This window comes from Pelobates fuscus, chromosome 1 (genome assembly GCF_036172605.1).
Source record: "Pelobates fuscus isolate aPelFus1 chromosome 1, aPelFus1.pri, whole genome shotgun sequence".
Taxonomy (NCBI): domain Eukaryota; kingdom Metazoa; phylum Chordata; class Amphibia; order Anura; family Pelobatidae; genus Pelobates; species Pelobates fuscus.
In genome coordinates this window covers 306,133,717-306,264,006 of record NC_086317.1, presented here as the reverse complement: position 1 = coordinate 306,264,006, position 130,290 = coordinate 306,133,717, and the positions used below count along the sequence as shown (strand labels likewise).

General features: G+C 42.7%; 2 protein-coding genes across 4 annotated transcripts; one reads left to right on the top strand and one right to left on the bottom strand.

Moving 5' to 3' along the window:
- The first annotated feature begins 11,916 nt into the window (after positions 1-11,916).
- ECRG4 (ECRG4 augurin precursor) lies at positions 11,917-37,382 on the top strand. Its single transcript, XM_063458191.1, has 5 exons — positions 11,917-12,062; positions 31,914-32,051; positions 34,666-34,713; positions 35,622-35,779; positions 36,885-37,382. The coding sequence occupies exons 2-5, from the start codon at positions 31,937-31,939 to the stop codon at positions 37,044-37,046; spliced, it is 483 nt and encodes a 160-aa protein (XP_063314261.1). The 5' UTR covers positions 11,917-12,062; positions 31,914-31,936; the 3' UTR covers positions 37,047-37,382.
- Positions 37,383-38,874: 1,492 nt separating this feature from the next.
- UXS1 (UDP-glucuronate decarboxylase 1) lies at positions 38,875-102,769 on the bottom strand. 3 transcript variants are annotated; one of them, XM_063458170.1, is made up of 16 exons: positions 102,466-102,767; positions 88,316-88,343; positions 85,830-85,881; positions 84,908-84,951; positions 72,557-72,617; positions 71,259-71,439; positions 70,503-70,607; positions 66,110-66,169; positions 65,824-65,945; positions 59,341-59,460; positions 50,928-50,971; positions 47,609-47,669; positions 44,644-44,701; positions 41,651-41,754; positions 39,688-39,799; positions 38,875-39,586 (listed from the first exon to the last, which is right to left on the bottom strand). In XM_063458170.1, the coding sequence occupies exons 1-16, from the start codon at positions 102,557-102,559 to the stop codon at positions 39,570-39,572; spliced, it is 1,263 nt and encodes a 420-aa protein (XP_063314240.1). In that variant the 5' UTR covers positions 102,560-102,767; the 3' UTR covers positions 38,875-39,569. The 3 variants fall into 3 exon arrangements, with proteins under 3 accessions (XP_063314240.1, XP_063314231.1, XP_063314248.1); XM_063458161.1 differs by having other exon boundaries at positions 38,875-39,799; positions 102,466-102,769; XM_063458178.1 differs by having other exon boundaries at positions 38,875-39,799; positions 85,830-85,878.
- Positions 102,770-130,290: the final 27,521 nt, after the last annotated feature.

Here is a 130,290-nt window from a genome sequence, read left to right as displayed (position 1 = left end):
CAGCTGCTCTGCACCAGATGGCAGCATGGGATAATGCTGGTATGTAGAAATATATCAACATTAAACAGCATAACACAATGTGCCATGAATCACAAAACCAATATATTGACTCCATAGCAACAAGTTGATCAACATTTGAAGGTATATTCATAAAACACAACATTTAAGGCACAATATATAAGATATACAAGGAACCTCTAGAAAGAAGGTATTACCAACAATTCTGCTATTTTCCCTAAAAAAAAAAAAAAAAAAGCACATTACATACATTGTGAGTGAGTCTGATGAAAGCTGTAAAAATCCCAAGGTTTACTGCAATTAAAAGGACACTCCACTGCCAAATACAAAATAAATACAAATCACAGTTTAGTAGATATACCCCAATTTAAAAAAAATCCATGTATTTAATTCTGCATTTTTTTATTGGGGGTATATCTAAAAACAGCTTGCAAAACCTGCTGTTCTCTTGTCTGCATCTGTTGAAATCTGCACCTTTTCCGTAATGAAAAAAACCTATATTTATTCGTTTATTGCATAGTTAACTTATTTTGTTACAACTGTTCTATATTTATTTGTTTATTGCATGTGAATTTTGGAGATGTCTTTGTAAACTGGCACTTTACAATAAATGTTGCGTTGTATTTTCTGAGAAATATATATGCATTCGAGCGTATAATTATTTTTTTTTTGGGGGGGGGGGGGGGGAGGGTAGTGAGGGGGTGTAGATCTTGGGTGCGTTCCCACACTTTTTCCCACAGGACTTGACCCCTGAATCCAATGCTTTCGCATTGCAAAACACTGTGCTGTGTCAATCAAATGGTCTATATGACAGTGTGATGTCCCCTAGGGGTACTTAAATCCTACAATGTAAACATTTCCATTCCTGCACAACAGCACTATATTAATTGCAAGGTTAAACAGGTGCATGGTACCCAGACCGCTTCATTGAAATGGAGTGGTCCAGTTGCCTGTAGTGTCCCTTTAAGAAATGTTGCAATAAAGTCACTCACTAGCTTTTGTAAAATGTTGTGAATATATTTTATATTCAAAGAATTAACTTTGCATATTTATATAGAGCAATTTGTTCTGATTATGCTCCATTCCAAACACATGGAGTTGGAAAACTTGGAAAACTTGCATGGACTAGTGGAATCTTTATATTAGCACTTTATAATGGCCTGTTGAGGTGTTGGTATCTGATGTAAGAGGAAGCATTTCAAAATTAAGAAATGCTGTTGCAATTAATAAATCTCATTTTAGGAACCTGCGTGTGATCTTTCTTTTATAGTTATCAAATCAAACGCTATTTCATGTGCTTATCCCTCAGACAGGGAACATGTGAGGCGTGCATGCACAGTGTGTCTTATATACCATCCAGTTGATGTTGCTATAGTAACGACTTGGCAAGTGTTTAGACATGGATGGTATGTGTATAGGACGGGACATTAGTAACAGAAGACATGTTGCAAAACATGGGCCTAAAGGTTGAAAACCTATCTGTATGTTTTGGTCACAAATAACTACTGGGTGTTAGTAAAAGCAGTTTATAGGTGATATTTAGTAATCAATTTGGAAATAAGCTATAGCTTTGCAAAGGGAAGCGCTATATGTGAGATTTTTAAAGTTAATTATCATAGGTAGACATAATTAAAAGGAACAGTTGGAGCAATTTATAGAATTGTAATCAATAGGACTAAGCCGAAAGCTAAAGAGATACCATAATATTATAACAATACTTTTGCTAAAAATATTTGGTTTAATGCGCTATCTGCACCTTTCTATAATTTTATTGCATGGTTTATTTTGTGCAATTTCACTAGCTAACACATCACCCAGTTTGGCTGAAACTTCCAGACTGTTGTGTTGATTTGCTTCCAGTCCATTGCAGCTTAGTATTTCACTGGGGCCTGACCTCAGATAATGTTGCCAACAATTTTTGCTGACATTTACAGTTTGGAAAAATGTCAGCTGCCAAATAAGATCAAATTGTCTTGAGCTTTTCAAGAGCAGTGAAACTGCTAAAATAGTAAGGTTAAAAAAAAAAATCTAAATTATTGTCTATAAATATATCAGCCATGGTTGGCAGTAAAGATTAACACGACAAATAATTTTACAGTAGTGAAAAAGATGGAATGTTTATTTTTACTGATCTCATCTGGATTTGCATTTGTAAGTGCCAGATTTAGGGTTATTTTAACCATGGGCGTAGGAACCGGGGGGGATGGGGGGGACGCATCCCCCCCAGCAAATCATGCGGGGGGGACAGGAATGGGGAAATCCCCCCCAGCTCCGCCGGCCCCCCTTTTGCTGCAGCCGCCCGAGCGCTCTGCAGATAGCCTCAGGTGGCTGCAGCTTTGCCCGGGCTGGTGCGTCCATGAGGGTGCAGCGCCCGGGTGCAGCCAGAGGAGAGGGGCTGACAAGAGGGGAGCGCTCAGCGCTCCTTCCTGTCACTCCCTCAATGTAGCGTGGCCGAGCCTTGTATAGTCCGCCGGTACAGGGAGCATCTGTCTCCTGTACCCGGCCGGACTAAAAGGAAGTGAACACTGAGTGTGCACTTCCTGTTAGTCCGCCGGGTACAGGAAACAAAAGCTCCCTGTACCCGCGGACAGTACAGAGCTCGGCCACGCTACAACACAGGTAGGGGAGGGGGGAAGAAAGAAACAGGGAGGGAGGGGAGAAAGAAACAGGGATGGAGGGGAGGGGGGGAGGAAAGAAACAGGGAGGGAGGGGAGGGGGGGAGGAAAGAAACAGGGAGGGAGGGAGGGGGAAGAAAGAAACGTGGGTGAGAAAGTGAGTGACAAGGGGGGGACAGAGGGGGAGAAAGAGTGACAAGGGAGGGAGGGGGAGAAAGAGTGACAAGGGAGGGAGGGGGAGAAAGAGTGACAAGGGAGGGAGGGGGAGAAAGAGAGTGACAAGGGAGGGAGGGAGGGAGGGGGAGAAAGAGAGTGACAAGGGAGGGAGGGGGAGGGAGGGGGAGAAAGAGAGTGACAAGGGAGGGAGGGAGGGGAAGAAAGAGAGTGACAAGGGAGAGAGATTGACATCCATCACACACACACACACAATCACACAATCATGCCACCCTTACACACACAGAAACACACAATTCATCCTTACACACACTCAATGCACCCCGTGCACACACACACAATCACACAATCATGCAATCCTTACACACACAGAAACACACAATGCATTTCTTACACACACTCAATGCACCCTGTACACACACTCAATGCACCCCTTACAGACGCACACACTGCATCCCGTACATACACAGAAACACACCTTGCAGCCCTTACACATACAAACACAGATTCACACAATGCATTCCTTACACACATATCAGGACATCCCCTACACACTCCACCCCCTGTGAACAAGCTCATTGGTGGAACATGAAGGTGGACCCTGGGACCCAGACCTTGAGCTGTGTAAAGGGCCCCCAAAAAATGGAGCTGCTTCCCGTTCTCACAGAACATTGATTTTTGGGACCACAGTTACAAACAGCCTCCAGAGAGCCTGTTCTACACCAGACCAGTGGAGCCAGACTGCAGCTAGAGCCCGTCATCATCCTCATCTGGTTGTAAGTAGGCAATCTAGCATATTATTCGTGGCACTAATCTCTAATTTACCTCACATTAAAGAAACCCTATAGTCCCCAGAACCACTGCAGCTTAATGTAGTGGTTCTGGTGTCTATAGCCTGTCCCTGCAGGCCTTTTAATGTAAACACGTAGGCACTCCAGCACTGGCGTTAGTTAACATGGCAGAAAAATAATTGGAAAGGGTTAGGGGGGCTACTAATAAGGATAGGGGGAGAGGGGTAGGTAGAAAAATTATTGGAAGGGTTTAGGGGGGCTACTAATATGGATGGGAGGAGGGGGAGGTAGAAAAATTATTGGAAGGGGTTAGGGGAGTACTAATATGAATGGAAGAGGTAGGGTGGGTTCTAATATGCATGGAAGGGGTTAGGGGGTACTAATATGCATGGAAGGGGTAGGGGGTTAATATGCATGGAAGGGGTAGGGGGTTAATATGCATGGAAGGGGTAGGGGGTTAATATGCGCGGAAGGGGTAGGTGGGGTTCTTTTGTGCATGGAAGGGGTAGGGGTGGTTCTAATATTCATGGGAAGGGTAGGGGTGGTTCTAATCAGGAGGATCCCGGCGCTGTATCCAGGTAAGTAAAACCCCTTCCCTGTAGTGACTCTTTAATGTTATTATTTAATCATTTATATAGCGACTGCAAATTCCGTAGCGCTGTACAATGGGATAAACAACTCCTAGTTTACGGAATAAGAATATACCCGGCGAGTAAAAATGCTACCCCCCCCAGATTTTTTTGGGTTCCTACGCCCATGATTTTAACACAAAGACAGCATGAATGGAAATAGCTAAGAGTTGAGGTTTGGGAATAATAGTCTTTCTCTGCTTACACAATGTCACAGATTTAGTCATTCCATGCAGCTATTAGCGATAAAAAAGCTTATCATCATCAGAAAGCTAGATTTAAAAAAAAAATTGCATACTTGTCTAAGGCACAATTATAAATTATGAATCATAACACATGGATAGATAAACCATTGTCATGTTAGTTATCCTGAACAATGTCTTCTATAATACAAACACCAAAACCACTTTGTCTTAATACAGTCATTTTGGAGCATAGATGCTGTTCGTCTTTTCAGATAGAGTGAAACATCGCTGTGTCAGTAGGTCTCTAAATTATGGTCTTCATGATCAAATGCTGTTAATGTGTTTTATAGAATATCATTGGATTCCATGCTGCTTTAGGAGAAGTAACTACAAATGTGTCCTTTGGAGGCAAACGAGGCTGAATGCATGGGAGTTGTTTTAAATCTTTCAAGTGGGGGGCGCTTGGGAATTATGTACCGTACTTATATGTACTCATGATGTATATCCAACCTGTTGTGAATGTGTTACATATACATACTTCTAGTTTTAAGCTCAGAACAAGCACTATTTCAAAGCTTTATCCTACAAGTCATTGTATCTTCTCCTGATAGTTCAAGTTGTCAATGCATCTCAACTCATCATTTAGCCATCCCCTAGTTTTTCAGCCTTTAGCTGGTTTTGGGCTCATTCTTAGTGGTACTTCATGATTTAAGCACCCAGTCTGTTTCATGAAAGCAAGCTACAATATCTGATTATTTGCTCCCTCTGGGTGGTATATCATTTTGTATTCCTCACTCTCGGGTCCTGTACCAGAGGCCTCTGAGTCTAAGAGTTCTGCGCTGTATATTAGCTTTTCCTTGAACTGCACTCTTCTGGACAGCGATCTCCTTTCAGCATAATGTCCGATCTGAAGTCGCCTGAAGCCACTCTCCCAACTTTGGGGTCACAGCCCCAAGTGCTCCTATTACAACTGGGACTACTACTACCATCACTTTCCACATCTTTTCTAGCTCCTCTTTCATTCCTTGGTATTTTGTCCATCTTAATAAAAATAAATAAAAAGTAGGAGAGCTGGAAATAGTTTCCAAACTTCCTATAAATGAAACATTTATGTCAGTATACCACAATCCATTTAGTAAACACAACCTTTGTTGTTTATTTTATTACAAATCATAATAGGAATATTTATGGTAGCAGTCTTTTTAGTTGAAAAATCATCTGTGGTAAGAGTTTAAAGGGTGCCCTAATCTAGAATCCTGCCTGGGATCTTATAGAAAAGTAAAATAACTTTGCAAGCATTTATTTACACTTCATTTATAGCACTCTTATCTGGGGCACTTTATAGGTTAAGCAAAAATAAACATTGATTGGTTTTCACCTGTGTTTGTTTTTGTGAACCTTCAATGGGTGCAAACACCACAGGGAACCCTCCCTCACGATCTAGGCTTCTCAGTGATTGACTCACTGGAAAAGTACCAGACCGTAGTTAGAGGTAAAAAGTGGAAGGTGTGCTATACTCTGCAAGTCTTACCGGACCATCCTGGATTGAGTTTTTTTTATTCTCCTGGCCAAAGGTAAACAAGAGGGAGGAGGCAAAAATATGTTTCTAGTAAGTTTATTTCAATTGAGAGATCCACAGCACCCCTTCAAACACAAAATATACGCACACCCTATACACATTCCTACAAACAGCCCCCACAAAACACCACCGACAGCCCACATATACATGCACAATATTCCAAAGACCCACCAACACACACTCAAATACTACAAGCAATCCCCATGCACACATTTAACATGAGAGACAGCTCACATTCACACACAGTTACACAAATAGCCCATGTCGACAACAAAACATATAGCGATCCATCACACATACAAATACTATAAGCAACCAACATTCACACAACCACAGACAGACCACACACATAACACAATAGGCAAGCCACAAACACACAATACCACCGACAACCCACGACTACACATTAATATACTTCAAGCAAATCACACTTTATATCATAGACCGTGCACACTCATAATTCCAGATAGTCCAAACACATACGTAACACAACAGTCAGCCCACCTACAAACAACAGAGGCAGTCACCAACATACACAAATTTACATACACTTATCACACACAGCACAAACGACAGACAAAACCCCAGACGGGCCATATACATATCACAAACAGTCCACACACATCCTTCATACATCAGGAAGCTCACATATACACATAAACACAAATACCATGAACAATCCACAAACACATGCATAATGCCACAGACAGCTTCTACAAACAGGGTACATGCATTCATAACACAATAGAGAGCCCACACACAAACCACAAATAGCTTCTGCCATATGCACATACACACAATACCACAAATAGCCCACATTCACACACAAAACCATACAAGCATACTCCTCCACACACACAATATCCCAAACAACAATACACATTGAACACCACACACAGCGCATATATACACACACATAACAAAACAGACATCCCACACACATACACAAACACAATACATATGGCCCACACACATAAACTTTGCAATGCATCAGTGTTGATATTATGTTCCTCCTTTGCATGTCCCAGGTCCTAATTCTCAATGAAGTAGTCTGGGTGCTGCAGAGACCAGCTAAAACTTGGTCACATGACATGGGAGGCCCGCTGGGATGCATTGATTCAATGCTTGCCTACAGGAAAGTTTGAATGTACGTGCAGCATGTGCATGAGGTTCCCATTGCTCTTCTATGAGGAGCATTCGATAGGCACATTGTGGAAAGGCTATGCCTCCTCTTTGACGTAGCCTGGGAAGAAGAGATCATTAGTGTCGAGGAAGCTGAGGGGGCTTGATGAATATGAGTTAAAAAAAAAAAGGGGTGTTTATCCCTTTCTTTCTCAAATAGGGAGAATGGGGACCTAATACTACTAGGGACAGGAAGGAACATTAACATCAGGAATACAGAATTGTATTGCCATCGGTATATTGTTCCTTTAATATAAAATTAATGTACAGATAACAAATGTGGATATGTAAAAATGTTTTAAAAATCCAACAAAATTCTATAAAAAATTACACAGTTCAAAGTAATAATGCAGACCTACAGGGCTCATCGAATTAAATTCAAATATCCATTTCATTTCAATCTTTTCTAATAATTTAATTAAGTTTTCCCCCGCCAGTCTTTTAAAACTCTTTGAATTCCTTTTAACCTTTTTTTACTAAAATTCCCTCCATATACTTGATTAAAATGGGTTGAGACACTGTTTTTCTTATAATTTGGTTTGATATTGTAAATATGCTTGTAATCTTTTTATGCAATAGTCTAGTGGTTCTCCCAATATAATGTAGACCACATGGACAACCCAATTTATAAATTACATTGTGTTCAAATGATGAATTCCTTTATCGTCTATGGTTTATTTTCCTTATTTTTAAAATTTTTGGGAATAGGTATTTGGGTTTTTTTCGGGGAGTCAGGAGACAAACATTATTCTCAAAAAAAGAAGGCTAGCACCCTAATGGACTTTATATCTTTACTTTGGCACAGTGCTACCAAATAGTTGCCTGTCCATGTCCTAGAAGATAGCGTGCAAGACAGCTAGTGAGTTTACTATTTAGAAAGGCATCTGGTGGAAGCTCTATACCAGGCAGCTATGTCAGTCAAGTACAGGTAAAGGTCACGAGGAAAGAAACACATGTTTTTCTAGTGTTGTCCAATATACATTTTGAGCACATCTTCTTTAATGTATGAGACACCTACTAGTAACATCTTATTCTGAAAGGGTCATGCTGTGCATGACCTTTTCTGTCAATTCTGCATTCCTTAAATGGTTTCCTGATCACTAAAATCTCTCTTGTTTGAACTGGTTTTTATCTTAGGGTTACATTAAAGTTCCTGAGAAGTGAGAGAATCTGTTTATGGGCAAATTATATTTCACCAGCCACGTAACCATATTTAGTTACAAAGTTACGTACCACTCTGGTTTCTATTTATATTACGTCAGCAATGTTTACTTATGGATTTAAGCAATAATAGGGTTGAATTAAGATAATATATCATTGCAAACAGTAAATGTATGTTATATATTCAATGTCATTGAAATATTTTAGCTTAAAACTGAATTCACATAAGCAATTTTGAACCAGATCATGTAGAATAAACATTCAGACAAAGAGATAACAGAGAGGTCAAGTGATTTTCTTTGTAGAAATTAGGTAACCTAAATATTATTCAGAGAACTTCAGCATCTGCCATAGTGTGAAATAGTATAGGTATTACAAGACAATTGACTCAAAAACCCTGACCACAGATGCTTCAAGCAAGTGATGGAATGTGTTCTCAGCCCAATGCGCCATAAGAGGGATTTGATCAGTTCAGGAAAGTCTTCTTCACATAAATGTGCTAGAGTTGAGAGCAATAAGATTAGCCCTCCAAGGCATAGTTCTTTTGAACCCTAGGGGTGTCTGTAGTGGCAATGGTTCAATCGAACAACAAAACAGCAGTAGTTTATGTCAACCATGGAGGTAGCACAAGGTCAAAGGGTCTTTGCCTAGAGGATCTGGACATTTGGTCCTGGGCTCTAGTACACAAAGTTCAAATTTGTGCAGTTCTTCAGCCGGGAGAGGGGAACGTTTGTGCCTGGCTACAGTCCGATTAAAGACGGCTTTATTACAGCTAATAGAAAACATATTGGGAAAACGACAGATATTTTTTGCATCTCAGACCTCAGCTCAGACTCCCAAATTTGTAATCAGGACTTGGGCAAAAGGGGCTTGAAAGATGGATGCAATGTCCTTCCAATGGACAGACATTCCTGGCCTTTACGCTTTCCCCCCTCCATCTATTCTGATAAAGGTGTTGGAGAAAAATTGCAGGGACAGGGTGCCCAACCTAGTATTAGTAAACCCTTACAGGACCTTCAGACCATGATACCCCCAACCTCTAATCAGGTTACCAACGGTACCATTGGGCTAGACAGTGGATTGCCTCCTGGGGACCAGGAATTTGTCCAAGCTCCCCAAACATATGTAGATCGCAGCCCAGATAGGCTATTAACTCATCCACTTCTGTCTGGGTTTTAGATATTTTTAGTTATTCATTACGGCACAGGACCAGAGTAAGATGCAAACAGATGATCGAGGAATTTAAAACATGGGAGAGTTCCTTCAATTTCCTTAACTCTGGAATTCCTCCCCCTCAAATGTCATTTGTGGTTAGCTGTCATTACGATCAAGACGTACAGTTCTGTATTAAACATTCTAATCTTTAATCTAACCCAAGATGCTCTTTACCTCAGGTTGCTAAAAGGGTTATCAGTTTGTTGGCCTTTTACTCCAAGATACACTTCGACTTGGGATGTAGATATTTTATTAAACTACCTTAATTCTTATTACATTTATCAGATTGAGCAAAGATGGACGGTTTTTACATTGGCATCTCTTCTAGCTTTAGCACTGGCTAAAGGCTCAGAATTTACCCAGATTAATATTATTGAATCATGATTGTCTAAAACTCCATGGGGATTACATGTCACCCTTAAAGGGAGACAGAAGATGTTCCATTTTATTTTGGGTCCTGTAAGCCTGGATTTGGTGCAGGACTTTGCTGAGCCATGTGTATGCTTAGTTAGTCTGCTAAACTCTTATTTGAATATTTCTGCTTAGGTCAGACAAGCCTTTCCGCTAATTATTTATCACCTCTAGGAAACCTTTTCGTCCAGCTCAAGTTAACACGATCAAGGGTTGGATACTGTCTGCTATGTCAGCAGTGGGTATTGATGTGACTGGTTTTAAGGGTCATTCTATAAGAAGATCTTCAGCTTCAAAAGCAGCAGCGAGAAGCCTTCCTCTTATTTTAAAAACTGCAAGATGGTCTTCCAGTAAGACTTTTGTTAGGTTTTACTGGAGACTATTCGAAGTTGAACGTTTAAAGTTCCTTAGGGCCACCACCAGGTGCATGCTATTCTACCCACTAGCTTTGCTAGGTGGTTATGCCTCCCAGAGGAACAAAATAGTAGTCAGTAATCTATGATCCGCCAACTTTCTTTGTCCTAGGGATGAGCATAGCCACCTAGCAACCGCGCCCATCCCTCCCTACCTCTCTCTCTCTGCGTTTATTGGTAGTGCCTGCTGGTGGTGGTTTTCTGAGGTTTTGGTAATATTTTTAAGTAAGCTCTCATGAGGTTTTTCATTGTTTATAATTTGTTTGTCTTTACAGATTACAACTGCCTGCCCAGACAGGATCAACAAGCCAAGGACCCTTCTAAATAGATGTTCTAGAAGTTAAAACAGTTTTTTCAGAAGTTCTTCATTTTTTCATCTTTTTCATCGTTGATTGTTTTGTTGCAATTTCACTTGTTACTATTAACTGTCAAAGCCCTTTTTGCTTGTCCAAACCTTTTTACAAATCATTTGCATGGATGAAAATCATCCATCTGAATTGCTACATCGAGCTGACAACCCACACAAATTTTTATTTTCGGGCAAATAGATTTGGCCAGGCCAAATTTGTCAGTCATGCACAAATCGAATTGATTGTAAATTTTGGCTAGGGCAGCTGAACTATATTATATTTACAGACAATGTATTTAATTCTTTAAACGTTTCATAAAAACGGTTTTATGTTTAACTCAGGACACAGAAGTCATTTGGAAAAAAATTGACACTATAATATAAAATCTGTTATATACATTAAAGGGGCACTATAGTCACCAAAACAACTACAGCTTAATGTAGTGGCTCTGGTATCTATAACCTGTCCCTACAGGAATTTAAATGTAAACACTGCCTTTTTATTAGTGCCTAGTAACACCTCTAGTGGCAGTCACTTAGAGTGAAAACCGTTCACTCTGCATGGAGATGCTGAACGTTCCCCATAGAATTTCTTTGCTTCTCCATGAGAAGCTGATAGGCACAGAACAGCATTTTGCTTTGCATGCGCAAAAGCCTCCCAATGCTTTTTATAGGAAAACATTGAATTGGTTGAGACTTCAAATTAGATGATCTCAGCCGCTAAAAGGAGAATACATGTACACTATAGTGTTCATTTAACAATTTATATCACTTATACTTAGCACTCACTATACACTTCTCTAATAACACCTTTATACTTATCTCCATTTTCCTCCAGTTTTCTGACTACACAGTAACTTCGTCCTCGTTCTAATATATCATTTTAACAGATTGCACTGATAAACCTTAACATGTATAATTCTAAAGTTTAGTCTAACAAAGAAAAAGATAAAAATGAACTGTCAAAAGAAGGCTTAAGCTGCTTTTTATGATGTTAAAGAGATGAATTGCTTTTCCGTGAAACATCTGCATGCAATCGTAGTTTAGGATGTGGTATTCGTGATTAAGTAGAAACCTGATTCCTCTGCCTTAGGATCCTTTGCCAGAGTTTTTACTGAGGGTCTGGTATTCATAAGTAATTTTTAATGAAAGTGCCATTCAAATGAGCTCACCTCCTATTCACCAATGCTCTCTCCCCAGTCCCTATCATACCTTCTTTCATAAGCTGAGTTTACAGGATACGCTTATATAAAAGCCCACCTTGTGCAGCAAGGGGAACACAAGAAGTCTCTGTATTGAAAAGCCCTTGGAAAAGACATAAGTAACTCCTTGTTTCTAAGGTAATGTTGAATTTATGTTTTGCTTTTATTTCACAGGAATGTTACGTACATAAAAAAATAATAAATCACGGCTGGTTCCAGGAGAGTTTGTTTAGCATTTTTATGTACTTTACCAAAGTAGAAATGTTTGCATTTGGTTTGGATGCCCCAACACTCTAGTCATTGTACTGTAATGTGTGTTCCGAATCTGAGGAGGCAAGTCATCGCCTGTATTAGAGAGGTTCTAACAGTAATATAGCTATACTTATTGTGGTTTTTATTTTGTTTAGCGGGAGGATTGTACTAATGGTAACAGGTTTATTCAATAAAGTAAAAATGAATTTTAAACCAAAATATCTGAACTGAATTTTTTTCCCCTATTATATATGTTATATTATATAACTATTGTAGCCTAAAAGTTGAAATTCACTTTGAGTCATTCTCAAATATCTAAATTGTAGCGAATTCAATTAGTGTAAATTAATGACACTTTATTTCAGTCCAAATTATTCTTTGTATAAAAAGGCTGTAAATGATCTCAGCTCACTTGCAGTTTCCTCTATTGTTTTTGTCTATACTGTACTGTCTATTTTCCCCAATTGGACAGCGCTGTGGAATATGTTGGCACTTTTTAAATGTCAGAATAATAATAAAATTATTCACATCAATAGAAAAGAAAACTATATTTCTGATTATGGGTTACACTGTATTATATAAGAACAGTTTATCTTTGTACCTGAATAGTGAATTCCCCACACACTACCAAGGGAAACATTCTGTTCACAGGATATATTATCTCATGCCATCTAAACCTATATTAGAGAATATTGTCTCATTTTCTCCACACTGTTGCCACTATTTTATACCCATTGAACATTTCAACTGTGCTACAGACTAGTTCACTAAGTTCTTGCCTGACACCATTCACTCATGTGAATTCCACAAAATTCATATTTTTCATGAGAAAGAAGGAACTCTCATTGGGTTAGTTCAATAAATTATTTCCTTGATGTGGCTGTTGTAAATATCATATTTACCTCTACTGTGCATTAAGAATTTATAGGTTGTAAACAGTAGTCCACCAGCAATGTGGACTTGAGGGGGGTACCTTGTTTTTCACCCAACCTCTGTAAATTGTAGAAGATACCAATCCAGAGATTTGCAGTAAATCATGAATATTTGAGTATCTTTAAAAAAAAATGTCAATGCCACTTGTAAATGCGTTTTCTACATAATGGTTTAAAGAGCTGAAGAAAGATGGGTATGTGGGCTTAGCTCCAGCCTGGGGAGTCCCTTTAATTACTAGTCAACAAATTCACAAAGTGATCTGTGCTAACAGGCGCTTAAAACAATTTCCAAAAAAGTGCTCTTAGTGCAGCAGCTCACACACAAAAATAGGAACCTTCCAATCCTATTGAAATTCAATCAAACAAATACACTATATACATAAACAATATGTAACAGTGACAATGCGTAGCGCTCAATAGTAGTCACTTACAGTGGCGTCTCTAGGATTCATTTTTAGGGGGGGCACATGGTGGGCCAGGGACAAAAGTAGGGGGGCACATTTAACCCCGCCCTCGCCGCAGTTTGACCCCGCCCCTGCCACATGTTAAGCCCCGCCCCCGACACAATGTTTTTTTTTTTGTTTTTTTTTTTTAATAATCCCTGGTGGAGGATTCATTATTTTCCACCAGGGATTATTAAAAAAACAAACATTTCCCTTGATATAGTGCCATTGTTGCCAACATTTGAGAAATTGGGACATTCAGCGCTCCCTGTACAGTGCTGCTCTCTGTATAATACATGGCTGTGTGTATAATATCCTGGGACAGTCAGTGCTCCCTGTATAGTGTTGCTCTCTGTATAATACATGGCTGTGTGTATAATATCCCAAGACAGAGAGCAGCACTATACAGGGAACACTGATTGTCCCAGGATATTATACAGACACAGACCTGTATTATACAGAGAACAGCACTATAGTATTATACAGATAGCTGAGCATATACCCCATGTCCCAATCTCTAGACTACAAGTACCTGTCAACAGCAGCTCCCAGATGCGTGTAACAGGGCTAAAGTGTGCGGCAGCTCACACAGATGATTCAGTGGTAAAGCGCAAAAGCTGGCAAAGCCAAACTGGAAAGCAGCCCTGGAAAAAAAATGCCATTCCTACAGGTATAGATAGTACAGTGAGCACACAAGCTCACTGACATGCACAAATAGGCTCACTGACAGACAAAAAACTCTGACTCGCACACAGGCTTACTACAGACAAACTCACTTGTATAAACACAAGGCTCACTACAAAGAAGTTCAGGGACACACACATGCTCAATAAATAGAAGCTCACTGACACACACAAGCAGTACCATCTTAACAGTGTTAAGGGCCCCCGGGCAAAGCAGTGCACTGGGGCTCTTCCTACACAACAACTCACAGGAATAAAAATGTTAATTATTGATAGACTGCTGAGTACATACACACAGTACACAAATACGAACACCGAGAAACTTCTGAATACACACACACACACAGACGTTGCTGAATGCACACAGGCTGATTTTTACACTTACACACAGACTGCTGAATCCAACACACACACAGCTGAGTCCATGCACACACACAGACTGCTGAGTCCATATACACACAGACAGACACACAGACTGCTGAGTCCATACACACACACACACACAGAGTGCTGAGTCCATACACACACAGACTGCTGAGTCCTAGATACAGACACACACAGACTGCCGAGTCCATACACACAGACACACACACTGCTGAGTCCATACACACGCACATACACAGACTGCTGAGTCCATACACACACACATACACAGACTGCTGAGTCCATACACACACACATACACAGACTGCTGAGTCCATACACACACACACAGAGTGCTGAGTCCATACACACACAGACTGCTGAGTCCTAGATACAGACACACACAGACTGCCGAGTCCATACACACATACAGATTGCTGAGTCCATACACACAGACACACACACTGCTGAGTCCATACACACACACATACACAGACTGCTGAGTCCATACACACACACAGACTGCTGAGTCCATACACACACACAGAATGCTGAGTCCATACACACACATTTACTGCTGAGTCCACACACACAGACTGCTGAGTCCACCCACCCACACACACACCCACCCACACAGACAGACAGACAGACTGCTGAGGTCATACACACACAAAGACTGCTGAGTCCACACACACACAGACACAGACTGCTGAGTCCATATATACACACACACACACACACACACAGACTGCTGAGTCCATACACACACACACAAACACACAGACTGCTGAGTCCATACACACACACACACACACACACACACACAGACTGCTGAGTCCATACACACACACACACAGACTGCTGAGTCCACACACACACACACACAGACTGCTGAGTCCATACACACACACAGACTGCTGAGTCCATACACACACACAGACTGCTGAGTCCATACACACACACACAGACTGCTGAGTCCATACACACACACACAGACTGCTGAGTCCATACACACACACACAGACTGCTGAGTCCATACACACACACACAGACTGCTGAGTCCATACACACACACACAGACTGCTGAGTCCATACACACACACACAGACTGCTGAGTCCATACACACACACAGACACAAAGACATACACACTGACACACAGACTGCTGAGTCCATACACACACACAGACTGCTGAGTCCATACACACACACAGACTGCTGAGCAGGGCTGCCATCAGAAATTTTAGGGCCCCTGACACAGCTCAAGATCTGGGCCTCCAGGGCCAGCCCCGAGCTGCCCACAAGGATGAAGGGTGTGTGTGTGTGTATAGTGGATGCAGAATGTGTGTAGTGGATGCGGTATGTGTGTCATGGATGCAGTGTGTATAGTGGATGCAGATTGTACGTTTTGTGTAATGTATGTAATGTTTGTATGCATGCGTTAGATGCAGAGTGTGTGTGTAGTGAATGTAGGTGTGTATAGTGAATGCAGAGTGTGTGTTTTTGTAGTGGATGTAGTGTGCATAGTAAATGTAGTGTATATAGAGCATGTTGTGTGTTTGTAGTGAATGTAGTGTGTTTGTAGTGAGTGCAACGTGTGTAAAGTGAATGCAGTGTGTGTGTGGTGCAAAGTGTGTTTAGTGAATGTAGTGTGTGTGTGTAGTGCAGAGTGTGTTTAGTAAATGTAGTGTGTAGTGAGTGCAACGTGTGTATAGTGAATGTAGTGTGTGTGTAGTGCAGAGTGTGTTTAGTGAATGTAGTGTGTGTGTAGTGCAGAGTGTGTTTAGTGAATGTAGTGTTTGTAGTGAGTGCAGAGAGTGTATAGTGAATGTAGTGTGAGTATGTGTAGTGTAGAGTGTGTTTAGTGAATGTAGTGTGTGTGTAGTGCAGAGTGTGTTTAGTGAATGTAGTGTGCGAGGCTGAGGGTGGTGAGGGGGTGAGGCTGAGGGTGGTGGGGAGGGTGGTGGGGCTGAGGGTATTGGGGAGGGTGGGGGGCTGAGGGTGGTGGGGGTGCTGAGGCTGAGGGTGGTGTGCTGAGGCTGAGGGTGGTGGGGAGGGTGGTGGGGCTGAGGGTGGTGGGGAGGGTGGTGGGGCTGAGGGTATTGGGAAGGGTGGGGAGGCTGATGGTATTGGGGAGAGTGGGGAGGCTGAGGATGGTGGGGGTGCTGAGGCTGGTGGGGAGGGTGGTGGGGCTGAGGGTATTGGGGAGGGTGGGGAGGCTGAGGTTATTGGGGAGGGTGGGGAGGCTGAGGTTATTGGGGAGGGTGGGGAGGCTGAGGGTGGTGTGGGGTGCTGAGGCTGGTGGGGGTGGTGGGGAGGGTGGTGAGGCTGAGGGTGGTGGGGAGGGTGGTAGGGAGTACAGACACACAGACACTCACACTCACACTCACACTCACTAAGCCTACCTGTCACTGGAGGCTGTTGCTGGGGGTCAGGCAGCCATCTTGCATCCTTTCCAGCAGCAGCATGGGCTGCTGCTTAATGGCGGGGGCGGGGCTTCGTTTGGGGGCGGGGCCTGTGCCGGGGAGCCTGTCAGTGCTCCCTCCAGCCCCAGACAGCCCCTGACCCAGCGTTACAGCTGCTCTGTCCTGCATTCCCTCGGGCTGTAACAGGCTGTTACAGCCCGAGGGAATATAATTCAAACACATAGCCAGCAAGTTGCTGGCATTTGGGGGGGCACAGCATAATGTGGGGGGGGCCATGGCCCCCTCTGGGCCCCCCCCTAGTGACGCCACTGGTCACTTACTCCCCAGCAATTTTCTTAAGGGTATGTAAGATACTTGGGTATGCTTTACTCCGAATGCAGTGTGTTCCTCAAAAGAAACAAAGAGAAAACAGGGAAAACTCGCCCTGGTGTTGAAATCCTTATGATAGTTTTATACAAATAAAGGTTAAGGTTGCTTCTCACCTGGATCAGAGCCTGTGACCTGGCTCTGAGTGTATTAGCCCGTGAGTGCTTTTAAGGGGATGACTCCTTCCCTCTTTTAGCAGGATAGAAGATGTACCAGGTGTATGTCAAGCAATAAAACTTTTATTTTATAGATATTTAAAATCATTAAAATTCATACATTACACTGGTATCAGTCCAAAACGCGTTTCGCCGATTTCTCCCGGCTTTGTCAATTGATAACTTCTTCCTGCTTCGTTCTTAGTTAAATTGCCCACCTTCTGTCCGGATTGGAGGAAACTGACTCTATTCCAACCAATCATGGACGTTTCTGTGGGGGAGTGTGAGGACCTCCGGCTGAAATGATTTATCCCTTATCAGTGACGTCAGCGCACATGTGCGTGCGTTCATGTGCGTGACGTCACTTCCGGGAATCTGAAAGTTCCGTATTCGCCCCACTTTTCAGTGGTTTCCTTTTTCCAGGTCACATGGAATTTGATGTCATTTCCTGTGGCATGGAGTCTTTGTCCAGTTTCTTAGTCCATAGAACGTCAAACCGCCATTTTACTGAAGGGCATGGTGTTGGCAATGTTTATATCCATGTTACTGTCCATGTTCTTTTTCTATTGTTAACACAGCAAATGACATCAAATTCCATGTGACCTGGAAAAAGGATACCAGTGAATAGTGGGGCGAATACGGAACTTTCAGATTCCCGGAAGTGACGTCACATGCATGAACACACGCACATCCGCGCTGACGTCACTGATAAGGGATAAATCATTTCAGCCGGAGGTCCTCACACTCCCCCACAGAAACGTCCATGATTGATTGGAATAGAGTCAGTTTCCTCCAATCCGGACAGAAGGTGGGCAATTTAACTAAGAACGAAGCAGGAAGAAGTTACCAATTGACAAAGCCGGGAGAAATCGGCGAAACGCGTTTTGGACTGATACCAGTGTAATGTATGTATTTTAATGATTTTAAATATCTATAAAATAAAAGTTTTATTGCTTGACATACACCTGGTACATCTTCTATCCTGCTAAAAGAGGTTAGGAGTCATCCCCTTAAAAGCACTCACGGGCTAATACACTCAGAGCCAGGTCACAGGCTCTGATCCAGGTGAGAAGCAACCTTCACCTTTATTTGTATAAAACTATTATAAGGATTTCAACACCAGGGCGAGTTTTCCCTGTTTTCTCTTTGTTTCTTTTGAGGAACATACTGCATTCGGAGTAAAGAATACCCAAGTATCTTACATACCCTTAAGAAAATTGCTGGGGAGTAAGTGACTACTATTGAGCGCTACGCACTGTCACTTTTACATATTGTTTATGTATATAGTATATTCCTTTACTTACTAGTGTATGTTTAGTTTCAATGTATATCCAAGACAATATACCAAAAAAAAAAAAAAAAAAAAGAAGGAAAAGCTGTGATTAAAGGAATTAATAGGAAAATGGATGAGGTTAAAAAGACATGGAAGTGTACAGAGCTTTAACCCCTTAAGGACACATGACATGTCATGATTTCCTTTTATTCCAGAAGTTTGGTCCTTAAGGGGTTAAGACGCACACATTTGCCTCCAGAAAATGAAAACTGAAAATGAAAAATGAAAAATCTAGCTTTCTCAGATACGTAATTGATGGATCCATTTTTATAGTTGAAGGGGATGTACCAATATAAAACAGTTTGTACCAAATAAACCATAACTACTTACAAAGGAATTTTAAAGGAAATTGTGATAATATATTAAATAAACATGCCATAAACTCACGTTTCACAAAGGCACATGTCGAAATCTGATTGCAGTAAACCCACCCAACCTGTTCATTTGGTAGAGGTGCTGACCTTTTATAGATCCTGAGAACAACAATTGGATATTGCAGAATATGTCCATAACTAACCATAACAACCACTTGAACAGAAACATTGCATGGTTGATGCATTAAAAAAAGCTTTTATTTCAAAGGGGAACTGTCACTGCCCAGGATTTTAAATATGTTTATCTTTAGATACATTTAGCAAATATGTATTGGGGACGTGTGAAAAATAGAATGAAATATAGACAGCCACACCTCTTTATTCTCCATCCTAGGTCCCTGTTAATTCCCACTCCCATTGTTATAAATTCTGCCCTTTGCACTTGGCAGTCAACATAAAGCATATAGAGATTAGGAGAAACGAAGCAATGTTTCTATTTCTTCTCTTTGTTAGAACCAGATTATGAGGTCACTTGTTAAATCTAGAATATACATTTAAAGCAAATCTGTTAAATTAAAAACTTCATCTGCTTCTATACAGCTCCCTGTGCCTGACTCTCTTTTTGTAAATATGATTTTTATTTTCATTTTCATTTGTAGTACATTGCAAGAGTTAGTCAACTGAGTGCATTTTGGACTCGCAGGTCTCCATGTATATGTCAACTAGAGAGGCGCGCAGGCCTCCGAAACGTTTATTTGTGTTCGGTTTACGAGACTCGCAGGTCTTTTCCGATTTAGCACTAAAAAAACATATTGAAAAAGAACATCATGGTGGACTCGCAGGTCCCTTTAGTGTTTATACAGTTATATAACATAGGCATTTGTCTTGTTCTGCAGTTTTTGTTCATACGTCATTGTTTCGGTTGGGGGTGTATGGGGGGAGGGGGGTATTCGGTTCCCCGGTTATGGGGGGGTCAGGTGGGGTTTTCGTCATGTATAGGTGTGGGTGGAGGCGTGAGTCTCTCCGTTGTGTATTGATGCGTGTGGTGGCCCTATCTGTGGTTTGTTATTACTTGGGCCGAAGTTAGGGGTCCGCGGTATTCGGGGGTTGTGATCACCGCCATGTCCCATGGGTCGTCGTGGTTGTGTGGGTCTTTCGGTCCCTTTGGTCACCTGGCTGTCTTTTATTTAGGTGTTGCTCTAGTTATCGGGTGTCCGCGTTGTCAGGTACAGTTTGGTTTACTGTGTTCGATGTTTGAGAGCACATAAGTTTATTACATGGCTTAGCAGTGTGGTTCAACACTGTCTCGTAGGGCCCTTTTTCGTGTGTTTTCACCTTTCGTGTCCCGTCGGGTCACCGTCTTAGGGTCGTAGTCGTGGTCAGGGCCGGTGCAAGGATTTTTGGCTACACAGGCGAAGATGAATTTTGCCGCCCCCCCCCCCCCCCCCCACATGGGGCAGTAGAGTGGGGACAGAGGCTATAGAGGGGCTGTTAAGGGGCAGGGGTAGTATGGTGGGGCAGGGGCAGTATAGTGGGGCAGGGGCATAGAGGGGCTGTAGAGGGGGCGGGGGCAGGGGCAGTATGGTGGGGCAGGGGCATAGAGGGGCTGTAGAGGGGGCGGGGGCAGGGGTAGTATGGTGGGGCAGGGGCTATAGAGGGACATAGAGGGGTGGGGGCTATAGAGGGGCTGTAAAGGGGGCAGTATGGTGGGGCAGGGGCTAAAGAGGGGCTGTAAAGGGGGCAGGGGTAGTATGGTGGGGAAGTTTGGAGGGGCAGGGGCTGTAGAGGGGGCAGGGGCAGTATGGTGGGGCAGGGGCTATAGAGGTGGCAGGGGTAGTATGGTGGGGGCAGGGGCATTATGGTGGGGGCAGGGGCAGTATGGTGGGGGCAGGGGCAGTATGGTGGGGGCAGGGGCAGTATGGTGGGGGCAGGGGCAGTATGGTGGGGGCAGGGGCACTATAGTGGGGGCAGGGGCTGTAAATGGGGCAGTATGGTGGGGCAGGGGCTATAGAGGGAAATAGAAGTGCTGTAGAGGGGCAAATGGGGCAGTAGAGGGGGCAGGGGCACTATGGTGGGGCAGGGGCTATAGAGGGGCTATAAAGGGGGCAGGGGTAGTATGGTGGGGCAGTTTGGAGGGGGCAGGGGCCATAGAGGTGGCAGGGGTAGTATGGTGGGGGCAGGGGCTATAGAGGTGGCAGGGGAGTATAGTGGGGGGCAGGGGGAGTATAGTGGGGGGCAGGGGGAGTATAGTGGGGGGCAGGGGGAGTATAGTGGGGGGCAGGGGGAGTATAGTGGGGGGCAGGGGGAGTATGGTGGGGGCAGGGATAGTATGGTGGGGGCAGGGATAGTATGGTGGGGGCAGGGGGAGTATGGTGGGGGCAGGGGGAGTATGGTGGGGGCAGGGGGAGTATGGTGGGGGCAGGGGGAGTATGGTGGGGGCAGGGGGAGTATGGTGGGGGCAGGGGGAGTATGGTGGGGGCAGGGATAGTATGGTGGGGGCAGGGATAGTATGGTGGGGGCAGGGATAGTATGGTGGGGGCAGGGGGAGTATGGTGGGGCAGGGGGAGTATGGTGGGGGCAGGGGTGTATGGTGGGGGCAGGGGCTGTATGGTGGGGGCAGGGGCTGTATGGTGGGGCAGGAATAGTATGGTGGGGCAGGAATAGTATGGTGGGGGCAGGGGGAGTATGGTGAGGGCAGGGGGAGTATGGTGGGGCAGGGATAGTATGGTGGGGGCAGGGGGAGTATGGTGGGGGCAGGGGGAGTATGGTGGGGGCAGGGGGAGTATGGTGGGGGCAGGGGGAGTATGGTGGGGCAGGGGTGTATGGTGGGGGCAGGGGCTGTATGGTGGGGCAGGGATAGTATGGTGGGGGCAGGGATAGTATGGTGGGGGCAGGGGGAGTATGGTGGGGGCAGGGGGAGTATGGTGGGGGCAGGGGCCGTATAGTGGGGGCAGGGGCCGTATGGTGGGGGCAGGGGCCGTATGGTGGGGGCAGGGGCCGTATGGTGGGGGCAGGGGGAGTATGGTGGGGGCAGGGGGAGTATGGTGGGGGCAGGGGGAGTATGGTGGGGGCAGGGGCCGTATAGTGGGGGCAGGGGCCGTATGGTGGGGGCAGGGGCCGTATGGTGGGGGCAGGGGCCGTATGGTGGGGGCAGGGGGAGTATGGTGGGGGCAGGGGGAGTATGGTGGGGGCAGGGGGAGTATGGTGGGGGTAGGGGCCGTATGGTGGGGGCAGGGGCCGTATGGTGGGGGCAGGGGCCGTATGGTGGGGGCAGGGGCCGTATGGTGGGGGCAGGGGCCGTATGGGGGGGCAGGGATAGTATGGTGGGGGCAGGGATAGTATGGTGGGGGCAGGGGGAGTATAGTGGGGGCAGGGGGAGTATAGTGGGGGCAGGGGCTGTAGAAAGGGGCTGAAAAAAAAAGTTTTGATTTAATAAAAATAAAAATGCTTCTTCCCCACCCCCTTCCCCTCCCAGAAGCTTACCTTGGGCCAGGGAGGGAGAACCTTTCAACTGGTGGGAGGCTGGGAGGCTGGAGCTGCAGTCAGGACCGCTGGGGAGTCTGGGAGCAGTAGAAGTCCCGCCCCCTTCTGACATCATCAGAGGAGGACGGCTGACTTCACTGCCCTGCTCCTGCTGTGTGCTGGCTGCAGGGAGAGAGGTGAGTTTACAAATCCGAGTCTCCAGCCAGAGGCAGGAGATTCGGATTTTTGCGCCCCCCTCCTCTGGCGCCCTAAGGCGGCCGCCTGTGCCGCCTTATGGACGCGCCGGCCCTGGTCGTGGTGTGCTGTGTATCTCATCTATCAGATGGCCTGTGTTCGTTGAGTGGTTTCTGTATTATCGGTGGCCTCCAGCGTTGTGTTCGCATCTTGGCTTATGGGGGTGGGGGGAGGTGTGTGTGGGGTAGGTATGGGGTGGAGTTGGGGGGGGAGTGGGGGTGTGGATGTCCGTGAGCGGCAAGGGGAATATCGGTCAATGGTCCAGTGGGGTTTGGGGGTTATGGTCGGGGCGTCCTCTGTTGGTTTCGAGGTGGTCAGTGGGTCAGAGTTTGAGTTGGAAGTCGTCTTTTGCGGTATCAAGGATCCAGTGTGTCCACGTCTCTGCGTAGGTCGTGGGGGTGGCGATGGCTGTCATGGTCAATTCTTCTATTTTCCTGAGTTCTTCCATTTGGGTGAACCAGGTTTGGAGTGGGGGCGATATCTTTTGTTTCCAAAATTGGGGGAGGACTTGTTTGGCTATATTAAGTATTCTTACGGTCATGGATTTCTTGTATTTAGATCGGGGGACGGGTGTGTGGTGCAGTAGCATTGCCGCCGGTTCCAGGGGGGGTGGTGCATCGGAGAACCTCTCTAATATGTTATGTATTTCCTTCCAAAATGGTTTGATTGCCTCACAATCCCACCAGATGTGTCTCATGGTGCCTGTCTCTTTTTCACATCTCCAGCATAGTTCGGTTTGGTTAGGGTCTATACTATGGAGGAGATGTGGCGTCCGGTACCAGTTTGTTAGTAATTTATATGCCGTCTCTTGTGTTCTGCTGTAAAGTAGCAGATGGTTTCCCATTCCGCTTCTGAGAACGTTTTGTTTAGGGCTGTCTCCCATCTTCCCATGAAGAGAGATCGTGCTGTAGCGGTCTCGGTTTGGAGCATAGTGTATAGGAAGGATACTCCGTGGGGCATGGGGTTCGGGTGCAGGCACACCGTTTTGAATGTGGTCCGGTCTCTAGTGAGAGCTAGTCCCTGTGGCAGGGTGAGGACAAAGCTGGCTCGCTGGGCATGTTTGGAGATCGTAGGGCGAAACACTGGAGATTTAATTTTAAGCGTTACTGGAGCATGATCTGACCAAGTCGCCGTTCCAATAATCACTTCTTGCACTAGGGACAGGGTATAAAGAGTGGTGTAGAAATGGTCTAGTCGGGAGTAGGAGCTATGTGGGTGGGAGAAGAAGGTGTAGTGTCTTTCGTCTGGGTGGTGTGCTCTCCAGCAGTCGATGAGTCGGTGTTTGCGGAGTAGGGACGTGCCATTTGGGATATGGGACGTGCCATTTGAGCAGTCCCACGTGGGGTCTAGTGCTATATTGAAGTCTCCCCCCAGTATGAGTACCCCTTCTGCGAATTCTTGGAGTTTGCGTAATGTGTGAAGAAGAAAACGGTAGTGACGTTTGTTAGGGGGCATAGATGTTCGTTTTGGTGTGTATTGGGGTACGTCACTATGGAGTGACGGTTGGGTGTAGGCGGCGGGGAGCAGCGACGCACGCCACCACCGGTGGTTCGTGCGGTTTGCTCACCTTCTGGGTGGCGCCTAATGCCCTGAGGCTTTGGAAGGATGACGGGTTTGTCTCGCAGCTCGCATCTGTGCCCGGTCTATCACTAGCGATTCACTCTGGTGTCGCAGTGATCAGTTCAGGTCCGTGGCATCCCTTTGCGACTCCTGTGTGTTGTCGTAACGTGTGCGTGTCAGTATTCCTCGCCTTCAGTCGTGTCGGCCCCAAGGCCTGTATGGGCGTCTGGCAATGGTCTGGTTGTGGGGTCAGTCGTTTGCGCAATGAGCATACTTAAACAGATGATTATAAATCATAACAAGTTAACCATATTATAACGTTTTCAATACTAGAACTGGTAGGGGTATATGCAGTAGACCTCATGGGTTGTGCGTTTGTCCCCTTCGTCAATCAGCTTATCTGGTGGCCATTATCTCAGGCCCCGGAGTGGACCTCATTATCGAGGTTCCCGGCCCCTGCCCACAAATAATCATTACCCCAGGTGGTATGGGTTTTCGGGCGCGTTAGGGCTATCTCTCAGTGTTGCGGGCAAGTGGGTGTGGTTCTGCTCCCCGCTGCTATGGTAGTAGTGAGGGCTTTGTCCCCCCGTGGTTGTACCCTGCCCGGCCTGTCTTCCCCTCCCATCTGGTTCCCCGGCACAGGCCTTCCCTCCCTGTAGGGTATGTTTGTCTCTGCAGGCCCCCCACCCCCGGCCCTGTCTGCAGGTTGTGACGTTGACCCATCCCCCCAGGTGGGCCCCGCCTGTGTGGCCCCCTTCCTGCTCCCCGAAGTTCATCACAGGTTGGGCGTCCCCCAGCAGCGGGGCGACAGGCCCCTGCCATCCCGCTAAACCGTAGTGAGTGGCTCCGTGATCCGGGTGGTCTACGTGTGAGGGTATTCAGTTCGGGATTCCTGCATGGACCGTGTGTGGGTATCACCTCCCCTCCCAGGGTCCCCCCACCCCCGTTACTGTACCCTCTTCAAGGGCCTTCTGTTGCGTGAAGGGGGTTGGTGTGGTGGAGTGTATATCGGCCTCCACAGGCCTTTAGCATGCTGCCCGTGAACATCCCTTCCCCCAGAGTGCCCAATGTCTGTGCCCCAAGGTAGGTGGTCGGTGAGGGTCACCCAGAGGGTGGTGTACTTGCGGTTGGATGGAGGCCTTGGTGGTTTGGATTATCCGCAGGGTACAATGTTCATAGTCTCTTAGTGGCTGAGAGGGTCCATGTTGTCAGGTGAGGCTGTGTGGGCCTCCGGGGTGGCTGGCTCTAGTCGTTGCAGCTCAAGGTTCCTCACTGGGATGCTCCTTACGGTCGGGTAGACTGCAGCCTGGTTCTCCTATTCCGGGGGGGGGGGGGGGGGGGGAGAAGAGGAGCCCGCTGGTGTGTTTCCAGGGGGAAGGAGTAAAAGGCCATCGGGTCGGGCCATGTTAGTTGCATCGGGGGGAGCTGAAGTTCCCGTTGTAAGTCACCTAGATCTCCTTCAGTTTTCACATTGAACGGGCCCTTGGTGGTGGTGACCTGTAGCCCAGTGGGGAAATTCCAACGGTATCGGACCTTGTTGGTTTGCAGTACCCGTGTGAGGGGGCGCAGTGCTCGGCGGTACGCCAATGTTGCAGGTGACAGGTCCGGATAAAGCTATATCTCTACTCCTTGTATGAGAACTTGTTTGGCGTCTCTTGCTCTTCTGAGTATGTCCTCTTTCGTCTGAAAGTGGGCCAGGCAGCAGATGACGTCCCTTGGGGGGGATTCAAGTGGGCCCCGTGGCCTGAGAGCTCTATGGGCTCTGACGAATTCAATGGGTGTAGGTTTTGGTCTATCCAGGAGGCTGTTGAATATTTCCCTGAGGGTGTCACGTAGCAGGGTGGTCTGATCGAGTTCCTCCGGCAGGCCTCTGATTCGTATGTTTTGTCTCCTCCCGCGGTTATCCAAGTCCTCCACGTGGAGTGCCATTTGGCGAAGTTGCGCCGCGTGTTGCTGGATTATGCCCGTGTTCGCGGTCTGCGCTGTCGCCATGTGGTCGCAGTCCGCTTCTAGTTGGGCCATCTTGTGCTGGATACCTTGTATGTCCTCCCTGAGAGCGTGTAGTTCTCCCGTGTTGGACTTGTGTAGCGCGGCGTTCGCTTCCTTCAGGTCCGCTTTGGTTGGTAGATTGCAGATCAAGTCTACCCAGTCCGGTTGCATTGTTTGGGGATCTGGGGTGTGGGAGGCCCTGCCGGGGAGGCTCTCTTGCGGTGAGGGCGGCCAGGAGAGGCCCGAGTCATTCGAGGCCTGATCAGCCTGTGTCAGGAGGTACTAGCGCATACCTGTCGGCTGAGACCCCCTGGGGGTGCTGGCGGGTTGGTTGGCATGTGAAGCCCTGTGTGTCTTGCCCATTATTGCGGTCTTAGGTGCTAGTTAGGCGAGGAATATCGTTGAGCCTACGGGGAGCTTAAGGATTATGCCGCCATCTTTCCCGGCGTCCAAGCCACGCCCCAATCTCTTGTTTTTTTTTACCTGAACGTTTTACCTTTTTATAAAACACATAAGGGAAAGTAGTTATAACTTGTTCTTATGTATACAAGTCAAATTGACAAAATATGACAATGGGCAGAGCTTAATGCAAGCTGGTGTTTCAACTACTACTCTAATTTACCCACAATCCATCGATAAAATCATCCCACAGAAGGGCAAACAGCAGACATCATGGACAGAGGAGAACAAAATGGCTGAGCCTAGGTATTGCGATCTGGCAAGAGGAAGAAAAGATAAGAAATATTAATACATGCAAGGGACAAGGGAGGGAGTTTACTTAATAAGATACAGGGGTCATAAGGAAGGGAAAACCAAAAGGGAAAAAAAGTGACAAGGCTGCTTTAAAACAAAACAGAGCATCACATGAAAAAAATATTAACAAATATAGGGGATTATCAATGTTTTATACAGTGGTATAAATTCCAGAAATGTGACAGTTCCCCATTAATCTCCAAGCTGCAAAAGTAAATGCATTTACTTTAAAGGAACACTGCAGACACCAAACCAACTTAATTGAAATTAAATTGTTATGGTGCCAGAAGACCCCCAGAGGCACTCTTTTCTGAAAGGGTTAAACCATACGGTTCACTTCCCCCACGCCATATCCCCATTCACAAAACTGGCTTGGAAATGGTAAATTTTGTTCCAAGCCAGTTTTGTAAATGGGGAATCACTGATTGGCGGATTTAAAAAGGTGAGTCATGACATATGCTTTAAAAATTAGTTTCATGACATATCTTGTACAACATTTAAGAAATAATTTTTTACAGTCAATAGAAAGAGGTGTAAAATTTGACTGCACTGTATTTTTTGAGAATGCTTTCCTATGGAGTGACTGAATGCGCTTGTGGCTCTTGCCGCGCATGCGCATTCAGCCGATGACGTCCAAAGGTGGAGGAGAGTCCCCAGCGCTGGAGAAAGGCAAGTGATTTAACCCCTTCCTCCCCCTTCTGCCCGGCGAGAGGGGGGCCATGAGGGTGGGGGGGACCTATTAAAACTATAATGCCAGGAAAATGAGTTTGTTTTCCTGGCACTATAGTGGTCCTTTTAGGGTTTAAACCAGATTTGTGACACAGGACTGAAATATCAAGCAACAGTTTCCACAATAACGTGAATTGCACTGAAAATATCCCAAGTGCTCCTTTGTTTTCAGATTATAATCCACTGCGGTGGATGTCAAATAACCACAAACACTGAGAATATGTATTGATTACTTTCAAATTCCACTGTACAAAGATATTGCAATAGCACCCTTCAGAACCTTTTTAATTCATTTGAATTTTCAAATTAAAGGACTGCCTGATTTTACACATCCGTGACAAATGCTTCGAAACGTTCCACTTTAAAATGTGTCTGACATTCTCACTGCTCATTGAAATTACATTAAACAAAAGTAACTGCCACATAAGCAAAGCACAGAACAAGCCTTCAGGCAACAAGACTCTCCGTTTACATAAAAGAAGAAATTGGCAATAGGATTGTAATATGCAGAAAAATAATGATTTGGGATACAGATATCATTCCAAAAGTAACCTTGTCTTGAATGTTGGATGTGAAATTAAATTCATAATATAAATCTGTAATATAGATGTGTTTTATGCCTAGTCATTATGTATGACGTAATATGGACAAATCTAACATTTTTATTCTTGTGCTGGAGGGCAGAAAAAGTCTTTGGAGGCAACATTTGGAGGCAGGACTATAGAAGAATGCATTGGGGCTCATTTATTAAACTGGAAATTGTAGTGAATTGGACACTAAGTTGGTAAAGTTACGTAAAAATAATCAATTTGGAAACAAAATCTCCATCTCACCTGTAGTCACATTTTCAATATTATTGCAATTCAGTCATTTGCTTCACCTCAGTTTGATTTTAATGAACAAACTCCACTTTTAATGGTCTACTTGAAGAGTTTGTCAAGTCAAAGAGTATGACCATTATTTACAGGTTATAATATATACACACAAGAGTATAAACAATTCTGACATAAACGGATTTTCCCTAATGTGCAAATATACGAGAATTCAAAGTAATTTTAAAACTTAAGACCAAGATAACCAAATAGGAAACAATCTTCAAGATGGCCGATTAATTGTGGTTACTTTGGCCTATAATTTGGAATTAACTTTGAATTCCTAGCTATCAATTTTTAGTGAATAACTACAAGATATTTTTTGGACTTCAGCTGACTGAATGAGTCTATATAATTTTTCTTTCTGTACACCATCCATTCAAGTGTAGCTGTGACTGTATGGTTTAGGTCACTGACCTGCTGAATGTTTTGGTTTCCAAATGAGAACCATCCCATAAAATAATGCAGCATTCAAAATGATGACCTTGCCTTGGTAATGCTCTATATTAGACATGTAACAAACTTAAAGGACCACTCTAGGCACCCAGACCACTTCAGCTTAATTAAGTGGTCTGGGTGCCAGGTCCAGCTAGGGTTAACCCATTTTTTTTATAAACATAGCAGTTTCAGAGAAACTGCTATGTTTATAAATGGGTTAAGCCTTCCCCCAAATCCTCTAGTGGCTGTCTCATTGACAGCCGCTAGAGGCGCTTGCGTGATTGTCACTGTGAAAATCACAGTGAGAGCACGCAAGTGTCCATAGGAAAGCATTGTAAATGCTTTCCTATGCGACCGGCTGAATGCGCACGCAGCTCTTGCCGCGCGTGCGCATTCAGCCGACGGGGCGGAACAGAGGAGGATCGGAGGCAGAGAGCTCCCCGCCCAGCGCTGGAAAAAGGTAAGTTTTACCCCTTTTCCCCTTTCCAGAGCCGGGCGGGAGGGGGACCCTGAGGGTGGGGGCACCCTCAGGGCACTATAGTGCCAGGAAAACGAGTATGTTTTCCTGGCACTATAGTGGTCCTTTAAAGGGATACTCCAGGCACCCAGACCACTTCTGCCCATTGGAGTGGTCTGAGTGCCAACTCCCATCACCCTTAAGCCTGCAAATGTAATTATTGCAGTTTTTATAAACTGCAAAAATTACCTTGCAGGGTTAAGTCCTCCTCTAGTGGCTGTCTATCTAGTGGACTTCCGGGTTCTTAGAACCCGAAAAGTGTTTTAAAATGACGCTGGACGTCCTCTCCCTATGCATGAGGACCTCCAGCGTCGCCAGAATCCCCATAGGAAAGCATTGAATAATGCTTTCCTATGGGAAGGTCTAATGCGGCCGCGCATTAGGTCTCCCCCGCCAGCTGACAACATAGGCGGAGCCTGATCCAATGCCGAGGGTCATTGGCACTGGATTCAGGTAAGTCACTGAAGGGGATGGGGGGTGGGAGGGAGAGAGGCACTGCGGTTTTCCCGGCACTGGAGAGTCCCTTTAAAGCTTTACAAGTTAATCTTTTGTTTTATCAGACCTTGCCAGGTTTAATGCTAACTCTATGTAGAGCTATAGATTCAGCTGCCATATTTCTATTGAATACAATTTGCACCCGGCATTGAAAAACTCGGCAGGGTTTTTGACAATACGTTTCAATAGTACAGCCAAGTTCTACTACAGCCAAAGCATGTTAAGGTTGAGTTGCTAGGAGATTACACACCTAAAGTATGGGGCTTCATAAACAGTTTTGGGTGATGTGTACCTCAATTTAAGTATGCATATGACTGATATAGAGGGACATTTTAATGTGTTCAGAAAAATTGCCATTTTCAACACATTTTTAAACACCAAGAGAGTCACCGCTGCCACTTGGAAAAAATTGGCTATGTGCTCATAAAGATGGTGTTTAGGCAGATTTTATTGGTAAACCATACAATGTTTCGGCTCCCATGGGAGCCTTTATGAAGTTTGTATTAAAATCTGCCTAAACACCATCTGTGTGCGCCCGGTCCAACTTTCATCATGATTATAGTCTAGACCTAGACATAAGCATGTCCCCCTTGTTTATTATATTAAAGAACCCCAGCCGCAGACCACAGGTGGGGAGTCATCTGTACTCATTGCTTATTTAAAAGTCCCCCATCTGATGCCCATGGATAGGGGCACACAGGGGGACTATGCCCCCTTTAATTCACAGGCATTATTCCCTTGGATTTGAATCATCCATGCACTAATTTGAATCATTCAGCCTGGATTTCAGCCATCTGGTGGCGATTTGTCTGGCTGAAATCCAGTCCAAGTTCAGGGCTGTTCGAGGCCTGAATTGCAAAATGCGGTCATTGTTAAATAATGTGAACAATGTTTATATTTTACACTCTAAATGGCCTTACAAAACAGCTAATTGCTTTTCCCTATTTATTAAGGGCCATTCAGACTTTAGTGAATAACCTCACTAATGTAACTTATCACAAGCAACACCTAATGACCAAAGGCTTCTATTATTAGCAACAGTTTCTACTTTTTGCAAGTTTTTATGGATGATCCACATGCTATTTGGGAAGAAAACAATATTTTTCTTATTTCATTCTATTTTATATATGATATTATCAATCTGGCATTTAGTATGAAAGCTTGCGGAAGCCCTTCCTTTGGAGAATTTGAGTTTGTCTCCGCTAGCTCCAGGGGGTTTGAATTGAATTTTTAGTTCATGGAACCAATCTGAAATAAAGGGTTTCAATTTGTGTCTTATTAAATACTGTAGTTTACTGAACTGAAACGGTTAAGATTTACCCGTTTCCTAAAGTCAAAACATATGATTGCCTAAATTAATGAATATAGTCTGTAGCTTTAACAAGGAAATGTGTGCATAATCTACTGCAATTCCAAGACTAACAGAATCGAGATGTGTGCTTCCTCTGAGGTACCATGTTTATAAAAAACTACTTTGTGGGATAATTTCTGACAGAATTCATCTGAATGACCTAAAGTAGCCTCACATGAAAAGTTGTTTATGCTGAAAAAAGCATTCAGTGATGTGCCATCCCTAGACTCCCACCTCCTTTATACATGCTTACTGGTGTGAGAGGGTTTAAGATATTTCCTTATATACTGTTTTTGTGGCAGGTAACATAATCTATGCTCAGAAGATGGGGATATTTTATCAAAAGGGAAGATATTTTTCAAACTTCACATTCCTAAAACAACGCTTTGGATTCTCATCAGTCTTTCTGGTATTCCTTCTTGTGGTATTTCTAAGTCCAGGTGAGTAAGAATTATTCTGTTCCATTACAGAAAGAGTACAATATTGCACAGTAACTATAAAGAGTGAAGTGGGCAAAGATAATATACCATAGAATTACATTTTTATTGATCGAATTTTAATTAAAAATGGATAAAAGAAAACATTGAACTTAACCCCTTAAGCACCAAACTTCTGGAATAAAAGGGAATCATGACATGTCACGGGTCCTTAAGGGGTTAAAGACATATCAAGTGGAAGATTTATTATGTTGGTCAAAGTGATAAATGTGCAAGAACATTCCAATGGCTACAATGTGGATTGCTTGGTATTTAGCACTTTTCACCAGAGTGTCACCTGTTTTCTGCCTTTCTTAAAGTTCCCCAAAATATTATAAGAAACAAAACATATTCTTCAAACTATATTACTCTGTTCGGAATACTAGAAATAAGAAGAATAAAGACTTTTAGCTTAGTAGAGTGCAGGCTGTCAATCACTCAAGTCTTTTCTTCATTAAACCACGATGAAGATGCGGTAAGAACTGAAAAGAAAACATAACAGAACAGGGTGAACTGCAAAATATTCAGTCTGTTTAGCCAGTATATGGAGTTATCAAATGTCCTCCACAGCATGGCTTGCATGTTGGCATTTCTTGCTAGAGTTTAATGAAATATATAGCGAGAAACAGCAAGGCAAAAAAAAAAAAAAAAAAAAAAAAAAAAGCAAAATGTGCAATTTCTTCAAACACAAAATCCAAAGGTAAATTGCTTTCTAGTTACACTTACTTCCCATAGCAGCAGATGTTCCATTCTGAGATGAGGATTGATAGAGTTTTGAGTGAGTTGAAACATTGTTCTTTACGCTCTAATAAAGTTGCTGTTTCAATGTTTTAAAAGACTGGTCTTTCTCAACCTAGGGATTGCAGATGTATATGTGATTGACCAGTAGTGAGCTATACTAAGAAAGCTATACTTTAAGCTATAATTTCAGCATGTGCTATGGGTACATGCGCTATGATTTTGTCCTTAAATGAGAGAATACAGTAATACAAACTTATTTGACTGACAAGCTAGCCTTTAGACGTGAACAAAATCAAATAAAAAATATCTCCTTGCAACATGAACTCATACTCTAAATTTAAGCGATATAAATCCGCACAAAAGAAGGTATACCTGCGAGTGGCAAGAGTTGCAATCAGTCCATAGCTGAACCAAAATCCCAACGTATAGTCCGTAAAATACGCAGGGTTTACCGGTTGGGAAGTTCTCAAGTGTGCAGGTAAAATGCAAATCAATCCAAATTGTAGTTGTACAAATCTATTTCATCACTTAAAGTCAACACAGTAGAAACACTCTAAAACATGGTAAACTGAACACCTGCACCAACTGGCCTAAATCTTTGTCAGTGTGTACAGGTGCTTAAAGCCATTGGCTAAATGGCACTTAGAAACTTCAGTGTGACTTCTTCAATGGGTGAAGTTACGGACACCTTTATCGATTGTAGACAATTGGGGCTACTTCACATCAGGTATTTTGAGTATTTTAACATGACCGTTTCATCATTAGAAATAGCTTACCCATTAAATGATGTAATAAATACTGCTGCAAGCATTTTCTTCCTTCCTACTGCTTTACTCACACCACATGTCAAAGCTTACGTTTTCTTCGGGATTTAATTTCAAATTATATCAGTTCATCATAATCAAAATGTTATTTAAGCATGATATGTAAAGTAAAAGTCCATCTCAATCCTTCATCTCCACTAACAACTTTTTATTTTTTTAAAGACTTTGCTAGAGATGGGCTTTTTTGCAGAAAACACTAAAATAGTCATCCCTCCCAAGCATCATGTATCTGGTGGAGGTGGTGCTGGAAGGAAACTCACCAGATGCAGCAATAAGAAAAACACATACCACCTTATACCAATCTCTCGCTTACATCTCTCAAGCAAATTCATACCCTTTAACAGCAGTATCCGGTAAAGCCACTAACGCAAACCACGTAATTGGCAATGCCCAAATCGCCGGACATGCCTGGAAAGGTTGGAAGGATAGCCTGGTGTGAATGCATATCAGTCAGCCAATCATGAATGCTGGCCAACTAAAGGTGTACGATGCAGACAGCACCATGAGTTTGGAGCAAATGCATTTGAACTTGCTCTATGCTTTCTGGGAACTGTCCGTCCCTCTCTTTAACCTCTTACTAGAAGGTAGCTTTATCTTAACTGATACTCGATTCCCTCTGCACAAAGCAAAAGCATATGTAGAGTAAGAAAAGAAAACAATAAAAAATATATACATATATGTATATCTTGATGAGCCTATTCCGTGAGCATGGATCTAGAGTTTCATCTCCATCAGCCACTATGTTAATCCGGCACAGGACAGATATTGTCACATCAAGTTCTATGTATACCGAATGACTATTTTTTGTAATAATTATGACTACATTTTTCATGTTTCTAAAGTGCAATAATTATGATGCCTAAACAGAAGAAAGGGTTATAATAATTATTCAAATTTGTGCGTGCCAAAATCCAGAAGACATCAGACGTACATTCCAAAGTTTAATGTAATGAATCAAACAAAAGAACCAAACAACTGACTAACATCTTGTTTTACTTTTGCTGAGTTTCTAGATACTTCAAGTGGAAATAAACTTCGCATGATGCTCCAGAAACGAGAGGGTGAGTAGAACACATATCTTAATCAAGTAAGATGAATCTGACAAAAGATTATATATGAAAAGTCACCTAACTTGCTGAAGATGGTACCCCACTCCCAGAAAAAAATGCCTTTATTGCTTGTTTTTCTTTTTAAGAGCAATCAAGCAAGCCATCAAAGATGTAATAGAAGATAACATTAAATGTGGTCATCTACAACCAGAAGTTTCATTAAAAATTAAAACAGATTTATGAACAAAATGCCATTTGTTCAGAGCTTTCACTCAGCCAAACAGGGAGTATTCGTTTTCTGAATACAGTTGTTTCACAAGACATGGAAATAGTTAAACAATTTCTCAAAAATGAAAATTTCAAATCGCATAGTTCAGGCTTTAAATGGTTCTAGTCATAGTATATCATTTTACATTAACATATATAAACTAAATGAGGATTGCATTTATATTTCCTTATTAGCTGTAACCACATGGCCCTAAATGAGCTTTGAAAATGAGGAAATGATCTTTGTAAAGGGTTTATTCATTTAATAGAGAGTTATGGTAAACGGTACAGTTAAGGCAAAATAGCATGGTTAATAGTATAGGAAAGGTACCAATTTATTATTTAAATGCTGGTTGCTTGTGTGCCCACATATATTTGGTGTAGCTTTGCCTGGAAAAAGCAAGTGCATTTTCCTTTGTAAATGTGACTGACACCTGAACAGGTAAAAAGTAAATTTGCCAATTTGCTAAATGTCCCAATTCTTTACTTTCTTGTGATCTTTTTAGTACACATTACAGGGTAACTTCAACTTAACTTCAAGCCGTAATGAATTAAACTTTGAATGGCAAAGTAAACATAAGCTTTGCAAGATATTATAAAATGAATGATATTTTACCAGTGTAAATCAACTTTGATTTTCATCTTCTTTTCAGCTTCAGAACCTGCTAAGACAGTAGTATCTGTAGAAGGAAGCAAAGCGAATGAGTTCTTAAATACACTGAAACGTCCAAAACGCCAACTTTGGGATAGATCTCGACCTGAAGTGCAACAGTGGTATCAGCATTTCCTCTACTTGGGCTTTGATGAAACTGTAAGTGTGGACAATAATCTATAATAATCTTGGCAATCACCCTGCCCTATATGAGGACTGCCTATATTTGGATGACACCAAGCTAGTTCCTGTATATGAACCAGATTTGTAGAGCCAGAGAAAATGCACAGTCCCATCTAACATTATACACCACATTTAGGCTTAAATAGGTAAACTATGACTATAGCAGAGATTAAGAATTTCTCAAGATCGGCTATTTAAGCCCAATTTTGCAATTTAGATTCAATTTGCTAAACTGAAAGTTGTTCAGCATTGAGAGGTCAATCAAAGCATAAACATGCAAAGTCAAGAGGAACAAAGGGGGTGAAGCTGTGCAGCAGCATGCCATGACTCCTCTAATCTGATATTGGCATGCAAGATGGTTTTAGTTCTTCAATGGATGCTAAAATCAACCCATTGCATTAGAACATTCACATACATTTACATGCATTTGATGCACACAGATAGCACAGTTTCTATGGTACACTGGCAAGGAGCAGCATGGGAGGAAAAACAAAACGCAGGTCATGCAGAGTGAACATTGTGAGGACAGAAGCAGTGAGGACAAAAAAAGAAAAAAAAACAACAAAACCTAGGAACCCCTGATCTAGTACATGCCATTCATTTAAGAATACGGTTAATGTTTGTTTGTTAATTTTTACCTTGTATGTGTTATTTAATTAATTTGCCCTTATGCCTAGAAAACCATAATGCAAGAAGTGCGTAAGCAAAAACATCCTTGAGAACCCTTGTACTGAATGTGCTTAGGAATACCTTGAATAAAGTAGGTTTATCAGGGCTCTACATTTCCACTCACCACTAGCCACAGGTAATTCAACCTTGGTCAGGGTTCCATGGACCATCAAGGCTTGCACTGGCAAGTAACTTTTAAAGCTTGGCTAGTGGCATTAGACTTGAAATTGTAAGCCCAGAGTGTGTCTATATAAACACTTTGGTTTTATTTTGATGCTCTACAAACAAAACAAAAAACAGAACATTGTATGCATTTTAATTCTGTACTCTCCCAACAATCATTTTACTCTAAGACACCTCTAGATATTTCGATTCCAACTACAGTTCTGATATTTCCTCCCCCTGCCCACAGAAATATGAAGATGATATGCAGTACTGGATGAACCAAGGTCGAGGTGGAACTGAATACTATGGTGGTTTTCATCAGCATCACTATGACGAGGATGCACCTATTGGACCCCGCAATCCAAACACCTTCAGACACGGAGCTGGGGTTAACTATGATGATTATTAGTTATAGGAATTGTCATGGAATATAGATTAGCAACTGCATTGAGATTTTAGGATCACAAGGTTTTTTTTCAGGTTGCATAAATATTATAGTTTCAATATAACTCATTGCCATATGTTAGATACTGAGAGAATAAAGTAAAATGTTCTTCATTGCCTAATTACTGCAGAACACTCTTCATACCGGCTTCATTTCTTTGAGATTGATAACATTTAGCAGGGGTAAGAATGGACGAGGAATATCATGCTTTTAGTATTTTTCTGACGAGAATTATGTAACTTTTACAATTTGGGATTTATTTTTGTTTCAGTAATAAAAGTATGCTTTGTTGAAAAAAAATCTAATTTTTATTATATATATAGGAATGATGAAATAATATGGATCCAACTTAACATTGTTTGGATGTACCCTGCATTCATGAATTTAAAGCCCATAATGACACAGCATCGAACTATTTATTCCAACCTTTTTTCCTGCTGATAATAGGGAAATCAGGGTCTAAATTGTCAAATCTGGGATCACTTTTATAGGTTCCAACCCAACAAATTATATATACCAAGTGCTCCAAACAGATTGCGATCACTTCTAATGGATATATTGAACATTGGTGATGATATCCAACACCATGCAAATAAATGAGATATCACTAGCGCCCGGATACAACTCCCAATCTCACCCCACAGCATTCACACAAAGCCTGTGTAAATAGTCCAAATCCTAGTATGAAGGCATTGCACTGGTGTGATATAGGAAACATTGAATCTGATCTATGCAGGGTCACCATCAGGGGGTGCAGCAAGTGCTATTGTAAAGGGCAGAGAGACAGAAATATGTCCCCAGCTAGCAAGCACTGAAGATCTCCTAGGAGCAGTTCCCTTACCAGACTACATGGCTAGCACCCTTGCACTCTATGGCAGTACTGTGATGTACCAAACATCTTCTTGGCACATGGGAAGCTGTGCAAGAGTTAAACCAGATATATATGCTCAAACCTGCCAGCACCTTACTAAACCCTAGGGAAGCAACTCTGTTGCGTTAAAATCTAATAAATATAGGTGGGTGGCTAAAATATGAACTTTATTCATTGTGGGTATAATTGGAAGTGAGTGAGTGTATTTGTCTGTGAGCGTATATTTGGGAAGTTCCAGCAGAATAGTGGAGGAAAAAGTAAGTATATTTTTTTTTGTTCCACTGAAAGCTCCATTTCCCCCCAACAGCAAGCGGATTGTTTTGTATGGGCAACCAAATTCCTAATGGCATCCCTGGATCCATGACAGTTATGATAACCGCTTCCAATGAGAAAGAACTGTTCTCTTGTTAATGCTTTCCTCTGACACAGCAGAGGGCTCTGTGCATTGCAGGCTTTGGAATGTGTTTAGTGATACAATGCCAAATGCAATGTGCTTGTGTGAAAAAATTCACTGTGGCAGACTTTTTTTCTACAGTTCCCAAAGAATGACTCTAAAGGAAAAAAAACCAAAAAAACGACAGACCAGTACAGGAGTAACAAATCAGGACTGTCCCATCTTATTGGTGATTCAAATCAGAGAACATCAAATTGCTATACATGTAGGTATCACACACTTATCAATCTTTAATACTCTCAGATATTTTTTCATTGCAAACTTTGTGGCATGCTGCCCTCACCCTCTGGACCAGACTCCACTGCTACCAAAGCAAGCAATCTTCTGGAGAAGATAAAAAAAAAAATGCAGCCATACAAAAAAACAACCAAAACAATCTACAAAAGCACAATTCAAAAAAAAAAAAAAAAAAATACAAAAAAAAAATACTAAATGCGGCTTATAAAAATAGCATACTATATCACAAGTAAATGATAATACCTTATTTTATTTTTTTGTATCTGTTACACAACAACACAGCAGTGATTGAAAATATTGTTATTTATAATAGCTGCTTTCAAATTCAAATGTACAGCTAGCTGAAACCTTGAGAGAGAAAAAAAATCATTTAAAACCAAAAAAATAAAAATTATAAAGCTTCTCAACATAAATCTCGGGCTCTTCACCCCTTAATACCACTTAAGGGGCTTACCTATACATAGTGATGTCAGTGCAACACTCCTGACAATACGGCTAACCTTTGTATGCATAGAATAACACCTCATTTAAAAGTACCCATCACTTCTTTAAACATATATAAATAAAATTGGCATTTTTTTGTCCTGTTTACAATATCTTGTATCTTCAGCTTCAAGACGAAACCAGTAATTTAAACCCCTTGTGCTTGGAGGAGTGTGTAAAGGTTCGAAAGCCAATGCTCATCTAACCACCGCCCAAACACCAGGGTTGAAGGAAACTGTCCATAGATCGCAGCAAAAACAAAGTCACAGCAAGATATATAAAATGTGGTGCCTTCTGGATGTTCTCTACTCTACTGGACATAGAAAGACATATTTGAAAAGTGCAAGGCAAGGTTTGCAGTCCCCACGGTTTGATTTAGGCACATCCATTCCTTTAAAGCAAGCTTCAGGGGAAATTCCAGTTTTATTCTTCATGATACCTCTCAAAAGTCTCTTTTTTCTTGTAAAAGAAACAAAGGGAAAAGGAGAAATAAAAATTACATCCTGTAAACCGTCAAGATAGTTCCTCTTAATGGAGTGTTCAGTTATGTCGTGTTCTACCTTTTTTTATTCTTGCAGGCTTAGGCTTGGGGATATACTGATTGTTCGCTTGATATTCAAGTTCTTTGCTAAAGTAGTGGATCGTTTTGTTTAATCCTTCCTCTAGAGGGACCTGTAGAGAGAACAAAGGGAGAGCGACAGAAACTAATATTTTATACAAAGTAATGATATAAATGCTAGGCTTCTAACATCTTTCCCCACTATTGCCTCTTACATTCCATAGTTGAAGGATCTGACATTTATTTATGACCCTTTTATAATTACGGAGTACATGCCTAAGCAGCCATTCAAATGTTGTAGCATTGCATGAAAATGATGAGCGTTATTAAAAACAAGCAACTATACTAGTAAGAAGCACCAACTCAAATGAAATATAAAAATCCAAAAAAACACTTTCTATGCAAATCTCTAAAATGGAAAAAAAAATTGAATTCATGTGTATTATTATTATTGTTAATTTTCCATTAATCAGTTTGCATATCCCACATTTTTTTTTTTATTCATTTCAATACATATAAAACACATGCACAATTAAAGGGATGTGTTAGGCGCTTATAGGAACAACTCTTATGGCGCAATGATCATGTGGTAGTAGTACCTGGGCACTGTCTTAGTTTGAGGGGTTAAAGCGACACTCCAGACCCCTAAAGCACTTCAGCATGTTGAAGTGATTTATGTGTAGAGTGTGTAGTCTTCTTTACATATTACAAAAACTGCAGATTAACATAGAAATCGCTACATTATAAATGAACCTTGTTACACCCCATGGCTGTCAATCGGATAACCAGTCCTTTTAGTTCCTGGTCTGGTTAGCTTGGTGGAGTTAAACTCAAGAAGCAGCAATTGCCCAGAGCATCTGCCTTGCAAAGACTCCTCATTGAGCTGCATTGGGAAGTTTGATATGACAGTCACAGAAAGCTTGGGAGGGGATAGAAGGGGAGGGCTGCAAAGGCAGCAGACAAGAGATCTGTAGTTTTTGCAAGCTATTTTATATATATCCCAATGAAAAAAAAATAAGTAAACGCATGCACATTTTCATTGAGGTATATGAACTAAGCAGTGATTTTCATGTTTCTTTAATTTATTTGTTCAATGAAGTATCCATTTAAACCATTTTCAAACAGTTTAACTACAAAGTCAGTCCCCTCTATACCAGACAACACTGACTCTCTGTCCTGCCATAATACACTACAAGAAGGTTTGTCTTGGTCACGGGTGACAGACTGGTTTGGGTAAGGGAAACTTTCCTGGGGTGTACACAAGCAAGAGGAAGGACAGAGAAGGTAGGGAGCACAGGAAACCAGGAGACAAACATTGGGGTTAAACTGTTCAAAAACCATTCCATCCCTGAAGGTAAGACTGGGCCCCAGGTCCTCTCTGCTACCATAAAACGGAGATTCAATTGTTATAGTGACTATGAAGGCTGTAGTAAAGTGGCAGTGGTCACTGTACATACTATAGAGGAAATATTTCCCATTTTTTTCTTCTTCTTCAAATAAACTAAGCGCAAAGATAGGCAGCATCCATTTTTATGAGATATCTAATATGGTGCCTAATGTAGTTCAAGTAGTAGCAATGATTATAAAAGTGACAAAGACACGACCCCAACATTTTAATCTATTACATAAAAGTTTCACAATATGAGGGGGAAATAAAAAAAAAAAAAAAAAAAAAAACTCACCTCAGACCATGGAGTGCATTTTGCAAAATGTAATTAATTGGAGAACATAACCAGAAGACTGGAATGTGTTGTAACAAATTATAGTATAAACTGTACATAGAAGAACCACTCATCGAGACTCTAGATTTGCCAAGGTCTACTTGGCTTTCATGAGAGGAGAAGCAATTACACCTTGGTTTATAAGAGGAAAGTGTGCATTCATCTTTACATGGGATTCATTTACTCTAGTCTATTATTCACGATCACTCATCTAAAAGGATTCCTTAGTCTGCATTTACATACCACTGGTTCCCAACCAAGCAACATTTTAGCTTTTCTGATATCTGGTTTTCGCCTCTGAGGATCATCTTGAGCTTCTGAAAGAAAAGTGATTTCGCCTCCACTACCTGTTAGACAATAAATTATATAATCATTTGTGAAAAGCACAACTATGATATTAAGATAAGACAATGCATAATAAAACAAGTAATTGTGTTTTATGTTCAAACTGTAATCAGTGGGGAAAAATGTGAAGCATGTACATTTCACACAGCCAAATGTCTCCATTATTGAATCACTGTACCATGTTAAAAAAACAGGCCAAGTGTCTACAGAGACCTTTACCAGGTTTAAAACTGAATGGATTGCAGTTTTCATTACAAGCCAATGTGGACTCAACTCAGGATTGCTGCGGATGATCTCCGTGTGGATGATCTCCGAATATGTTGAACACTCCACATAACTTACTGCAAGTTGCACTTGCCTTCCACTTTTACCTTGACTACACTAGATTTTAAGTTTTATTTTACAAATGTATTATTGAAAACACTGTATGCTACACTTTGCCTTTGTAAATGCATAAGTGAATATCAACACTTCAAATCTTTACAAATCAGTCTGCCTATAAATGCAATAATAGCTAGAAGTAGCTTGTACACATAAAGTCTTAAATATACAAGAATTTACAGCCATGCATCGCTTATCCCGCTGGAATTCAGAGCTTTACATGTGATAATACCAAGCACTCACTTTGTTTAAAAAAATGGAACGAACCATTAAAAACAAAAGAAATTTGGAAAAGTTTTACAATAGTGATAATGAATTAATTAAAAAAAAAAAAATACACGAGAAATATATTTGTGTAGATGTTCTTTTAGACAGAACACAAACTGGATATCCTCATTACATTTTGCTTAATTTTTTTTAACTGCAGTCTATTTTTTGTTTGTTTGTAAACTATGGCCAAGGTATCCGGGGTGTACTCATTTGCGTACAGACATTTCCCAAAAGAACAAGTCCAGACTGAGAATAGATGTCCAGAGGTGCATTTAAAATAAAACAATGTATAAGTACTAAGGGACAATAGTGAACTTATGGTAATGAACATGAATATAAATATGAATGAGCGAGCATGTATGCAGTATTTATTTCACACTTTCTAAAAGAAATTACTACAGTGCATTTAAAATCCACTGTACTGTAAGTCTCAAAAACATCAATTCTCTCCTTTACATGTGTAGAGTAGAAGCAGAGAAATGTTGACCTCATGGAGCTCTGATGATCCATATTCATGAACCTAACATTTCAAGGACAGAAATTTTGCATACATATAATACACTGGTGATTAAGGAATACTTTAAGTTTGAAGATAAAAAAAAGATTAAGTGCAGAGTTGGAAAAAGTTAATATCTAAAGATCGTTTGCACGTTTGGGTATGCCATGCATCACAGTTTACGCCTGTAGGGAAGAAACGTACTTTATTCCAATTCAATTAGATTTAAAGGAAACTAAAAACTTTAGCCTATAATTTATTTTCTAGTTTTATCTGTGAGCTTATTTAGTGAAAAATGATAAACCATGTTTATAAACCATATGTTCCATGCTGCTGATGAGAACTAATGGACGCTGTTATCTTACCATAACATTTAGTATGCTACCACCTTTGGAAATGTGCTACTTGTAGTACTTGAAATACTGAATAAATAGTTGTTTGATACCCAAAGCACTAGATCGCGCTTTGTATATATTTTGCACGTAAAAAAGGAATAACGAAAGGGGGGCCCGATTTAAGGAAACTGGGGGTACCACTCTCTAGATGGTACACGGCTTTACAGTTTTGGGGGCTTCTACTGTATAAACCTCCTTTCTTTGCGAGTAGGATAATTTCTATAATATTTCATGCCTTGATTTACTTTGTTATATTACTCTATATTTGTATCACTCTTCTTCTTACATGTGAATCCGGAAGAAAAATGTAAATAAACATACTATTATTTTTGACTGAATAAGTGCTGAAATTTGCTCACGGCTTTCTTTTTTAGTGTGTGCCACTTTTTTCCTTTGGTGAAAGACTAGTGCGTAGCAGTTACATTTTTTATGAATTTTTATTTTGTATACACTCGTATTATATATATATATATTTTTAAATGCAACCACTTTAGAAGAGTTGGAAGGTTTATTTTTCATTAAAGGTTACATTTAAATTTTTGCAACAATACAATGTGAAGTTACCAAGCCAACAATCCATACCGAGAGCACTCCTGGTAAATTGCTGCTAATCCAAATGTACCAGAAACCATTGCAAAGTCTCCTATATGCCATGCAGTCACTAACAGAAACCAGGATAAGAACATGTGTCCTACGGCTAACACAGTGGTTTACACTAACATGTTCAATGTAAGTATATGATAACTAAAATACAGACAGAATTAGATTTTCACACTATTGACAACACTGAGTAACTTACCGTAAGTCAGAAACTGAAAGCAGATTTGTGGTGTGTAACCTCGGCAAACGTTGCACCATATAAAGATATATGAGCCCAAGGTATTTATAAGCATAGATAACATGTTTAAAGATGATAATCTAATATATTGAAATATTTTAAATCATGCATCAATTTCCTCTATAATAATTATTATAATAATAAATAATAATAATAATAATAATAATAATAATAATAATAAGTAGGATAAGCAAAACACTCTTAAAGAGGTTTTGTCTTAATCCGTGTAGTGCATACTCCTTACCTTGAAAAATTTTTTTTTTTTTAAATCCTTTGGAGGTTAAAACCATTATAAACACACTGGCCAACTGTTTTTGTGGCTGATTGGAATGTACGTTTTCCGTAAGGCAACAAAAACAGTTATATTCAGCAGTGGGTTAAAACTGTTAAGTGTGCAGGAAATTTGTGTTTTACCCCTGTCTCCTCCTGAGGTCTCCATTCAATTAGCCACTTCTTGATTGCACATTTAATCAACAATTGGCATCACATCTCAAGGGCACTGAACACTCACCAACAAGGTGTTTAATTAATCTGGCAAATTCTAGGATGGTGTGCTCTTCTGGGTTTCCCTGAGGACAAGAGAAAAGTAGATTAATGTTCTGATGAAAAAGACTAACTACAGGTGCTAGAATATAAAGAATCATACTAAAACTTAAAATAACATCCTTATTTCACAAAGGTATGAAACGTGAGCATTATAAAAATTGGAGGAAATCGCCAAGTACTTTGAACTAGAGCTGTATGTAAGCATCCCACATTGTACATGGAACACTGGACAGTGGGCTCTTAAATAAAGGGAAATTGTAGGCATTATAACAGCTTCATCTCATTGAAGTGGATATGGTGTCAGGAATCCCCACTCTCTAGATCAGGGGTGAACTACAGAGTAGTTCAAACTCTGGCTGAACTACAACTCCCATGATTCTTTGTATAACAGATAGCTAGAGAATCATGGGAGTTGTAGTTCAGCAACATCTGGGGGGCCGGAGTTTGAGGACCCCTGCTCTAGATGGTACACGGCTTCATCTCATTGAAGTGGATATGGTGTCAAGAATCCCCACTCTCTAGATGGTAAATGCTTCATCTCATTGAAGTGGATATGGTGTCAGGAATCCCCACTCTCTAGATGGTACACTGCTTTACAGTTTTGGGGGCTTCTACTGTATAAACCTCCTTTCTTTGCAAGTAGGATAATTTCTATAATATTTTAAGCCTTGATTTACTTTGTTATATTACTAGATGGTACACGGCGTTACATCTCATATAAAGGGACAATGTAGGCATTATATTCAACAGTAAGCATTTTTAATGTTTTAATGCTAAACAAGCAACCCTTCTCCCTTTGGGCTTCTTGGGCTAATGCAGAAGCATTACCCTGAGCAACAATGACTGACTGAAAACATCAGCTGACTATTTTCAGCTCAGAGTGCACTACAGGTACGAATCGGTATTGCTACAAGGATGTGTGTAGATATGTATGTGTATCAAGATATGTATGTGTGTGTGTGTGTGTGTGTGTGTGTGTCTCTATAGAATATGAGACACTCATCCCTACTTCTTTACCTTTAGTATAGAACAGAATTCTTCGAAGATATATTTATATATAAGTGAAAAAACAGCAAGCGTTCTTAATATACATATACACGCATTGTGCTTTGGCCGGTCAAATGTCAGGATTTCCTGACGACAAAATAAGGGGCGCATCCCCTGGCTCCCAGAGAACAAATTGTAGGGATCGACCGATATTAATGTTTTAGAGCCAATACCGATAGACTATTTCTACATAAATCTACTGTTAACTGAACATGCTTATTCTTTATTTTTTTTTTGCAAATTCTTTTTTATTAAGCTAAATGCACAAAAATATACATGCCAGTCAGAATTTTTTATGTTTTTGAGAATATGTGTGTGTGTGGTGTACGCAGTGAGAGTATTTGATTAGTGAATGCAGTGTATGTTTGTGTAGTAAGTGCAGAGTGTGTGTTTGTGTTTGTGTAGTGTGTATATAGTGAATGCAGAGTGTGTGTAGTGTGTATATAAGTGAATGCAGTGTGTTTGTATAGTGTGTATAGTGTGTGTATATAATGAATACAGAGTGTGTGTTTGTGTAGTGTGTATGTGTATATAATGAATGCAGAGTGTGTGTTTGTGCAGTGAGTGTTTGTGTAGGTATGTTAAGTGTGTAAAATGGGAGGGGGGAGCGGCATTTTTTTTTTTTTTTTAAACAATTTTTTCGATTATGTTTTAGTCCCCACTTACCTCGCCAGGGAGGGGGGATATAGCATTCCCCGGTGGTCCGGTGGCATTGACCGTGCAGAGGGGGCCCAGCACACTATTACTTACCTTCCCAGCAGCTCCCTTCAGCTCCCCTGTCTAACTCTCGCGGCTTGTGCGCCGTGCGGGGCGTTGACATGGTAACCCGTGCCAACGCTCTGACGGTCACGGGACTCGCGAGATTTAGACGGGGAGCTGAAGGGAGCTGCTGGGAAGGTAAGCAAGAGCGTGATGGCGGCTCTGGTCTGTATTATTGGCGATGTCGGTATCTTTATTGGCCGATACCGATATTACTGAAAATACAGAATATCGGCCAGACCGACAAATCGGTCGATCCCTAAACAATTGTTACAGACCGTCTGAGCCACCTTCCCTCCAAAATGCGCTCTTCTAGCTGGTCTTGGAGTGGGGAAGATTTAGGGTAGAAGTTGACCGGAGTTGTGACTAGCTGCGGCAGAACCGGAGTTCCAGAAAAGTTGCACATACGTCCCGCTATAGTCTTTGTGGCTTTCTGGACTCCGGTTTCGGTCAGGACAGGGGCACTCCAGGACAATTAGTTTGGAGGGGAAGGTGCAGGAACCCAGGGGTAGTGAAAATTGTCTTTTAGGTGACCAAATATGGAACAAATAGGGATGATTTGTCACACCCCTTCAATGAGGGATGGAGCCACAGGTGGCTTGGGGACCAGATTAACACTGAACAGTGGCATCCCACTGAGGTCCAGGGGACTCCAGTGGTTATGGTGCAAAGAGTGCCCTGATGTCTCCACAATCAAAGTAGTGAAACAGTTTTTGAACGGTTTGACTTGTTATCTGGCGTCCCTCAGGTGTTGCACCCTGCCTCCACTACATTCAACAGAAAGCTCCTTCATCCAAGCTCAGCGGTGAAAGGTTAAGCTCCCTGTTTGAGAGCAATGCAAGGCTTAGCGCAGGACAGAGAACAGGACTTTCTAGGAGTTTCCAGGCGCTTTATCGGATGTAGTTAAGGAAGGGAGCAGCACCTGATAGACACTAGATAAGAAGTTAAACCATTCCAAAAAGGTTTGACTACTTACATCAGAGGAGTGGGGGGAGGGGGGGGGGAAGGAGAGGGGGTATAGTAGTTATATTGTTTTCTGGAGTAATCCTTTAAGAAAAGGAAAACCAGATCAGTGAAAAATAAAGTTTAACCAGAAAAGTGAGAATTGCAGTTAAATGACTCACCAAATTCACAGGGCTGCTAATGTTGCTGTTCATCAAAGCCACCAAACCATTCACCAAATCACTGGGAAAATAATGAATACATTAAAATATGAATTTATACAAAAATTAGTACAGATGTGTCAGGATTATATGAGATTGACTAACACTCCATCACTGAAAGGGTTAATGTACCATTCTGATATCTTGTACTTTACCAGGCCTCTGTTTCTTAGAGTGAATCAACATTTCTTGGTAATGACGCACACTGCCCTACTCTGTTTCTAATATTAATTAATGTAATCAAAGCACCAGCATGACGTGCATTTCTAAATCACATATTCACTTTCTATTGGTACATACACAAAGACACCAAGTTCTCTTTCACGAGGCATTATTAATGTATTGACAATCATTATTGTTTTTACTGGTGTGCCTGGGATCCGCCCACAGACACACCCTCTCTGTATAAAACGTTTGTTCCACCATAAGTTTTGGCATATTGTCTCAGTGATTTATTCCCCAGGCATGCTTGAAATGGTTGTTTTTCCAATGGATGGATGTGATCTGTCGCTAACAGGGAATATTTTTTTCTAACAAAAGTCAAACTAATCCAAGCCAATACACAACTGAAGAAAAAGTTTTTTGCAGGTTTTACTGCAAATTGGGAGGGAGGGGGGACTCCTTATCCATAGTGCCCAATAGTTGGAAACTACACAGGAAAGGTCCGTCCCCCCACCCTCAAAAGGGTTGGATTAGCCTTTTAAATGAAGTACATTTTAAATTACAGGATTCTTCAGCCATACACATACACCTCTGGTGGGACAGTGTTTTAAAAACCAACAGTTCAACTCAACAGTCTTCCCTGCTTCTTCTGTGCAGGGAGTACCAGAGAAACTACCAGTTTTCAAACACTTTCTGCCAAAGGTACAGGTTTATGGCTGAAGAATCCGGTCATACTCTAAAAAGGTAGAGAGGAGTTTCTCTAATTGTCCAATTGTTATTACATATATTTCACTTACTAAAGCCACTTGACAAAAAGGATTAAAAACAAACAAAAAAAAAACCTTGTATGATGTAATATATATATATATATATATATATATATATATATATATATATATATATATATATATATATATATATATATATATATATATATATATATAGAGAGAGAGAGAGAGAGAGAGAGAGATAGATAGAAAGAGAGAGAGAGAGAGAGAGAGAGATTTATTTTTCTAGGCCTAGAACATTTTGTAATTATAGTGCAATGGTGTTTTGATACAGCTAAATGCAGCATTCATGATGACAAATTTGGATGTATGCTGCTCAAATTTATTAAGGATGGTCACACACTCCATCAATTGTTTACTCTCCTCTAATATAGACAACCCTTTATTATTAGTGATAAATAAAATATTTTATAAGAGAAAACCCAAGACTTATACAGCATGTTTCTGCACAGAACACTAGAGGGCAACGTCACACAATAGATGTCTGTTGCTTCCCAATTCACTTTTTATAAAGAGAACCACTCTCCAGACAGCTTTAAATAGATTAATGAATTTACAGCGCTTGATGAGAATACAGATAGTCCTCACTTTGCGACCTACCTGCTTTATGACTGCTTGGACTTACAACCAGCTCTCCAACATTGGTATTTGAGAGATTCCCGACGTTAGATAGCTGATCTATGTCCAGGGAATTTTTCCAGGAAATAGATTTCAGAGAATCCCTGCGCTCGTGAACAAATCTATGTTCAGGGGATTTTTCCCGGACATAGATTCGCGGGACTTCCTGCGCTAGTGAGCTGGTCTATGAGTCCCGCGCATGTTCTCTAGTGTATCCTCACTTACTGACCAATTTGCGTTACGACCAATTCGTAAGAACGGAACCCGGTCAATAAGTGAGGACTGCCTGTATTTCATATTAGAAACAGGTGGAATCACAGTTGATAAAAATTGCCAACATGGGACAGGATAAGCAAGGTGAAAGTGATTGTTACACTGGGTGGAAGAAAGTAATAAAAATAAAAATTAAGTCAGGTTAGTTGGACTCATAGTTAATGTTAAGGTCTCGAAGGAGATTTAACGATAGAGGGTTCAATAAGGACGTTTAAACACCGTTTGAAATAGCCTATGAGAGAGACAATTGACTGGCTCTGATGAAGAAGGTTATGCAAGAGTAAGTGATACCACTATACAAGTAGAAGACCTCAACATCCAAGGACACTTGTAAGGACACAATAGCTGGACTAATTCTCTCCTTTTTTTGTTTAACCATTGGATTTTATATTTGTGCGCAGCCTTTTTTACTGTATTTATTTATCTTATTTCAAAGGGTTTGAGGGATTCCCTTTTTTTAAGGTTGCTGCCAAAAGTTATCTAGCGCTGTCTTATTCTTTTTATCTATTATGCAAGAGTAAGGTAACGAGTATGAATGTAATTGTAGAGAAACAGCAGAAGGGGCAGTGATAGGGAATATTGGCGTGGAAGGAAAGAGCCTAGTTGTAAAGACATTTGTATTGAGAGCATGTCAATTGAAAAGTTTCATCAATAGAAACAGAAGTCAGCATGTTAACATGAGCAGCCTGAGGTGTATCAAGGTTTCATAAGATAGTCATAAAAAAAAAAAATCTATAATTGAGTGTTAAGGAAGTCTAAGAAGGCTGCGAAGCGCAGTAGTCATGTCTGGCAAATGTGATTTGTAATCTACTTTTCCTCCAATGATAATGATGAATTTTGTTAGATAAAGAGTAAACTGAAGATGTCAAGCCCAAGTAATGCAAACAAGGACAATGATAATGTATTAATTGGGTTAAAGATTTTTTTTTTTATGAAAAAAATTATAAGATCTATAATTTAGTCACAGGTATCTGGTATCACCAATTCTTCTCCAAATAATTACTGGTATTTAGCCTTGTGAAAAAAACTAATTTGGACAGGTTTGTCTAATTCAAATGCATTTTAATCCATATTAACGTTTATGGGATTTACCTGCAGTGTTTTTTTTTTTTCAATGAATACGTTTCCACAAGTAAGGCTAGGATTGATTTGTCTGGATACGGATTAAAAAGGCGTTTGATTCATACAAGACAGTCAGAACAAATGTTTGCACAAGTATACTAGTATAGAAGGGCAATTTATTACACCTATTTTCTTGTTTTGTAAACAACCTGCATTTTCCCCTTAGAAAGTTAGGACCAAACAGATCATCGATGTCATGCTAACTACCTGATCATTACATAACCCATTCAGGATATGGAAACAAAAATACTACATTAGGAGACACTACGCATTTGTTAAAAGAGAGGAAAAAATAAACATATGTGAAATGCTGTTACCTGACATATTGAAAAGCCCTTGTTTGTGAGCCTGAACCATACACCTAAAAATAAATAGAAAACAGTGATATTATTTAATATGTAGTAGTTTAAAAACATTTATTTTGTAAAAAATTGGATTTAACTAGCTCAGCAGATTTACATATATAAGTATGAGTTCAAACATCAATACAATAAGGCACCCGAATTTAGTTTTAAGTGGTCTAAAACCAGCACCTGGCAATATAACCACTTCAATGTTATGAAATGCTCATTTTACTATAATAAAAATGTAATGTCACTTAGTCCCCCTGCTGGCTGAAAATCAAATAAAAATAACTTTAAATAAGTGTAAAAAAAAAAAAAAAATATATACTTAGATCATATATATATATATATATATATATATATATATATATATATATATATATGATCTAAGTATATATTATTATTATTGCCATTTATATAGCGCCAACAGATTCCGTAGCGCTTTACAATATTTTGAGAGGGGGGATGTAACAATAAATAAGACAATTACAAGAAAACTTACAGGAACAATAGGTTGAAGAGGACCCTGCTCAAATGAGCTTACAGTCTATAGGAGGTGGGGTATTAGAAACATTAGGATAGGAAATATCAAGTAGGAGTGAAGCAGAGCTGGAGGGGAGAGAAAAGCACTATCCCATAGGAGAGAGCAAGAGACAGGTATGTAAGGGATTACTCTGGGAGGCCATACGCTTTCCTGAAGAGATGGGTTTTAAGGCCCTTCTTAAATGATTGAAGACTTGGGGAGAGTCTGATGGCAGTAGGCAAGTTATTCCAAAGGAGAGGAGCCGCCCGTGAGAGGTCCTGCAAGCGCGAGTTGGCCGTACGGGTGCGAGCAGCGGTCAGGAGGTGGTCGCGGGCAGAGCGGAGGGTACGAGGAGGGGCATACCTCTGGATCAGTGAAGAGATATAAGAGGGGCTGGAATTGTTCAGTGCTTTAAATGTATGGGTTAGCACTTTGAATTGACTCCTATAGGATACAGGGAGCCAATGTAAGGACTGGCAGAGGGGCGAGGTGTGAGAGGACCGACTGGATAGGAAAATCAGTCTAGCTGCAGCATTCATTACAGACTGTAGCGGGGCAGTACGGCTTTTGGGGAGACCAGTCAGGAGAGGGTTACAGTAATCCATGCGGGAAATTACTAGAGCATGGACAAGCTCCTTGGTAGCATCTTGCTTAAGAAAGGGGCGGATGCGGGCTATGTTTTTGAGTTGGAACCTACAGGACTTGGCAACAAACTGGATGTGAGACTCAAAGGTGAGACCAGAGTCAAGTATGACGCCAAGACAGCGCGCTTGTAGGGATGGACTTATGTGGATATCACTGACTTGAAGGGAGAGTGAGAGAGGAGGATCAGTATTAGGAGGAGGAAAGACAAGGAGTTCAGTTTTAGAGAGGTTAAGTTTGAGAAAGCGTGACGACATCCAGTCAGAGATGGAAGAGAGGCAAGCAGTGACACGTTGCAGGACGGCCGGGGAGAGGTCCAGTGAGGAGAGGTATATCTGAGTGTCATCAGCGTACAGGTGGTAGTTGAATCCAAAAGAGGCAATACGTTTTCCAAGAGAGGCAGTATAAAGAGAAAATAGAAGGGGACCAAGGACAGAGCCTTGGGGAACTCCAACCGAGACAGGGCGAGGGGAGGAGGTATCCTTGGAACAGGAGACACTAAATGAGCGTTGGGAGAGATAGGAGGAAAACCAAGAGAGGACAGAGTCACAGAGACCGAGTGATTGAAGAGTTTGAAGGAGGAGAGCATGATCAACTGTGTCAAAGGCAGCAGAGAGGTCAAGGAGAATTAATATGGAGTAGTGACCTTTGGATTTAGCGGAGATTAGGTCATTAGTCACTTTGATAAGAGCGGTCTCAGTAGAGTGGAGAGGGTGGAAGCCAGACTGAAGAGGGTCAAGGATAGAGTTGGAATTAAGGAAGTGAGACACACGGGTAAAGACAAGTCTTTCCAAAAGCTTTGATGAGTAAGGGAGCAGGGATATGGGACGATAGTTAGAGGGGGAGGACGGGTCAAGAGATGTTTTTTTCAGGATAGGTATTACAGTGGCATGTTTAAGGTCAGCAGGAACAGTGCCAGAAGAGAGAGAGCAGTTAAAGAGTGTGTTAGGATAGGCACAAGACAAGGGGAGAGAGATCTGATGAGGTGAGATGGGACAGGATCAAGTGGGCAAGTGGTGGGGCGAGAGGAACGGAGAAGTGCAGCCACCTCTTGTTCAGTAGCTGGGGAGAAAGTCTGAAGGGTAGGGAAAGCATGATTTATGTGTGGTTGAGAAAGAGAACGGCAAGGAGGGGAGAATTGTTTCCTTAGCTGTTCAATCTTGTCAGTAAAGTAATATGCAAAGCTATCAGCTGTAAGGTTAGTTTGGGGGGTGGCCACAGCAGGGCGGAGAAGGGAATTAAAAGTGTCAAAGAGACGTCTGGGATTGCGGGAGCATGAACTAATGAGAGAGGGAAAGTAGGACTGTTTGGCGAGGGCAAGGGCTGTGCTGTATGAAAGCAACATGAATCTATATTGAAGATAGTCTGCCTGGGTGCGGGACTTCCTCCAGGAGCGTTCAGCACAGCGGGAGCAACTCTGCAGATAGCGTGTTGATTTATTATGCCAAGGTTGGGGTCGTGTTCTCCTCGGGGTGCATGTTTGGAGTGGGGCTGCAGTGTTCAAGGCAGATGTGAGGGTAGTGTTATATGTGGAGATGGCCAGTGAGGGACAGGAGAGGGAAGGGATGGATAGCAGTTGTGAATCAATGTCAGCCGACAGCTGCTGGAGGTCAATAGAGTTAAGGTTCCTCCTGAACAGTCTAGGTGTATTTTAATTTTAATATATATATATATATATATTAATATCAAATTACACGTAGACTGATACTGATTAAATATATATATAATTATTGTTATATATATATATTTATTTATAATATAAAAAAAAATATGTAAATACGTAAAAAAATTAAATAAAAAAATTAAATAAAAAAATATATAGATGTGTTTTATTTCGTTCTAACTGTATTGTGATATTAATATATATATATATATTTATATCAAAATACACGTAGAACGAAATATATATATCTATATACATAAATATATACGTATATATCACTATATATAAATATTTTTAAAAAAATGTATATATATATATATATATATATATATATATATATATATATATACACACATACACACACACACATATATTAATTCTACACATATATTTATGTAATAATTTTACATAATTAGGTATCCTAATTAATTACAATTAGCCGGACCTGCCTGACAACCCATGCCGAAAGTATAGGGAATTTAATTTGCTAGCACTATATTTAACTCGATAACTTTCCAAGACACCATAAAACCTGTACATGGGGGGTACTGTTTTACTCAGGAGACTTCGCTGAACACAAATATTAGTGTTTCAAAACAGTAAAATGTATTACAATGATGATATCGCCAGTAAAAGTGACGTTTTTTGCATTTTTCACGCACAAACAGCACTTACACGGACGATATTATTGCTGCAATACTTTTTACTGTTTTGAAACACAAATATTTGTGTTCAGCGAAGTCTCCCGAGTACAACAGTACCCCTCATGTACAGGTTTTATGGTGTTTTCAAAAATTACAGCGTCAAATATAAGGCTTGTGTTTCATTTTTTTCACATTAAAATTCGCTAGATTGCTTACGTTGCCTTTTTGACCCCATGGTAGCCCAAGAATGAAAATTACCCCTATGATGGCATACTATTTGCATAAGTAGACAACCCAAGGTATTGCAAATGGAGTATGTCCAGTCTTTTTTAGTAGCCACTTAGTCACAAACACTGGCCAAAATTGGCGTTTTTTGCATTTTTCACACACAAACAAATACTAACGCTAACTTTGGCCAGTGTTTGTGACCAAATGGCTACTGAAAAAGACTGGACATACCCCATTTGCAATACCTTGCAAATGGCATGCCATTATGGGTGTAAATTTATTTCCTGGGCTACTATACAGTCTCAAAGGCAACGTAACCAATCTGGCGAATTTCAATTTCAAATGTAACGTGCTATATTTGACCCTGTAACTTCCAAAAACACCATAAAACCTGTACATGGGGGGTACTGTTTTACACGTGAGACTTTGCTGAATACAAATATGTGTATTTTATTGCAGTAAAAGCAAACAGTATTATGACATTGACAGTTAAAATGGCATGTAGAACTAAAAAAAAAAATATCTTATTTTCTCCAATTTTTTTCATATTAAATTATGTTTCATAGCTAAATATTTGATATTAAATGAAAGCCCTGTTTCCCCTGAATAAAATGATATATAATAAGGGGGGTGCATTTAATATGAAAGAGGTGAATTACGGTTGGACAGACATATAGCGCAAATGCCAGGTTTTGTTTACATTTTGTTTCGTTCACAACTTGTACATTTGGCTGCGGTCTTAAGGGGTTAAATAGCGATAAGTTTGGCAGACTGCTAGCCCGCATCATCAACAAATGAAAGAAGAGATCACATATTGCACATCTGAAAGACCACAAGGGCCAGGTGCAGCGCATGCCGGATGCAATTGCACAGGTAGCGTGTTCCTACTATGAAAACTTATACTTTGCTAAAGTGGTGCCACATGGGTCTCAGCCGAATGGGAGTGGGCATGCCATTGAACAATATCTGGAGGTTAATGTTTATACAACACTGGCAGTTGAGGCAAGAGAGGCACTTGAAGCTCCCTTGTCCACAGAGGAACTGGAAGCAGTAAAGACATTGAAATCTGATAACAAATAAAAAAACCTTTATTCATAAAAAAAAAAAAAAAAAAACACAAACACTTTGTTTTAAATTCAATGATTTAGCCACCCTCCCATCCCCACTTTTTATTTTCCCCTCAACTGTTTAATTTACAGTTGGTTTAATAAACATGCAAGCTTTATAGAAAATATTTGAATTTATAAAGATCTAAATTGCAAGACAGTTCTTTATACCACGCAAGTGTCCCTATTTAGGCTGCACAGTCATTTTGGCTCTTTGTTATTGGTGTGTTTGAATGTATAACAGAGCTCCACAGCATTAATAATCACAGTAATATTACTTTAAACTACAATAAATGTGTTTGGAAATTAGTCTGTGTAAATACATTACATGTTTTTTGTGTTCAATTAAATTTTGCTTGCATAAATTGTTATTCTCAAGTCACCTAGAATTTCCCAGAATGCCTCTGGCCAAACCCCCAATTCACACCCCTAAAAGTAAAGTGTCCCTCTTGATCCATCTGCAATGATAGGATGTATGGTTCTTCATTTGTGTTAAATGCTTATCACAACAGCATTCCGGATCATGAAATTGAGCCAGTTGTTGAAGGCCAAAGCCTTCTGATCCATTTGGGATCCAGGAAAAAAACAAGAAAACACTTCTTAAAGAATATAGTGGGAGAGAAAATTGTCAGAACAAACAACACCTTCCAGAAGCACTGTAAAATCCAATTAATGCATAGGTTCCAAAAAGAGTACATTGTAGCACCTAAAAACAGTTCAGACTCACTGGGTCCATCTACTTGAAGATCAAACTTACTGTGAAAATACACCCAAAAAAGCCAAACTCTGACCATTCATGTTACTTAGGGCCAATCTCCTATGCAAGCCATCCTTAAAGGACCACTATAGTGCCAGGAAAACACTCGTTTTCCTGGCACTATAGTGCCCCTCAAGGTGCCCCCACCCTCAGGGTCCCACTCCCGTGGCGCTGAAGGGGATAATCCCTTACCTTTTTTCCAGCGCCGGGCTCCCTCAGCGCTGGGACTCACCTCCCTCTTCTTCCGTCATCGGCTGAATGCGCATGCGCGGCAAGAGCCGCGCGCGCATTCAGCCAGTCCATAGGAAAGCATTATCAAAATATCTTAAAGGACCACTATACTCGTTTTCCTGGCACTATAGGGTCTCTAGGTCCCCCCCACCCGTAGGGTCCCCCTCCCGCCGGGCTCTAGGTTGAGGAAGGGGTTAGTCCCTTACCTTTTCTCCAGCGCCCGGCTCCCTCGGCAGTGGGGACTCTCAGCCTCCTTCCCCAGTCATCGGCTGAATGCGCATGCGTGGCACGAGCCGCTCGCGCATTCAGCCAGTCCATAGGAAAGCATTCTCAACGCTGGCGTCTTGTCACTGAAAACCACAGTGAGAAGCGCGGAAGCGCCTCTATCGGCTGTCAATGAGACCGCCACTAGAGGCTGTATTAACCCATTTGTAAACATACTTTACTGCAACATAATTTACTGCAAAAAGGGTTAAACCTAGCTGGACCAGGCACCCACACCACTTCATTAAGCTGAAGTGGTCTGGGTGCCTATAGTGGTCCTTTAAGCAATTAAAAATGTAGGAAGGCTAACAAGATTTACAGAAGTACACACAAAAAAAAATAAAAAAATAAACAAACATACACCCCTTGTGATAAACAAGACAAGACATTAGGTTCTTGAGCCTGAAGCAAAATCTCAAATACTTTATTAAAAAAAACAAAAAACAAAAAAAACACAACCAACACTGAAATGCAAGAGCCAAAGGCAAGATGGCAAAAAATTACGTTTGTGACCTAGAGGCACTGTTTCCTGCAGGCAAACCAAGTGGTTATTACACACAATGTAGAGCAAGTATTAACCCTCACTAAGCGAAACTAGTGGCAAAGCTGACTGGATCTAGACAATTTGATCTGGGACTAAAGTATAGATTTCTCCATTAAAGGGACACTCCAGGCACCCAGACCACTTCTGCCCATTGGAGTGGTCTGGGTGCCAACTCCCACTACCCTTAACCCTTAACCACCACCCTTAAAGGGACACTATAGTCACCTGAACAACTACAGCTTAATGTAGTTGTTCAGGTAAGATCTATAGCTCCCTGCAGGCAATCTGATGTAAACACTGTATTTTATAGGAATACCTCCAGTGGCCGTCACTCAGACGGCCACTAGAGGGACTTCCTATCACGCAGGGCCCTAAAAAGGCCCTGTACACGTCAGACGTTTGAAAACACGTCTGACGTGTTCAGGAGAGAGAAGGCACTGTGTGCGCGCCTTCTCTCTCCAGCCAGTCAGCGGAGGAGGGGGGCGGGCAAAGACCGCGAGCTGAGCGGTCACTCAGCTCAGCTTGCGGCCGTGCACACCGCGCGGTAGTGCGCTCAGGACTTCAGAGGGCGGCATGAATGCCGCCCTCTGAAGTATGTGCGCATGTGCGGCAAAGCTGCGCATGCGCACCAGGGAGCAATGACGCTTCCAAATAGAAGCGTCTGATTGCTTCCTGCTCGCGCCCGCCTATTTAGTCATTTTGACGAAATAGGGGGCGCGGCTTCACGAGGCTCCCGGCGCTGGAACCAGGTGAGTAAACTTGCCTCCCTGGAGAGTCCCTTTAACCCTGCAACTGTAATTATTGCAGTTTTCATAAATTGCAATAATTACATTGCAGGGTTAACTCCTCCTCTAGTGGATGTCTACAAGACAGCCACTAGAGGGCACTTCCTGATTCGTAGCACAGGTTTTCTGTGCTAGAGCGTCGCTGGACGTCCTCACGCTGTGTGAGGACCTCCAGCGTCGCTCAATTCCCCATAGGAAAGCATTGAAAAGCATTATCAATGCTTTCCTATGGAGAGCTATAATGCGCGTGCATGGCATTAACGCGCATGCGCATTAGGTCTCCTCAGCCGACGGGCGGGATCAGTCTCCTCCACCGGTTGACGTGATTAAGGGGAGGTGCGGCAGCGACCCGAAACCACCGCCGAGGGGGTATCAGGTAAAGGGTTTTGACCCCTTCAGCAACCGGGGATGGGTGGTGGGAGGGAGAGGGGACCTGCAGTGCCAGGAAAACTGAATGTTTTCCTGGCACTGGAGAATCCCTTTAATGATACAAGTGAACCCTGGTCATTTTTCATCTGTACAGAGAAGGAGGAAATCAGGAACAACCTCTTCCAAGCTTGCTGCCTGGAATTCTACCTGTAGGAACCAGTCAAAAGTCAGTAGCAGCAGCTTCAGTAGCTCTGGAAAGTTTTATGGCGAATTCATCTGTGACATAACCAACTGAGTATAAGGTATCCTCGACAAAAACAAACAAACACATGCACACACAATCTGCTAATTCATTTGCATGAGTTAACAGGTAAGACAAAGTTTGCTGCTCAAGGAGAACCAGACTGTTCCAAAATATACATTCCATTCTTGTCAACTGTGCATATAATCTCTGAAGATCACTGAATAAAAAGAATGGAAGGGCGGGAGAAGCTGGTAACCTTTTAAATACATTTAGAACAATGATTTGATCATGACCTAGTGGCTAGTTGTATATTTTGTATGCTTCAATGCATTCTTATAGCAGTCTCAGAACCCTGGCTACTATTTAAACATATAGTTTATACTTACAGTTAAAGATTCTCCCTGAAGAGCCTGCAGCACAAAGTTGCTGACAACTCTGCCATCATTCATGTGCATGCGTGGGCCAAATGTATTGAATATCCGAGCAACTCTGACTTCTACGCCTTCCTGTTAATATCAAGGAAGACAAGGTCAAACACATTGAAGAAATCCAAAATAAACATAACACAATATGTCTAATATTATTGTTCTTCTTGCAAGCATTTTTCAATTCTTAACTGAAAATGCAAACAGCACAGTTTTTGATTGATTGTTAATACATTTGGTCATATAGTTCCTTGACAACAAGCAGGGCAAACAATGCTGTTGTTAGGTAAAAAACAAAAGCAAAATGCTAGTAACAAAGAAGTCAAAACGGTAGCAAAAGAAACGTATAAATGTTGTGAAAACTAAGCTGCAATAGTCGTGGTTATTTGAGAAACAAATGGTTATTGCAGTGCATTCAAGTTTACTCTCCAAGCAAGAGGGAAACTATGACTTTTTCAGTATTCCAAAGTTAATGAATATTTAGCTTACTACTAGTTTGAGAATTAAAGATAAAACCAATATTTCCCCTATTGTATTTAGATTTTGCCATTTTTAAAATATTTCGTTTGCAATTAATTATACAGATAGATTAAATATAAATAGTATTTTTGCTTTTGAATAAATTGATAATTTTAGCTTGGGTAGTTACAGGTACCAGGGTCAAAACTATATTTTTTTATTTTTTTTAATCTAAAATCAGTCATATTCTTTAACGTTTTGCTCATTCTGATTTTATCATGGGATGTCAATAGGCTTTGCTTTGGTGGCTTTTTAAAAATCTTATTTTTTTTTTATTCTTTATTTTTGTTTGTGCGAACAATAACAGTTTGCTTTTTCAGCCAAGACAGCTGTGACAAGCTCGATAAAGACAGTGTATATAAACTGCATGGCATATAATTAACAGCACAGTTTTTTGTTTTTTATAATATATTAGAAGTACAGTTCTGCCAATCATGATACCTAGAGCCTTCATTCAGACGCTCAACACTGCAATAATAAGATTTGTATGGAAAACGGGACGGCCCAGGGTTAATGGGGCACTCTTGTCTCTGCCCAAACGAATGGGGGGCTTGGGACTCCCCTCGATAGTTCACTACTACAGGGCTACCCACCTACTACGGCTGGTGGACTGGCACGCATTAAGTTCAGATAAAATTTGGCAAGAATTGGAGAACAAGTGGCCCAAAAGCTACCACCCGCAGTATGGACGATGCACCCCCTAAAGGACCCCAAAATGATCCAAAACCCGTTTATTCGGGCCACGATGCAGATATGGATCGCCACCCGACTGACAGATGGGCTCACCACGACCCCAGGCCCCCTGACAGCTATAACCCATAACCCTGATATCGCAGGAGGCCTACGACCCGAGGATGTGGCAGGCCTCGGGGGCACGGACTGGACCTACATGAAGCACCTATGCTCCGCAACGAGATTGAAACCATTAAGGGAGCTGATCCCAGAAGGCACCATCTCACTAATGGACAGGTTCCAATACCATCAGATACAGCACTTTCACTGGGCCACGACAGGCAAACACCTGTTCCATAGGGAACTAACCGCCTTCGAACACATGTGCGTAGCCAGAGATCGACCGCTGAAGGGAATCACACTCCTCTACTCCATGCTGCTCACGACCAAGCCATGCGCACCACCGCGGTACATGTCTCGCTGGGAACAAGCTACGGACCAAACAATAAGACCAACAATGGGAGAAGATCCACGTACTAGCACACCAGGGCTCAATCAGCTCAAAAATCCAGGAACTTAACTACAAAATTATGGTCAACTGGTACAGGACCCCAGCAAGACTACATCACATGAATAGCGAACTCCCTGACACCTGCTGGAGATGCGGAGCCGTGGCGGGGACGGACATCCACATCTGGTTGTCGTGCCCCAAAATCAGGCAGTACTGGAAGCAAATTCACTCCAAAATCAAGAGCATAGCAGATCCAGAGCTACCGTTCCAGCCCCTGCCAATGCTACTCCACCACACCACACTTCCCATCGCCACCTACAAACGTTCACTAACCAAACATTTTATTAATGCAGCGAAATCCCTCATCCCAACTAAATGGCGCTCGGCAGAGCCACCGACCGTGGAGCAATTGATGGACCGGGTGGAGGACATATATAGCATGGAATCCCTCACGGCATCGCTGCACGGCACGGGAGACAAATGCGCTATCACCAGGTTCCCACTGGTGCACCTTTATAGCCCGAAGACAGACCACAGCAGCCGGGGACGGACACCCAGAGGTGGGGAACTAGGGAGGCACTGGACCCCCCCCCCCCCCTTTTTTTTTTCTCCTTTCTCTCTTCTCCTCCTTCTTTCCTCTTTCTTCCTTCCCTCCTCATTCCCTGCCCCTGCTCCCCAGCCCACATCCCCTCCCACCCCTCCAGTCAGGGGGCCATGAGCCCCGCGGAGACGAAACTGGGGCACATAAGGAGAGGAGAGCCCACGGTCCCAACAGACGTGCATATGGGGAGCATGATGGGAAAGGGGCACACCAGAGGGGGGCAGCTGAGTGGGATGGTCACAGACGACGGACCCCATGGACCGGGAACCAAGCCATGACTGATGGTTGGGACAGACAGACGTAATCAGCCAGGTAGCCTGACCAGACCTGATATACACACAATCAACTGTAAAACCGATCCAAGAGGCAGACCCCTGGGCTGCCCCATCCATCACCCACACATACCCGACGGCTCCCCACGCCCGCAACATGTAACGACTCAAGCAACCTACAACTATGAGAACCCTCTCACCCAACCAGACGAAGTAGCAGCATCCTACCCCACGACACTACCCTACCCCCTGACGTTCACCATTTTACCGAACATAAACTCTATACCCACACGCGTAGCTTAAGTCTCTGTTTAACCTGAGGACGTCATACCACAATGATAGCAGATCACAAAAAAGTCAGCTAACAATTAAATGACCCCTCTATTGAGAGTTCTACCGTATTATATGTTATAACCTGTTATACATTATAAGTTCAATATGTTTACCATATAATGAGGCCTGCAGAAGATCTGGGACGATATATACTGCACTAGGCCATACCCGTTATGTATGAAACCTATTGTTTCCCTTTTCTCATTCTGTACCCCATGCACTTCTATGTCTCAATAAAAAAGTGATTGACAAAAAAAAAAAAGAAGTACATTTCTGGTTATTGTGTTTCGTTTTAGTATGTACTGCATTTTTGTGGTGACCATTGTATCTGTGCCTAAACTAGCATCGGTAAGAGCCTGTATACGCTTTCGCAATTGTCTGGGTTGAAGTGTAGAGTAGGCATCTATACTGCTGTGAATAGAAAGAAGAAGGAAACCGCGCCCTAGACTTAAGAAAATATATAAATGGTATACAGGGAGTGCAGAATTATTAGGCAAATGAGTATTTTGACCACATCATCCTCTTTATGCATGTTGTCTTACGCCAAGCTGTATAGGCTCGAAAGCCTACTACCAATTAAGCATATTAGGTGATGTGCATCTCTGTAATGAGAAGGGGTGTGGTCTAATGACATCAACACCCTATATCAGGTGTCCATAATTATTAGGCAACTTCCTTTCCTTTGGCAAAATGGGTCAAAAGAAGGACTTGACAGGCTCAGAAAAGTCAAAAATAGTGAGATATCTTGCAGAGGGATGCAGCACTCTTAAAATTGCAAAGCTTCTGAAGCGTGATCATCGAACAATCAAGCGTTTACAGGTGCGTGAATGGATGCTTGAAGTAGTTCACACTCACATTTCCCAGAGCTAACTTAGAGCTCAGCTGTTAGTACACGTGGACAGAACAATCCCCGTCTAAGGATATGTATGGAACAGCCTCAGGTAGATAATATGTGAAGAGACAGAAAAATCCAGAGGGTGCAGTACATACTGCACCATCTGGATTTTTCTGTCTCTTCACATATTATCTACCCAAGGCTGCCATATCCAATAGTTTACCAAAAGTAATCTAGCAATCTACACTATACAATTAGGCTCTGTGTAGCACAACCTAATTTACACGAGAGAAATAAACTACCTGAGTGATGTGTTAAACAGCAGGAACTGAGATGATGTTGGAACACAATTCTACTAATTACTAAAAAATAAAAAAATTATAATATATATATATATATATATATATATATATATATATATTCCCTGTAGCTGTGCATACATCTTGGATGATACCATTGAATCAATGCCCGCTTTACCAAAGAACCATCCAAGGCGTATGTACAGCTACAGGGCAACCACCACATCTCTTCGCAAGACCCACCCAGAGCTGAGACTGAACAGTACTGGAAGAATCTCTGGGAGAAAGAAGCATTTCATAACACCGAGGCCCAGTGGCTACTGGACCTGAAAGCAGACCACTGCATGCTGCCAGAACAGGAACCAGTCACCATCACAGTCGAAGATATCCAACAGAAAGCAGCACACATGAAGAGTTGGTCAGCCACAGGACCCGACATGATCCACAACTACTGGATAAAGAAGTTAACAGCTCTGCATGAATGCCTAGCAGCACCAAAGAACCAGCTACTAGCAACAGGCTCCTACCCTGACTGGCTAACACAAGGCAGAACAATACTGATCATGAAGGACCCTCACAAGGGAACAACACCATCCAACTACCAACATTTAACCTGCCTCCCCATAACATGGAAACTCCTATCAGACATCATAGCCTCCAAGATCCAAGGGCATATGAGTCAATATATGAGCAATACGCAGAAGGGGATTGGAAACACCACCAGAGGATCAAAACACCAAGTACTGGTAGATCAAGCAATCACAAGGGATTCTAAGACCAGAAAGATCAATCTGTGCATGGCCTGGATTGACTACAAGAAAGCCTATGACACAATGCCACACACATGGATACTGGAATGCTTGGCTCTCTACAATGTCAGCAAGACAATACAAGTCTTCATTAAGAATGGGCAGGTGGGAAACAACTCTAGAAGCCAATTCCAGGACAATAACTCAAGTGAACATCAAATATGGCATATACCAAGGTGATGCGCTATCCCCAAAGCTGTTCTGCATAGGCCTTAACCCCCTTAGCCAGATCATCAAGAAGAGTGGATACGGATACAGGTTCAAGAGTGGAGCTACCATCAGCCACCTACTCTACATGGATGACAAGCTGTATGCCAAGAATGAGCGGGACATTGACTCACTGATCCACCTAACTAGGATATACAGCTAGGATATCGGAATGTCGGTCGGACTACAGAAGTGCGGGTGAATGATGGCAAAAAGATGGAAGGAGTTTAAGTTCCAGAAGGCCAAATAGAAGATGTAGAGAGCAGCTACAAGTACCTAGGGGTACCACAAATGCATGGCAACCATGAAGAAGAGGCAAAGGAGGATAGCAACATCCAAGTACCTGAATAAAGATTTAGAAAGGTCTTGAAGTCCCAGCTCAATGGCAAGAACAAGATCCAAGCCATCAACACATATGCCCTACCAGTCATCATGTACTGGAATAATAACCTGGCCAAGAGAATAACTGGTCACCATGGATGTCAAGACTAGAAAACGATTTACTATGAATATAGGATTCCACTGAAATCCAGCACCCAGAGACTGTACACCTGCCGAAAGGAAGGAGGTCGGGGCCTGATGAGCGTCAAGGCCACAGTCCTGGATGAAACACAGAGCATCCACAAGTACATCATGAAGATGACTTCAACAGATAGAGGATGCAGAAAAAGAGGAGGTTCCTTGGCAAGACAAATCTCTCCATGGGGTGTACCACAGGCAGATTGTGGATGTGGCTCACATGACAAAATCCTACCAGTGGTTGGAAAAGGCAGGACTGAAAGACAGCACTGAGGCACCAATCCTAGCAGCACAGGAACAGGCACTCAGCACCAGAACAATAGAAGCTGGAGTCTACCACACCAGGCAAGACCCAAGGTGCAGACTGTGCAAAGAGGCCTCTGATACAGTCCAGCACCTAGTAGCCAGATGCGAGATGTTAGCAGGAACAGCATACACAGAGAGTCACAACCAAGTTGCTGGGATTGTGTACCGAAACATCTGCACAGAATATGGATTGGACCTGCCCAAGTCCAAATGGGAGATACCACAAAGGGTAGTCGAGAATAAAAGGGCTAAGATCCTGTGGGACTTAAAGATCCATACAGACAAGCAAGTGCTGGCCAACCAACCCAACATTGTGGTGGTAGACAAGGAACGAAAGACTGCAGTCGTGGTGGATGTGGCAATACCCAGGAATACATCAGGAAGAAGGAACATGAGAAGGTAAAGAAATACACACTATATATATATATATACACACACACACACACGACAATTTACCACACAAAAATGTTAGTTTAAAAAAAAAAAAAAAATGAAAAAAAAAAAAAATTGATGCATATTCCAAACATTACATTTTACTAATTCTGAAACTGCAAAACTAACCTGTTTCATATAAGCATAACACATAGTTTCAGCCACTCTCTTCCCCTCGTCATAGCAGGCTCGGGGACCAATGGGATTGACGTGTCCCCAGTAGTCTTCATTTTGAGGATGTACTTCAGGATCTGAAGTAAAATAGGTACTTCTCAGCCAGTAATACAAAACAATGGATTACTTCATATTACAATTTTAAAGTAGCGGTACATAAAAATATATATTTTTTGCAACAATAGGCTTCATTCTATATATATATATATATATCAAGTATCCACAAAAATGCATTACTTACCTCCATATACTTCTGAAGTTGATGCAAGAAGGAGCCGAGCCCCTACACGTTTTGCTAAACCTAATGTAAAAAAAAAAAAAAAAAAAAAAAAAAAATCGAAAAAACATTTTTTTTTTTTTTTATAAGTTAAATCAACAATTCCTTAGATAACATCTAATAAAAGTTATTTACTAACATATCAAGTAAATAAGAAGTGTGGATCTCCTCAATTAGTATTAACCAAACAAACAGGGACTATATGCAAAGATATGTGCTAAGAGTTGACTCACAAAAAAAAAAAAAAAAAACCCACACACTAAAACCATAATAAGCCTATGAACATATTTTTGTTACGTGATAACATGTTATGGTTGCCATGTGCATCACTGAATATTTTAAACTGCACTTGTTAATAGCACTGCATTTTCCCCACATAATAGAATGGTCATAGACGTCATAATTCTGATGAACAACTGTAAACAGTCTGTTAACATGCTTTTCAATGTTTCGCCTGTATGTCTCTTGAATCTCTGTCCATACAGACACAATAGTTATTGTCATCAAAACAGTTCGGCCAGCCACACCCAAAACATAATGCAGCAACAAGCACAGTCTTTCCTCTTTGTTTCTGTATGCTGAATGGATTGCTTAAAATATCTGTTCAAGACTTCCGGTTGACTGCAGCAGCGAACAGACGTACATTAAGAGGGCTCCAAGTCCAACGCGAGGAAAACCGTGAAATATTCCTTCCCTCCCCACCCCAACCGACAAACACACACCCTAAACATTAATGGGGAGAAAGGGGAAAAAAGTGATGCCTCACAGACCCACATCGGGACTTACAATCGGAGACTTATGGAGGCAGACACGCGGAGCCTCAGACTCCATCATGGCGGCCCAGCACGGCGGGTGCTCAGATTTCTCTGACGACTTCTCAGACGAGGAAGAGAGGGGATTACTGCAGCCTACCAACCCATCACCAAGAGCTCCGCAGGGCGACAAGAAGAAAGACACTGAACCGCTCACTTTGGCGGCCATGAAAACTTTAATGGCGGACCTGAAGCAGAGCTTTCATGAGGACATTACAGCACTCCGCACAGATCTGACAGGTCTGACAGGCCGCATATCCAAACTAGAGAGCTCCTCACAATCTCAGGCCCAAGAGGCTGCCGCACTGCAACACGCAGTACATACCCTGGAACGGCAAAACGAGCAATTCGAACATCGCCTTGCGGCACTCGAAGACGCCAGGCGGGCCGCTAATATTAAAATCAGGGGGGTCAGGGAGGACGTTGCGGCGACTGAACTGCCCTCTCTAATGCAGCGCATGATACAAGCAATCTTACCTCGTGGCCAGCAGCAAACAATCGCCCCGGAACGGGTCTTCAGAGTCCCAAAACCGGCAAATGCCCCAACTAATGCGACGAGAGATGTCGTCCTGACATTACGCAACAGCGGTCACAAGGCAGCGATCTTATCAGCCCTCCGGGGCAAGACCCCCTTCCACCTGGACAATATGGAACTCACACTTTACTCAGACCTGTCCAATGGCACCCTGGCCTGGCGTAGGTCGCTACGGCCACTTACCTCTATCCTCCGCACCCACAAAATTGATTACCGCTGGCGGGCATCCAGGACATTGACGGTCCAACGAGGATCAACCACACACAGCATCCACGACATCAACGAGGCCCCGACCCTCCTTCGACTCCTGGAACTACCTCACGACCTGCTGCCTCCGAATGGAGAGACCACCGGGGACAACAACAGCTCCCCCAACTGCACCCACACATGGGACCCGGACAGAGTCGCACCATTCATCCCTCAAAACTCCACACCGGACGCATACTCAGCAGTCACGACATAGTGGCACAGGGAAACCCGCCAGACCGGGCCGTGGGTCCGTTACACGGTCTTGCAGGAGACTGCCTAGTCCCACGGGGAGTATATTATTGCCACCCAGAAAAGAGCCCTCGAGGCCCACTGGAGCCTCTGAACTCATTTTTTCCTTCGCTACAAAGGACACGTGAATATTTTATTCTTTTTTGTTATGCTACATGTTTAAAAATTTTATGATTTGTAAGGTGCTCTGTAGGTGCCCTGTTCTGGGCAACGCCTTTTAATTACTGCATGTACCCAAGTTAGCACTCAAAGCCTTGTTAAATTGCAGTCCTTACTAAGGTCAACAAATAGAACCATGCAATGCCGCTATAGTTGTAGAAGTGGCCATATTCAGTAGCCATTATGTTATCGACTATCACTCCTACTTGCTGGGGCCCCACGCATTGCATCTAAGGCACCCGTCTGGTGACATCTAGATGACTATACTAGACGTTAATTATTTTTTAGTAAACAGCTAAGTTTTCAACCCACATTTAATAAGCTCTCAAACTACATGTATACATAGCTCTCCTTATATGCCCATAATACTCAGCGACATGCTTATACTTCACTAGCTCCGACTATGGGGACATAGTGAAAAAACCCGTGCCCATGCAGGGCGTCAATCACAAACGTAGTCACCCCGCCACTTTGCATGATCCCGCAAAGCAACCTGGCCTCCAGGCTAACCTCTCGACTGTTCAACCCTTTGAACTCACACAGCCAGCCATGCGGAACAGTACCGCTGACATATAACATTTAGTCAGAATGGCGTGAAACAAGCACACCCCCGCCATCTCATTAATATGAGTTTATGTGGAATATGTGCAACTTCATTAGGCGCTCACAGACCAGTCACAACCTACATTAACCCACTTACCCATTGTCAAAAGTTACATATTCCCTTCTTGAACCCACATGAGTATTGTCAAGGCCTCGTACATGGTCATAACGCAACATTTCTATGTATAATATCCTGAAGACTTAGCAAAGTTTTAATAATTGTGTGTTTCCTTAGTTACTCACCTAAATATAGCCTATGCTCATTAACATGTTACTCTTAGAGGAAATACTAGCTAAGCTTTGTTTATTTAGTTGCTTATAATTTTGACTTAATCAGATGCACAGTTTCCTATGCCTAAGCCCATAACCCAGCGGCATAACGTTCTCAAAGCATGCAAGACTCAATGTTTAACTAGCCTGTTTACTCACAGACACATCTGCCTAGCAATTCTCAGTCTTAAGTCACTAGCCTGTATAGTTGCACGGAAAGTCATAAGATTGTAATCAGCGATTCGGACACAAGAGCATGTCTTGGATAGCAGTCTATGTACCTTATATATACACTACTACTAACTAATCTATCCGCACTAGCCTGTTTAATTAACAAGTGAACCGCTTGTCAATTTTTGTAACGCAAACTAAGTTTAATGTTAGGCACACAACCTGCTTAGTTAATGCCTCAACGTGCTACCCAATATGTGCCTCACTTGTATATGCCTTTTAAAGATATGCAGATTGCAGATTGTACGCTTAAGCAGCCAGACGGTTCTATTAACTAAAACATTATCATATGTACAGTAATCCTAGTTACATGGTCCAAGCTTGTTTTATTCCTTTTATTTTAACCTGTTATAACATTTAACATAATCTTAAACGTAACTAAACTTAACAATTCATAGGCTTGTATAGCTTAGTGAATATGTATATATCTACTATTGTCATAACGCTAGAAATTTGCATGTTTGCTTTAATGCAATCTTAAACGTAACTAAACTTGACAACTCATAGACTTGTATAGCTCAGTGAATCTATATATACCTACTATTGTCATAACGCTAGAAATTTGCATGTTTGCTTTAATATAATCTTAAACGTAACTAAACTTGACAACTCATAGGCTTGTATAGCTTAGTGAATCTATATATACCTACTATTGTCATAACGATAGACATTTGCATGTTTGATTTAAAAAAAAAAAAGTGCTGTTTCATCTGCCACAATTTAATCTGTAAAAATGTTATGAAAAGCCTGCAGCTGCTATTGTGGCTCTGCTCGCCTATTGTTATCTCATGCACACTGAAAATAAAGAATTTAAAATCTCTAAAAAAAAAAAAAAAAAAAAAAATATCTGTTCAATGTGGTGTTGGCCTGATTATGGAACCCTGGCCACTAATGGCCAGTTAGTAAACAAACTAATTTAGCAGCATCTCCCACACAGAAGAGCGTAGTCTACACGGCACATCACCGTGAATAGGGGTGGAGCAGCATGGAATCTATGCTACACGGTTTCTAAATTGCATATAGACATGTGATACAGTAAAATACAAAAGAGAAAAAAATACAAAAAAAAAAATAGAGAAACATCTTGAACATCTGTAATATGAATGGAGATCTCTGGGCAAATAAATGTGAAGCACTCAACCAGAACACTGCAATGGCTTGTATGGTGACTGCTCCACTTTGCCTTAGAAAAAAATATTTAAAAATAACTAACAGGAGATTTCAGCTCCAAATCATGGAAAACACTCACCCAACATGTTCAATGTCCCAATTGTATTCGTTTTAAGCGTTTTTATTGGATTATACATGTAGTTTGGAGGAGATGCAGGAGATGCCAAGTGGTATATCTGATCCACTGTGGGAAGGAAGAACCAAATATTAGGATATCTGTTGTAGCTAAATAAGCAGTCATGTTTTACAATATGTAATAACAAAAAGATTTAAAAAATACTACTCATGGTTAAATCTTTTCAAATTAGAGTCTACAAGGTGTAAAATACAGAAAAATGGAAAATGGTAAAATAACTCCTTGCAATAATGCATTTTTCCGGGCTCTTTTTCCGCCAACTAAATAAAAAGTGTTCTAATGGTTCAGGTTTCTGGTTTGATTCCTGTACAGATAAAGTATTTTGTGGCCTAACAGATGATTATTCTTAGACTGCAAAAATTACGGGTAAGTTTGCTCCTTAGGTTGCAAGTTCAATGATCCTATCTACATTGAAGCTCATCCTCTGAGATTACATCTAATCTTCTCAGGCATTAAGAAAGCAAGGAAATTGCAATTGCAGCAACAACAAAAATGCTACAGTAATTACACAACAGTTTTATAGCAATCTAGTCAAAGGAAGGCTGAAGTTTATTGCTAGGGACATGGAATAGTTAAGAAAATTGCATTTAATTCAGCACCAACAAGTTCAGAGTTCTTCTCAGGTAAGACTTGTAGACAAGATATAAATGACATGCACATTATGTATAACAGGCTGTAATGTGGGTTATAAAAATATACCTTCAATGTAAAGTGGCTCAACGACATCATGATTAATCAGCTCAAAATTCTCATGCCCAATCCAGTGTTCCACATTCCTCTTCCGACCCGTAAAGAAGTTGTCTACAACTGTGACCTCATGACCATCCATCATTAGCTTGTCGGTGAGATGGGAGCCCACAAATCCCGCACCTCCTGTTATCTGCATTAGAACAGGTAGCAGGAAATGCTTAGAACAATATAAAATGTATTTAATGGAGACATAAATAGTGAAAAAAAAAATTTCCCCTTCTAAATTAAAAATTGTTTTACTTACAACATATCACTAGCACACCACTGTACAATCTACATGCAATAGAAAGCAAGCTTATACAGTGCCTAATTTTTCTATAAATTGAATTGCCACTCAATACCATTAATAACGTTTTCAAAAGGTTTCTCAACGGCATTGCATTTAATGCCTCCTATCGGTTTTGATTTGGGGATATTGGAACCTAAATCATTATTTTAGTGGTCAACTGTGAATGCGCTTGTGAATCAATGAATGAACTGCTTTTTGAGCAGTTCTTTATGTAATGTGTCCTGCATGCTATTTAAATTCTGAGCAGAAACATAAATATTGCTTGGTATTTAGACTTGCAAGTAAATCACTCATGCAAAATACATGCAAATTGGTTTAATCAGCACATTGTGCCCCAATGCCCCTGCCTTATCTATGACAAAGTCACACGAATTGGTGCTGCATGCATTTTGGGATGTTACTGTAGACACGGAGCTTATTATGATTGTCATACATGTGTAGTGGGTGATGTCTGCATCCTTGTTGCCTAGTAGATGTGTCATCATGGAAAACATCCTAATACCGTTTTCACATTTTACAACAGGAGAATTCACATCTACCTTTATTTAAAAAAAAAATAAAATATGCAGCACTTTCGAAAAAACAAACAAAAGAGCTGATTTTGAGATAATACCCAGACTTATAGTGAATGGGATAGAGCATACATTGAGAAATATGTTTACCAGGCTGTCTTGATGGTGGAAAGACAGTGCCACAGGTGTGCACTATACAGCACACTCATGAATTTTAGGTAAGTACAGCTATCCGCAAGGTCGCTGCAGAAAACAGGTTGTTATTCTTTTTTTTAAAATGTATACATAAAAAAATAATGATAAAGAAAAATGAGTGGAATTGCCAGCACCCAGGTTGCAGATTTTTGGAGTTTTGTTTCGATTTATCCTGCTTATTAGTGTCACCCAACTGTGTCTTATAACAATTAGATAGATTGTGACTGTTTGTTAATAGCAAAAATACCTACCAGTATTCTTTTTCGATCCTTTTCAGATAAGAATTTCACAGGTGGATATTTTTGTGTAAAACTGCAATTACAAGGTAAGAAAAAAATAAAATTAAAATATTCTACAGCTTCTTCAGTTTTAATGTTATGCTTTCTTCATTAACAGAAGTAACACGCATTCAATGCAGCCACAATAGTGTAAAGTGCAAATGTAGGAAATAATACTTTATAAATGCACATGGCTTTCCTATACAATTAGAACTGTATCAAAATATATATTTTGTACATTGCTGCCATAAATGGTAGAAATTACAAATGTATCTACACAAACTGTGGTGGTATTACTCCTGGTAAAGTTCACAGTGTATCCGTATAGAGTAAATACAAATATTTTTAACTGCAGAAGGCAATGAGACTAGATCGTTCTGCTTGATTCTGACTGAAATGGAGACCAAAGGATTTTACTACACTTTTAAAGCATTAACAGCATAATACATAATAATTAGAGATATTTACTGTGCACCTTGGCAGCAAACCCAACAGTTAACAAGTTCCTGCCACGTACACTTGAATCAGGAATTGGCTACAGTCAGTTCCTGGTTCCTCATGGTTTTCTATGAAAGAATAAGCAACGCTCAGTGAGGTTGTTTAACATGCACAATTTTAAAAAAACTCCTCCAAACATACTATATATATATATATATATATATATATGGGGTACTTTGATGCAGTTGGCAGGCTTATGCAATGTATGATCATATAATGTAACCAAACCCCCATTATTTGTTACCTAGGTGAGGTGTTTTTAAATAGTACTATGTAGGATTTGAAATCACTGTTTAGTTAATAAGCGAGTGCACTGGTTTGTGTATTTTGGTCCCAGTAGCACCCTGTAATAAATCCATGAATAAATGCATGTTTAGGTGAGTGCAGCCCTCCTGACCTTGTATATATATATATATATATATATATATATATATATATACACACACACACACATATATATATATACACACACACACACACACACACACACACACACATATATATATATATACATATACACACACATACATACATACATACACACACACACGACCAATGGAGCATACACACTACATATTTTCACTTAAAAAGGAACATACCTTCTATAATCATTTGACTTAATTGACATGGTTGTAGTGACTGGAATTCCCAGCATAATTCCAAGATTCATGTTTAACAGTTTTCAAATAATTTAACACCAAGTTTAACACTAAATGAGGGTCACTGATACCCACAGCCCAGCCCCCACTGGTGATATGGCTTCAGCAAAGAAAAAAAAAATGCTTTAGTCAATGTGATGCAAAAGATGATGTGATCATGCTAAACGGATTGTACATTATTGTTGAAAGAGTATTGATTGGTTATTTCAAAGAGCAAACTTGGATATAAATAGGCATTGATTTTTAAAACCTCCTAGAGAAGTCAGTACACACCAGAACTCCCATTTTCTTCCCTATCACTCCATTAAAGGGATTTTATAGTGTTAGGAACACAAATCTATATTCCGAACGCTAATGCTCTCTTGTTGTCGTTGCCTCCTCAGATGTCAGCTGACTGGCGGGCTGACGTGCGTTGAGTGCATTAGGCCCTCCCCATAGGAAAGCACTGAATAGATGCTTGCATATTGGGGTACTTTACTGACACTGAATGTCCTCATGTAGAGCTTCAGGTATGCGATCCAACAGTCCAGTAAACTCCTGGAAGTGCCTCTGATAGACAGCCACTAAAAGCTGTCTTAGTACTGCAATGCAAACATTGCAGTTTCTCAAAATCCCTGTAGGACTAAGGTGGACAGACAACTTCAATCAGCTGAACGGTCTGGGTGCCTTTAGTTGTCCCTTTCAAGTGTATCGGTCACAGAACACACAACATGGTTTAAAAAGATAGTGGAGTTTATGGGCAGGGGAGCGAGGGAGAGACACTGGTAATGCAAGATTTGCATGTCCCAAGGCCTATGTGTACAGACAGGGGCGCTCACAGGGTGTAAGAGGGAGGAGGCCGGGAAAGATGAATGGGAACAAGGTAGGAGACAGATGGTGGGGTTCACAGGGACCACCAGGAGACGAGGAGATAACACACCATCCGCCATGGTTGGACAGAATGGCACAACCTTGAGGCCGTAGGCGGCTGACCCCACTACCCAAGCACTCTTCACTTGGCCTCTCCCTTAACTAGAGTCGGCCCAACCACCATCGGAAGGATCGGAAGGCACAGAGAGTAGCCGTCCATCCCAGCGCCCAGATAGGGCCCACACTGGAGCAGCACACAGCCCCCTAAGACACCTAGACTGGGAAGCCTGGAGGGCTTACGGGGAGGGTGAGGGCACCATAACCTGCTGCAGAGGCTCACGGGGACAGGCTCACGGGCAGAACCCGGACCCTCAAGAGGGGGAAAGACCCGGGACACACATAGGGACTCCATCCGCAAGCACGCATAACCCCAGCGGCCAGTGTGGGTATGCAACCCACTGAAAAAGTAAGGATCTTGCATTTTGTGGCACAGCGGATTGGGGCTGGGAGCCTCCTTCTTCAGTCGGAACTTTGGTACTTCCGGGCGGAGGGGGATTGCACCTCCGGGCTGCTCTGGCAAATTGTAAGACCAGACTTAATAGGAGGATTGAGAAGTATATGTTGTTACAGTTATTGTTTAATTTTCATGTTATGTTCTTTTCAATGGTTGCTGGTGATCCATGGCACGGGGGAACCGGGGAATCAGAAGTGGTGAGGGGCACCCGGGAGGACTTGGAAGGAAGATATGCATGTAAACGCCCTCTTGACATTTCACATGCTAGGGATAGCCCATCACCCACACACAGATGGCTTTAAGATTATATCCCTTAATGTAAAGGGGCTGAACTCCCCCACAAAACGCAGACTGCTGTGGAGAGAGCTCAAATGTAGCAAAGCAGATATCACCCTCATTCAGGAGACACACCTCCCTAGGCAAACAGATAAAATTACACAACACACAGTACCCCACAGTACATGAAGCCAGGGACCTGCGCGAGCGAGCGGGAGTAGCGTACTCATCCACAAACGTCCCTTTCTCGTGATGGGGACGCAGGCAGACCTCGAAGGACGATATGCATCAGTCATGGGGACCATACACAACACCAACCTCCGCATCATAAAAACACATACGCACCCAATGATCCTGACGCATTATTCTGGGACACTTTGACCATACTGGTCAGCTCTGACGGAAGAGGGGTGACGGTAGTGGGAGATTACTTCAATGCAGCGCCCTGTCCGGCAGTCGACAGGAGCACAAAACCGGGGCCGTGAGGTCCCAGAGGGGAGCACAGGACAAACTACTCCACATGTTCCTGAGAAATACACGACTGCTAGACTCATGGCAACTCCACCACCCAGACACTCTTGACTTTACATTTTACTCGGCACCTCATGGCACCTACTCGAGAATCAATAACTTCCTACTCAATGGGGCGGGGATGGCGAAACTCACACACGCTGCGATAGGGAGTATCAAATGGTCAGACCATGCTGACATAGCGATCACCCTGGAGGAACTTAAATATTTCTACAACTGGAGACATGGAGACTCAACACGAGCCTGCTCCAGAACGACGACATATGCCAGACCACGGACACGGTCATCAAAGACTATTTCACACAAAACATCCCCCAATAGGTGAACCTAGTAGCGGTCTGGGCAGCCCATAAAGGGGCTAATTCATCAAAGTGGCGACCCACAAGAAAAAAAATACACCACGCAGCAGCTCTTAGAGCTGCAAGCAGCGCTACAGAAGGCGGAACAACAGCACAAAGCAGACCCAACAGAGGGGAGACTGACAGAACTGAACGCCTTGCGGCACTCGATTAGGGAACTTTCTCTGGAAGGCGTAGCACGCTCGGTCCAGTGGTACAGGTGCCTGTTCTATGAGAAGTCAAACAAAATGAACTCACTACTAGCCAGGACCTTACGCCCCAGAGGAGATTTCAAGCCCATTCATAAAATTTGCACACAGGCGGGTAGCGTAGTCCACACCAGAGGAAAAAAAAAATCAAATAAGGTGTTCACTCAATTCTACTCGGAATTGTATGGACACTCCCGTCAGGAACAGCGCTCCCCCCCAAACGGGAACAGACGGACTTTCAAATTCACCCACTCTGGCACCACACTAAGAAGAGATAATTTCAAATAGCAGCTGCAAACACTACCAGTAATGAGCACAATCCACCTTCTTAACCCCTAACACTCAGTTCTTCTCCTTTCCTCTAATTACCTATCCATCAGAGCAATGCTCTATATTCTCCTCCTCTCCCATCTCCCTCATGATCAAAATATCCCCATCCACCAACTTCCCTCAACAACACACTCACATTTACATTAATCCCTCTTTGCTACACTCCCCCCTTCTCTCATCTCCAGCCCTGCACTCATTTCTCTACTCTCCCTCTCCTGCTCTAACCCAATCTCACCCTAGTCGCCGCCCATATAAAACCCATTCACACCTCCTGCCACTCTCTCTCCTCCTACTTCTGGCAGCTGGTGACGTCTCTCCCAACCCAGGGCCCCTCACCTCATCTTCTCACACTAAAATAACTAGAAACCATGCAAACCTCCTCCAAATACCCTGCAGTTTATCCTCCTTTACCAAAATTCAGTGTGCACTCTGGAACGCTTGCTCCATTTGTAGTAATATCAAATCTACAGCTATACATGACCTCATCATCTCTAACTCACAATACTGGCACTCACTGAGACCTGGCTGTCCGCATCTGATACCGCTACTCCTGCTTCTTTATGTTTCGGTGGTCTACAGTTCTCCCATACTCCTAGACTTGACTGTTAAGGAGGTGGTGTAGGCATCCTTCTCTCCCCTCAATGTACCTTTCAACCTATCCTCCCTGCCCTTGCCCTATCCTTTACTTCCTTTGAAGTTCACACTGTACGCCTTTTTAAGCCCACTCCTTTAAGAATTGCCATCATCTATCGCCCCCCCCCGGTCACCCTAAACTATTTATTGAACACTTTTCCTCCTGGTTACCCAACTTGCTTTCCTCTAGCACTCCCTCTCATATACTTGGGGACTTTAATATCCCTATCAACAAGGTCAACTGCCCTGATGCCTCTCGTCTGCTCTCTGTAACCTCCTCCTTTTGACTCACACAGATTTCTACCTCAGCAACTCACACTGCAGGAAACACTCTTGACCTCATCTTCACCAATCTCTGTACCACCTCTGATCTCTCCACTGTTCCATTTCCTTTGTCTGACCACCATCTGCTAACATTTAACATCTGCATACCCTATACCAAAATTTCACCACCATTAACTCTCCAACCTCGCAGAAACCTCAACTCCCTCGATCTCCAGCACGTCTCCACCAAACACTCCTTTTACCCATCTCAAATCTCAACTGCCCTAACTCTGCAACCTCACTCTACAACTCCACTCTCTCCTCTCAACTTGACATCATGGCACCTCCTACAGTTAAACGCAGCAAGCGCCCCCAATTACAACCCTGGCACACCAAGCTGACCCGTTACCTCCAAAAATGTTCCGGAACTGCTGAACACTGCTGGAGAAAGTCTCACTTTGCATCTGACTTTGTCCACTATAAATTTATGCTGCGCTCCTACAGCATGGCTCTTTCCTCTGCAAAAGTAAACTACTTCAAGAACCTCATAAGCACACTGTCCCATCAACCCAAACACCGGTTTCATACTTTTGATGCTCTTCTTCGCCCTGTGACTCCCCCTCCTTCCACCACCTTGTCCGCCACAAACTTTGCATATCATTTCACTGAGAAGATCTCTAATCTCTCTCCTACCCCTATCAATACATCACCCAACCCCACTCCCCCTGCCATCCTATGCTTATTTGCACCTGCCACCACACAAGAGGTTTCTGCTTTGCTCCCTCCATCCTATTCCCTCGCATCTCATCCGCACTTTGTCTCCCTCTCTTGCTCTTCCTCTCGCTAACATTTTCAATCTCTCCCTTTCCTCTGGCACATTTCCCTCACCCTTCAAACATGCAACCGTAACCCCAATTCTGAAAAAGCCCAACCATGATCCCGACTCCCCATCCAACTACCGCCCTATCTCGCTACTGCCATTTGCCTCCAAGATCCTCGAGAGAGAGAGTTGTGTACGCCAGATTGACTGACTTTCTCGAATCCAACTCTCTGCTTGACCCCCTTCAGTCTGGATTCCGCGCTGGTCACTCTGTCGAAACTGCTGTGACCAAAGTATCCAACGATTTAATTGCTGCTAAATCTCGCGGCCAATACTCTTTCCTAATCCTCCTTTATCTTTCTGCCGCCTTTGACACTGTTGATCATCAACAGCTTCTTCACATTCTCCGTAACTTTGGTCTAGGGGATACTGCTCTCTCATGGTGCTCCTCCTACCTCTCCCAGCGCTCTTTCAGTGTTTCTTTCTCTGGCTCTGCCTCTTTTCCCCAACCCCTCTCTGTCGGCGTCCCCCAAGGTTCTGTCCTCGGCCCCCTACTGTTCTCCATCTATACTGCCTCCCTTGGTAAACTCATCAGCTCCTTCGGCTTCCAATATCATTTAAAAGCAGATGACACAAATCTACATCCAACTGGATGGCTGCTCACTTCCTTAAACTCAACCTGTCCAAAACAGAACTAGTTTTTCCTCCCTCTAGTGCTGCTACTCCTGTGTCTGTCTCCATCCAAGTCAACGGCGCTACTATCACCTCTAGCTCGCAGACTCGCTGCCTAGGAGTTTTGATTCTGACCTCTCTTTTACTCCTCATGTCCAATCGATAGCCAAATCCTGTCGCTTCCAACTCAAGAACTTAGCGCGCATTCGCCCATATCTAACGCCGGACGCGGCTAAGGTACTGGTTCATGCTGCTGTTCTCTCTCGCCTTGACTATTGCAATCCCCTTCTCACCGGTCTTACATGTTCCCAGCTTGCAATGCTGCAATCTATAATGAATGCGGCTGCGAGGCTTATTTTCCTGTCCGGTCGCACCTCCCTCGCCTCCACGCTCTGTCAGTCCCTGTATTGGCTTCCAGTTAGATATAGGGACCAATTCAAAATTCTGGCACTTGCTTACAAATCCCTACATAATGCTGCTCCAACATACCTATCCTCCCTCATACACAAGTATGTCCCGTCGAGACCCCTGCGCTCAGCCCAAGACCTACGCCTATCCTCTGCCCGGATCCCCACCTCTGATGCTCGCCTTCAAGACTTCTCCAGGGCTGCACCTATTCTGTGGAACTCCCTTCCCTCCTCAATCAGACTTTCACCCAGCCTCCACTTCTTCATTAAAGCATATCAATTAAATGGTCAGCAGGTTTCTCATCCCCCACCCCATGACTCCTTTCCTGCAACTGTCAAAAATGACCTACCAAGCACTCAAACCCTTCTCTAACAAACTATTTAATCCCCCTACTTTAACCCTTTGTGTCACTATACCCCACTCCCTCTAGCATGTAAGCTCATCGAGCAGGGCCCTCAACCCCCACTGTTCCTGTACGTCCAGTGGTCTGATCTCAATTATGTGTCTGTTAGTCCACCCATTGTACAGCGCTACGGAATTTGTTGGCGCTATATAAATAAAATAATAATATCCCCATCAATATTATGCCCAAAACTTTAAGAGTAATAGTCATGCATATCATCCTCATAAATTAAGACAATTACAAGTATTTATACAACACCAACATATTCTGCAGCAAAAGCTGCATAGGCAGTGCTTCTAAGTTTAAATTAAAGGGACACTATCACCAGAAACTACAACGTAATGTAGTTCTGGTGAGTATAGTCAGTCCTTCAGGCTTTTTGCAGTGTAAACAGTCTTTTCAGAAAAATGTTTTTAAGACAAGGTCTGGAATACATGTTTGTGTTCCTGACCCTATAGTGTTCCTTTAAACAAGCAATCAAATCTGAAATGAACAGAGATAACTGAGAAAACAAGTGTTTGTGAGATTTGGTGGTAAGAATTTTAGTGTGCCCAGGTTGTAGTTTGAGCCATACAAGTTTTCATCTTAACTGTGAATGTCTCCATGTAAGAATATACAATATTTTGTTATGTAGATTTAGAATGGTGGGGGATGGTTCTTCCAACACTTTCTTTTGTACATACATGCAAACATGGTTTGCAACATCTCCAAATTTTAGTTCTTTTCTTTTTTTTGCTGAGGAAAGAGGGGGGATCCAGGTGGAAAATGGCACTCCAGACTGAGAAAACCTTGACCCAAAACCTTTTTCATATAATAAAAAAATTAAAAAACAAGGAAAAAAGGAGTATAGATTACCGTATTTATCGGCGTATAACACGCACTTTTTTCCCCTGAAAATAGGGGGAAAATCGTGGGTGCGTGTTATACGCCGATATCCCATAATTACTTACCTGTCCTGAAGCGTGGGCCGGCTTCACAGCTTGCACCGCGGTACAGGAACTTTAATTTCATGTTCCGGTTTCCGGCGGGACTGAAAGGAAGTGTGCACAATAGTGTGTGGGGGGAACACTATGGGATGAGGGGGGAATACTATGGGACGAGGGGGGGGGGAATACTATGGGACGAGGGGGGGGGGAATACTATGGGACGAGGGGGGGGGGAATACTATGGGATGAGGGGGGGGGGAATACTATGGGATGAGGGGGGGGGGGAATACTATGGGAAGGGGGGAAATTTCCTGGAATTTCTTTCTAAAAATGAGGTGCGTGTTATACGCCGGTGCGTGTTATACGCCGATAAATACGGTATTTGTTTGGAGGTCAACTTGAAAAGACATATCCACTGATCACTGGATAGGCCTCTGCCTAGGTTTAAGTTTTATGAAAATTGATATAAATATATGGTCTGTCCCCTAACTTGGATAATCACTCTGTTGCCCAGAGGGTTCGCTGATGTCCCAGTTCTCTATGCCGTCAACTGAGTAAAAGCTAGAGCAGGAACATTGTCCTACAGGCATTTTCCAGGTGATTGATACATTGTTGTGTTACATTCCACAAGGTTTAATTCAAAGCTCTTAACCTGTGCTTTATGTTAATCAGACATTGCAATATAATTACATTTGAAATGGAGACATTATATTTAATTTTAGTTCTTTAACTGAATCTCATTTGTAATTTAAAATGGTTTCATGTAATTTTTCTAGTAATCTTGAGATGAAGAAATAAAAGGGTTACCTTGATTTCTCAAGCATGGTATTAGCTCAGACTACATACTAAAATAAGAAGAAAGTGTTACATTTTAAGTAAGAACTCACTTTAACCCCTAAGTTGCCTCCTGCACACATCCCACTCCTCCCCAGACAGTATCCTTCTTCTGAATTTTCACTTCTAAGAAGTGCGGAGTACGGCAGGGCAAAAGCGCCTCTGATTGGCTGAGAGTGGTTAGCTGACGCTCTAAGCCAGTGACTTCCTATACACTAAAGTAATTTAAAAGTGCTTTAAAAGGGACTCTCTAGGCACCAGAACCCCAATAACATTGCATTCCTGTCTAATGCACCCTTTAGTGGCTATCACTCTGATAGCCACAAGCAGGGGTTTTGTAGTTGGAGTGACGTTCAGTATCTTTACACTCTCCATGGATACGTGCACCTTTCCCCATAGAGATGCACTAGGACAACAAATCTTTATGAGGAGATGCAGATTAGTGCAGCGACTGCGACACATGCGCTCTAACCCCTAATCATTTCTCTATGGGGAAGCATTTGATCATCACCTATAATGCAGGAGGAGTGGTGGCTTATGTTATCATTACAGGATTTTAACTTAAGGGGATCGCGGATATTAACGTAGTTAAGGTAACATTAGCTTTGGAAATACTTTTGTATTCCCAGCTTTTAACAGGAAATCAATTCAAATCAAAGTTCCATAAGTATTTTGTACCCAGAGTCCATTCTCATTTGTGAGAGTGAGTTATTGCAGCAGTGATTCCTTCTATAAGACAGCCTATTAGGCGGTCAATCAGGGAGCATGGAACACATTATTAGTGTCCCTATTGTGCATGTGGCATGCACAACAAAGTAAAACATGCTAATGGTTCATGGCTTTCCTGATAGTAAAACACAGTCCCAGTTCACTAAACAGTAACAAGCGGCTTATGTATTGATACCAGCCTTGGTATGGCTGTAAGTGTAGAGAGCACTTATACATACCTCCCAGCAATCTTCACTGGAGGAGGCAGGTATAGTGACATGAACCGTCTTACTAGCCATGCCAGTCTGGAAAAGCGTGATAGGACCCCATAAATGGGGCCTGCACGGACGAAAGTGGGACTATTGAGAAGCATGGTTATATGATATCTTGATCAAAAACTCATCTCAAACACCTTGTGGACATAGAATGAAAGGATAATATCAGACCCCACTGATCAGAAAGATAGGTTAGTGTGGGAAAAGTCTGCCTGAAGGGCAACCCGACAAGCAGAGAACCAATGGGCAATTTCAAGGTTCATAGTATTTTAGATTCCTCCCCCCCAACCCCCCAATAATTTTAATACTTGATCTATATAGTGCATAAAAAAAAAAAGTTTTCAAATGAAAACCAAAACTGTTCTAAACTATCATAGAGTTATAGTTTCTTAAATGGATATGTCATTTTCCTATGGGGAAACGTTCAATTTCCAGCACAGTAGTAAACTGACACCTTTACAGCTACAGGGGCCCACACAAGGGAAGGTCAAACATCATCTCTCACATTTACAATCCTCAGACATCCTGAACCCAAACACCCTCGGAAGCAACATAAATAACACTCCTGCTGGGTGACTGATACAGAAAGCTGCGAGAAAACACCATAAAAAGCATTTCTAAAAAAAAAAAACAATTTTACATGTAGACATGTATATCACACTTAATCAATTTGTGACACTATACATACAATTTGGAAAAAAATGCCTTGCACATTTACACTTTTTGTTAAGATGATACACACAATGCACTGAGCAGTGGATTGTGGTACAGGTTCCAAGTCTGGGAATCAGTGAATTCCTAGGTGACAGTGTCTGCCTACAGAGTAGCTACCAATCCTGGTGGCGCAATGAAACCTGTTGTACTAAGACGTTTAAAGTTAAAGGTCATCAAACTGTTGCTAGTGAGAGGGGAGGTAGATATTCATGTATTAGGAAGATATAAAATAACAGGATGAGTCCACATTCTACAAATTTGGAGATGATAGGGCAAGACAGGACTTAGGTGGAAACAGAAAATGGAATAAAGAGAAAAAGGGGACCAACAAAAAGGACCAGAAAAGGTTACTTACAAAATGTAAGTAAGTTAAATGAACACTATAGGGTCAGGAACACAAACATGTATTTAGAGTGTTAACCCCTTAAGGACCAAACTTCTGGAATAAAAGGGAATCATGACATGTCACACATGTCATGTGTCCTTAAGGGGTTAAACACCCCCCCCAGCCCCCCACCAAAAAAAACCAAAAAACCCTGCACATCTAGGTGGCTTGTCCCTTCATACCCCCCCTTAAAAGGTAAGAAAACTTGCCTTATTTCCAGCACCCCCTCCCCACCTCCTTGGCTGACAATCAGAATTGATGATCTCAGCAAATTCAATGCTTTCCCATAGGAAAAGCATTTGATTGGCTGAGATCATCAAGGAGGCTGGGCCAAATGCCAGTCTGGCCAATTAACATCTCCACAAAGAGATGCATTGAATCAATGCATCTCTATAGGGAAAGTTCAGCGCCTCCATGCAATGCATGGAGATGCTGAACTTCAGTGCAGCACTGCCCCAGGAAGCACCTCTAGTAGCCATTTGAGTAATGGCCACTGGAGGTGTCCCTAGGGAGAAATGTAAACGCTGACTTTTCTCTGACTAGCTTATAAAGAGGCAGCAGAGAAGGCTGAGAAACAGAGAAACATATGAATGTGCTATTGAGATGTAGAATAGAATAGTGGGAATTTTATCTCAGAGAACTTAATATGAAATTATTGGGAGGATGCATGTGTGGCAAAAAGCTATGCGGCTAATCAGCATCTCCATGGAAAGCATTCAGCACCTCCATGCAGACCCAATCTAATACATTGCCCCCAAATCCAATATAATGACCCCCTCCTTTCACTCTAATACATTGCCCACTCCATCCAATCTAATACAATGACGCTTAGTCCAATACACTGCCCTCCCTCAAATCTAATTGAATACACTGCCCCCCTCCCACCCCTTTAGTGGCCGACGGGCTGCAAAGACATCCAGTACAGGCCACAAGTTTGATATGCTTGGTGTATGGTCTTTCAGCTTCACTCCTATAACACTTGGTGACAACATTTAATTAACTGACAGAATCATTGAAATAATAATATAGAACCATGGAATACAAATCCTGCAACCAATCAGATTGCTTGGGTACTCACCTTTTTTCTAAATCTCGTATCTTCTCCCTCAAAGGTGCAATAAACTAAAAGAATGGGGAAAATATGTACACTTTGATTGATAGAAAGGAAACGTTGTTTACTGAACAAGTCTAATACAAATCTTAAATGTTTAATTCCTTAATGAATATTCTTTAGTGCCATAAGAACCAGAGTTTTTGTTCCCGTGTTGTTCCCATTATTTTCAAAATATTTTCTAACACTAATTGATTAGAGCCTGAAGCGTAGGATCCAGCTTCTCATGTGTCCTGCTCATCTACCCTTGCCATGTAAACCATATACCCAAGTAAGAATGAATTTAACTAAATATTCACTGGCATATTTTTTAATCCATTAAGTTATTTCTGTAGCAATATCATTATGTACAGAAAAGGCCACAAGTGCTTCTGATCAAAAGGGCAATTCTGGGACATTTATTTTGTAGGATTTATTTCTAGGTTATGTAATCATCACTTTTTATTATTAAAGTGTTAAAATCTATTATTCTTTTTATCTTCTCTTTTTTACGCATATACCACTCTTTAAAAATATTTTTAAATAAACTTCAGTCTTCAGAAAATATCCCTCCATGGATCGAGAATCAAGCTCACATTTATGGGCGATCATAAACACAATAGTCGATTTATTGTTTTGTCAGAATAACAGATATTTAAAAAAATAAAAAAAATTCCACAAATATATATATATATAAAAAAACTGGAAGTGGTCATGGAGGTTGGAATAATTCTCTAAAAAGAAGCGATTGATCCATGGATCATTAAATTTGACTTATTTTTGTAAACATTAAACAATATCACTGTAAAAATCATTTTAAATTAAGTAAGAATTGTAATATAGTTATATGTACATTCATACATAGAAATATATATATTGCCGTCACATAATATATTGGAGAAGTACAAACCTCTTCTAATTGCTTTTCCATTTTTTGTTCCCCAGTTTCCTGAATTGACCTGCTAAAAGATAATATGAAATTCAGCACAAAAATCACACAGGACAAAAAAAAAAAAAAAAAAAGAAAGAAAAACCGATATGAACATCAACAAGTGCGTTCAGAGTAAATAAAGTACTGTCGTAAGAATAATTACCTGGAATTCTGCATTGCACTTACTCATTAAAGGATCACTATAGGGTCAGGAACACAAACATGTATTCCTGACCTTATAGTGCTAAACCCATCATTTAGGTGGCTTGCCCCCCCTTAGCTTCTCTATGAAAGTTTAAAACTCACCTTATTTCTAGCGCCGTGCAGGTATGCCGGCGCTGGCTCTGCCCCCTTTGTGACATCACCAAAATGGTTGATTTTTAGCCAATCAAATGCTTTCCCATAGGAAAACCTTTCGATTGGCTAGAATTGACATGGGGGCAGGGCCAAATGCAGTTTTGGCCAATCAGGACCTCCTTATAGATATGCATTGAATCAATGCATCTCTATAAGGAAAATTCAGCGTCTTCATGCAGAGCGTGGGGACGCTGCACAGCAGGGCTGCTTACTGCAGGAAGTCACTCCAGTGGCCATCAGAGGAGCGGCCACTTGCAGGTGTCCCTAGGGGTAAACACTGCCTTTTCTCTGAAAAGACAGGGTTTACATGAAAATGCCTGAAGGGAATGATTACACTCACCAGAACAACTACATTAAGCTGTAGTTGTTCTGGTGACTATAGTGATCCTTTAAGTGCAGTTTAATCATCTAAGTCACAATTACAGACAAGCAATCGGACACCAAAAAAACAAAAAACACCAACAATAAAAACTAACAAAACAATAACACAGAAATGCATGTTTTTATTGAAAAGTACAGGCTGGAAAAAGTAGACAAATTTTTGAATTTGGTAATTTGTAGATCCTACTTTGGCAGCCACATCATCCAAACATTTCCTGTAGTTGCTAATAAGGCTTGCACAAAGTTGAAGATGAAGTTAAACAGAATAGTAGGGGTGAATTCTCAAAACATTCATAAAATATTTCCGAGTTCTCTGACTCTTAAGTGGCCACTCGAAAACACAAATCTACTTCATTTTCAGCCACTCTTTTGTGGATAGGTGTACTTTGGATCACTGTCATATTGCATCAGCCAACATCTCTAAAACTTGATCATGGATTGCTGCCCGGACATATTCTTGGGGAAAAAAAAAAAAGCATTGGATTGGCTGAAATCGGCAAGGAGGCAGGGCGGGGGCAGGACCAAATTACTGCTTGTCTAATCAGCACCTCTTCATAGAGATGTGTTGAATCAATGCATCTCTAGGAGGAAAGATCAGTGTATTTTGTGTAGCACTGCCCCAGGAAGCACCTCCAGTGGCCATCTGAGGAGTGGCCACTGGAGGTGTGCCTAGAGGGCAATGTAAATACTTCATTTTCTCTGAAAAAGCAGTGTTTGCATAAAAATGCCTGCAGGGAATTCTTACATTCACCAGAACAACTACATTAAGCTGATGTTGTTCTTGTGACTTTAGTGTACCTTTAACTGAGTGTAGACATTGCTTCACTTCTTCCAGCCTGTACAGTGAATTATTACAGAATTGAATCAATACATTAAAAAAAATAAAAAAATACAACCATTTGTTATTAACGTAGTCAGATTGTGTAGATAAAGATTAGACCATATTTTATAAGTAATCAATGTAGAATAGTTTGTTCACCAAGTGATTATTGGCTCTGAATTTGTGCTGTGTGAATTGTAATTCACTACAATTTAGAGTTTAGTAAATAAACCGCTAAATGTAAAGAGACCTTCTGTCTTCTGTATATGCTCAACCCTCCCTAATTTAATGAATAGCTCTGTAGTTGGATAAAACATGCAGACAGCTTAATTAACAGGGAAGTTGATATACATCTGAAGAGATTAAAAATAGGTGCCAAATCTACCTTAGAAAACCTCAAGGCTGCTTCCATTTGCTGCATGAGTGCAGATACACGCGTTTTAGTTTGACACTGCAAAATTAACATGCCTAATTGCTAAATTGAGTTATCGATTGGAAGCATTCAGCCTCTCATAGCAAACTATATTAGAAAAAAAAAAAAAAAATCATTTGGATTGTGATGAGGTGACAGCAAATCATGATTTATGATGGGCAGTGGTGCTGCTGGGGGTAAATAGTAGAGTTGTCAACCTGCACATGATATTGTACTCCTAATAGACAAGTAATACAAAAAAAACGGACAAAATAAGTCTAAAGCTTTAGGTGTATGGAGTGTCCCTTTAAATTCTATTGATGCACTCTGGGATACCCTTTTACAGTAAACACACTAAATTCCTACAAAAGTGGAAAGAAGAATGGGGTGTTTGGGTCCCACAGATAGACTGTCCCAGAAAAATAGGGGCACTTGGAAAGTATGGTCCAAATGGGGAAAAAGTATGCAGGAAGATATAGCATGTGATGTGCTTACCTCATGTTGACAAAGTTTCCCCAAACAGCTGGTGAAAAGAAAGGGGAAAAAAAAAAAAATAAGTGCAGGTTATGGAAATAATCATATTGGATACACAAACCTTTGTATTATTACAAAGAAACAGTGTGAGTTGTACAGTCTTTAAAGGCATATAATTATTAGTGATATTCACCAATACAAGAATGATCGAGAGAACAGCTAATTTTCTTCCTAGTAGCCAAACTGAGGGAAAAATTGCCAGGTTAGAGAAATTTCCAGTTTGATCATTTTGGCCTAAAATTGGCATTTCTCTGGTTCATTTCCAAAAATGTACAGTTTAAAGAATAACATAGTAAACACAAAATTTAACTCAGCAATACAACTCTGAGAGTGAAAATCTACTAAGTAGCATTATTGTGTTTTTCCCTGCACAGAGTAGATGCAGGATATGCACATATTTCTCCAAAGGATATATGCTCAGAATCATAAATCATAGGGGGCAGGGGAATCTTGCGCAAGAATAAATAGAGGAGGTGCCTGAAATTGAATTTGTTATTATTAAACACAGTATCATATTTATTGCTTATTCTAAAGTGTGGTTGTTCTCAAATAGCATTTAGATGTGGATATTAATAAACTTGTCAACAGCATGACCAATACATTAATGAAACATATAAGCATAGGTAGGCATCTAGAAGTTGGGGTCAAACATCTGCACTGGCCCCTGGGCCTTCGCAGCTATGGCGGTAAAGTGGAATCCTTAGATCCCTTAGGATTCCCCCCCCCAATGTTTTTCCCCTCCATCTTCCTCACTTCTGCTCCCACACTATCTCCCTTTCCTTCCAGAGTTGCCTTCCACACCATCCCAGACATCCCCAGAACAGGGGGCTTTTACTAAAGAAGGGGGAGAGAGGAGAGAGCACACTTTCCCTTCCAAGATTATTATTATTATTATTATTATGTCTGTTGTCAGCAAGCTGATGGCAGCTGTAAAAAATGCACAGAATAGACATTAGGTAGCCCGGCAGTGTAACTAGCCCCCAGAACAAATGTGCAGATTACATGGTGTGTTGAGTGGTTTTATGCTGAAATACTGCACATATATAACACCTACCACCATGATCACATCTAAATCGATGAATTGGTCAAGGTGGTTGGAGTAACCCTTTAGGAAGTGACTCCTTAATCAAAAAAATTGTGGCTTCCCATAGTGCAATAGTAGCCACTAAAAAAAAAGGAGCTAGAGAGAAAACAGAATGTCTGAGGCACATCTTATGTATAAAATTTGTATTCAAATTAAGCTAAAATTCCAGGGGAATTAAAAATGAAAATAATAATACAACAAACAGAGTGGCCAGTGGAGAGATGATCTCTACAGCAGCTGGCAGACAATGACAGCAAGACAGTGTTACAGCTGATGAGAAACACAACATGAAGCTGAGCTCTGATCAGACAATCATTTCCAAGTCAGTTTTGTTTCTCCCAAAAGGAGATTTTGTCTTTGGAGTAGCACATTTAATTCTGAGATTATATACTATTATCAAATGGACACGGGAATGAGAGGGGGAAAAAAAAAATACTGATCTCTGTTAGCAAAATAATTTATGAAGTAAAGAAAACAAAAACATTTCATGGTATTTATATTTCAATACTGTTCTAGAGAAACAAAATTGTTGAAAAAATTAAATTGTTAGCTTGACCTCAAAACTCAATTGATAAAGTGGCCTTGTCATTTGCAAATGCACAGCATTGTAGCATTGAAAACTAGACAGTGTAAGATTCAAAAGTAGCCTTCTGTAAAAACACAACTGGGCACGTCTACAGCTAGTAACTAGATGGGCATAATATATAGTTTTATTATTTGGATTTTTTTTTGGGGGGGGGGGCGTGGGGATGGTGGTTATATTTTTCATAAAAAGATGTAGGAGCAGGGCTCGAGTCCTGCAGGAACGCATGGGAACGGCGTTCCTGCACTTTTTCCAAAGCAGGAACGCTGTTCCCAGTCCTGCAGGACCTGCCCTGCTAACTGCACACAGGAACCCATCACACGCGGCGTTCTTCTCCAGCTCTCTCAGCTTCAAATCTCGCGAGACCCGCAGCTGTAAGAGCGTTGCCACGGGTTACCATGGCAACGCTCCGCACAGGCGAGTCTCGCGAGAGTTGAAGCTGAGAGAGCTGGAGAAGAACGCCGCGTGTGATGGGTTCCTGTGTGCAGCGGCTGCTACCCTCCACCGGACCACCAGGCGATCTCCCCCCTCCCTGACAAGGTAAGAAGCAGGGAGGGGGGAGTAAAGTAAAAAAAAAAAAAACACATAAAAGTTAAAAAGCAAATGCATCCCCCCCCCATCATCCAGCACACACACACATAATCCAGCACACACACACACACATAATCCAGCACACACACACACACATAATCCAGCACACACACACACACATAATCCAGCACACACACACACATAATCCAGTACACACACAATCCAGCACACACACAATCCAGCACACACACAATCCAGCACACACACACATAATCCAGCACACACACACATAATCCAGCACACACACACATAATCCAGCACACACACACATACACAATCCAGTACACACACACACACATACACAATCCAGTACACACACATAATCCAGTACACACACACACACAATCCAGTACACACACACACACACACATAATCCAGTACATACACACACACATAATCCAACACACACACACATAATCCAGCACACACACACATAATCCAGCACACACACACATAATCCAGCACACACACACATAATCCAGCACACACACACATAATCCAGCACACACACACATAATCCAGCACACACACACATAATCCAGCACACACACACATAATCCAGCACACACACACATAATCCAGCACACACACACACATAATCCAGTACACACACACATAATCCAGTACACACACACACACACACACACACAATCATCCAGCACACACACACACACATAATCCAGTACACACACACACATAATCCAGCACACACATACATAATCCAGCACACACACACATAATCCAGCACACACACACATAATCCAGCACACACACACATAATCCAGCACACACACACATAATCCAGCACACACACACATAATCCAGCACACACACACATAATCCAGCACACACACACATAATCCAGCACACACACACATAATCCAGCACACACACACATAATCCAGCACACACACACATAATCCAGCACACACACACACACACATAATCCAGCACACACACACACACATAATCCAGCACACACACACACACATAATCCAGCACACACACACACACATAATCCAGCACACACACACACACACATAATCCAGCACACACACACACACATAATCCAGCACACACACACACACATAATCCAGCACACACACACACACATAATCCAGCACACACACACACACATAATCCAGCACACACACACACACATAATCCAGTACACACACACATAATCCAGTACACACACACACATCATCCAGCACACACACACACATCATCCAGCACACACACACATCATCCAGCACACACACACACATCATCCAACACACATCATCCAGCGCACACACACACATCATCCAGCGCACACACACACATCATCCAGCGCACACACACACATCATCCAGCGCACACACACACACATCATCCAGCGCACACACACACATAATCCAGCACACACACACAATCCAGCACACACACACAATCCAGCACACACACACAATCCAGCACACACACACATCATCCAGCACACACACACATCATCCAGCACACACACACATCATCCAGCACACACACACATCATCCAGCACACACACACACACAATCATCCAGCACCCACACACACACACACACACATAATCCAGCACACACACTGCATTCATTATACACAATCTGCACTTACTACAAACACACTACATTCATTATACACACTCTGCACTCATTACAAACACACTAAATTCACTGTACACACTGCACTCACTACACACACTGCACTCACTACACACACTGCACTCACTACACACACTACATTCACTATACACACTACATTCACTATACACACTCTGCATTCACTACACACACACTACATACACTGCATTCATTATACACACTCTGCACTCACTACAAACACACTACATTCACTATACACACTCTGCATTCATTATACACACTCTGCATTCATTATACACACTCTGCATTCATTATACACACTCTGCACTCACTACAAACACACTACATACACTGCATTCACTACAAACACACTACATACACTGCATTCATTATACGCAATCTGCACTCACTACAAACACACTACATTCATTATACACACTCTGCACTCATTACAAACACACTAAATTCACTGTACACACTGCACTCACTACACACACTACATTCACTATACACACTCTGCATTCACTATACACACTCTGCATTCATTATACACACTCTGCATTCATTATACACACTCTGCATTCATTATACACACTCTGCATTCATTATACACACTCTGCATTCATTATACACACTCTGCATTCATTATACACACTCTGCATTCATTATACACACTCTGCATTCACTACACACACACTACATACACTGCATTCATTATACACACTCTGCACTCACTACAAACACACTACATTCACTATACACACTCTGCATTCATTATATAGACTCTGCATTCATTATACACACTCTGCACTCACTACAAACACACTACATACACTGCATTCACTACAAACACACTACATACACTGCATTCATTATACACAATCTGCACTCACTACAAACACACTACATTCATTATACACACTCTGCACTCACTACAAACACACTACATTCATTATACACACTGCACTCACTACAAACACACTACATTCACTATACACACTTTGCACTCACTACACACTATATTCATTATACACACTGCACTCACTACACACACACACTACATTCATTATACACATTCTGCACTCACTACAAACACACTACATTTATTATACACACTGCACTCACTACAAACACTTCATTATACATACTCTGCTCTCACCACAAACACACTACATTTATTATACACAATCCGCACTCACTACAAACACACTGCATTCATTATACACACTCTACACTTACTACAAATACACTACATTCATTATACACACTCTACACTTACTACAAACACACTACATTAATTATACACACACTGCACTCACAACAAACACACTACATTCATTATACACACTCTGCACTCACTACAAACACACTAAATTTATTATACACACTGCACTCACTACAAACACACTACATTCATTATACACACTGCACTCACTACAAACACACTACATTCATTATACACACTGCACTCACTACAAACACACTACATTCATTATCCATACTCTGCATTCACTACAAACACACTACATTCATTATACACACCCTGCACTGCACTATATGCATAGGAGTGCAATTTTTTTTAAGGCGGGGGGGGGGGAAGGAGGCGGAATCCTGGGTGAGTTCCCACACTTTTTTCCCCAGGACTTGACCCCTGTGTAGGAGATATAGACTATATTAAACAAAAAGAAAATATAGGAATGCAGTTTTAATCAGTAAGATTTCGTAACACGTGGGACTGAAAAAAAAAGTGCAAGTTTATATGAGTTACAATAAACTGGGCATTTAAACCTGATCGAGAACCTAATTTTAACACAACTTCAACAATTTATTTATGGCCAACTTGCTATGCCTTTTCCTTAAAGGATCACTATAGTGTCAGGAAAACAAAGCGGTTTTCCTGACACTATAGTGCCCTGAGGGTGCCCCCACCCTCAGGGTCCCCCTCCCGTGGTGCTGAAGGGGTTAAAACACCTTCAGCCACTTACCTTATTCCAGCGCCGGTGACCTCTCCTCCCCTGTCAGCTGAGATGAATGTGCATGCGCAGCAAGTGCCGCACGCGCAAAGTGTCCATAGGAAAGCATTTCTCAATGCTTTCCTATGGACGCTCTGCGCAATGGGGGCATAATATGCCTCCAGCGTGGCAGATGCGCCTCTAGTGGTTGTCCGGAAGACAGCCACTAGAGGCTGGCTTAACCCCAAATGTAAACATAGCAGTTTCTCTGAAACTGCTATGTTTGCATCTGAAGGGTTAAAACCTGAGGGACCTGGCACCCAGACCACTTCATTGAGCTGAAGTGGTTTGGGTGACTATAGTGTCCCTTTAACCTCTGATGGGAAAAGGCAACCTCACGAGCAATCCATACCTATGGTGTTATAACATCTGTAAAGAAGCCTATGTGCTCTTCCACCCATCAGAGGTTTGTTTGTACAGGATAGAGCAGTAATGCGGTTTCTGGAGACTCATCTACAATGAGCAATGAGCTGAAGACAGCAGCACAGAGGGAGAACTTCCTATATTATTCCAACTTCCTTTATGCCTCTGAGATCAACACACAAAAATCCCAGAAGCAACCGGTACATTTTAAAGTAAAAGTCCAAAAATCCTTAAACTGTTACAAAACAGCCAGTGAGCAAAGTTACATGAAAAGACAGAACACAGTTGTGATTTCAGATCAAATTTCTTCTACTAATTGGCTGCTTCGTGTTTTCATCTACCGTATATACTCTAGTAAAAGTTGAGTTTTTCAGCACATTTTTTGTGCTGAAAAACCCCAACTCGACTTATACTCGAGTCAATGTCTGTATTATGGCAATTTACATTGCCATAATACAGACAATGGGGCTGTGTAGGAGGGGGGCTGGCAGGGAGCTCTTACTTACCTCTCCTGCAGCTCCTGTCAGCTCCCTTGTCCTGCGCGCCGGTCCGGTCAGCTCACCTGTCGGCTCCCAGTGTAAGTCTCGCAAGAGCCGCGGGGTCATAGCGCAGCCGCGAGACTTACACTGGGACTTGCAGAGGGAGCTGACCGGACCGGCGCGGAGGAGAAGGGAGCTGACAGGAGAGGTAAGTAAGAGCTCTCTGACAGCCCCCTCCACTGAACTGCCAATGCCACTGGATCACCAGGGAGTGAGAGCCCCCCTCCCTGCCATGTATCAAGCAGGGAGGGGGGACGAAAAAATAAATACAAATGTAATAAAATAATAAATAAATAAAAAAAAATAATTAAAAAAAATTACTAATAAAAAACAAAAAAATATTAAAATAATTTTTAAAAAAATAATAAAAATGCCCACACCCCACCAAGGCTCTCCATCACACACACACTGCATTCATTATATACACACTGTAAATAAATATTCAATATAATTTTTTTAGGATCTAATTTTATTTAGCAATTTACCAGTAGCTGCTGCATTTCCCACCCTAGTCAATAAGTTTTCCCAGTTTTTTTGGGTAAAATTAGAGGCCTCGGCTTATATTCGGGTCGGCTTATACTCGGGTATATACGGTAATCCAAATAAATCTACATTTGAAGCCATTATTAGCAGCTATACAATGAACTGATATTTTATAGACTAAGTTCATTTGAGCAGGGTCGTCTTCAACCTATCGTTCCTGTAAGTTTTTTTTTTTTATAATCGTCCTATTTATAGTTAAATCTCCCGTCATAATATTTTAAAGCGCTATGGAATCTGTTAGTGTTATATAAATGGCAATAATAAAAAGTTGTCACATAAATGGCAGCCCACTGCCAGTTATACATTGTACACATTCTGAAGCAACAATAGGAATAATTTGCAAGTGTGACAATTTAAAACGCACACATTCTCTAAACAGTTTCTTCACTTTAGCATGGTATTTACTACTAATCCCCAATGTCTCCAAGAAATAAAACAATATATTTCATCACAAAACCTTTGAATAAACACTAGAATTCCATGTTCACACTTCTGAAGAAATATTATGGTGTCAACTACAGGTAATGAACCATGCATGACCTGTTTATGCATTATACACTTTAACAGGGCATGTCAGCTTGACAATATGGGGACATTACGTATTTTAGTTGAATGTAAAGGAGTGATCACTACTAGCTCAGCATTTGACAAATGCTAAACATGTCGTCTTCACTCTCTTGCTTCTTGGAATGGAACACTGCAAGCACCATACAACATGTACAGCTTGCTGTAGGGTTTATGGTGTTGGGAGTTCTCTGGCATTGTAAATAGTGTTTTTGAACAGTTTGACTTTTTACAAGGGGTCCACTCCATGCCTCCAAAGTCAACTCCAAATATAGAATACCCTTACCAGGGCAGGGCTAGAGCGTTCTTGTGAAGAGCAATCAGCTAACTGTAGGGATTAGCTCAGGAGAGGGTCCACAAGTAATAGGTCAAACCATTAAAAAAAAAAAAAAAAATAGCATGACAATTGGGGGTGGGTGACATTATCACTATGACAAGTTGCAGTGGTTAGAGAGCTTGGAGAGTATATTTAATAGAAAGCAGAAGAAATGAAGTAAATAACCCCATAAAGCCCAGATTCTGAAGAAAAAAAAAGGCAGAATTTTGTTATTGTTTTTTTTTAAAAGCAAGACAATTTGATCCAGTGTGCCTCTACAACAGAGTGGAGTATGCAGATTGTCCTGGTCAATTAGTAACTTATAAATGTTTATAAACACACACAGAGGTTTATTCACTAAAGTGAGAATTTAAAGGTTAACAAATTTAAACCTATTTAGTTTAGAAAAACGTCGCCTGAGAGGGGATATGATAACATTATACAAATATATTCGAGGCCAATACAAACCATTGTGTGGAAATCTATTCACAAACCGGACTTTACATAGGACACGAGGTCATGCGTTTAGACTAGAAGAAAGAAGATTTCGTCTAAGGCAAAGGAAAGGTTTTTTTACTGTAAGAACAATCAGGATGTGGAATTATCTGCCTGAAGAAGTGGTTTTATCAGAGTCCATACAGATGTTCAAACAGCTACTAGATGCATACTTGCAAAAACAGAATATTCAAGGATAGAATCTTTCAATGTAGGGTAATAACGGCTTGATCCAAGGATAAATCTGACTGCCATTTTGGGGTCAAGAAGGAATTTTTTTCCTAGCTTGTTGCAAAATTGGAAGTGCTTCAAACTGTTTTTTTTGCCTTCTTTTGGATCAACAGCAAAAAACATATGTGAGGAAGGCTGAACTTGATGGACGCAAGTCTCTTTTCAGCTATGTAACTATGTAAAGTGAATGTCAAATTTAAGGTAAAAATAGCTGAAATGAAAAAATTCTCTAACTCAGTTATGTTTCCAGTACAGCTTTGAATTCACTTGAATTCTCACTTTAGTTTAAACCCGTTTTTAGAATACATACACACACTTATTTCTAACAATAAATGCATGAATCATTACATAACCAACTCTTGTTCTAAATATCCATCTAGCATATCTACTACTTGAAAGTCTAGTTTATCACACTTTTCTTGTCTAACTCTCTACTTGACCTCATTCAGTTTCCATGTGACATTCTCCCAAAACAAAATTAATTAACTGAAGGAGAGTTCGAACGTACCCTCCCTCTCTCTTTTAAGTTTTCATTATTACTGTTCTTTCTTTGATAGAAGTCAGTGTGTTAACATATTGTAGCCACATGAATTGGGTAACACTTATGCAATTTTACGCTCTCCACCACCTGACCACTGATTAACACTGAGGGTAGTTGCTGACGAGTTTACATACAAAGTTATGACAGGGTCAAAATATATGACAGGTGGCAACCAGGATTACAAAATATTCTATTAATATTTTTCCACATCACTAATTGCTCAGATTGAGATAGTTAATGATGCTAAATTTAGTGTGTATTCCCAAATCCATTTTAGACTGGGAGTTTTCCCAAAACTTGACTTGAAAAGGAAGACCAAGAAAATACTTCTCATCTTACCACTATGAAGTAAAATGTCCAGAAAAACATGTTTAATAATTTGAATTTGCCATTCCCATTTTCTTAAATAAAAGGGAGCTTAGCAGCTATACTATGCAATCTTCTCCATGCACTTCCATTAGATGTCTAGGGGTTTCTGCACTCTTCAGCTTCTGTTTCCAAAAGCAAAAAGATTAGATAAGCCTGTTAAAAACCATTGGCATGGAATATAGCATTGGGAGAGTGCCCAATGAAGGAAATAAAAACTATAATGTGACTGCTGCACTTAACTAAGTGCTTTCCATAAGAAAGCAATGTAATGTCATATGCATTACAGATACATATACACTGATCAGCCACAACCTTAAAGGACCACTCTAGGCACCCAGACCACTTCAGCTTAATGAAGTGGTCTGGGTGCCAGGTCCAGCTAGCTTTTACCCTTTTTTTTTATATAAACATAGCAGTTTCAGAGAAGCCAGTCTCATTGACAGCCACTAGAGGCGCTTGGGTGCTTCTCACTGTGAAAATCACAGTGAGAGCACGCAAGCGTCCATAGGAAAGCATTATGAATGCTTTCCTATGCGACCGGCTGAATGCGAGCGCGGCTCCTGCCGCGCATGCGCATTCAGCCGATGACGTCGCAAGGAAGAAGAGGAGGAGGAGGAAAGCTCCCCGCCCGGCGCTGGAGAAAAAGAGGTAAGTTTAACCCCTTCCTCCCCCCAGAGCCCGGCGGGAGTGGGTCCCTGAGGGTGGGGGCACCCTCAGGGCACTCTAGTGCCAGGAAAACTAGTATGTTTTCCTGGCACTAGAGTGGTCCTTTAAAACCACTGACAGGTTAATGAGCAACATTGATTATATTGTTACAATGGCACCTGTGTAGGAGTGGAATATATTAGAATGCAAGTGAGCAGTCTGTTCTTGAATTCAATGTGTTGGAAGCAGGAAAAATGAGTATGTGACTTTGACAAGGGCCAAATAGTGATAGGTAGACAACTGGGTCAGAGCATCTCCAAAACGGCAATTCTTGTGGGGTTGACATGACACGAAGTGGTTAGTACCTACCGAAAGTGGTGCAAGGAAGGACAACCGGTTTAAGGGTTATGGGTGCCCAAGGCTAAGTGATGCATGTGGGGTGCGAAGGTTAGCCTGTTTGGTCCGATCATGCAGCAGAGCTACTGTAACTCAAATTGCAGAAAAACAATGCTGCCCATGATAGAAAAGCGATCTCATTTTTCAGTGTATGGGGCTGTGCAGCCACAAACTGGCCATTAGAGATGCACCGAAATTTCGGCTGCTGAAATTTTCAAAAGAAAAAGTGTCAAATCTGTTGAAAATTACACCCCTCTCCCATGGTCCTCTCTGCCTTGCTCGATGCCAATACCCCATCCCAAACCTCTCTAAGTCCATGTTCCCTTGTTTGTGTCATCTTCCTAGTCCCCTTGTCTCCTGAGCCTCACTCAAACCTGCTCTTGGATTCCCTGAGACAAAGTGGCCGTAATTCTGCCTAAAGTACCTGTCTTTTTCAATACCTGGCTGTCCATGTCTCTCTTTTCTGTCTTTCCTTCTTCGTGGCTTGTTACCGATCCTACAATCGGCTTCCTGCTCCACTGCTCTCCCGTGCATGGCGAGACAAAAAGTCACAAATCCAGGCAGGCCCAAGAGCTCCAAACTAGGCCCGAACCCCCCCTCCTTTGCTGCTAGCAATAGACCGCTTTGCCTGTTGATCCTATAGCCGGAATGTATCACTGTGGATCTGACCAATCGGAGGGAGCTGGGGTGAGGTGATTCATGACAGGAAGAAACTGGAGAGAAAGAACGGGAGGGCCAACAGTATTTGAACAGGATAGATTTCTAACTTCCCTCTCGTCACATCTTGGCAAATTTAGCCTAAATTTTTCAAATCTGGTTTTCAGTTTAATTCAGGTTGCCATTTAGTGAATGATCTCCAAGAGACAGGCAAAATGTTGAATTTAGTGCACCAAATTAATTTCAGTACTTTGACTTCACCCTCCTAACTACCGACTATAGGCCTTCGCCTAGATATAGGTTTTGTTTGTGGGGAGATAGTTGGGGACTTCTTCCTCCTGGTATGGGTTTGCCACGTTCCCCAATTACAAGTGTAAACTTTCCATTTACATATGTGCAGTTATTAATTCAATAATAATATAGAAAAAACTATTTTAAAATCACTTGGGGGGGGGGGGGGGGGGGGAGTCATTTTTGGCCATGGGCATCTTGAATGTTTGGTTTCGGGCCAGAATATTCATTTTAGTGCAAGCCTACTGGCTAGAGTGCATTGTTGATCCCTTTCCACTGCCAAATGTGCCTCTAATGGGGATGTCAGTGTCTGGAACTATGGAAGAAGGTTGCCTGGTCTGAATCTGGTTTTCATTTAGATCAGGTGGATAGCTGGGTGCTTATGTGTCGTTTATGTGGGATGGCATCAGGATACACTATGGGAAGAAGGCAGGATGGTGGAGGTAGTGTTATGCTCTGGATACTGTTCTGCTGGAAAACCTTGCATCCTAGAATTCATGTGGATGTTACTTTGACACGTACCACCTGCCTAGAAATTGTTGCAGATCATGTATACCCATTCATGGCAATGGTGTTCCATGATGGCATTGGTCTCTTTCAGTAGGATAATACACCCTGCCACAATGCAAAAATTGTTCAGGAATGATTTGAGGAACATGACAGAGTTCAAGGTGTTGTCCAGGCCTCCAAATACCCCAGATCTCAATCCAATAACGCATCTGTGGGATGTACTGGAACAACACTTCTGATCCATGGGGTTCCCACCTTGCAACCTGCTTAAAGGATCTGCTGGTGATGTCTTGGTGCCGTATAACACAGGAAACGTTCAGAGGGCTTGCGGAGTCCATGACTTGACGCATCAGAGCTGTTTTGACAGCATGAGGGGAACCTACACAATATTAGGCTGGTAGTTTTAATGTTGTGGCTAATCAGTATATGCAATAATGACCTCATGAGACCCATGATATGTATGTATGCTCTGGGCACTCATATGTGGTCTCCTGAGCCAAGCCCTGCTGTCAGCTCATATTTGGAAAGCAAAGATTGGCTTAAAAATGATTAGCGACTTCCTGGTTGCTGCATAAGTATGCAAAACTATGAATGTAGCACCATATATTTTTTAATAAATGATCCGCATTAGATGTAAAATTGGGTTTTCCCCTCAGTCTCTTCTATCACATTTAAGTTGGTTTTATATATGCAACAACTCTGTAGATAATGAATACAGTACACACACACACACACACACACACAGTCTAAAGTGCACTAGTGTAATATTTAAGAAATATCTGTCTGATAGGGATATTGATTTCCCTTGGTAAAATAACAAGTTTCTAGGACTTACATTATCTTCAGCAAATGCAAACAAAAATAATATATATATTTTTTAAAGTAGGCGTTTACAAAGTCTCCATTTTGCCATAAGGCAAATTAGTTAAAAGGAAAAAAAATGCATACTTGTATTTCTGTTTATGACATGCCACAAGTCATAGTACACAATTTGTCAACAGGAGGAAGAAAATAAAAGGTGAAAACTTGCAAAACAATTCCCTGTTCGAAAACATCCAAATTCTAAGGGTTTGTTCAACCCTGCTGTACTCATCTGAGTAACACAAGTTACATAGGACTAGCTGGCAGGAGGAAGAAAAAAGGATGCTTTGTACAGCTACCCTCCAGCACGTCATATTCTAACGTAGTAAAAGAGCGTGCGGCACCCTTCAATGTTATAGGGATACACACTCCCGGTACGTAAACCCCTTTCTAGACTCCCAATTCCTTACGCAAGTCTTGAGAAGTGCGTACACACATACACATGCCTTGATGGCACCTACCAAAGCAGGAGGCCGCGGTGCCAGGCACAGCTGGAGGGTGACTGTCAGAGTAACCAGACAGTGAGAAAGCGGCTACCCACCCCATTTAACAGCCTATAGCCAGACACTGCACAGTATAAACAACACTGGCACATCAACTGTGCCAACACTACAACAGGCAGAGGGTGGCATGGGATGCTCATACAGGGGCTGCCATGCCTGGCTGGGGATGGGGGAGCCATGCCAGGCTAAGGGGGGGTGCTAGGGTCAGGCTAGGGGGGTGGAGGGCCACCAGGCTAGGGGGATGTGGTGCTGGCTAAATACCCAGTTGCAGCAAGTGCCTGGTACCAAGGATGGAGCATGCTGGGTGGCCGTGCCAGAGCTAGGGTGGCAGTGCCAGGGAAGGTGCCCGGGGCAGTCAGTGAGCAGGTGGAGGCAATGAATGGAAGGAGCTGGCACTCACAGGCTACATAGGCGATCAGGGCGAGTGCAATGAGCAGCTTCATCATCCTCCTATTGATTGCAGTCAGCAGCCGCTGCACTCGGTTCCTCACCATCACCGGCCGAAGCACGCTGGGGGGCCCGAGCTCGGCGCCGGGGACATCGAGCCCGATAAGGGGGTCACACTTTATCCTCGAGCACAGAGAGGAAGCTGTACGACAAGGGGCACCAAGCGTGAGTTCCTGGCCGGCCGGACACGGCGCGCATGCGTACTGCTCTCCCGAGTGCTCCAGGCTCTCCGTCCAGGAAGAAAAATGAAAGCGGCCGAGAGACTAGAGCGCCTGCGTGCAATCAGTGGGGCTGTCACGTGACCCGCAGTGTCTGCTTTCATGTAGGCTAAGCAGAGCGCCGCATGTAAATGCCAGACTAGTGCTGTGGGTTAGGCCATAGGTGTGCATGGGGTGATAAGAGATACCTTATTAGCACTAGCACAGACCGTATTCCAACACAAATGTTTACCAAGTCTGAAATGCAACAAGAGTCTACAGGGTTACCAACAGCAGTAAATTAATTGTCACTTTTGGAGAAGTAACTATATCTCGCTTTATTAGTAGATCATAATGTATTTTGTGCAATCCTTTGTAACAGCTCTGCAACCTTCAGGCTGGAATTGCACAAGTTTTACATCCCATTTACAGTGGTTATGGTGCTAGGAAGCTGCATGTGCTGTCCTTCATTGTGGTAAGCCATTTGAGTTGTTTGGCACAAACTGAGGTCCGCCAGGTGCCTTCATCCCAACATTTATAAGTAAAAAGTTATTTCAGTATACATTTTTCTATTTTTTTTTTTTTAACTTGATACTTTTGGCCTAGCAATTAAATCTAGAAACATGGAGCTGCCCCGCATCCAAATATAGCTAAGACATACTTCAACATCTAGCATTCTACACGTAAGCCCCCATGTTCAGCCCCTTTTTAAAAGTCACATCATTTATAATTTAAACCCTTAAGTACAAAGGCTCTTGAGATGTGCCATGTTTGTGACCAAGGTCTATTTCAGTGATGGCGAACCTTTTTGAGCCCGAGTGCCCAAACCGCAATACATGCCAACTTTTTTTTCCTTAAAGTGCCAACACGGCAATTCAAAGTTTAGAAAAAACAACTCGTACTGTTGTCCGAACTAATTAACAACTTTTGTTTTAAAAGAACACCAGCAGAGAGTTCAATAATACAAATTTTAAATAATGATATAAATAGATCAAATTAAGCTTATATTTATTAGTATCTCCAACAAATGCAATACATACACACAGAGACTGCTGAATACATACACACAGTCTGCTGAATATACACACACAAGACTGCTGAATACAGAGACTGCTGAATACACACACACACAGTCTGCTGAATACACATACAGACAGACTGCTGAGTACACACACAGACTGCTGAGTACACATACACAGACTGCTGAATACATGCACACAGTCCGCTGAGTACACACACACAGACTGCTGAATACACACACACACACAGACTGCTGAATACACACACACACACACACACACACACACACACACACACACACACTGCTGAATACACACACATACTGCATTGAGGGGTGTAGTTTAAGGGGCATTGAGGGGTGCTGTGTGTGTCTGAGGGTTTCTGTGTGTGTGTGAGGAGTGCTGTGTGTGTGTATGAGGGGTGCTGTGTGTGTGTATGAGGGGTGCTGTGTGTGTGTGTATGAGGGGTTCTGTGTATGTGTGAGGGGTGTGTTTGAGGGGTGGTGTGTGTGTGTGAGGGGTGCTGTGTGTATGAGTGGTGGTGTGTGTGTTAGACAGGGGTGCTGTGCTGTGTGGGGGGTACGGCTGCTGTGCAGGGGTAGGGGTGCTGTGCTGTGGGGAGTAGGGGTGCTATGTGGGGGGTAGGGCTGCTGTGTGTTGGGGGGGTAGGGGTGCTGTGTATGGGGGTAGGGGTGCTGTGTGTGGAGGTAGGGGTGGGGAGCGATGCTGGGTGTAGGGGAGGGGAGGGAAGCTGGGTGTGGGGGAGGGATGGGATGCTGGGTGTGGGGGAGGGGAGGGATGCTGGGGGTAGGGGTGCTGTGTGTGGGGGGTAGGGGAGGTGCTGTGTGTGGGGGGTAAGGGGGCTGCTGTGGGGGGGTAGGGCTGCTGTGTGGGGGTAGGGGTACTGTATGGGGGGGTAGGGGTGCTGTGTGGGGGGGTAGGGGTACTGTGTGTGTTGGGGGTTAGGGGTACTGTGTGCGTGGGAGGGTAGGTGTGCTGTGTGGGGGGTAGGGGTACTGTGTGGGGGGTAGGGGTACTGTGTGTGGGGGGTAGGGGTACTGTGTGTGGGGGGGTAGGGGTACTGTGTGGGGGGGGTAGGGGTACTCTGTGGGGGGTTGGGGTGCTGTATGGGGGGTAGGGGTGCTGTGTGGGGGGGTAAGGGTACTGTGTGTGGGGGGGGTAGGGGTACTGTGTGTGGGGGGGTAGGGGTACTCTGTGGGGGGGGTAGGGGTGCTGTGTGTGTGGGGGGTAGAGGTGCTGTATGGGGGGGTAGGGGTGCTGTATGGGGGGGTAGGGGTGCTGTGTGGGGGGGTAGGGGTGCTGTATGGGGGGGTAGGGGTGCTGTGTGGGGGGTAGGGGTACTGTGTGTGGGGGGGTAGGGGTATTGTGTGTGGGGGGGTAGGGGTACTCTGTGGGGGGTAGGGGTGCTGTGTGGGGGGGGTAGGGGTGCTGTATGGGGGGGTAGGGGGGGTATTTAAGTAATAAAAAAATAAAATAAAAAAAAAGTATATTAAATTAGTCCCCCCCCTTCCTCCTTACCTCTAATGAAGGAAGGGGGGGACACAGCCATCCCTGGTGGTCCGGTGGTGGCAAGCAGTCTTCCGGGTCGGGAGGCAGGGAGAAGAATCTTTGCAGCAGCTCCCCTGTCCTCCTGCGCGATGCTGTGTGGAGCGTTGCCATGGTAACGCGCGGCAACGCTCCACACAGCTTGCTCGCGGGGGGACATGGGAGCTGCTGCAAAGATCCCTCCCCTGCCTCCCGACCCGGAAGCAGAGTAGGCGCCTGCCGTTTCGGGCAGGCAGGCGCCTACTCTGCATTATTGGCGAACCTATGGCCGCGTGCCCACAGAAAGGGCCCGGCGTGCCACCTGTGGCACGCGTGCCATAGGTTCGCCATCACTGGTCTATTTCATCCTGTAAAGGGACACTATAGGCACCCAGGCCACCTCATCTCATTGAAGTGGTCTTGGTGCAGTGCCCCTGTCCCTTTAACCCTGCACTTGTATTTATTGTGTGATGGTATTTCAGCTAGGCCCAAAATCAGACACTGCAATAATTACATTTCAGGGTTAACTCCACCCCATGAGGACATCTATCATCAGCTAAAAACCCCGTAGGAAAGCATTGATTCAATGCGTCCTATGGGGAAGTACTAACATGGTTGTTGCGCATGCACATTAGCCCCCTCCACCCTGTCGACTGACAGCGGATTCCGAACTTGACCCAACCTCGGGTCTTGAATCAGGTAATTGACAATTTAAGTACAGGGGGCAGGGAAGCGGGGGGTACTAAAGTGTTAGGAATACAACTTTGTACTCCTAGCACTATAGTCTCATTTTAAGTGTACTTTACAATATTATGATACCATATTTACATACATAAACCAAACAAATAGGAGAAAAACACACATTCCTTCTAAATTGTGCATGCAACTAGTGAAAAATAATTCACTAATTAGTCTTTACTGTTAAAATGCCCAATATGTCTAGGATTTCAATAATTTTTGAGAACAGAAGAAGAGTGAGCTGACAGTTTCACCACCCTTGTAGGCATTGTGACGAAGTGCCCTTCGCCACTTGTTCCTGGAGAGGCCTGCTTGCCAGCCTCTTGCCTTGTGACTATGACCCCTGGGATCTATTGCCCTTTAAAAACTTTATTTGGGCTTATGGACTTTTATTAGACTGTTTCTGGCCCTTTAAATACTTTGGGAAAGGATCTGTACTTTTGCTATGGCACTTCGGATGCAGCCAAAGTAGTCGAAGTGGCCGCCATTCGACAAACGAACACGTGGGGGCAGCCATTTTAATTTAGCTGAACGTGGTCAGCGGTATTTTGCCATCGAGTTCATGGAATTAAAATCGGATACTCGACGGCACAAACACTGCTGAAGTTTTACCTTCTCCAGCACTTCGGCGGGAGTCGAACGGTGTTCGACAATGCAAACGCCACATTGGCAGTAGGCCGTTCATGTATTTGAACAGTATATGACCGGCCGCACAGCCCATGGGGAATAGACCGGCGGCACAGCCCAAATCTGTGGAACTGTTTTGGGCATGAAAATGTGCGTGCGGTCGGTCAAATAAGACTTCCAGCAAACTCCCGAACGGCTGAATGGATTCGCATGATTTTTAGATGTTTGTTCCCTAAGTATGCTGGTTCAGAAATTTTTATGCGAATGTGATGTATAAAGATCAGGATAAGGTTCAGCGCTGATAAGAAACAGGGAATATTACAGCAAGGCAGCACACCTTAAAAAGGGGAATCCCCTCTGGACCCCTTAGAATACAATGGAGGAAAAAGGAAGGAATAAGGGTGCGCCTAAAACAAGTGGAAATAACAAATAATAATATATAAGTAGGTTTAGCAGCAATAACAGAAACGTCCGAAAAATGTCCAAATATAATATAAAAAATTGGAATAACAACAGGTACCTATTAGTCCGAATATAAAATATCCAAATGTGCAAATGGTGGTCCTAGTAGTCCATCAGAAGGGTATGTAGCGTACAAATGTATATTTGTAGTTTGGAGATAAATATGCGGGAAGAACAGAAGAGAGAAAAAAAAGAAAAAAAGAGAAAAACTCCAATGGTTGAATGTGATGTATAGTTTTAAAGTTATAGAAATTGTGTAAAAGGTGTATTTTTCACTTGGAGATAATTGAGCAAATACAGTAATTAGCCCAATTATCTCCCTAGCAGAGGGGAGGAATTTACTGTAATGAATGGGAGTGCTTAACTGTGTGTCTGTATATGATTGGTTGTTACGGTTGTGTTTTCAGTGCCCAACAAGGTCCACGTGGGTGGTAACCTTGTTATGAAATGTGTATAAAAGAAGCAATAAAGCCTCAGTGCATTCTGTTCCTGTTTGACCCTCAATACGTAGCCTTGTCTCGTTATTGTAGGGAACTGCTATATTCACACTGGGGATTGCTATACTTTGTATACTCCCATGAGCTCTAATCACTTAGCTCAGCTGTTCCTGATACACTCTCCTGGAGGAGAGGTCTTTCCCACAAGGCCCTGGAGGACAGAGGTTGATCCAGGGTGGAAGGAGGATGGCGAGACTCCAGTTAAGCTACGGGGGTTGTGGAGTCTACGGTGGTTGTGGTGTCCAGTGCGGTGCTTATGGTCCTCGGCATCAGCTAGGAAGCGTCCGTCAACGGAAGGTACTCGGTCAGAGTACAGGTGATCCATTACAGGCATCATGAGAGTAACCAGTGGCTTTTGACAGAGAAATATAATTCTTTACAAACTAGCAATTATTCCTAGAGCAGGGGTAGGCAACCTTTTAGCAGCACTGTGCCGAAATAAGATTGTGATGTCCCGTAGCGTGACGGTCCTATTTTTTTAAAAATAGAGGTGTGTATGTTGTTGTATTCTGCTTGTGCTATTGATACTGCAGTTGCTTTGTATTGTTGTATTTGTGGTATCGTGTATGATACCTATGAATGTGGGCTGTGTATAGGGGCTGCTTTTGGAATTGTGTGTGTGGATGGAAATATCACATAGTGTGTTTGGTGGTGTGTATGTGCGGGGCTGTTTGAGGTATTGTATGTGTGAGCCTGCATGTTGGGTTGTGTGCATCTATGTGGATTGTTAGTGGTGTTGCCTTTGTGCGGATTGTGTGTATGTTTGTGTGTGGGCTGTTCATATTATTTGTAGGAGGGGAGGGTTATTCTGCAGCTCTGTGTATATCTGTCAGGATTATAGTTGATCCAGCACACAGAATAGTATCACACCTTGGACTAAAGATAATGTGTAACCGGACCTAAGAATGGCTGGACTTAACGTACTGCAGAATAGTCAAAATACTTGCCGAGGTCAGGGACACAGAATGAGACACAACAATGAGGAAAGCCGGAAGTCAAGGATACCAGAAATCAGGGAAGTCAAAACGAAGCCAAAGTCAAATACCAGAAAAACGCAATCAGGAACACACTCTCAGATAACCAGCTAGTGGAAACCATGACGGCACTGACAAAAAGGTAATTTGGGTTTAAATAACCCTCTTTAGGCTGTTATTGGCTGTCTGTGACCTCTGACCCCAAAACATGCGTGCGTGTCTATGATGTGATGCCGCACGTATGTCGGCGCCATCTTTGATGTTGGCGAAGGTCAGTTTCTTATAAAAGCACGATCTGCAGCGGCTGGCGTTCCTAAGAACATCGCACCCGCTGGGGACCAGAACGGAGGGAGACCGGGCAGCTGCCCACCGAGCCCAAGGTAAGTTTTAAAAATTTCTGATGGTGTGACTGCTTAGTTTGAATGCAGCCACACTGACAGATGCCAGGAGCCGTGACAAAATCTAGCTGTGTCGGTGGCTTCCCTGGATTCCAGTGGGGACCAGGCTGGCCAGGTACAGGTCAACGATAGGAGCTGTAACAGCAGCTGTGGGCTGCTCTACTTCACTGTGGATTCTCATTCACAAGTGCTGGGAGGAAGTGATCTGAGATCACTACCTCTATGTGCTGCATTGCATAGATTAAGGATTGACCTTCACCACCTTTTCGTATTAGCAGATTTTTAAAGTTTCACTGGGACTTCTGATAGGCCAGACCCTGTTTGGCTCTGGCAGCCTTGAGTGCCGTGCAAAGGCACCTCGAGTGCCGTGCAAAGGCACCTCGAGTGTTGTGCATGGCACACGTGCCATAGGTCTTGTACCCCTGTCCTAGAGTATAAATGAGGGTGAGTGAGGATTTATGGAATAAATTTCATTCTTCGAAGTACACTTCATTATTCTATTTCCCTTGTTCAAAGGGTCTTTGTTGCCAAGGTGGGAAACAAAAATCAGAAATGCTGCAAAAAACAATTGGCTGTATTTATTCATGGGTTAGCTCCTCCTCTCACAGCAGAAAGGACACAGCAGGAAACAGAACTCTGAAATTGGTATAATTTCGCCATCAAGCAGTCTTTTCCCTTGTCTTTCACAGCAATTTGAAAGAAGTCTGCTTAAACAGGCCTAGATTTTTCTTTTATGATCACCAGGCCAATATTTTTGTAGGTCTAGCCTGGGTTCAACCTCTAATTCCGGAAGACCCAGCAAACAGCACAGATGTAAGAGTTGTCTCCCTGGATACTGAGAGTTTGACATAACTCTGTCCAGGGCCGGACTGGGAATTAAAAGCAGCCCTGGAAAAAAAATATTTACCAGCCCCATAATGCGTCACGCCAGCATAGTGTGCAAATACAGCGTTAGAAAAGATAATTTAAGATTAAAAATTATTACTCCAACGTGAAAAAAAGCACATATAGGCTTAAAAAAAAAACAAGAGTGCAGATTTATTTTAAGCAGACGTGCCTTAGCATATAACCAATGTTTCAGTCCAACTACCTTGACATATTAAGAAAAGCTTGGTGATGGGACTGAAATGGTGAATGTATGTAGGGCACAACTGTAAAAAATGACGGTATCTTGTTTATTTATAAGACCTGTGGGTGCGCTCTTCACTTTAAATATGTTATTGTGCTGGAGTATGCACCTAGCAACAAGACTGGGCCAATATCTGCTCATTACATATGGTACATATCAATTACATTTCTCTGTGTATTACGTATATATATATATATATATATATATCCACCAATGAAGAGGAGCACTCAGAAGGACTTTACAATCGTGAATTTATTATTCAAATAGTTTTACATCAGCATGTAAATCCTATGATTCAACGTTTCGACCCCTCAGGGTCTTTTTCAAGAACAATTTACAAGTGAACTAAGCATGTAATATATAGGAATGAAAACAGTGCACTCACCAATCTCGTGTGTGTAGCCGCCCATTCAAACCCGGAAGTGTCACGAAACCAGCCCCACGTGGTTTCCATAGCGTGCGTCAGTACGTGTGACGTAATTAGCGTCGTTGCTAGGTGATATTTTGTCAACAATGTTATATTCGTGTATACTAGCAACCAGACTTGGTAATGTGTTCTAAAGGAGTAAAAGGTGTCTAATCGCTAAGGAAGAGATCCCTAAGTATAGAATAAATCTTAAGTAAGAGGATCTCAAGGGATGAGAGTGTGTCGATATGAGACATGTGAACGAAGTGCCAAAAGTGCCAAATAGTGCAAGATAAAGGGCCAAAAGTGTGCCAAAACTATGGTGCCAAATAGAAAATATTAAAAAAACATAAGGCAACATCAATCTCAAATATTGCAATTTAAAAACAAAGAAGGAGAGAATTTCCTGAGTGTCGAGACTAGATATACAATGAAATTAGTTATAAAATATAAAATACCTACACTTTTTGAAAAATACTGTATGTTATATTATCTTCATTAATAGCAAATAATTAGAAAATTTAATGATTAGATAGCGGGATGATGATCTGAGAACCCAACGTGTTCTTATTGGGACGACATATGGTTTAGCGTTAGCAGAACATAGAAAATGAAATACATTCATTGAGTCCTTTGGGCATAACTGTATCAAGTCGATGAATCCAATACGTTTCTCGTTGGAGTAATGCTCTAGATCTGTCCCCACCTCTTGGATTCGGTGGAACATGATCTATGGCAATGAATCGTAAAGTAGGCAGCCTATGGTTGGCTTGGAGAAAGTGTTTGGCCACCGGCTTGTCTGATTTTTGATCCCTAAATGCCGTGTTGATGGTTGATCTGTGGCCTCTAATCCTGTCCCTGAGCGTGAGATCTGTTTTCCCCACGTATGAGAGACCACAGGGGCAAGTGATGAGATATATCACATGGTCGGTGGTACATGTGATATATTGTGTGATGGGGATCCGAATTCCACTATGTGGGTGGACAAATGAGGTATTAGTATTCATGTGACTACATGTCACACAGCCGCTACATCTGTAGCAACCTTTTTTGATGGGTCCTCTTGATTTTTGGTAACAAGAAATTGGATCACTTTTCACCAATAGGTCTCTCAGATTTTTGTTTCTTTTTAAACTAATCGTGGGTTGCTGCTGGAAAATTGGTGGCAGATTCTTATCTGAACGTAGAATACCCCAGTATTTATTTACAGATCTTTGGATCTGTGTGGTTCCTGTGTGTAACGTTAAGGGTAGGTACATTTTAGTTGCTTGAGAGGCCCTGTTGGCAGGGGATGTCATCCGTTTCATGGCTTTCTCTTTCGCCTTGGCTAGTATGTCTGGATTATATCCTCTCTGTTGGAATCTGTCAGTCATTTCTTGCAATTGTTGCTCACGTTTCTCTGGGTCGCTATTATATCTCAATACCCGCATATATTGCGATATCGGGAGGGATTCTTTCAGTTTCTGAGGATGGTAGCTATTGAACTGAAGTAGCGTGTTCCTAGCCGTCTCCTTACGATATAGGGTGTACCCTAATCTGCCGTTGTCCTTATAGATGGATACGTCCAAAAATTGGATCTCTTGGGTGTTTGATGATAGCGTCAATTTCACTGGGCAATCGGCTTCATTCAAGTCGGAGACCATAGTGTCTAGGTCAGAGCTAGTTCCTGTCCAAATTAGGAAGATGTCGTCCACGAAGCGATGATATGTGAGTATATGTTCACTATATCTGTTCAGAATGGATTGGGTTTCGAAAATTGACATGTAGGCATTGGCATATGAGGGTGCCATGGCCGCCCCCATGGAAGTACCAGTCAATTGAAGGTAAAAGTGCTCTTCGAATTTGAAATAATTGCATGTAAGGGCTATAGATAACAGCTCCATGATGAATTCAACGGGCGGTCCGCAATATTTTGAAGAGTTACTCAGAATGTGTCGTAGTGCTTGTATACCATCTGTATGTGGTATAATGGTATACAGATTTTTTACGTCCAATGTAACTAATATATATCCCTCTTCTATCGAAGTGAGGTTCTTAATGTGCTCCAAAAAATTAGTCATTAGTATTCAATTTATCCCAAAAAAACCTTACTGAACACCACATATCCGTGCTATCAAAAGGGTTGACCTTCGTCCCTGTATCCAAACCGGCACCTCTCCAAACAGATATTGAATTTTTTAGAATACAACAGATTCTGACCAAACATGAACGATGGAAAGATAAATCGACTATGCCTGACAACACCACTCCACCCAAGAACCCGTTGAGAGTCAAAAACACAACAGACCAGAAAACTGCCAATATGTCTATTAAAACTTTTATGCAGTCAGTGAAAACTGAGTCACACAAGATGCTAAAAAATCCAACAGACCATAGACAGAATTTATCCCAAGCCGAGAAGATGGCTCTAAGAGATCTGATGACAGATACGAGCATTATTATCCGACCCGCCGACAAAGGAGGAGCGATAGTAGTTATGTCATACGCAAAATACAAGGAGGAAATTTGTAACCAACTATCTGATAGAAACACCTATCAGAGATTAACATTCGATCCAGTGAAAAAATTCCAGAACCGGATAAAGAGTACCATCACCATTGGTATACAAATGGGGTTCGTAGATACATATATGGCCAAATTCCTAACCGTAGACCACCCGAAACACCCAGTGTTATATACACTACCGAAGATTCATAAGGATACACAACATCCACCAGGGAGACCGATTGTCTCAGCTAGAGACAGTCTACTTGAACCAATTACGAAATACATCGACTATCACATCAAAACGACTGTCATGGACCTTCCAACGTGTCTACGAGATACTAATGATTTTTTGGAGCACATTAAGAACCTCACTTCGATAGAAGAGGGATATATATTAGTTACATTGGACGTAAAAAATCTGTATACCATTATACCACATACAGATGGTATACAAGCACTACGACACATTCTGAGTAACTCTTCAAAATATTGCGGACCGCCCGTTGAATTCATCATGGAGCTGTTATCTATAGCCCTTACATGCAATTATTTCAAATTCGAAGAGCACTTTTACCTTCAATTGACTGGTACTTCCATGGGGGCGGCCATGGCACCCTCATATGCCAATGCCTACATGTCAATTTTCGAAACCCAATCCATTCTGAACAGATATAGTGAACATATACTCACATATCATCGCTTCGTGGACGACATCTTCCTAATTTGGACAGGAACTAGCTCTGACCTAGACACTATGGTCTCCGACTTGAATGAAGCCGATTGCCCAGTGAAATTGACGCTATCATCAAACACCCAAGAGATCCAATTTTTGGACGTATCCATCTATAAGGACAACGGCAGATTAGGGTACACCCTATATCGTAAGGAGACGGCTAGGAACACGCTACTTCAGTTCAATAGCTACCATCCTCAGAAACTGAAAGAATCCCTCCCGATATCGCAATATATGCGGGTATTGAGATATAATAGCGACCCAGAGAAACGTGAGCAACAATTGCAAGAAATGACTGACAGATTCCAACAGAGAGGATATAATCCAGACATACTAGCCAAGGCGAAAGAGAAAGCCATGAAACGGATGACATCCCCTGCCAACAGGGCCTCTCAAGCAACTAAAATGTACCTACCCTTAACGTTACACACAGGAACCACACAGATCCAAAGATCTGTAAATAAATACTGGGGTATTCTACGTTCAGATAAGAATCTGCCACCAATTTTCCAGCAGCAACCCACGATTAGTTTAAAAAGAAACAAAAATCTGAGAGACCTATTGGTGAAAAGTGATCCAATTTCTTGTTACCAAAAATCAAGAGGACCCATCAAAAAAGGTTGCTACAGATGTAGCGGCTGTGTGACATGTAGTCACATGAATACTAATACCTCATTTGTCCACCCACATAGTGGAATTCGGATCCCCATCACACAATATATCACATGTACCACCGACCATGTGATATATCTCATCACTTGCCCCTGTGGTCTCTCATACGTGGGGAAAACAGATCTCACGCTCAGGGACAGGATTAGAGGCCACAGATCAACCATCAACACGGCATTTAGGGATCAAAAATCAGACAAGCCGGTGGCCAAACACTTTCTCCAAGCCAACCATAGGCTGCCTACTTTACGATTCATTGCCATAGATCATGTTCCACCGAATCCAAGAGGTGGGGACAGATCTAGAGCATTACTCCAACGAGAAACGTATTGGATTCATCGACTTGATACAGTTATGCCCAAAGGACTCAATGAATGTATTTCATTTTCTATGTTCTGCTAACGCTAAACCATATGTCGTCCCAATAAGAACACGTTGGGTTCTCAGATCATCATCCCGCTATCTAATCATTAAATTTTCTAATTATTTGCTATTAATGAAGATAATATAACATACAGTATTTTTCAAAAAGTGTAGGTATTTTATATTTTATAACTAATTTCATTGTATATCTAGTCTCGACACTCAGGAAATTCTCTCCTTCTTTGTTTTTAAATTGCAATATTTGAGATTGATGTTGCCTTATGTTTTTTTAATATTTTCTATTTGGCACCATAGTTTTGGCACACTTTTGGCCCTTTATCTTGCACTATTTGGCACTTTTGGCACTTCGTTCACATGTCTCATATCGACACACTCTCATCCCTTGAGATCCTCTTACTTAAGATTTATTCTATACTTAGGGATCTCTTCCTTAGCGATTAGACACCTTTTACTCCTTTAGAACACATTACCAAGTCTGGTTGCTAGTATACACGAATATAACATTGTTGACAAAATATCACCTAGCAACGACGCTAATTACGTCACACGTACTGACGCACGCTATGGAAACCACGTGGGGCTGGTTTCGTGACACTTCCGGGTTTGAATGGGCGGCTACACACACGAGATTGGTGAGTGCACTGTTTTCATTCCTATATATTACATGCTTAGTTCACTTGTAAATTGTTCTTGAAAAAGACCCTGAGGGGTCGAAACGTTGAATCATAGGATTTACATGCTGATGTAAAACTATTTGAATAATAAATTCACGATTGTAAAGTCCTTCTGAGTGCTCCTCTTCATTGGTGGATATATATACGACGCTGGAAGCACCGGAGGCAAGTTTTATCTATACACCATTCAGGGGTGAGTGCCTAAAGGATTATTTCGTTTATATATATATATATATATATATATATATATATATATATATGTACATTAATATATGTGTAAATATAATAGGCATAATTATATATATATATAACTAATACACACATTAATATACATGATATATATATATATATATATACACACACACCCACACCAGCGGCGGATCCAGAGCCTGATCTCGGGAGGGAGAAATAATCCATGCACAATAACTACTACACTGCTCTGTGTAGTGGTTATGGTGCCAGGAGTGCCAGGACCCGCTCCCAGAGTAAGTAGTCAAATCGTTTAAGAACAGTTTGACAACTTACCCGGGGTCTGCTGGAATATGGGTCTGTAGTAGGGTATAGGAGCAGTGGTGCAATGTGTGAGGGGTGCAGTTTGTGTGAAAGGTTCAGTGTGTAGGGTGTGTGGGGCAAGGTTTGTTTGGGTGCCTGTGTGTGTGTGTGGGGGGGGGGCAATGTGTGTATGGGGGGGTCTAAGTGTGTGTATGGGGCTAGAGGTCGCAGTGGTGAGAGTGAACTCTAGCCCGTTGCTCCAGCGCTAGAGTTCACTCTCGCGAGAGCTGGAGCGTTGCCACTGTAACCGCGGCAATGCTCTGTACTCGCGCAAGAAGGACCCGGAGGAGCTGCAGGCTGAGCTCCCGGGTCCTCTCTTCCTCCCTCCCCTGCTGGCTGCCTGCATGGTGCCTCCAGAACAGGGAGGGAGACATCTGATCTCCCCTCCGGTCCATGAAGGCACATGGTGCTTGGACAGTGCCAGCCTTGCATTGGCCAGCAGGGGAGAGCATCTGGGGGGGAAAGTGCAATTGCCCGTTGCCCCCCCTGGATCCACCAGTCATATATATATATATATATATATATATATATATGTTTCTTTCTCCCCCTCACTGCTCCTCTGTGTCCATGTATCCCCTCTCCCTCCCAGTCACTCTCTTCCCCCTCTGCCTCTTTCCCCCCTCCCCTTGTGTATCTCTCTCTTCCCCTCTGTCTCCTTTTCCCCTTTTCCCTGTCTCTCTCTCCCTCTCTACCATCTCTCTATCCCCATCTTCCTCCCCTTGTGTCTCACTCTCCCTCCCCTTGTGTATCTCTCTCTTCCCCTCTGTCTCTTTTTCCCCCTTCTCCCTGTCTCTCTCTCCCTCTCTAACATCTCTCTATCCCCCTCTTTCTCCCCTTGTGTCTCACTCTCCCTCCCCCTCTGTCTCTCTCTATTCTCCCACTGTCTCTTTCTTCCCTATCTCTGTTTTATTTCCCCCCTCCCCTTGTGTCTCTATATTACCCCCCCTTGTGTCTCTATATTACACCCCCCCTTGTGTCTCTATATTACCCCCCTTGTGTCTCTATATTACACCCCCCTTGTGTCTCTATATTACACCCCCCTTGTGTCTCTATATTACACCCCCCTTGTGTCTCTATATTACACCCCCTTGTGTCTCTATATTACACCCCCCTTGTGTCTCTATATTACACCCCCCCTTGTGTCTCTATATTACACCCCCTTGTGTCTCTATTTTACCCCCCTTGTGTCTCTATATTACCCCCCCTTGTGTCTCTATATTACCCCCCGTGTGTCTCTATATTACCCCCCTTGTGTCTCTATATTACCCCCCTTGTGTCTCTATATTACCCCCCTATTGTGTCTCTATATTACCCCCCCTTGTGTCTCAATATTACCCCCCTTGTGACTCTATATTACCCCCCTTGTGTCTCTATATTACCCCCCCTTGTGTCTCTATATTACCCCCCTTTGTGTCTCTATATTACCCCCCCTTGTGTCTCTATATTACACCCCCCTTATGTCTCTATATTACACCCCCCCTTGTGTCTCTATATTACACCCCCTTGTGTCTCTATATTACCCCCCTTGTGTCTCTATATTACCCCCTTGTGTCTCTATATTACCCCCGTGTGTCTCTATATTACCCCCCCTTGTGTCTCTATATTACCCCCCTTGTGTCTCTATATTACCCCCCCTTGTGTCTCTATATTACCCCCCCCCTTGTGTCTCTATATTACCCCCCTATTGTGTCTCTATATTACCCCCCTTGTGTCTCAATATTACCCCCCTTGTGTCTCTATATTACCCCCCTTGTGTCTCTATATTACCCCCCCTTGTGTCTCTATATTACCCCCCTTTGTGTCTCTATATTACCCCCCTTGTGTCTCTATATTACACCCCCCCTTGTGTCTCTATATTACACCCCCTTGTGTCTCTATATTACCCCCCTTGTGTCTCTATATTACCCCCCTTGTGTCTCTATATTACCCCCGTGTGTCTCTATATTACCCCCCCTTGTGTCTCTATATTACCCCCCCTTGTGTCTCTATATTACCCCCCCTTGTGTCTCTATATTACCCCCCCTTGTGTCTCTATATTACCCCCCTTGTGTCTCAATATTACCCCCCTTGTGTCTCTATATTACCCCCCTTGTGTCTCTATATTACCCCCCCTTGTGTCTCTATATTACCCCCCTTTGTGTCTCTATATTACCCACCCTTGTGTCTCTATATTACCCCCCCCTTGTGTCTCTATATTACACCCCCCCATCCCCGCCATTTATCTGAGAGTAGTCAGAGGGGGACGGCCGCTTTCCACGCTGGTGCTGTCGGGCCGGGTGGCAGCCTTGCCGGTCCGGCGGCACTTCTAATGCTGAGGACGGAGGAGCATGAAGGAGGAGGGAGGAGTTCAGGAGCATGTCTCTGTACCATGCTCCCTCGCGGTTCCTGTGCTGGGAATTGTGGGAACCACGAGGGAGCATGGTACAGAGACATGCTCCTGAGCTCCTCCCTCCTCCTTCATGCTCCTCCGTCCTCAGCATTAGAAGTGCCGCCGGACCGGCGAGGCTGCCACCCGGCCCGACGGCACCAGCGTGGAAAGCGGCTGGCCCCCTCTGAGTGTGCTACCCGGTGGCACATACCTCTGTCCACTGGATACATGAGACAGCGTTCCACTGAATACATGTGACCAGGGCCGGATTAACATAGGGGCTGATGGAGCTGCAGCTCCAGGCCCAGGCCCATGGAATAGGCCCATTTTAAAAAATAAAAAAAAAAATTTTTTTTTTTATTTTTTTTTTTTTTTTACACACTACTCTTAGGTTTGCCACCTGACTGGTATTTTACTGGCACAGCCAATATTTGAGGCTGCCGGGCCATGCCGGTATTGCAGCAATACCGGCAATACAAATGCAGGTATTTTTCTCCGAATAAATGGAGATTACTCTGCAATACCAGCACCGGCCAGTAGGGGTCACTGTGTGTGGGTAGAGGCAGGGATAGGAAGTTACAGAATATCCCTGCCTCTCTCTACTACTTACTGATCTGTGGGGGAGCAGCAACACAGCACAGAGTTCAGACAGCAGCTCTACAGCTCAGGTGAGTGAGGGATAGGGGGAAAGGCAGCAGGGACACATGGGGACACTGAGACACTAGGGGACACTGGGACACATGGGGATGCTGAGACACATGGGGATGCTGTGAGACATAGGGACATTAGGAGACACTGAGACATTGGGACACGGAGACACTATGTCCCCATTTCTCCCAGTGTCCCACATCCAGTGTCGCTAGTGTCTGCATCCCCAAGTCTCCCAGTGTCTGTGTTCCTAGTGTCTCAGTGTGCCTAGTGTCACCATGTCTCCCAGTGTCCCTATATGTCCCATTGTCCCCATGTGTCTGTTTTCCAGCCAGTGTCCCCAGTGTCCCCTAGTCTCCCAGTGTCCCCTAGTCTCCCAGTGTCCCCTAGTCTCCCTGTGTCTGTGTTCCCATGTCTCTGTGTCCCTAGTGTCTTAGTGTCACCAAATGTTTCAGTGTGTCTGTGTCCCCATGTCTGTGTCCCCATGTCTGTGTCCCCATGTCTCTGTGTCCCCATGTCTCTGTGTCCCCATGTCTCTGTGTCCCCATGTCTCTGTGTCCCCATGTCTCTGTGTCCCCGGGTCTCTGTGTCCCCGGGTCTCTGTGTCCCCGGGTCTCTGTGTCCCCGGGTCTCTGTGTCCCCGGGTCTCTGTGTCCCCGGGTCTCTCAGTGTCCCCGGGTCTCTCAGTGTCCCCGGGTCTCTCAGTGTCCCCATGTCTCACTGTGTCCCCCAGTATCCTAGTGACATGGGGACACACTGAGACATTGGGACACATAGGGACACAGAGACTAGGGGACTGGGCGACATGGGGACACTGACACTGTAATGCATAGGGACACTGAGACACTGGGTGACTTGCGAGACTGAGACACTGGGAGCAATCCATCTATACAGCAGAATCAAACTGTGAGTAGTTTGTTGGTGATTTTACAGAATTTTCTCTGATGTCACTCCTTGTGATTATACAAATGATTAAGGCTGGCTGTTAGAAAGGTGGCAACCCTAACTACTCTTCACATACTCTTGCTTAAAGAAGCACTATAGGGTCAGGAACACAATCATGTATTTCTGACCCGATTATGTTAAAACCACCTGGCCCCTTCTTGCCTCCCTAAGTATAGTAAAATATAACTAATATTCAGGTCTGCAGCTGCTGGCTCTGCCTCTGAACTGACTGTCTGCTGACATCATCAGAAGTGGTGGTCTGAGCAAATTACAATACTTCCCCATATGATTGGCTGAGACTGTCAACTAGGCAGATCAGGGGCAGAGCCAGCACAAGTCCAACATAGCCCTGGCCAATCAGCATCTCCTCATAAAGATAAATTGAATCAATGCATCTCTATGAGGAAAGTTCAGTGTCTGCATGCAGAGGGTGGAGACACTGAATGGCAGTGCTGCCCCAGGAAGCACCTCTAGCAGCCATCTAAGGAGTGGCCAGTGGAGTTATTTTCTCTGAAAAGACAATGTTTACTGCAAAAGGCCTGAATGGAATGATTCTAATTACCAGAACAAATACAATAAGCTGTAGTTGTTCTGGTGACTATAGTGTCCCTTTAAGTTTTGGAAGCTTAAGAGGGATGTATGTGAACAAAACTTATGTGGACTGGCTGACAATAAAATTAGTTTAGGTAATGCAGACGTTGGTCTCTCTAACACTGTGGCATGTCCCCTTTCTTCTACACTCACTACATACACCTTTTCTCTGTCTCAGACTATATACCAGGAACTTCTGCCTGCTAGTAAGAAGGTAAGGAGACAAGTGGACCAGTGAGTGCTAGGGGACAGTCCTTAGAAAGCATGGAGTGAGCACATCATTAGACGCATTTATGTCAAGCTCAGGGTGCTGCCTGCATAATATGCCCTTAATTGGACACCCTGCAGGATTGGTGGGCAGCCTGACATGCATTCATGCCAGGCTGTCCTTCAAATTCTTGGACAGACATGCCCCCTTTTTGGGCATGTTCTCCCCTTTTGGCAGGTCTGGTCACGTGATTCGCAGCAGTGGCCCAACTTTTTACCCTGCCCATTGACTTCCTGCTTCACTGCTGTTAGGGGTATGGATTTACTTGAAAGATGAAAGCATAAATTAGAGAGATTAGCATAGAGAATGTTTTCTTATAGCTGCATCCTATGAGTTTCCCTACAGCACCATCTCCATCAGATACATGACGCTTGGGAGGTAGGACTGTTTTAGTGTTTTTGGTCAATAAGATTCCGTAATTAGGCCCATCATAATTGTCAGCACCAGGCCCAGTGTGCTCTTAATCCGGCCCTGCATGTGACCGCGTTTCACTGGATACATGAGACCAAGCCAGGGCTAAACATCTTTCCATGAAGATCCAGTAAACATCACTTTACTTGTTTCATCTCCATCTCTGTTCTTCAGGCCTCGATTCACACTCACAGAACCAGCAATAGTCAAGCTCTAATTTTTTCCTCAGCACTACCCACCTCCCATCCCCTCATCCTGCCCAGGTTCCCCCTAAATATAAAGCATGCTCCTCCAGCTGTTTGAGATTCTCACTCAGTTACCTCTTCATTCCCTTTATATTTTACCAATAGCCGCAACTCTCTGTCAACTTCTTTAAGCCATCACTTCCAAATTTCTCCTGCTACCTCTTGTCTCAACGGTATCCTTTAGATTGTAAGTTCATGGGCCATCTAGATAAGCACTTTGTATAAAATAGCTTAAATTGCTAGATATCAACTTACGGGCAGGGCCCTCTCTACCTTTTGTATTTGTGAATATATTGTACGTCCTCCACTAATTTTACAGCGCTGCGGAATCTGTTGGCACTTTATAAATACCAGTAATAAATAAATACCTGGTTATGCCTCTTTTATGTATACCACCATGTCCATGTCTGTTTTAAATCTCCCCCACTGGTGATGATAAATGGCATATGGGGTGTATATAGAAGCCAATAGGTAAGCTTATACATCTAATGATCCAATTTACAATAGAGTCCTGCTAATGAATATCCTGGTTGTATAATGTCTGCGTGAATAACATAGTCCTGAAGACAGAGAAGAGGCAAATACCCACAATAAGATAAAACTTCCTTGGGTGACTGATTGAAGTACACACTTGTAAGATGTGTTTAAAAGCCTAAGTCCATGTAGAAACTTCCTGTCAAGGCATGTGGCATTGATTGCTTTTACCTTTGCATTTTAGCACATAAGTAGGCTTCTTTCAGAGAGTGGAATATTGCACTTCATGTAGCCTGGCCAAGCAGACCATGTCATTGTAGAGGATCTTTCTCTTCTACGCGGTCTGACCCAGTCTGATTTGTGAGAGCACCAAACAGCTTGCTGTCAGAGAAAGTAAAGTATTTTCAGAACCTCAATTTAAAATTTTATAAATAATAAATAATACATTGGTTTTCTCACCCCTCCTGTATGGTATATATTCCTCATTCTCAGGTCCTCTACCAGAGGCCTGGAAGTCGAGGGTTTTGCACATTATCTTAAAAGTTCTTAGAACTCCACTCTTCTGGACAATGATTTCAGATGTCCCACTGGGAATCTGCTGAAGCCAATCCCCCCCAAAAAAGGGGGTCACAGCCTCGAGTGCTCCTATCACAACTGGGACTATTACTGCCTTCACTTTCCACATCCTTTCTAGCTCCTCTTTCAGTCCTTGGTATTTGTCCACCTTTTCATGTTCCTTCTACCTGATGTTATAGTCACTGGGTATTGTCACATGCACCATTGCAGTCTTCCTTTCCTTGTCTACCAGCACAATGCCAGGTGGGTTGGCCAGTACTTGCCTGTCTGTCTGGATCTGAAATACCACAGGATCTTAGCCCTGTCATTCTCAGCTACCCTTTGTGGTATCTCCCATCTGGCATATCCAACCCATATCTGGTGCAGATATTTTGGTACACAATCCCAGCAACTTGGTTGGTCCTCTCAGTGTTCCTGCTAACATCTTGCACCCAACTACTCTTGGCACAGTCTGCACCTTGGGTCTTGCCTGTAGTGGTAGACACCTGCTTATTTTGTTCTGGTGCTTAGTACCCTTTTCTGTGCTGCTAGGGTTAGTGCCTCAGTAATGGTCTTTCATTCCTACCTTTTCCACCTACTGGTAGGATTTTGTAATGTGAGCCACATCCACTATCCGCCAGTGGTACACCTCATGGAGAAGTTTATTTTGCCATGGAGCCTCCTCCTTTTCTGCATCCTCTATATGTTTTTGTATCAGGCATTCACTTAGCAGTACATCTTTGGGTGCCATCTTTGTAATGTACTTGTGGATACTCTGTGTTACATGCAGCACTGTGGCCTTGACACTCATCAGGCCCCGACCTCCTTCTTTTCGGCTGGTGCACAGTCTCTGGGTGCTGATTTCGCTTTGAATCCTCCATTCTTAGTGAGTAGGTTCGGAGTTTTGAATCCATTGTGACCAACTTGGCAAGGTTATTCCAGCTAGATAGCGAATGAATGGTAGGGCATATGTGTTAATAGCTTGGATATTGTTCTAGTCATTGAGCTGGGACTTCAGGACCAGTTTGGCTCTCTGAAGATACTTGGATGTTGCTATCCGCCTAGCCTCTTCCTCATGTTTGCCATGTGTTTGTGGAACCCCTAGTTATGTATGTGTGTATGTATATATATAATATATACATACACACACACATATATATATATATATATATATATATATATATATATATATATATACAGATATATATCTTCCAAACAAACGGTACTCCTAAACTTTTTAAGTTCATATATAACTTTTAGTTTATTGTCAATGTTTCAGTTAGACTAAGCAACTTTCTTCAGGACGTCCTCCACAATTATTAGTTTAATACTTCTACATATATTTTACAAAGGACTTTTTTACAATATTGCACTAGGTTCTTGCTTTTTAGCCATGTGCAATTCGTTTCGGTCCGAATGTGAATTCGGACGAAATTCGGGCAATTCGGATATTCGGGTACTTCCGAATGTCTGAATAGATGAATTGCCAAATGGTTTAAGTCTCGAAATTACTGAAGTGCCGAAGTTCTGAAGTTCCGAAGTGCTGAAGCACAGTATTGCCTAAGAACTAATATACTTACCCAGTGGAAAAATGAAGAATGTTACACTGTATACAATTTTAAATAAAAAGTATACAAACATAGCCAGGATTCAGCTGGAAGCATTTGCAACACTTACAACAATCAAGTAACATACATGCATATAAAATGTAAGTTACTTAGCCAGTCAGTGTAATGACAGGAATGAATAAGTAGATAACTCCCTAATTCCCATGGTATTAGGGAGCTATCTACTAAAAGGCTGAAAGACCTAAATTGGTCTTTCAGACAAATTTACTAATACTAAGTAAAGATTACTTAGTATTTGTAAATTATGCCCCTACTCGCTATACCGCGAGTAGGGGCATGTCTATTAAACAGTGAGCAGCCTATGGCGGCTCACTTTAAAAAAAAAAAAAAGGTCCCCCCTCCTGAACCCCCACCCGTGCTGCGCGAGTGAGGGCTTCTAACCTGAACCTATTGCCCCCCCGGCCCCCACCCCTGAACGGTGGGTGGGGGCCCTACAGTAAAATAGGGGGGGACCTAATGTCCTGGCCCCCACCCCTGAGTGGTGGGTGGGGGCCCTAAATACTAATAAGGGGGGGAGCCTAATGTCCTCCCCCCTGGCCCCCACCCCTGAGCGGTAGGTGGGGGCCCTAAATACTAATAAGGGGGGGACCTAATGGACCCTTATTAGTATTTAGGGCCCCCACCCACCGCTCAGGGGTGGGGGCCCTAAATACTAATAAGGGGGGGGGAAACCAAATGTCCTCCCCCTGGGCCCCACCCCTGAGCAGCGGGTGGGGGCCCTAAATTGGAATAAGGGGGGAGGACCTAATGTCCTCCGCCCTGGCCCCCACCCCTAAGCAGGGGGGGACCACCAATCAGAGTGCTCTGAGCCTAATTGCAGGGCGGGGCAAGGCTCAGTCTGCGTGGAGCCCTCGCCGGGTGAAGATGTTTTGGGGTTTTTTTGTGCTTGTTTTTTTTTTAAGTGCGTCGTTTATTATGGATTTTTTATTTGGCCTTTTTTGGGGCTGAAAAAAGAAGATTTTAGAAGAAAGAAAACATCGAATGGTAAGTTTTATTTTTTTTACAGGTACTTAGTTAAAGGTCCCCCCTCATTATTTTTAGGGTGAAGGGGGTAGGTAGGGGGTTAATTTTTTTTTGGGGGGGAGGGGCCGCTCAGGGGTGGGGGCCAGGGGGAGGACATTAGGTCCCCCCCCTTATTAGTATTTAGGGCCCCCACCCACCGCTCGGGGGGAGGACATAAGGTCCCCCCCCTCTTATTCCAATTTAGGGTCCCCACCCGCCGCTCAGGGGTGGGGGCCAAGGGGGAGGACATTAGGTCCCTCCCCCTTATTAGTATTTAGGGCCCCCACCCACCGCTCTGGAATTAGGGAGTTATCTACTAAGCGGCTGCAAGAGAAGTGCCGAAGTCCTGAAGTTCCGAAGTTGCCGAAGTTCCGAAGTGCTGAATTGCCGAAGTTCCGAAGTGTTGAAGTGCCGAATCGCCGAAGTACCGAATTGCGGAAGTCCCGAATTTTGGAATGCCGAACCGAACCGAAAGTTTTCCCTATGCACATGCCTATTGCTTTTATGTATTCTAGATTAAGCTGTTCTTGTATACAAGTACAAGTATAAATTTGCTGATTACATTATATTTTATATATTTTGCCTGACCACTTGGAGTTTTATGCATGCTTCAGCTGCCCACTGATCATGTTTTTATTTCTGCATATACTTGTGTGTATATATTGGTATACCTCACATATTATCTGTTCAAGTATATTTCTCTTGGATTTTTATTCTTAAGTCCTTCATCATTATCTGAAGGTAAGGTATTTGGTCTTATTTTGTTCATTTATAATCCATTTACAATGAAAGATGCAGTTCAGAGTCCGATATTTGCAATATGTAGTGATTGTTACAGTGTTTTTATAACAAACTCTCCTATTTCTCTACTAGGCTAAGGCTTTGCCTTTTGCTAAAGGCAGATATTGTTTAGTGTTTTCTGTAACTGCAGGTAAGTAGCTCACAAGACAAGATGAAGGAGTGAGAATTATGTCATTAGCAAATACATACTTCCAGAGAATAGTTGGATTTTCAGTAAAAAATGTTCTTCCCTGTTCGTTATAAGAGTATGACTGCTTTAATTCAACAGTGTCTGGAATTTCAGGGCTTGTTCCAGCCTGGTATCTTGAAATTATGCCTTTGACAAGGTTTTGATTTGAAAGTGGCATCCATTAGTTATTTAATCTATATTAAAGAAGGCCATTAACTTCTATTTTTGCCAAAAAATATTTATGCTTTCCAGACTGTGTCATTATGTTTTAAGGAGCTTCTCCTCTAATCTGTTATTATTTTACATAGCAAGACAGGTGCAAGATGGGTGTCCCATTTCTTATGGGAGTTGTCTTGGATTAGTCTAGAGTAGACATGCGAATATCAATCATGAAGACTTAAGGGACACTCCAGGCACCCAGACCACTTCTGCCCATTGGGTGCCAACTTCCACTACCCTTAACCCTGCAACTGTAATTATTGCAGTTTTCATAAACTGCAATATTTACATTGCAGGGTTAAGTCCTCCCCTAGTGGCTGTCTACTAGACAGCCACTAGATGGCACTTCCTGGTCCATAGCACAGGTTTTCTGTGCTATAGCGTCGCTGGACGTCCTCACGCTGTGTGAGGACCTCCAGCATCGCTAAAATCCCCATAGGAAAGCATTGAAAAGCATTTTCAATACTTTCCTATGGAGAGGTCTAAGGCGCGTGCGCTGCATTGCCGCGCATGCGCATTAGGGTCTCCCCAGCCGGCTGGCGGGATCAGTCTCCCCCGCTGGCTGACGTAAAGAAGGGGAGGAGCGGTGGCGGAGGAAGAAGCAGCGACAAGGGACAACGTCCCTGCCTTTGGTAAGTGACTGAAGGGGTTTTCACCCCTTCAGCAACCGGGGATGGGAGGCGGGAGGGAGAGGAGACCTGCAGTGCCAGGAAATCGGATTGTTTTCCTGGCACTGGAGTGTCCCTTTATTCCTTTTATAGGTTTTGTTATCATGACCTTAATTCCTACCTGGCACTATAATTCTCTGGGAAATGCCCTATATTTGAACACCAGGTAGTTGCTGACCAGATACCTCTGAGGTACAATAAGATGTGCAGAGATTATGACCATATCCTATTGATTACTTCTTTGGCTTTTGATAAGGCTTATTAGGTTTATGAAGCTCAATAATGGATTTTATAACTATCAGCTGTATTTAAACTTTGTCCTTCACACTATATATACTGTTTAAGTATTACCTATAAATACATGTTGCCATGTTTGATCAGGAATAAGGAATATTGTTTTATACTTACATTAATTTTCTTATCCTGATCATTATATATGGCTGCATTACATTCCCACCCATCTACTATGAGAGTTGTGAAGGTAGTTACAAAGGCTGCCTGATAAAGAGTGAGTGGATCTATTTATACCAATTTCAGAGCTCCATTTCCTGTCCTTTCTGCTGTGAGTGGAGGGGCTAACCCATAAGTAAATGCTGCAATGTATAATAATCAGGAAAAGAAAATTATGGTATGAAAAATTTTCCTTGTGAGCAGTGACACGAATAAGCAGTGCATGAATAAGCAATGACTAGCCAAACAAAAAATACAAAGTGTCCACTGCTAGCCCAGCAATACTTTTAAATATAGTATATGTGTCCAATACTTACTGTCCCAAATAGTAATTATCACAGTGCATATTCAAGTATACCTCTGAAAATTGCTGAAGTTTACCTTGTTGTTTCTTTACAATTAAAATGGAAACGGCATCACGGTGGTTAATAAAAAAGTATTAACAAACCAAAAACACAAAATCGTGTCAGTAAACATAAACTATGCATTATGAAAGACCCAGGAGAGAACATGAAGGACAAACACATGCCCATAAGGCTGGAAACATTTCATGTCTATGTATAAAGTCCAATGAGTACTGCACACAAGTTAAAATTACTTTGGAGCCCCATACAGGATGGTCCACCATCCACCAGGAATAGTATAAAAGTAGAAGTCAGGGCGGAGCCAAGCACCTGAGCTGAGCAGACATGAAACGAGAGAGCTCTATGTAACTGGGGATCTATACTTTTCACGACCCACAGACCCAACTTATCTGCCCTGAAGGTCTCTCCTAATGTTGGGCCGTCAAGATGGGCCACAAAAAAAAAAAAGCTGAAACCAGACAAGCCACGACTGGGACTGTACATAGGGGATCTCCTCCGACAAGCAAGCAGCATGGCTGGGACCAAGATGGCCACCTACCCTGAGGCTTATTCAGAGTTCTCTGATGATTTCTCCCTCGATGAGGACATGGAAGAGCTGCCCAATACCCGCCCTGCATACCCGCCACCTGTGAACCCCGACTCCACTCCGGTGACCACGTCCTAAAGACGCTCTTGGCTGAATCGCCAAAATCCGCACAGACATCCAGGGTCTGTCAAGCAGAATGGGGACCCTGGAGACTACTGTTGGGGAGCAAACCCAACAGCTCACCTCTTTACGGCAGACGGTCCAAGACCTGAAAAAACAGAATGAAAAGTATGACCGACGATTTGAGATAGAAGACTGAAGATCAGAGGCGTCAGGGAGGATATACCAGCAGCAGAGCTGCCCCATTTCCTGAGACGCCTTTTTGCTGCACTGATGCCCCAAGACAGGGAAAGGTGGTGGGGCTGGAGGGATTCTTTTGTGTCCCCAAGTTGCCTAAAGCTTCAGATGGGACACCACGAGACCTGATGGTCTGCTTCCAACCTGGCAAGGATAGGGCCGCAGTGCTAGCAGCAGTGAAAGACCATACACCCTTGTCTTTGAGGCCATGCTTCTCACTTTCTATGCAGACTTCTTAGGTTGTACTCTGGCGTGGAGGCAAACACTAGCTCCCTTCACAACCTTGCTATGAAGACATCAAATGCAATATTGATGGCGTTCAGCACATATGCTCCTGGTCCTTAAGGATGAAGATAAACACATGATACACAACATGACCAAAGCAAAGGCACTGCTGGCCACCCTGAACATACCTCAGGACTCTTTGGTAACCACAGGGCCCCATGCAGCAGATCAAACACTACAGGTGGAACCCTGCAACAGTTAAACTGTTTATTCCCAGGTGTCATACCTTGTGTCCCGCGCCGTCTGTCCTCTCCTCTCCTGTCGGGCGGTGCGGATCGCTGGCTGGCGCGCGCATCTGTGAGGGCGTCCGAAGGATGTGCACGCGCGCATACGGTAGCCAGCAGGGATGACGTGCCATCATCTTTTAAAGTGATAGTAGCCTATTGCTACTATCTATTGATATCCTCCCTCATTTCTGTCCCTGCCTATCAGGATTCACCCTGCTCTATATTAACCTCCTTCTGACATCACTAATTTGCCCTGTCGTGGTTTATTGTAGCCCGAGAGTGCGTTCTGAGTAGTTGTCTTTTCTTTGGTTTCTGACTTCGGCTTGTTATTCGGTTATTCTCGTTTCTGGCTCCCTGACCTTGGCTCTGTCTATTCGTTTTCCTGTATCTCTATATTCCTGACCTTGGCGTGTTTGACTATTCTTATTTCTTATTCCTACGTTAAGTCCGGACACTTTAAGGTCCGGTAATACGTCTGCCTGTGTTTGCCTTTATTGTTCTCTGGTTTGCGTGTTGGGGAGTATTAACCTTGACATTACGACAGGGCCATGGACCCTGCAAACCTGGGACAACAAATGGCAGCATATGAAAATAGAATAGAGGGGTTAGACCATAGAATGGATCAGTTTGCCCAAGCCTTGCAAACTATCCTCACTAGAACTGCGTGTCTTCAACCACAGGCAGAGGACAGTAGTTCTCAGGGTTCTGTCTCTCTACCCCCCTGCGACTCATTCCACTCCATCTATTCGTCTACCTCCCCCTCCTCGTTATTCCGGGGATCCATCGTTATGCAGGGGATTTTTGAACCAGATGGGAGTACATTTTGAAGTAGCTCCTGATTCATTCCCTACTGATAGGTCCAAGATTGCGTTCAATGATAACCGGATTACCCGCTTTACCAGCCCCTGAATCTGAATCTGAACCCATGCAACTAGGGAACACAAGACTCTGAGGCTAAGTCTTACAGAAGAAGGGAAGGATTGTGCCTATATTGCGGTCGTAAGGGGCATTTACGTAACAATTGCTCATCACGTCCGGAAAACTCTACCGCCTAAGCTCGTTCAGGGGACCGGCCTTGGGTGTAA

Bases quoted from the DNA above. Each gene is read 5' to 3' on its own strand.
- UXS1 (XM_063458161.1), bottom strand. From the start codon at position 102,559: ATGGTGAGGAACCGAGTGCAGCGGCTGCTGACTGCAATCAATAGGAGG. The intron at 59,461-65,823 runs GTTAGTTTTGCA...TGATATTAACAG, and splicing joins GTTATGCTTATATGAAACAG to GAAGGCGTAGAAGTCAGAGT. The intron at 39,800-41,650 runs GTATGTAAATGC...TTCTCTCTACAG, and splicing joins TGCTTGGTTGGGAACCAGTG to GTCCCTCTAGAGGAAGGATT.
- ECRG4 (XM_063458191.1), top strand. From the start codon at position 31,937: ATGGGGATATTTTATCAAAAGGGAAGATATTTTTCAAACTTCACATTC. The intron at 32,052-34,665 runs GTGAGTAAGAAT...CTGAGTTTCTAG, and splicing joins TGTGGTATTTCTAAGTCCAG to ATACTTCAAGTGGAAATAAA. The intron at 34,714-35,621 runs GTGAGTAGAACA...TCTTCTTTTCAG, and splicing joins GATGCTCCAGAAACGAGAGG to CTTCAGAACCTGCTAAGACA.